Here is a 121896-nt window from a genome sequence, read left to right on the forward strand (position 1 = left end):
GTGTTGGTATTGGTGTTTGTGGTTGTGGTTAGGTTTTTGTTTTCGTTTGTATTTGTAATTGTGTTAGCGTTTTGTTGTTTTGGTTTTGGTTGGTTCTGGTTTGGGTGGGCAATGCCGGGTTTATGATGATTACTAAACACACAGGTAATGGTCTTTAACAGAAAGGTTTTTCACAGAAGCCAGAGCAGGGCCTGGCCGGGACGGCTAGTTTAAATATAATGCTCTGTCAGCGATATTTTGCGTGCTTTGAATTTCTTTTTAAATTACCTCCCGTGGCAAAATTATACAACATATCTAAATTAATTTGTGTTTATCGACCCTACTATTATTAAAATGCATAAATTTTTATAGGCATATACGCGAAAATAGTATTTGACATTGATCCGTATGATTTAGTAATGTGTGTGTATTTAATATTTTATTCACGTTCTTTTGTTGACTTAGCGCTTTTATGTCATGGTGTCACCCCTACCCCTTGTAATAATTGTCGATTTGTACTTAAAAGACTATCTTTAATTAATCATCAATGGAACTGGCAAAACAAAACATTTTTCTTCTGTGCATCTTGTAATTTTTTTGCCTTGGTGTCACCCCCTTATATGGTGTCACATGGTGCGGTCCGCACCCCCGGGCCTAGCGTACACCACTTAGGTAGGCCTACGTGATCCAATGTATACACAAAAAACGTGAAAATCGTGCATCAGTCCTTGGAAAATTGATAAGGCGTAGTTATCTCCCTGTATTCTACAACAACGCCGAGTATTTAAATAAAGGATAAGCGATGGCGGGTCGGCCCATTGAACGGACACGTAGCGCTTGTTTACATCTGTCCGCTGATGATGACCTAGTTTAACAGCTGTTCACAGATCTACTCAATCTATCAACTCAAGCAACAGACTTCAAAAACTTTTTTCATAAAACAGTCACACATTTTAACATCATTGAAGCATATTCAACATACCGGCTGAGCGCTTAATAATATTACAAATTTAAAACATACCAATCAGATGACGAAGGCCATGCCTCTGAATAACATCTGATGACGAATATACTGCTCAATGAAAATATGGTTTCACTTTGACCAACTCCAGCTTGTACAATTTGGACAAGAAATTGTTGCTTACCATTTGTGAGACGTCAGCTAGCCGAGCACACAGCGCGTCAAACTAGTTTGTGACACATTACTACACCGCCTCTCCCTTCCACAAATTTGTCGTCCGCTATTTATGTGTGTACTTCCGTTGGGCTGGATCGATGTGTGAAATTTTCCAAGGGAAGCTACTCCAGATTTTTTAATGTTTCAATATTTTCACGGTTGTTTCTCCTTGACCGGAGTTCATGGGACAAATAAATATGAACACGCTAGGAGAAATTTGGAGGGTTGCACCCTCTGAACACGGACAACTTTCAATTAAAAACAAAAACAATCAATCATTGCATCAGAAATATTGGTTTATTATTGACGTAATTAGCATATAATCATCATATTTCAACAAGGAAGTAAATGGGTACAACTAAACTGGACAGGACAAGTATGAGCAATCACGTGACTACCACTCCCAACACATGTACAACAAAACACCAATATAAAATTATCTGATTAATACCAACTGACGGGCCTAGGTTATAAATATCTGGCACTAAATATAGCTCACTCTCTGACTGAATGTACAAATGTTCAACAGGTAGGGTGTGGGTACACTTGACTTTACTGCCAGCAGTGGATATTGTCTACTGCCCCCTACATGTAGTAGACACTACTGCTCCCTACACGTAGTGGACACTACTGCCCCCTACATGTAGTAGACACTACTGCCGAATACATGTAGGACACTACTGCCCCCTACATCTAGTAGACACTACTGCTCACTACATGTAGTAGACACTACTGCCCCCTACACGTAGTGGACACTACTGCCCCCTACATGTAGTAGACACTACTGCCCCCTACATGTAGTGGACACTACTGCCCCCTACATGTAGTAGACACTACTGCCCCCTACATGTAGTGGACACTACTGCCCACTACATGTAGTGGACACTACTGCCCCCTACATGTAGTGGACACTACTGCCCCCTACATGTAGTGGACACTACTGCCCCCTACATGTAGTGGACACCACCGCCCCCTACATGTAGTAGACACTACTGCCCCCTACATGTAGTGGACGCTGTCTACTGCCCCCTACATGTAGTGGACACTACTGCCCCCTACATGTAGAGGACACTACTGCCCCCTACATGTAGTGGACACTACTGCCCCCTACATGTAGTGGACACTTCTCCCCCCTACATGTAGTGGACACCACCGCCCCCTACATGTAGTAGACACTACTGCCCCCTACATGTAGTGGACGCTGTCTACTGCCCCCTACATGTAGTAGACACTACTGCCCCCTACATGTAGTGGACGCTGTCTACTGCCCCCTACATGTAGTGGACACTGTCTACTGCCCCCTACATGTAGTGGACACTACTGCCCCCTACATGTAGTAGACACTACTGCTCACTACATGTAGTAGACACAATACTGCCCGCTACATTTAGTAGACTCTTAGAAATCCAGTGGTAGAGCGCCACACAACAGCAAGAACTCAATGTTAAAACTCAAAACGTTAAATTGATCAAGTTAAATGGAGACTAGGGTCTGGCACAATGTTACAAGCTAAGGCCTTCTTCAGCATCTTCACCCCAGGTTCTGGCAACCCAGCACAGGATGTCAACCATGGTTGTCACATTGTGCCAACCCCCGCCAGTGACAGCACCATGTGACGGCACATCAGCATACGAGGACAGAGAAACAATCATATATGGATATTTAAGTCAAACACAAAAAAAAATCTAAGATCATAACTACTGGAAAAACACACAAACCCCCGCTAGGCCATACAAGATGAGGAACATCCAATTTCAATGTAGACATGAGAAACACCATCAATATATTACAAGAGTAATGTACAGCCATGGTCTTCAGACACACACCTGGCCAATCTCACAAGCCAACAGTTTCCCAGACACACAAGAGTCTTATGTACATACACACCACAGCCAATCACCAGGCCGACTAGGTTAAAAAAAAAAACAATCACATAACCCACATGCCCCTAGGTCCTGCCAACATTATCACAGTCTCATTAGGACAGCCTCTAGCCCAGCTTTCAGCCTCTCACACCCCACACACACCCTCACATCACACCCTCACACCACACAGGTGCCCAACATCGCCAGGAAGAAATTCATAAATAACTTGAGACCACTCACAGGATGCACACACTTTTTTTTCCCAATAAGCTGATATGTTATAAAGTTTGCTGGAGCAAGCCAATCATTTCTAATACTGCCCTCATCAGTACTGGCTGCTACTAGACTGGAGGATGGGGCTGGCTCTCAACCAATAGCAACCAATACAAACTAACCAGGAAAATAAGGAAATCTAGCAGACACGCACCATTCAAACTAACTTAAAAACCAATGCTTTGATAAAATCCAAAACAAATTAGACCAAAATCTCTATGTATATATAAGTATCTTACAAGTCCTCTCAGCACATGCTCCAAGACTCGGCCAAGCAGGAGCTTTTTGATGGGCCAGTGAGGGCAGGATCAAATGCCCAGGAGAGGGGACGGGGGGAGTCGCGCACAGACAACCTACTTCAGATTTTTTGTATCTTCTCTCCCTTGATTACAGGGTTATTCTTGCGGATCTCCTCCTGTCCTTTCTCTTTAAAGTCAAATGTACAATCATGAGTGTCTGAGTAGCGATGTAAACTACAGAACAGCTTGCCACAGTGGCAGACAAAACCTGAAACAAAATGTACAATCATGAGTGTCTGAGTAGCGATGTAAACTACAGAACAGCCACAGTGGCACAAAAGTTATAGCAATTTGGTTCAAGATTATTTTCTCAATAATAAATTACATTCGCCTCACTTTTGATGCAGCTAAATGCTACTTATGTTCAGTTACTCTTTTTTGTAGTTAATTAATGTGCTGGATTTAGAAAAAATCTGAATAAAAAGTTCCATTACAAATTTTTGACAATGTCAGTTATGAACTGGCAAAAATGGTTGCTATTTAATAAGGAAAGGCAAAGTTAATAAGAATTTTTTTTTAAATATGAGAGGACTAATGAATATAGTGATGTGCAGCAATGTTATTCCCCCCCCCCCCACTAAAATAACTTTTTTCTACATCAAAACTACATAATTTACTTTCTTGACTAACTAAATAAATAATTATTGTGTAGGACTAGCAATCAAGATAAATTTATATTATGTTTGGTTAAGCAGTACAAGTCCTAAAAGGTTGGGCACCTATTAAAAAAGTGAGAAATGTGCAGCCACGCAGGGGTGTAAAGGTCAAGGGTAACTTCTAAATAGCACAGGAAAGGTTTCCAGCAATGCTGTACCATGCACTCTATCAAGTTTACCACTGGCCAATAAAACTCAACTGTAACTTAACTAACTATTGCCCACAATCCAAGCACTGACCTGTGAGGCCAACCTTCTTCCTGCACTCCATACAGCGGTTCTTTTTTGGTTTTTTACCTTTATCACCTTCACTAACACTATCACCTGTAACACATCATTCAAATATTAACATCACCTGTAACACATCATTCAAATATTAACATCACCTGTAACACATCATTCAAATATTAACATCATTCAAATATTAACATCACCTGTAACACATCATTCAAATATTAACATCACTTGTAACACAGCATTCAAATATTAACATCACATGTAACACATCATTCAAATATTAACATCACATGTAACACATCATTCAAATATTAACATCACCTGTAACACATCATTCAAATATTAACATCACATGTAACACATCATTCAAATATTAACATCACATGTAACACATCATTCAAATATTAACATCACATGTAACACATCATTCAAATATTAACATCACATGTAACACATCATTCAAATATTAACATCATTCAAATGTTAACATCACATGCAACACATCATTCAAATATTAACATCACATGTAACACATCATTCAAATATTAACATCACCTGTAACACATCATTCAAATATTAACATCACATGTAACACATCATTCAAATATTAACATCACATGTAACACATCATTCAAATATTAACATCACATGTAACACATCATTCAAATATTAACATCACATGTAACACATCATTCAAATATTAACATCACATGTAACACATTATTCAAATATTAACATACATGTAACACATCATTCAAATATTAACATCACATGTAAAACATTCAAATATTAACAACACCTGTAACACATCATTCAAATATTAACATCATCTGTTACACATCATTCAAATATTAACATCAAATAAAACCCATCATTCAAATATTAACATCAAATATAACACATCACCAAAACATTAACATCGAATTTGTGTTAACGAAAAATTTAATAAAATCATCTCCTTCACAAGCACTATCATGGTAACAACAAGTCACAAAAAAGTTTATAGATCCATTACTGTTAACGGCACTAAACTAAATAGATCAGAACACTGAGATCAGTATTACACTACAGACAAACATCAGGAAAACTATTGCTAAGTTTAAATTATCAATAAGCAAGTGGAATGTTGGAATTTACACATTGTCTGTTTGAGGTAATAAATGGACTTGTGTGAATACTGTCTACTTAGTAGACCTATAGCATATGTCATAGAATCCTAATATATTAAAGCCCATGTGCGCACTTCTCTGTCTGCAATATCAGCATGTTCAGCGATATATGGAGAACTTAAAGATACTGACTTTTGTTGAAAATAATAAGGTGGACTGTATAAATGTCTAAAAAAATTTAGTTTAAAGAAGGAAAATAAGAATAAAAGGCATATTCAAATGTAGAAACAGATTTTTAACTAAAGCATTTATTGTCATGACAAGAACGCATTAAACAATGAAATCACACAACACATGTTTAAACATTGATGACCCATAACGCCCGCTGCCGCCCGCAACCCATGATGGCCCGTAACACCCGCTTACAATACGCATACAAAAATAAAATTTGTTTCTTTAAACTTTGGCCTACAAATCCAAACTTTTAACTAAACAGGAAGTTGGATAGTTTCAGCATCCTTTTCCAGTCATCTAATTTAAATGGTGATTTTGAAAGATACAAAATATTAGTTTCTTTCTATCCCGAAATATTAGACTCATCTATTTTTAGTCCTATTTTTTTTGTCCTATTTTTAGTCGATTTAATATTAAAAATAAAATAAAATCAAGCATATAAACGTATCTAGGCATGTATTTTATGAATTATATATCTTAAACATAACCAAATTGATATTTAACTGTTAAATTCGATGCATAGTTGTTTAGACAAAAATAAAGTTGACTACCAAAAATGACTTGTTTTGTATTTTCTCTGACATTTTTTATTTTTATACTATCCTTGTACCAAATATAATATACGAGCCGACCCACAGCGTATCATACACCGCTATTTAGTTGTTTTATTTTCTACTTTTCAGTAATTTTTAATTTGTGAATTCGACAGTACCAATGCTGCCACTGAAAATATTTGCTTTAAAACACTACCCCCCCTTTCCCCTAACCCTGACCCGACACCCCCCCCTCTTAGTTATTTCTTAGTTACCTCCTGTAACTTTAAAATCGAACTAAATTATCTGCCCCTAATAGAAACCCGGCTCTACAATTTGTAAACATTTAGTGTGACCACAGCTCACCAGACAATGTGGGGGTGGTAGTGATAGTGATAGAGAGAAAGAGAAAGAGAGGGGACTGCAAGGAGGCGCTTGCAGCTTGTTTTCTAACGGCTCCCAGAAGAGAATTATATATAAAGATTTAATACTGTTGGAAAGCCAGGTTTATTCCCAACATTAACCCATATTCTGCTAGCGTCCCACTTATGGGACGCTTGTAAAAAAAATTGCTAAAATTTATTAAAAACTGGTTAAAACACAAATTATGTTTCATTGTATTTGAAAATGGCTAGACTATTGAATTTGTTTGTGTTTTGTGAAAAAAAAATATTTAGAAAAATGTTATAGTGCCGGATTTGTAGGACTTGTCAAAATGGCGGAAAAAAGAAAACATGCGCACAGGAAAATGCATATCTTCTAAAATATTAACATTTTAAGTGCAAAATACATTTGAAACTTGTAGCAGTACCATATTTTTATCTGATAAAAATTTAAGAATAACAATTTTTTTTTTACTACTTCGTTATATCAAGTGTACAACAAGCGTCCCATAAGTGGGACGCTAGCAACGAATGGCCCCATGTAGATTGTTACACAAACGTCACATTTATTGGACACTAGCGAGAAACACAGATGCCAATGTTTAAGTTAAATGGTTATTTATGGTAAAACAATTGTTGACTTTGTTAACTGCTGACTTTGGGGTGTTAAGTAGTATTTATAGATATTTAATTATGACCTTGACCTATATTTATGCAGATTTTTACACAAACGTCACATTTATTGGACACTAGCGAGAAACACAGATGTAAATATTTATGTTAAATGGTTATTTATGTTGAAACAATTGTTGACTTTGTTAACTGTTGACTTTGGGGTGTTAAGTAGTATTTATAGATATTTAATTATGACCTTGAGCTATTTTTTCTTATATATTATTGTATTAAAAAATTGCAAATATTGAAAAACTAACATTTTATTTTTAAGTTTTCAGAATTACACTTACTGAAGTATTTAATACCATTGAATACAAACTAATTTAGTATTGCTGTAAATTTACTAGCTCGTGATATTAAAATTATAACAAGCCACAATAATAACAATGGTCAAGATTTAGGTGAAATGATTCATTCATGGGGGTTGGTTAACTCTTCATATAAGGGAGCTCAAGCTACATATAGCAGAAATGTGAACTAGCTGTGTACAGTTGTCATGCCCCAATAATATTTCCCTCCAAAGGTTCCCGATACCAGTTTTACTTTGTTAACTTTTTAAGGAGATTCCTGGTGTTAGATTGTGAGCTGTTCGCATAGTGAGGTGCATACATGGATGAGAGCCATGAACACTCAATACAAGCCCCCAGAGACGGATCCGTGCCCTAGAAATAAGATGTCTGATATCCTAATGTACGCCTGTGAGGGGGGGGGGGGGGGGGGGAATAGCGAGGGTAACAAAAGAGAAAATGGCTGGATGACATCTGGGACTGGACCGGATCATCTTTTGCAAATTCACTGAGGGCAGAGTTTCTTTCTGGCATCATTTCGGAGGAGGGGGGGGGGGGGGGGGGCTCTGCCCACAGAACACAATGGAATTTATATAGAAAACATACTTTTACCAATGTCCACCCTTTTCCCTGAAATTTAAGTCCCCACCCCTGAAAATTTCAAGTACGCCACCCAAAAAATCAATTATTTATATTTAATTATATTACAGTTTCGATGAATAATAACAATATTTGTGATCATGTGTGTATAATTAGATGTACTAGTCACAGCTTTACTTATTTCCAAGTGTTGTTCACATTGATGGATGCTAGATTGAAAGAAAACTAGACTTTTGAACATAATTTCTGCATTTTAGACCATGGTATGGCTAACCCAATTGATCATTATCAGTATTTTTAGCTGTGCTAAACAATGTACTCATTGGTCTAACAATACAAAATCAGTATACAGGTTAATTTTCGCGTGATTAGCCATATTTCGTGAAAAAGAATTTTATTTTTCAATAAATGTACATGGGGCCGTTCGTTGCTAGTGTCCCATTTATGGGACGTTTTTTAAAACATCGATATTTAAAAAAGTATTGATTTTAAAAAAAAATCCATAGTCATTCCTTCATTCAGTGCCCAAAAGCTAAACCATATCAAAAAATTATAAAAATTTGAGACCTTGGGATAATATGGGTTAAGCAGTAGTTTTTACCTTAATTTTCAAATTCATTTAGACAAAAACAAATATTTTGTAAAACTGTTCACTTGATCATACCACCGTCAAGGTGGTGTTTTGGTAGAATGAATGGGTCATTAATGTTTAAACTAAGTATAAGGATAGAACACAAAACTTATGGTGTCATCATCTAAGTTTAGAATATCAAGAAATGAATTATTTCATTCAAATTTTATTTAGATCTACTTAGAAATTAGACGTACGCAATGAAATGTTATGTATACAATACCATTTTCTAGCCTAAACTTATAAAATTTACTTTATCTATTTGGATTCTCGATCAAGAGCTACGGAAAAACTGGACTTAATAAGCCAGTCTTGAGAATTCTAGATCTAGATCTATGGGAAAACTAGACTTAGATTCTAGATCTAGAATCTATTCCAATATGAGTCTATATTTATATACTGTTTCAGGCCTGAATTATTTTATATAAATCTTTGTTTATCTATGGAATTGGCGAATCTGGGATAAAATTTAATTTGAAATTATAGGGCCTATTTGCATAAGTTAAGTTTCTTAAGTACCCCACATATAAGTGCCTAAATAGCAGAGATGACAGTGTAATTGATACCATGCGGGTGGTATGGGTTCGAGACACACCTGGTCAATCTTTAATTTTTTTTTTTTTCTTAGGTGTTAATGGTAAAGTTGCCTATCAGGACTTGGCGGGACACAGGGCAGGTGAAGTAGAGTTCACCTGTTTCTGTCTTCACAGCATATGAAGCAATAGTGTGCTCAGACCCATGCTCAGCCGAAATAGATGTTTTTAAAAGACAAAAACTACATAATTACCATTGAATAGTCGGGTTTTTAACATCATTTAAATCTCTTAAGTCTCTTAATCAGCGTGTGCATTTAGTATGGTGTTGTATTTAATCAGCGTGTGCATTTAGTATGGTGTTGTATTGACTAATAACGTATATAATTTGGTTTTAATTTTCTAATAGGTATTGGTAGTGTCTGTTATTTTAAATGTGTCGGATTTTCAGCTATTTAGTTATTTCTTTGCCACTAATATCGTTCAACATACCGTTTGGACAAATAACTTTTTTAAAAACATTTTCTCAAACATTAAAATATATAAGCCTATAATTCATGTATAACTGGTACCGTTTCTTAAAATCAACAATTGTTTCTATCAGCTTCTGGAATCTTAAGGCTGCATAAACCCTCCCCCTAGCAGCACACAAGACTCAGATATTTGAAGTGTACATGAGAGAACCCACCTTCTGTAGGTGTGAGTTCATCATCCTTAGAATCACTAGATGAGGCTTTAGTGGTGGACACAGTAGGACTAGCTGTCTGAATCACTGAGCCTCCAGCTGCTCCCAATTTCTCAGCTAATTTCTCAGAGAATTTATCACTGTTTGAATTGCTAGAAGTGTTCATTTCTACACCGCAATATGGAAATTGTTAAAATAGAACTGCATTAGTACGACAAAAATTCCTTTAATCTGTCAATTTATCAAACAGCAAAAATTTTCTTCTCAATGAAATCGTAATAAGCTGTCAATTAAACAACCAGTAAGAAATTAAACAACCAGTAAGAAATTAAACAACCAGTAAGAAATTACCTCCCAAAGAAGTTTTGCTTAGAGCAGTGGCTACCGCGTCAACATCGTTCTCGTCACCAGCACCAAGAACGGAAGATCTGCTGCCAGAGGGCGTGGCTGCTGGTGACTGGACAGCTGTTACGGGCGACTCATTCTGCTCAAGCTGCTTCAGGTCCTTGAAACACTTTGAACACATCCCATCAAACGCCTGGGCTGCATAGAACCCACAGCCATTGCGACAGAAGATGGGACTGGCCATGTTCTGGTTGCCATTTTGTTCCATCGACATGGTGATGAGTAGAATCTGTCACCTAAAATAGAAAAGTATTATTATACACATTTTTTTTTTAATAATGGAAGTTAATAAGCCAGCGAGTAAAGAATCTTTTAACTGTACTAGTAAAACTAGTTTTCATCAACTGATTGTTAAGTACCTTATCAATTAATTTCAAACTGCTTCAACAGTTTCAACAAGATACAACTATTATAATACGTAAAATGTTTGAATAACTACATTAGAATTGAAAAAAATTCATAAAAAACGTTTTAATAACAAGCTTTTATGTAATGATGCACTAAAAAGTAGAAAATAAATTATAGACTACTATTTAAATAACTATAAAGAAAAGCGTGGGTCACTTTAGTATCTATTGGATACCTTTACTAATGTTAAGGAAGACACCCACGCTTTTCTTTATAGTTATTTAAATAGTAGTCTATAATTTATTTTCTACTTTTTAGTGCATCATTACATAAAAGCTTGTTATTAAAACGTTTTTTATGAATTTTTTTTTCAGTACTTTACATGTTTTATTTACAATAGAGTTACATGACTAAAAACCATTGCGCGCCTACTGAACATCACGTTCAGTAGGTGCGCAATGGTTTTTGAACGCAGCCATTACGTGGTCGTGATGGCGCAGCTATTGATGACGCGTGTGGTGTGGTTGGCTAGACATGCCTACTAATTCGGTCCAAATTTTAATTAATTCATAAAAAATCAATTAGGCATCCAATTAAGTCAAATTTAGTTTCAGATTGCATTGTCTTCATGTCTTGACCCACGTGCCAACTGTGAATCGTGTCGGTCAAGTAGAACTGTCCGAATTTTCACTCCTGCGTTTCTATCTAGACAGACTGTCGACAGACTGACGACAGAGGAAGTGAGTTAAATAAAAGCTTGTAAAAAGAAAAAGGTATTTTTCATATTAGTGGTCAATATAATTCCACAAGTGTGTATTTGTTAAAACTTCTACTTAATATGCTTAGGAGCCTATATGGCCTACTGCTAGCAGTAATGTAGATAGTTGAGCAAGGCACAATATTTTAACAGCTATTAATGATTAGCCTAACCAAAATAGATGTCTTAAAAGAACAATTTTATGCTCACTCGCTCACAATTAAGTCAGGTACAGTTACTAATCTGCATAAAGCTGACCACACTAATCCTTAATGTTGAAGTTACAGAAACAGGTGAACTACTGGCCTACTTCATTTGCCCCATGGACTTTTCCATTCAAAAGAGAACTTGGCTTTTAGGCCTAAAGTAAACTACACATGCCAAACAGGTTAAAGTTAAAAAAAAAATTTGTAGGAATTTGACTATGGCCTAGCTGCCTTACTTTTAGGTAGGCCTGTTTAAAAATGAAGCGTCTCAGCTAAATGTTCATTTAATAAAAACAAATGAGGCCTCTGCTTTTGCTAAAGATATTATTGTTGATGAATGTTTTTAAAGCTAGACTTAAAAAAGTGTTGTTTAGTGTAGGCCAGGTGAGTCCTTTATCTTTGTTCTTGTTGCTGATTTTGAGTTGAATTCAACTTGAACTTTACTTACCAAAATTATATTTGCAGTGCCACTAAAGGCCCAGATAGTGTAATAATTTGTAAGATTTCTGAATCAATCCGTTCCCTTTTCGATACCAACCAGCAATAAAAAATATGTGTTGGGACTTCAACTTGTACTACGCATCCGAAGACAGTAGAGTAGAGAGCGATAACGTATGTCCCAAGGTGTGGTTGGCAGGAAGGAAACAAAGACGTCAGAAAATCGACCTGAAAAATTGACATTTAAATTAGAGAATATAAATCTAGACCTTAGATATTCAACTGTGTGAATATATATTCGTAAATCGTATTTAACTAATGAGCAAGAGGGCACAGACGGATAAAATTACATGTAAAAGTCAATTTGATTCTCTGATCTCCTTTTCATTCGCCTTCCTAGACGAAAACAAAATGGCTGTCGCGAAGAAGTCGGATATTTCCGGTTCTCGAGGGGTTACTCGGCCGTTTATCTAAATGTTCTTCGTATTTTAACCATTTTCATAAAAGCCACACAAATAATAAGAATTGGTCTAAGAATAAGAATAAGCATCAATAATCAAAATTAATGTCTGCTTACGAAGTTTTCTATTCAAAGTCACTGAGAGATGAATTGCGATTATCTATGTCACGTGATAATGACAATAGTTTTCATTGGACTAAATATATGTTAGTAGTGAAGACTTACTTCCCTTAGACCTGACGTCAGAAAATAAATACAAGCAGTGTTCTCTTATACAAAAATAGCTAGGCCAAGTTATTTTTAGTTACGGGAGATCCCTTTACAACACGTCGCTTTGTCCTTTGTGTTGGTCACAACACAAACTGCACTACCAGTTCAAGATATTACTCATAGCTACGTCACACCTAAATATAGAGTGAGGCTAGGTAGCCAATATGAAATACGCTTATGTATCTAGACTTAAGCTGTTTGTACGACTCCAAAGTTTATGTTTTGTTACTCTGTGTACCTATCTAATTTTCTATAATGAATGTGTATCTATGTTAACCAACAATGATTTTTTTTTAAACACACAGCAAGGTTAAGGTCTCCGTTCGTAGTGCACTGCAAGGAGAAGAAAACAAATACGTTTTTATGATCAACCTATTGGGGGTCAAGGTTAGGGGTTGGGTGCTAAAGTGAGTGTGGGGGTCAGACTGTATAGAAGAAAACTGTTGCATAAATCTTGTGACATCCTAACCTTGGTTTTCATGTAAAGGCCTATAATCCGTCCAATTCTCTTTTCCCGTCCACTTTTGGTTTGTTTTGTTGTTTTTTAAATTAAATTTCAATTTAAAAGAAAACGAAAAATTTAAATTCGGAAAAATAAAACACACCATACACGATACGATCGGAAATTTCCAAAACTATTTTTAAAGTTAAGTAAATAAGACGAACAAAACACTGCGTAGTTCTATTTTTAGATTTCCCCTCCAATCAGCTGTTGTCACATCCTCAAAATGTCCGAAATAAGAGGAGGTAAAATGTAAGCTTTCGCTGAGCAAGTCAAATAAAATTCAGTTCTCTCCCTTTGATGTTTCTTCTAATTGATGACCAAACAAAAGCACAGATTTAAAAAATAAACGTTTATTAATTAACAGGCTTTTATATAATTATACACTAACTAGATGAAAATAATAATGCATCACTATTTGAACAACTTAAAGAAAAGCATTTTTTTGAATAATTAAAATGTTTGTAATATAATAAAAGTTAATTACTAGAAACAATTGCGCTAAAGATGAACACGAACACTGTGCTTATATAAGCGCGGTTAAGAGTTCATTATATAGGAAACAAATCAATTCGTTAAAAATTAATTAAGCATCCAATTAAGTCAAAATTGAACTCAGATTACATTGACAGACAGACAGACAGACAGACAGACAGACAGACAGACAGACAGACAGACAGACAGACAGACAGACAGACAGACAGACAGACAGACAGACAGACAGACAGACAGACAGACAGACAGACAGACAGACAGACAGACAGACAAACAGACAGACAGACAGAAAGACAGACAGACAGACAGACAGACAGAGGAAGGAAGATAAAACTTGTAGAAACTACACGTTAAACTAAACTCTTCCATTTATCTCTTTCATACGCCCACCAAGAAAACAAAATGGCTGCCGGGATGACGTTTTAAAATGTTACGGAAAACATTAGCATCGGCTTTACTGTGAAGGCAAGGAGTGTGTGTGTGTGTGTGTCTTGGAGGGGGGGGGGGTACCATTGTTAGGTTATTTACAGTTCTTTATTGGATAGATTATACAATAATATTAATTACATTAAGCGGCGCCGATCATCAAAGACTAATTAACTGACCTTACTGGTGAGATACTTGGACACACGTAATTTTTTTAGTAACGACACAGTGTAACGATGTAATTCGTGCAACCAAATGTAATGGTGTAATTCGTGCAACCAAATGTAATGGTGTAATTCATGCAACCAAATGTAATGGTGTAATTCATGCAACCAAATGTAATGGTGTAATTCATGCAACCAAATGTAATGGTGTAATTCATGCAACCAAATGTAATGGTGTAATTCATGCAACCAAATGTAATGGTGTAATTCATGCAACCAAATGTAATGGTGTAATTCATGCAACCAAATGTAATGGTGTAATTCATGCAACCAAATGTAATGGTGTAATTCATGCAACCAAATGTAATGGTATAATTCGTGCAACCAAATGTAATGGTGTAATTCGTGCAACCAAATGTAATGGTGTAATTCATGCAACCAAATGTAATGGTGTAATTCATGCAACCAAATGTAATGGTGTAATTCATGCAACCAAATGTAATGGTGTAATTCGTGCAACCAAATGTAACGGTGTAATTCAAGCAACCAAATGTAATGGTGTAATTCATGTAACCAAATGTAACGGTGTAATTCATGCAACCAAATGTAATGGTGTAATTCGTGCAACCAAATGCAACGATGTAATTCATGCAACCAAATGTAATGGTGTAATTCGTGCAACCAAATGCAACGATGTAATTCATGCAACCAAATGTAACGGTGTAATTCATGCAACCAAATGTAACGGTGTAATTCATGCAACCAAATGTAACGGTGTAATTCATGCAACCAAATGTAACGGTGTAATTCATGCAACCAAATGTAACGGTGTAATTCATGCAACCAAATGTAACGGTGTAATTCATGCAACCAAATGTAATGGTGTAATTCGTGTGACGCGTCATCACGTGATTCATTAAGTTACCCCCCCCCCACCCCCTCCTGTTTCACAATTCCCTGAGTTACCTTTTGACGGCACCTTGTGCTACCATTGTGGGGATATGAAAGTGAGGGGGGGGGGGGGACTCAAATGATTTAGGGTGGTCGATAATTAGAGAAACCTAATAATCAATCAGAATTGGGCACTAAGTGATTTCTTTGATTTGGGTCCAGTAGGCGCTGAAGCACTCACACAGTAGGTTGCACAGTGCTGTGGTGCTGTCTTGTGGTGCTAAGTGCTGTCTTGTGGTGCTAAGTGCTGTCTTGTCGTGCTAGGTGCTGTCTTGTGGTGCTGAGTGCTGTCTTGTGGTGCTAAGTGCTGCCATTGCTGTCCATTGCTGCCGAGTGCTATCCAGTGCTGGACTTCGTCTTGTTTTAAAATTAGGTAAATTCTTCCAGATAATCTTATTTGATTTGTGTATGTGTTTTAGTGTTAAGATGAAGTGTGTAACATCTAGGCTTTTGATCGTGTTCCATCTACAGACTAAAGGTAGGTTATTGTTAAAGTTAGGTCAAGGTTAGGTCAAGGTTAGGTCAAGGTTAGGTCTAAGGATTTCTAACAGGTTACAAGAATGTTTAACAATGACAAAATGGGGGGGGGGGGTCAATAAACTGTTAGTGTGACACACACGACACACCAACAACACACGACACACCAACAACACACGACACACCAACAACACACGACACACCAACAACACCCGACACACCAACAACACACGACACACCAACAACACACGACACACGTCAGTGAGATGTCATTTCATCTGTTTCTCCAAGGTCCCCGTGGTCTCCGAGGTCCCAGTCTCTACTAGTGCTGTGTTTAAACAGTTTTCAGTTGCACATTTCTAACTTCAGCAAAAGCTATGGGAATAATACCCCCCCCCACACACACACTATGGGAATAATACCCCCCCACACACACTATGGGAATAATACCCCCCACACACACACTATGGGGATAATACCCCCCCACACACACACTATGGGAATAATACCGACCCCACACACACTATGGGAATAATACCCCCCCACACACACTATGGGAATAATACCCCCCACACACACACTATGGGGATAATACCCCCCCACACACACACACTATGGGGATAATACCGACCCCACACACACACAGTCTTTTAACGACCACGAGCCACATCCTGATATGTTACGTCACTGACTGCAGCCTTTATTTCATGTCTGATATCAGGTGGAGTAGTCAGGTACCATCAGAGCTGGGTGGACTAGAGTCAGGTACCCATCAGAGCTGGGTGGACTAGTCAGGTACCCATCAGAGCTGGGTGGACTAGAGTCAGGCACCATCAGAGCTGGGTGGACTAGAGTCAGGTACCCATCAGAGCTGGGTGGACTAGTCAGGTACCATCAGAGCTGGGTGGACTAGTCAGGTACCATCAGAGCTGGGTGGAGTAGTCAGGCACCATCAGAGCTGGGTGGACTAGAGTCAGGTACCCATCAGAGCTGGGTGGACTAGAGTCAGGTACCCATCAGAGCTGGGTGGACTAGAGTCAGGTACCCATCAGAGTTATTTTTATTTAGACTTAACATTTAGCTGACGAGAATCATGCCCCTACCCCCCCCCCCCACCCTGTACAAGTGGTAAAGTAAAAAACGCCGATTAACTGTTTATTGATTGATTGATCGGTTGATCGATATTATCGATCATAAAGTGGAGACTCATGTCGGGGGAGGGAGGAGTCGAGCCGGAAGTTGTAGGATGGAGGGAGGGAGGGAGGGAGGGAGAGAGGGAGGGAGGCAGGGAGGGAGAGAGAGAGGGAGGAAGGGAGGGAGGGAGAAAAGATAGTTTCTCCTGTTCTCTGTGAACTCCATCCTCCATTGTGCTACCCCCCCCCCTCCCCCCTCCACAATACCATTCCTCCATTGTGCTACCCCCCCCCCTCCCCCCTCCACAATACCATTCCTCCACTCCTAAAAGAATGACACTGTGTTACATAGAGACATGTTGCGTGCTGAGCTGCCGATCAGTGGCGAGCTGTGGTCTGTTGACCCACTACACGTCATGACATTAGAAAGTCACGTGGTTTAAAACTTACATGTACAGCTTGCCGAAAGGAAACCCGAGTTGGTATTCTAAGGGGCTCCACTCCTGTTTGAGTTCCGAGTTTTCTCCCCCTAGATGGATCTCAGTCCCCAGCCGACGAGCCCCATCTGCCCTGAGGTGCTATGTGTAGACGTCGCTACTGGTGTATGTGGGCACTCTGCCCTGAGGTGTTTAGACGTCGCTACTGGTGTATGGAAGTGTGGGCACTCTGCCCTGGATGTGCTATGTGTAGACGTCGCTACTGGTGTATGTGGGCACTCTGCCCTGAGGTTCTATGTTTAGACGTCGCTACTGGTGTATGGAAGTGTGGGCACTCTGCCCTGGATGTGCTATGTGTAGACGTCGCTACTGGTGTATGGAAGTGTGGGCACTCTGCCCTGGATGTGCTATGTGTAGACGTCGCTACTGGTGTATGGAAGTGTGGGCACTCTGCCCTGGATGTGCTATGTGTAGACGTCGCTACTGGTGTATGGAAGTGTGGGCACTCTGCCCTGGATGTGCTATGTGTAGACGTCGCTACTGGTGTATGGAAGTGTGGGCACTCTGCCCTGGATGTGCTATGTGTAGACGTCGCTACTGGTGTATGGAAGTGTGGGCACTCTGCCCTGGATGTGCTATGTGTAGACGTCGCTACTGGTGTATGGAAGTGTGGGCACTCTGCCCTGGATGTGCTATGTGTAGACGTCGCTACTGGTGTATGGAAGTGTGGGCACTCTGCCCTGGATGTGCTATGTGTAGACGTCGCTACTGGTGTATGGAAGTGTGGGCACTCTGCCCTGGAGGTTCTATGTTATAGTTCAGTAGGGACGGAGGTCGAAGGTTAGTCCTAGTGGAGAGGTATGTTAAGGTATGTCGGCCCACCATAACCCTAACCCTAAGGTATGTCGGCCCACCATAACCCTAACCCTAAGGTATGTCGGCCCACCATAACCCTAAGGTATGTCGGCCCACCCTAACCCTAAGGTATGTCGGCCCACCATAACCCTAAGGTATGTCGGCCCACCATAACCCTAACCCTAAGGTATGTCGGCCCACCATAACCCTAAGGTATGTCGGCCCACCATAACCCTAAGGTATGTCGGCCCACCATAACCCTAAGGTATGTCGGCCCACCATAACCCTAAGGTATGTCGGCCCACCATAACCCTAAGGTATGTCGGCCCACCATAACCCTAACCCTAAGGTATGTCGGCCCACCATAACCCTAAGGTATGTCGGCCCACCATAACCCTAAGGTATGTCGGCCCACCATAACCCTAAGGTATGTCGGCCCACCATAACCCTAACCCTAAGGTATGTCGGCCCACCATAACCCTAACCCTAAGGTATGTCGGCCCACCATAACCCTAAGGTATGTCGGCCCACCATAACCCTAAGGTATGTCGGCCCACCATAACCCTAAGGTATGTCGGCCAACATAACCCTAAGGTATGTCGGCCCACCATAACCCTAAGGTATGTCGGCCCACCATAACCCTAACCCTAAGGTATGTCGGACCACCATAACCCTAACCCTAAGGTATGTCGGCCCACCATAACCCTAAGGTATGTCGGCCCACCATAACCCTAAGGTATGTCGGCCCACCATAACCCTAACCCTAAGGTATGTCGGCCCACCATAACCCTAACCCTAAGGTATGTCGGCCCACCATAACCCTAACCCTAAGGTATGTCGGCCCACCATAACCCTAAGGTATGTCGGCACACCATAACCCTAAGGTATGTCGGCCCACCATAACCCTAAGGTATGTCGGCCCACCATAACCCTAAGGTATGTCGGCCCACCATAACCCTAACCCTAAGGTATGTCGGCCCACCATAACCCTAACCCTAAGGTATGTCGGCCCACCATAACCCTAAGGTATGTCGGCCCACCATAACCCTAAGGTATGTCGGCCCACCATAACCCTAAGGTATGTCGGCCCACCATAACCCTAACCCTAAGGTATGTCGGCCCACCATAACCCTAACCCTAAGGTATGTCGGCCCACCATAACCCTAACCCTAAGGTATGTCGGCCCACCATAACCCTAACCCTAAGGTATGTCGGCCCACCATAACCCTAAGGTATGTCGGCCCACCATAACCCTAAGGTATGTCGGCCCACCATAACCCTAAGGTATGTCGGCCCACCATAACCCTAAGGTATGTCGGCCCACCATAACCCTAACCCTAAGGTATGTCGGCCCACCATAACCCTAACCCTAAGGTATGTCGGCCCACCATAACCCTAACCCTAAGGTATGTCGGCCCACCATAACCCTAAGGTATGTCGGCCCACCATAACCCTAAGGTATGTCGGCCCACCATAACCCTAAGGTATGTCGGCCCACCATAACCCTAAGGTATGTCGGCCCACCATAACCCTAAGGTATGTCGGCCCACCATAACCCTAACCCTAAGGTATGTCGGCCCACCATAACCCTAAGGTATGTCGGCCCACCATAACCCTAAGGTATGTCGGCCCACCATAACCCTAAGGTATGTCGGCCCACCATAACCCTAACCCTAAGGTATGTCGGCCCACCATAACCCTAAGGTATGTCGGCCCACCATAACCCTAACCCTAAGGTATGTCGGCCCACCATAACCCTAAGGTATGTCGGCCCACCATAACCCTAAGGTATGTCGGCCCACCATAACCCTAAGGTATGTCGGCCCACCATAACCCTAAGGTATGTCGGCCCACCATAACCCTAAGGTATGTCGGCCCACCATAACCCTAACCCTAAGGTATGTCGGCCCACCATAACCCTAAGGTATGTCGGCCCACCATAACCCTAAGGTATGTCGGCCCACCATAACCCTAAGGTATGTCGGCCCACCATAACCCTAACCCTAAGGTATTTCGGCCCACCATAACCCTAACCCTAAGGTATGTCGGCCCACCATAACCCTAACCCTAAGGTATGTCGGCCCACCATAACCCTAAGGTATGTCGGCCCACCATAACCCTAAGGTATGTCGGCCCACCATAACCCTAAGGTATGTCGGCCCACCATAACCCTAAGGTATGTCGGCCCACCATAACCCTAAGGTATGTCGGCCCACCATAACCCTAACCCTAAGGTATGTCGGCCCACCATAACCCTAAGGTATGTCGGCCCACCATAACCCTAAGGTATGTCGGCCCACCATAACCCTAAGGTATGTCGGCCCACCATAACCCTAAGGTATGTCGGCCCACCATAACCCTAACCCTAAGGTATGTCGGCCCACCATAACCCTAACCCTAAGGTATGTCGGCCCACCATAACCCTAAGGTATGTCGGCCCACCATAACCCTAAGGTATGTCGGCCCACCATAACCCTAAGGTATGTCGGCCCACCATAACCCTAACCCTAAGGTATGTCGGCCCACCATAACCCTAACCCTAAGGTATGTCGGCCCACCATAACCCTAACCCTAAGGTATGTCGGCCCACCATAACCCTAAGGTATGTCGGCCCACCATAACCCTAAGGTATGTCGGCCCACCATAACCCTAAGGTATGTCGGCCCACCATAACCCTAAGGTATGTCGGCCCACCATAACCCTAAGGTATGTCGGCCCACCATAACCCTAACCCTAAGGTATGTCGGCCCACCATAACCCTAAGGTATGTCGGCCCACCATAACCCTAAGGTATGTCGGCCCACCATAACCCTAAGGTATGTCGGCCCACCATAACCCTAACCCTAAGGTATGTCGGCCCACCATAACCCTAAGGTATGTCGGCCCACCATAACCCTAAGGTATGTCGGCCCACCATAACCCTAAGGTATGTCGGCCCACCATAACCCTAAGGTATGTCGGCCCACCATAACCCTAAGGTATATCGGCCCACCATAACCCTAAGGTATGTCAGCCCACCATAACCCTAACCCTAAGGTATGTCGGCCCACCATAACCCTAACCCTAAGGTATGTCGGCCCACCATAACCCTAAGGTATGTCGGCCCACAATAACCCTAACCCTAAGGTATGTCGGCCCACCATAACCCTAAGGTATGTCGGCCCACAATAACCCTAACCCTAAGTTATGTCGGCCCACCATAACCCTAAGGTATGTCGGCCCACCATAACCCTAAGGTATGTCGGCCCACCATAACCCTAAGGTATGTCGGCCCACCATAACCCTAAGGTATGTCGGCCCACCATAACCCTAAGGTATATCGGCCCACCATAACCCTAAGGTATGTCAGCCCACCATAACCCTAACCCTAAGGTATGTCGGCCCACCATAACCCTAACCCTAAGGTATGTCGGCCCACCATAACCCTAAGGTATGTCGGCCCACAATAACCCTAACCCTAAGGTATGTCGGCCCACCATAACCCTAAGGTATGTCGGCCCACAATAACCCTAACCCTAAGTTATGTCGGCCCACCATAACCCTAAGGTATGTCGGCCCACCATAACCCTAAGGTATGTCGGCCCACCATAACCCTAAGGTATGTCGGCCCACAATAACCCTAACCCTAAGGTATGTCGGCCCACCATAACCCTAAGGTATGTCGGCCCACCATAATCCTAAGGTATGTCGGCCCACCATAACCCTAACCCTAAGGTATGTCGGCCCACCATAACCCTAAGGTATGTCGGCCCACAATAACCCTAAGGTATGTCGGCCCACCATAACCCTAACCCTAAGGTATGTCGGCCCACCATAACCCTAAGGTATGTCGGCCCACAATAACCCTAAGGTATGTCGGCCCACCATAACCCTAAGGTATGTCGGCCCACCATAACCCTAAGGTATGTCGGCTCACCATAACCCTAAGGTATGTCGGCCCACCCTAACCCTAAGGTATGTCGGCCCACCATAACCCTAAGGTATGTCGGCCCACAATAACCCTAAGGTATGTCGGCCCACCATAACCCTAACCCTAAGGTATGTCGGCCCACCATAACCCTAAGGTATGTCGGCCCACCATAACCCTAAGGTATGTCGGCCCACCATAACCCTAACCCTAAGGTATGTCGGCCCACCATAACCCTAAGGTATGTCGGCCCACCATAACCCTAACCCTAAGGTATGTCGGCCCACCATAACCCTAACCCTAAGGTATGTCGGCCCACCATAACCCTAAGGTATGTCGGCCCACCATAACCCTAAGGTATGTCGGCCCACCATAACCCTAACCCTAAGGTATGTCGGCCCACCATAACCCTAACCCTAAGGTATGTCGGCCCACCATAACCCTAAGGTATGTCGGCCCACCATAACCCTAAGGTATGTCGGCCCACCATAACCCTAACCCTAAGGTATGTCGGCCCACCATAACCCTAAGGTATGTCGGCCCACCATAACCCTAAGGTATGTCGGCCCACCATAACCCTAAGGTATGTCGGCCCACCATAACCCTAAGGTATGTCGGCCCACCATAACCCTAAGGTATGTCGGCCCACAATAACCCTAAGGTATGTCGGCCCACCCTAACCCTAAGGTATGTCGGCCCACCATAACCCTAAGGTATGTCGGCCCACAATAACCCTAAGGTATGTCGGCCCACCATAACCCTAACCCTAAGGTATGTCGGCCCACCATAACCCTAAGGTATGTCGGCCCACCATAACCCTAAGGTATGTCGGCCCACCATAACCCTAACCCTAAGGTATGTCGGCCCACCATAACCCTAAGGTATGTCGGCCCACCATAACCCTAACCCTAAGGTATGTCGGCCCACCATAACCCTAACCCTAAGGTATGTCGGCCCACCATAACCCTAAGGTATGTCGGCCCACCATAACCCTAAGGTATGTCGGCCCACCATAACCCTAACCCTAAGGTATGTCGGCCCACCATAACCCTAAGGTATGTCGGCCCACCATAACCCTAACCCTAAGGTATGTCGGCCCACCATAACCCTAAGGTATGTCGGCCCACCATAACCCTAAGGTATGTCGGCCCACCATAACCCTAACCCTAAGGTATGTCGGCCCACCATAAAACTAAGGTATGTCGGCCCACCATAACCCTAACCCTAAGGTATGTCGGCCCACCATAACCCTAACCCTAAGGTATGTCGGCCCACCATAACCCTAACCTTAAGGTATGTCGGCCCACCATAACCCTAAGGTATGTCGGCCCATGATAACCCTAACCCTAAGGTATGTCAGCCCACCATAACCCTAACCCTAAGGTATGTCGGCCCACCATAACCCTAACCCTAAGGTATGTCGGCCCACCATAACCCTAACCCTAAGGTATGTCGGCCCACCATAACCCTAACCCTAAGGTATGTCGGCCCACCATAACCCTAACCCTAATGTATGTCGGCCCACCATAACCCTAAGGTATGTCGGCCCACCATAACCCTAAGGTATGTCGGCCCACCATAACCCTAATGTATGTCGGCCCACCATAACCCTAAGGTATGTCGGCCCACCATAACCCTAACCCTAATGTATGTCGGCCCACCATAACCCTAAGGTATGTCGGCCCACCATAACCCTAATGTATGTCGGCCCACCATAACCCTAAGGTATGTCGGCCCACCATAACCCTAAGGTATGTCGGCCCACCATAACCCTAAGGTATGTCGGCTCACCATAACCCTAAGGTATGTCGGCCCACCATAACCCTAAGGTATGTCGGCCCACCATAACCCTAAGGTATGTCGGCCCACCATAACCATAACCCTAAGGTATGTCGGCCCACCATAACCCTAACCCTAAGGTATGTCGGCCCACCATAACCCTAAGGTATGTCGGCCCACCATAACCCTAAGGTATGTCGACCGACCATAACCCTAAGGTATGTCGGCCCACCATAACCCTAATGTATGTCGGCCCACCATAACCCTAAGGTGTGTCGGCCCACCATAACCCTAAGGTATGTCGGCCCACCATAACCCTAAGGTATGTCGGCCCACCATAACCCTAACCCTAAGGTATGTCGGCCCACCATAACCCTAATGTATGTCGGCCCACCATAACCCTAAGGTATGTCGGCCCACCATAACCCTAAGGTATGTCGGCCCACCATAACCATAACCCTAAGGTATGTCGGCCCACTATAACCCTAACCCTAAGGTATGTCGGCCCACCATAACCCTAAGGTATGTCGGCCCACCATAACCCTAACCCTAAGGTATGTCGGCCCACCATAACCCTAACCCTAAGGTATGTCGGCCCACCATAACCCTAACCCTAAGGTATGTCGGCCCACCATAACCATAACCCTAAGGTATGTCGGCCCACCATAACCCTAAGGTATGTCGGCCCACCATAACCCTAAGGTATGTCGGCCCACCACAACCCTAAGGTATGTCGGCCCACCATAACCCTAACCCTAAGGTATGTCGGCCCACCATAACCCTAACCCTAAGGTATATCGGCCCACCCTAACCCTAAGGTATGTCGGCCCACCATAACCCTAAGGTATGTCGGCCCACCACAACCCTAAGGTATGTCGGCCCACCATAACCCTAACCCTAAGGTATGTCGGCCCACCATAACCCTAACCCTAAGGTATGTCGGCCCACCATAACCCTAAGGTATGTCGGCCCACCATAACCCTAACCCTAAGGTATGTCGGCCCACCATAACCCTAACCCTAAGGTATGTCGGCCCACCATAACCCTAAGGTATGTCGGCCCACCATAACCCTAACCCTAAGGTATGTCGACCCATCATAACCCTAACCCTAAGGTATATCGGCCCACCCTAACCCTAAGGTATATCGGCCCACCCTAACCCTAAGGTATGTCGGCCCACCATAACCCTAAGGTATGTCGGCCCACCCTAACCCTAAGGTATGTCGGCCCACCTAACCTTCGCATCCATCCCTGCCTAGTTTAACTCTCTCACCATCCCTGCCTAGTTTAACTCTCTCACCATCCCTGCCTATTTTAACTCTCTCACCATCCCTGCCTATTTTAACTCTCTCACCATCCCTGCCTAGTTTAACTCTCTCACCATCCCTGCCTAGTTTAACTCTCTCACCATCCCTGCCTAGTTTAACTCTCTCACCATCCCGCGACTGTTTAAAGCTGCTCAGTTAACTCACGAGCTCGAGTTAAACCAAACTAAACTTTGTCAACACAGTTAACCCTAGCCCGCCTGTTGAACAAACATCAGCTAACCTCTGCTGTTGTAGGATCGAATCCCCCATTAACCGTTAACCCAGCAGTTGGATGTTTAACCGTTAAACCAGCAGTTGGGTGTTTAACCGTTAACCCAGCAGTTTGATGTTTAACCGTTAACCCAGCAGTTGGATGTTTAACCGTTAACCCAGCAGTTTGATGTTTAACCGTTAACCCAGCAGTTGGATGTTTAACCGTTAAACCAGCAGTTGGATGTTTAACCGTTAACCCAGCAGTTGGATGTTTAACCGTTAAACCAGCAGTTGGATGTTTAACCGTTAACCCAGCAGTTGGATGTTTAACCCTTAAACCAGCAGTTGGATGTTTAACCGTTAACCCAGCAGTTGGATGTTTAACCGTTAACCCAGCAGTTGGATGTTTAACCGTTAAACCAGCAGTTGGTTGTTTAACCGTTAAACCAGCAGTTGGATGTTTAACCGTTAACCCAGCAGTTGGATGTTTAACCGTTAACCCAGCAGTTGGATGTTTAACCGTTAACCCAGCAGTTGGATGTTTAACCGTTAACCCAGCAGTTGGATGTTTAACCGTTAACCCAGCAGTTGGATGTTTAACCGTTAACCCAGCAGTTGGATGTTTAACCGTTAACCCAGCAGTTGGATGTTTAACCGTTAACCCAGCAGTTGGATGTTTAACCGTTAAACCAGCAGTTGGATGTTTAACCGTTAACCCAGCAGTTGGATATTTAACCGTTAAACCAGCAGTTGGATGTTTAACCGTTAAACCAGCAGTTGGATGTTTAACCGTTAACCCAGCAGTTGGATGTTTAACCGTTAAACCAGCAGTTGGATGTTTAACCGTTAACCCAGCAGTTGGATGTTTAACCGTTAAACCAGCAGTTGGATGCTTAACCGTTAAACCAGCAATTTGATGTTTAACCGTTAAACAAGCAATTTGATGTTTAACCGTTAACCCAGTCACTGGCTTCGCGCTGACTTTAGTATTGATTTTTTTAACGGTGATTGATCGGTGGCTATCGATTAGACGGGTCAAATTGTTTTCAGTCGATCGATATAGGCGGAGGTCACGTGTTTGGTCAGCTAAGTGGGTGGAGTCATTGTAAACATTTGAGAGACTGTTAACTTTTGAGAGTTTGTTGACATTTGAGAGACTGTTAACTTTTGAGAGTTTGTTGACATTTGAGAGACTGTTAACTTTTGAGAGTTTGTTGACATTTTAGAGACTGTTAACTTTTGAGAGACTTAAGATTTGAGAGACTGTTAACTTTTGAAAGAATGTTAAGATTTGAGAGACTTAACTTTTGAGAGAATGTTAACATTTGACAGAATGTTAACTTTTGAGAGACAGTTAAACAATCCCCCCCACCCCCTTTCCCTAATCCCTATTGTTTTCACATCAGAGGTGTGTATTTTGTTGTATTACTTGAGTGAGTTGAATTATCTCATTCAATACTTTTGTGCCCCCCCCCCCTTCATAGTTTTGTTGTATTACTTGAGTGAGTTGAATTGTCTCATTCAATACTTTTATGCACCCCCCCCCCCAATAGTTTTGTTGTATTACTTGAGTGAGTTGAATTATCTTATTCAATACTTTTGTGCCCCCCCCCTCCCCAATAGTTTTGTTGTATTACTTGAGTGAGTTGAATTATCTCATTCAATACGTTTGTGCCCCCCCCCCCCCCAATAGTTTTGTTGTATTACTTGAGTGAGTTGAATTATCTCCTTCAATACTTGTGTGCCCTCCCCCGCCCTACACAAGAAAGCCCCGCCACTGGCATTGAAATCTCCCCACCCCCACCCCCACCTCCCCACCCCCACCTCGCGTGCGGTGAGTACCGTCAGATTTGAGCTCTATGTAAACTAAACCAGCAGTAGCCACACTTGACGGGAATCACGTGATCAAGATGCTGGAAATTGTTGAGGTTTTATTTTATTATCATCTAGCTAGTTCTAGCTTCTAGCTAGTTATGGCTTCTAGCTAGCTCTAGCTTCTAGCTACTTATGGCTTCAAGCTACTTATGGCTTCCAGATAGTTATGGCTTCTAGCTTATTCTAACTTGAAGCTATTTATGGCTTCAAGCTAGTTATGGCTTCCAGCTAGTTATGGCTTCTAGCTAGTTATGGCTTTTAGCTAGTTCTAGCTTCAAGCTAGTTATGTCTTTAAGCTAGTTCTAGCTTCTAGCTAGTTATGGCTTCAAGCTAGTTCTAGCTTCAAGCTAGTTCTAGCTTCAAGCTACTTATGGCTTCCAGATATTTATGGCTTCTAGCTAGTTCTAGATTGAAGCTAGTTATAGCTTCAATCTAGATGTGGCTTCTAGCTTCTAGGTAGTTATGGCTACAAGCTAGTTGTGGTTTCCAGCTTCATATGGCTTCTAGCTAGTTATGGCTTCTAGCTAGTTCTAGCATCAAGCTAGTTATGGCTTCTAGCTAGTTCTAGCTTCAAGCTAGTTCAAGCTAGTTATTTATTCAAGCTAGTTCTAGCTTCAAGTTAGTTCAAGCTAGTTATTTATTCAACCTAGTTATGGCATTTACCTAGTTCAAGCTGCAAGCTAATTTAGTTCTAGCTTCTAGCTAGTTCTAGCTTCAAGTTAATTTAGTTCGAACTAATACTAACTTAAGGATTTATTCCTATAATCAGCTAGTTACAGCCATACCGTATTAAACTTTTTATTCCTATAATCAGCTAGCTACAACTATACCGTATTAAACTTTTTATTCCTATAATCAGCTAGCTACAGCCATACCGTATTAAACTTTTTATTCCTATAATCTGCTAGTTACAGCCATACCGTATTAAACTTTTTATTCCTATAATCAGCTAGCTGCAGCCATACCGTATTAAACTTTTTATTCCTATAATCAGCTAGTTACAGCCATACCGTATTAAACTTTTTATTCCTATAATCAGCTAGTTACAGCCATACCGTATTAAACTTTTTATTCCTATAATCAGCTAGTTACAGCCATACCGTATTAAACTTTTTATTCCTATAATCAGCTAGTTACAGCCATACCGTATAAAACTTTTTATTCCTATAATCAGCTAGTTACAGCCATACCGTATTAAACTTTTTATTCCTATAATCAGCTAGCTACAGCCATACCGTATTAAACTTTTTATTCCTATAATCAGCTAGTTACAGCCATACCGTATTAAACTTTTTATTCCTATAATCAGCTAGTTACAGCCATACCGTATTAAACTTTTTATTCCTATAATCAGCTAGTTACAGCCATACCGTATAAAACTTTTTATTCCTATAATCAGCTAGTTACAGCCATACCATATTAAACTTTTTATTCCTATAATCAGCTAGCTACAGCCATACCGTATTAAACTTTTTATTCCTATAATCAGCTAGCTACAGCCATACCGTATTAAACTTTTTATTCCTATAATCAGCTAGCTACAGCCATACCATATTAAACTTTTTATTCCTATAATCAGCTAGCTACAGCCATACCGTATTAAACTTTTTATTCCTATAATCAGCTAGCTACAGCCATACTGTATTAAACTTTTTATTCCTATAATCAGCTAGCTACAGCCATACCGTATTAAACTTTTTATTCCTATAATCAGCTAGCTACAGCCATACCGTATTAAACTTTTTATTCCTATAATCAGCTAGCTACAGCCATACCGTATTAAACTTTTATTCCTATAATCAGCTAGTTACAGCCATACCGTATTAAACTTTTTATTCCTATAATCAGCTAGCTACAGCCATACCGTATTAAACTTTTTATTCCTATAATCAGCTAGCTACAGCCATACCGTATTAAACTTTTTATTCCTATAATCAGCTAGCTACAGCCATACCGTATTAAACGTTTTATTCCTATAATCAGCTAGCTACAGCCATACCGTATTAAACTTCCTATAGCTGGGGAAGTCCTGTGTACATTGATTTCTAGCTGTGTCGGTTTGTTCTTGACCTTTGTCACGTGTTGTATTAGTTACCTCTCACGTGACCACTGGCGACGCGTGACGTCAGAACCTTTTGCCACGTTCTGTGACGCCTGAGGACCATAACGTGACGTCACAATGTTCTTTGGAGCTGGTTTATGGTGTGTCAGTGTGTGTCCGTCTGTGTGTCCGTCTGTGTGTCCGTCTGTGTGTCCGTCTGTGTGTCCGTCTGTGTGTCCGTCTGTGTGTCCGTCTGTGTGTCCGTCTGTGTGTCCTCTGTATGTTTGTGATCCAACTGTTCCCACTTGACCACGTGATGCCCTTCTTATTTGCAGCTGGTTCAAACCTCGCTCTCGTCGGGACCCCCCACCGTCAGGCCAGGGGCGCCGCCACCTGAGCCACCTGGCACCGACCTTGACCTTGAGATGCCGGAGACGCCGTCAGCACGTGGTAAGAGAATCAACAGCGGCACCCAGCGTCAGAGGTCACCCAAACCTGGCTCGGCCATTCAGAGAAGTTCTAGTGGGAACTCTTTGGACAGGGAGGTACGTCACGGGGAGGGGAGGGGGAGGGGAGGGGTGTTAGTCACGTGATAGCTACACTCTCATAAAGCTCTCGCAAACCTCTAACTCCTGTCACGTGATATGTTTTCCCAGAGGCCACAGAGTAAATCTCACTCACGCCGGAATGTTAAAAAGGTCAAGGACGATTTCGAGGAACCAGGTTTGTACATTTAATTTGTACAAGCGTGTCAATATAGCTTAACCTTGACCCTTGCTAGCACGTGTGTCAGTCTAGACTGACCTTGACCCTTACCCCCACCCCACTGTGTTGCCAGAAGCTGAGGACCCGAAGGACGCCGAGTCATCTGACCCGGAAGAAAAGCTCTGCGCATGTCTACAGAGTCAGCTGATCGAGTGCAGCAGACAGAGACTGAGGGCCTTCAGGATGAGTCTCCGTCACTATGGCAACGTGGACAACAAGGTGTCATTTAAAGACGTGCAGGCCTCCCTGCAGGTGAGAGGTGTCATTCACTTGACATTTGACATCCCGGTGACAGAGCTTAAATGCTAGACAGACAGAGCTTTTATGCCGGGCAGACTAAGCTTATATGCTAGACAGACAGAGCTTAAATGCTAGACAGACTGAGCTTATATGCTAGACAGACAAAGCTTTTATGCCGGGCAGACTAAGCTTATATGCTAGACAGACAGAGCTTATATGCTGGACAGACTGAGCCTATATGCTAGACAGAGCTTAAATGCTAGACAGACTGAGCTTATATGCTAGACAGACAGAGCTATTATGCCGGGCAGACTGAGCTTATATGCTAGACAGACAGAGCTTAAATGCTAGACAGACTGAGCTTATATGCTAGACAGACTGAGCTTTTATGCTAGACAGACTGAGCTTACATGCTAGACAGACAGGATCTAGAACAGAGCATTCCTCTCGTCCGTATTAGCAGCTCTGGTTGAAGGAAACCGTATCCCCCCCCCTCTCCCCCCCCCCCCCAGGCTGACGACCTTGACCTTTGTAATGTCCCCCCCCCCCCCCCCCCCACAGGAGAACCAGATCCGTCTGAGCCAGAGGGCGCTGACCATGATGTCCGAACTGTACGAGCAGGCCCAGGGGCTGGACTACGAGAAGTTGTACGCCTGTATGACCAAAGCTCACCTCAGGACAGGTAGGTAGGGTAGGGCAGGGTAGGGTAGGGTAGGGTAGGGTAGGGTAGGGCAGGCCCAGGGGCTGGACTACGAGAAGTTGTACACCTGTATGACCAAAGCTCATCTCAGGACAGGTGGGTAGGGTAGGGTAGGGTGGGGTAGGGTAGTGTAGGGCAGGCCCAGGGGCTGGACTACGAGAAGTTGTACGCCTGTATGACCAAAGCTCATCTCAGGACAGGTGGGTAGGGCAGGGTAGGGTAGGGCAGGGTAGGGTAGGGCAGGCCCAGGGGCTGGACTACGAGAAGTTGTACGCCTGTATGACCAAAGCTCACCTTAGGACAGGTGGGTAGGGTAGGGTAGGGCAGGCCCAGGGGCTGGACTACGAGAAGTTGTACACCTGTATGACCAAAGCTCATCTCAGGACAGGTGGGTAGGGCAGGGTAGGGTAGGGCAGGGTAGGGTAGGGCAGGCCCAGGGGCTGGACTACGAGAAGTTGTACGCCTGTATGACCAAAGCTCACCTTAGGACAGGTGGGTAGGGTAAGGTAGGGTAGGGCAGGCCCAGGGGCTGGACTACGAGAAGTTGTACACTTGTATGACCAAAGCTCATCTCAGGACATGTGGGTCTCAGGACAGGTAGGGTAGGGTAGAGCAGGGTAGGGTAGGGTAGGGCAGGCCCAGGGGCTGGACTACGAGAAGTTGTACACTTGTATGACCAAAGCTCATCTCAGGACATGTGGGTCTCAGGACAGGTAGGGTAGGGTAGGGTAGGGTAGGGTAGGGCAGGCCCAGGGGCTGGACTACGAGAAGTTGTACACCTGTATGACCAAAGCTCATCTCAGGACAGGTGGGTAGGGCAGGGTAGGGTAGGGCAGGCCCAGGGGCTGGACTACGAGAAGTTGTATGCCTGTATGACCAAAGCTCATCTTAGGACAGGTGGGTAGGGCAGGGTAGGGCAGGGTAGGGTAGGGTAGGTTAGGGTAGGGTAGGGTAGGGTAGGGCAGGCCCAGGGGCTGGACTACGAGAAGTTGTATGCCTGTATGACCAAAGCTCATCTTAGGACAGGTGGGTAGGGCAGGGTAGGGTAGGGTAGGGTAGGGTAGGGCAGGCCCAGGGGCTGGACTACGAGAAGTTGTACGCCTGTATGACCAAAGCTCATCTTAGGACAGGTGGGTAGGGTAAGGTAGGGTAGGGTAGGGTAGGGTAGGGTAGGGTAGGGTAGGGTGGGGTAGGGTAGGGTGGGGTGGGGTAGGGTAGGGCAGGCCCAGGGGCTGGACTACGAGAAGTTGTACGCCTGTATGACCAAAGCTCATCTTAGGACAGGTGGGTAGGGTAGGGTAGGGTAGGGTAGGGTGGGGTAGGGTAGGGTGGGGTGGGGTAGGGTAGGGCAGGCCCAGGGGCTGGACTACGAGAAGTTGTACGCCTGTATGACCAAAGCTCATCTTAGGACAGGTGGGTAGGGTAGGGTAGGGTGGGGTAGGGTAGGGCAGGTCAGGGCAGGGTAGGGTAGGGTAGGGCAGGCCCAGGGGCTGGACTACGAGAAGTTGTATGCCTGTATGACCAAAGCTCATCTCAGGACAGGTGGGTAGGGTGGGGTAGGGTAGGGTAGGGTAGGGCAGGGTAGGGCAGGGCAGGGCAGGGTAGGATAGGGCAGGGTAGGGTAGGGTAGGGTAGGGCAGGGTAGGGCAGGGCAGGATAGGGCAGGGTAGGGTAGGGTAGGGTAGGGTAGGGCAGGGTAGGGCAGGGCAGGAAAGGGCAGGGTAGGGTAGGGTAGGGCAGGGTAGGGTAGGGCAGGCCCAGGGGCTGGACTACGAGAAGTTGTATGCCTGTATGACCAAAGCTCATCTCAGGACAGGTGGGTAGGGTGGGGTAGGGTAGGGTAGGGCAGGGCAGGGTAGGGTAGGGTAGGGTAGGGTAGGGCAGGCCCAGGGGCTGGACTACGAGAAGTTGAATGCCTGTATGACCAAAGCTCATCTCAGGACAGGTGGGTAGGGTAGGGCAGGGCAGGGCAGGGTAGGGTAGGGTAGGGGTAGGGGTAGGGGTAGGGGTAGGGGTAGGGTTAGGGTTAGGGTAGGGTAGGTGGGGTAGGGCAGGCCCAGGGGCTGGACTACGAGAAGTTGTACGCCTGTATGACCAAAGCTCATCTTAGGACAGGTGGGTAGGGTAGGGTAGGGTAGGGTAGGGGTAGGGGTAGGGTTAGGGTTAGGGTTAGGGTTAGGGTTAGGGTTAGGGTTAGGGTAGGGTAGGGTAGGGTAGGGCAGACCCAGGGGCTGGACTACGAGAAGTTGTACGCCTGTATGACCAGGGTAGGGGTAGGGGTAGGGTAGGGTAGGGGTAGGGGTAGGGGTAGGGGTGTGGGTAAGGTTAGGGTTAGGGTAGGGTAGGGTAGGGTAGGGTAGGGCAGGCCCAGGGGCTGGACTACGAGAAGTTGTACGCCTGCATGACCAGGGTAGGGGTAGGGGTAGGGGTAGGGTAGGGTAGGGTAGGGTAGGGTAGGATAGGGCAGGGCAGGGCAGGGCAGGGTAGGGTAGGATAGGGTAGGGTAGGGTAGGGTAGGATAGGGTAGGGCAGGGCAGGGCAGGGTAGGGTAGGGTAGGGTAGGGTAGGGGTAGGTTACGGTAGGGGTAGTGGTTGGGTTGGGTATGGTAAGGTAGGTTTGAGTTGGGTTGGGTATGGGTAGGGTAGGTTGGTTGAAGTTGTTGACTGGTTGTTAGTTGGTGGGGTGGTTGGCTAATTGGATGGCTGGCTGGCTGGTTGGCTGGCTGGTTGGTTGGTTGGTTGGTTCGACTACTAGATCGTGGGTTAGATTAATGTTAATATGTTAATTAGGGTGAGGTTTCTATAAGCGTTAATAAAGTCATCGCCCGCATAACGAGACAACATTAGGTCATGTTGAGGTCATTGACCTTACTGTCCTCATAACGTGACAGCTTTAGGTCATGTTGAGGTCAATGACCTTACTGTCCCCATAACGTGACAGCTTTAGGTCATGTTGAGGTCAATGACCTTACTATCCCCAGGACGAGACAACGTTAGGTCATGTTGAGGTCAATGACCTTACTATCCCCAGGACGAGACAACGTTAGGTCATGTTGAGGTCAATGACCTTACTATCCCCAGGACGAGACAACGTTAGGTCATGTTGAGGTCAATGACCTTACTGTCCCCAGGACGAGACAACGTTAGGTCATGTTGAGGTCAATGACCTTACTGTCCCCAGGACGAGACAGCATTAGGTCATGTTGAGGTCAATGACTTTACTGTCCCCAGGACGAGACAACGTTAGGTCATGTTGAGGTCAATGACCTTACTATCCCCAGGACGAGACAACGTTAGGTCATGTTGAGGTCAATGACCTTATTGTCCCCAGGACGAGACAACGTTAGGTCATGTTGAGGTCAATGACCTTACTATCCCCAGGACGAGACAACGTTAGGTCATGTTGAGGTCAATGTCCTTATTGTCCCCAGGACGAGACAGCGTTAGGTCATGTTGAGGTCAATGACCTTACTATCCCCAGGACGAGACAACGTTAGGTCATGTTGAGGTCAATGTCCTTACTGTCCCCAGGACGAGACAGCATTAGGTCATGTTTAGGTCATTGACTTGTCTCCAGGACAAGACAGCATTAGGTCATGTTGAGGTCATTGACCTTACTATCCCCAGGACGAGACAGCATTAAAGCCAGACAGAAGAGAAACGACCTGGAGGCCAAGCAATCGCTGACGGTAGAGCAGGTGGACGCTGACTTTCTTAGAAGGTGAGGCACAATCATACAATCATACAATCATACAATCATATAATCATACATACACACATTCACACAATCACATATTTACACATTCACATAATCATACAATCATGCCATCACATAATAACATAATCATACAATCAGACAATCGTACAACCATACAATCATACAATCATACAACCACGCAATCACACATTTACACTATCATACATTCACATATTTACACAATCATAAAATCGCACAATCATACAGTCATGCAATCACGCAATTACATATTCACACATTCACACAATCATACAGTCACACAATCACACAAACAATCATCTCAAACAAACCGTTTGCACATACAATCACACATCCAATCACACATCCAATCACACATCCAATCACACATACAATCACACATACAATCACACATACAATCACACATACAATCACACATTCAATCACACATCCAATCACATACTCAAGCGCACATTTTATCTCAAATCTAATGACATATCCAATCAACCACAATAACTGCAGTAACTGCAGTAACTGCCTCCACTAAACGTAAATGAGATATCGATTAGATAAATTGATTCGCCTTTATTAAATGCCGGTGGTTTATTGTGAGCTCACGTGGTACACAAAAACTTAACCCTAACCGTGACGCCATCGTAATCCATTACACACATCACTTTATTACATTACAGACATAACTGTATTACATTACACACATCACTTTATTACATTACAGACATCACTGTATTACATTACACACATCACTTACTGATCAAAGACCTATCTTGCAGATTAGAGGACCTACTGATCAAAGACCTTTCTTTCAGATTAGAGCACCTACTGATCAAAGACCTATCTTTCAGAATAGATGACCTACTGATCAAAGACCTATCTTTCAGATTAGAGGACCTATTGATCAAAGACCTATCTTTCAGATTAGAGGACCTACTGATCAAAGACCTATCTTTCAGATTAGAGGACCTATTGATCAAAGACCTATCTTTCAGATTTGAGGACCTACTGATCAAATACCTTTCTTTCAGATTAGAGGACCTACTAATCAAAGACCTATCTTTCAGATTAGAGGACCTACTGATCAAAGACCTTTCTTTCAGATTAGAGGACCTACTAATCAAAGAACTTTCTTTCAGATTAGAGGACCTACTGATCAAAGACCTATCTTTCAGATTAGAGGACCTACTGATCAAATACCTATCTTTCAGATTAGAGGACCTACTGATCAAAGACCTATCTTTCAGATTTGAGGACCAACTGATCAAAGACCTATCTTTCAGATTAGAGGACCTACTGATCAAAGACCTATCTTTCAGATTAGAGGACCTACTGATCAAAGACCTATCTTTCAGATTAGAGGACCTACTGATCAAAGACCTATCTTTCAGATTAGAGGACCTACTGATCAAAGACCTATCTTTCAGATTAGAGGACCTACTGATCAAAGACCTATCTTTCAGATTAGAGGACCTACTGATCAAAGACCTATCTTTCAGATTAGAGGACCAACTGATCAAAGACCTATCTTTCAGATTAGAGGACCTACTGATCAAAGACCTATCTTTCAGATTACAGGACCTACTGATCAAAGACTTATCTTTCAGATTAGAGGACATACTGATCAAAGACCTATCTTTCAGATTAGAGGACCAACTGATCAAAGACCTATCTTTCAGATTAGAGGACCTACTGATCAAAGACCTATCTTTCAGATTAGAGGACCTACTGATCAAAGACCTATCTTTCAGATTAGAGGACCTACTAATCAAAGACCTATCTTTCAGATTAGAGGACCTACTGATCAAAGACCTATCTTTCAGATTAGAGGACCAACTGATCAAAGACCTATCTTTCAGATTAGAGGACCTACTGATCAAAGACCTATCTTTCAGATTAGAGGACCTACTGATCAAAGACCTATCTTTCAGATTAGAGGACCTACTGATCAAAGACCTATCTTTCAGATTAGAGGACCTACTGATCAAAGACCAGACCTATTTTGACATTGACCTGTTGAGGACCGAGTTCTCCAAGTGGGACCAGCACCGCATTGGGAAAATGGCGAAAGAGGGCGTGAGTTGTAGCCCTTTGTTAAATCATTTCTTGTCTGTAAACATGAGTTATAGCCCTTTGTTAAACCATTTCTTGTCTGTAAACATGAGTTATAGCCCTTTGTTAAACAATTTCTTGTATGTAGGCGTGAGTTGTAGCCCTTTGTTAAACCATTTCTTGTCTGTAAGCGTGAGTTGTAGCCCTTTGTTAAACCATTTCTTGTCTGTAAACATGAGTTATAGCCCTTTGTTAAACAATTTCTTGTATGTAGGCGTGAGTTGTAGCCCTTTGTTAAACCATTTCTTGTCTGTAAGCGTGAGTTGTAGCCCTTTGTTAAACCATTTCTTGTCTGTAAACATGAGTTATAGCCCTTTGTTAAACAATTTCTTGTATGTAGGCGTGAGTTGTAGCCCTTTGTTAAACCATTTCTTGTCTGTTAGCGTGAGTTGTAGCCCTTTGTTAAACCATTTCTTGTCTGTAAGCGTGAGTTGTAGCCCTTTGTTAAACCATTTCTTGTCTGTGAGCATGAGTTGTAGCCTTTTGTTAAGCCATTTCTTGTCTGTAAGCATGAGTTTAGCCTTTTGTTAAACCATTTCTTGTCTGTAAGCATGAGTTGTAGCCCTTTGTTAAACCATTTCTTGTCTGTAAGCATGAGTTGTAGCCCTTTGTTAAAACATTTCTGCATTATCTGACCCCTTATGTCCTGACCCCTGTAAACCATGTCCCCTGAATGATCTGACCCCTGTAAACCATGTCCCCTGAATGATCTGACCCCTGTAAACCATGTCCCCTGAATGATCTGACCCCTGTAAACCATGTCCCCTGAATGATCTGACCCCTGTAAACCATGTTCCCTGAATGATCTGACCCCTGCATGTCCTGTCCCCTGTATGTCCTGACCCTGTACATGTGAGTCCTGGTCCTACAGGCCTACCTGATATGCAGCGAGAGGACCCCGCTCTACGGCTCGCTACTCAAGAACCTCATCAACAGATGTGAGGAGGACAAGGACAACAAGATCAGGTCAGGACAGTTGTCATTTGTATCTAGGTTAGGACAAGTGTCATTTGTAACTAGGTCGGGACAGTTGTCATTTGTATCTAGGTTAGGACAAGTGTCATCTGTAACTAGGTCGGGACAGTTGTCATCTGTAACTAGGTCAGATCCTGACAGTTGTCATTTGTAACTAGGTCAGATCTTGACAGTTGTCATTTGTAACTAGGTCAGATCCTGACAGTTGTCATTTGTAACTAGGTCAGATCTTGACAGTTGTCATTTGTAACTAGGTCAGGTTAGTGCTGTTGACATGTTAGACTTTGGGATTTAATTAATTAGATATCGCTAAGACCCCCCCCCCCTTTCCCCCCCCCCCCACACCACAGCTGGCCTGTAACGTGACCCCCCCCCCCTACACCACAGCTGGCCTGTAACGTGCCCCCCCCCACACCACAGCTGGCCTGTAACGTGACCCCCCCCCCCCACACCACAGCTGGCCTGTAACGTGCCCCCCCCCACACCACAGCTGGCCTGTAACGTGCCCCCCCCCCCCCCACACCACAGCTGGCCTGTAACGTGACCCCCCCCCCCCCACACCACAGCTGGCCTGTAACGTGACCCCCCCCCCCACACCACAGCTGGCCTGTAACGTGACCCCCCCCTACACCACAGATGTCCTGTAACGTGACCCCCCCCCCTCCCGTCCACACCACAGCTGGCCGCTGCTACTGAATTTCTTGGAGAAGGCTCAGGCTAAAGCCTGGGAAAAACATCCCGAGTTGGCCTCGGTGCCAGACAAGGTCAAGGTCGCGGCCTCTGTCAGGATCGCCACGCCTGACCCCATAGACGAGCTGTCTTCCAGCACAAGGTCAAGGGTCATGACCAAACTGCTGAGAAAGGTCAGTGGAGGTTCAGTGTCAGGTCAGTCTAAGGTCAGGTCAATGTGAGGTCAGTGTCAGGTCAGTCTAATGTCAGGTCAATGGGAGGTGACGATATCGTCAGTATGAGGCCAGCGTCAGGTCAGTGTGAGGTCAGTGTGAGGTCAGTGTGAGGTCAGTGTGAGGTCAGTGTGAGGTCAGTGTCAGGTCAGTGTCAGGTCAGTGTGAGGTCAGTGTCAGGTCAGTGTCAGGTCAGTGTGAGGTCAGTGTCAGGTCAGTGTCAGGTCAGTGTACGACTGTCTGACAGCTAAGAGGGGGGGGGGGTTGATCTAAACATCACTAGCACAAGCTGACACCCTTACGCTCAAGTAGGTCGTTAAAAAACTCACCCCCCTCCCCCCACAGGCCTCCCAGCGACGTAACTCAGCCGCTGACTCGAGTCTAGACGGAAGTGACGACACCAGACACAAGGACCGGCACAGCAAGCCGGAGGACCGGCAAAACAAGACGGCCAACAAAGACGGCAGCCAGGAGAAGGTTGTGAAACAGGAAGACAAAAATGAAACCGTGGCGCCGGAAAAAACCGGTAAACTTTTTCTTAGGTTGTAGAAATACTAGGCATTATTTGGGTCATGTGACTTAACGAAAGGTCATGTGACTTAATGGCAGGTCATGTGACTTAAGGCTACTTGTTGGTAGTACATTTGACAAGTTTTCATGTAATGGTAAGTCAATTATTTATCTAGGTCAAAAGTCAGAGGTCAAAACAGCCAGCGAAAAGGTCGAACCTTTGGCCGTCCAGAAGAAAGGCGAACCTTTGGCCGTCCAGAAGAAAGGCGAACCTTTGGCCGTCCAGTTACCCCGCCATGAGAGCCAGCCCAACAACCGGATACCGTTGAGTGACGTCATGGCAGTGGCACCACGTGACTTCAAGACGTCACAGCTTGCTGGGGATCCCCCTAAGGAAAGACTTCAGCTGGACTGGGTGTAAGTGGGGGGAGGGTCAGGTGGCCTGGGTGTAAGTGTAGGGTGTGGGGGTCAGGGGGGTCAGCTGGACTGGGTGTAAGTGGGGGTGTGTGTCTGTGTGTGTGGGTGGGTGGGTGGGTGGGGGAGGGGGGATCAGCTTGCTGGGGATCCCCCTAAGGAAAGACTTCAGCTGGACTGGGTGTAAGTGTAGGGTGGGAGGGGTCAGGGGGGGGGGTCATGGGGCTTCAGGGGGGGGGGGGTCAGCTGGACTGAAAGTCACAGAAAAAAGTCACAAATGTGTATCAAGAAATATTTTTGTTGTAAGGAATTGGTGGTGTTTTTAGTAAAATGTATATAAACCTTAAGGCATTATGGTTTTTAATAATAATCCGACTTCATAATGATCTTCACAATAAGTAAAAGTACAAAGATAATTGACACAACAGCTTCAAATTTTGTTACGTGTTTATTTAAATACAGCCTTTGTACAGTGTCGGCTTTTTGGCTGGATCAAATGCTTTGTGATGTAATGTGGAGAGTAAAGTTGTCTGAACTATTGTTGTGACAAGTTGTCTGAACTATTGTTGTGACAAGTTAAGGAAGACAAATATTATCATTAATTACTTCTGCCCGTTTTACGCTGATTTCAAGTTTGTATTTTAAAAAACACGAAGAAAACTGATAGGTACGTTCTACTTAATTCTATTCTAGAACGGAATTTAAATACTTTACACCAAATATTTTTACATTTGTTAACATACAAATGGAACCTACGCAACTATATCTAAAACGTTTACATTACAGTTAATTAATTGAAGGCTGATTTGCACTTTTGGGAAACATGAAAGAAGTAACAAATTCCATACAAATATACAATTGTGACTTTTTACCTGTGTTTTTATTTTCTGTGTTTTTCCTGTGACTTTTTTCCAACTATCTGTAAGTCGGGGTTGTATGGCCGGGGTGTAGAGCGGGGGTGTGTGATGATGGAGTAGTTGGGCGAGGGTGTGGGGCGGGGTAATGCAGAGAAAGTGTCTTGTAGGTAGGATAAGACACGTCAAGACACAGAGAAAGTGTCTTGAGGACATGATCCGGCTAGCTGTGACCCAGTCAACATTTCAGGTATGGCTACCGAGGTCAGGATTGTGCGTGTAACCTTGACCTTCTCGCCAGTGGTGAGATCATCTACTTCATCGCCTCAACTGTCATCATCTACAGCCACGTCGATCACTGGCAGCGTCACTATAGGGAGCACACGGAGGATATCAGGAGGTCAGTAGGTCATTAGGTCACTAGGTCACTAGGTCATTAGGTCATTAGGTCAGTAGGTCTTGGCATTAGGTCATTAGGTCAGGGCATTAGGTCATTAGGTCTGGAGGTCAGTCGTTTATCCCGTCTGGTGGTCTACATGTCAGCAGAGAGTAGGTCATTAAGCTCAGTAAGTCATTACACAAGTCATTAAACATGCCCTTAGCTCAGTAAGTCATTACACAAGTCATTAAACATACCCTTAGCTCAGTAAGTCATTACACAAGTCATTAAACATACCCTTAGCTCAGTAAGTCATTACACAAGTCATTAAACATACCCTTAGCTCAGTAAGTCATTACACAAGTCATTAAACATACCCTTAGCTCAGTAAGTCATTACACAAGTCATTAAACATACCCTTAGCTCAGTAAGTCATTACGAAAGTCATCATGCCTTTAGGTATAACTAATAAGGTCTATAAGCAAAATATTCATGAAGTTCATGGGATATGAAGATGTAACTAGGTGAAGGACATCTATTTATGTCGACCAATCAAACGTTGATCTGCTTGCAGCTTGTGTGTCCACCATGCAGGTCTGCTAGTGGCCAGTGGTCAGTTCGCTAGCAGGGATGAGCGGGGTCACAAGGTAGGTCATCTAAATATAGCGTCAAAATGTAGGTCACGCACCTGCAGGGTTAAGTAGCTGACCTTGACCTTTGTTACAGGCCCATGTCCGTGTCTGGAGGTCAGACACCTTACAGACCTTACATCTCCTGGGTGCTGACCTTCTGAGTAAATGTGTGTTGGCGCTGTGTTTCATGCCTGGTGAGGTAAGGTGGTGAGGTGAGGTGGTGAGGTGAGGTGGTGAGGTGAGGGGGTGAGGTGAGGTGGTGAGGTGAGGTGGTGAGGTGAGGTGGTGATGTGGTGAGGTAAGGTGGTGAGGTGAGGTGGTGAGGTGGTGTAAGGTGGTGAGGTGAGGTGGTGAGGTGGTGAGGTAAGGTGGTGAGGTGAGGTGGTGAGGTGAGGTGGTGAGGTGGTGAGGTAAGGTGGTGAGGTAAGGTGGTGAGGTGAGGTGGTGAGGTGGTGAGGTAAGGTGGTGAGGTAAGGTGGTGAGGTGAGGTGGTGAGGTGGTGAGGTAAGGTGGTGAGGTGAGGTGGTGAGGTGGTGTAAGGTGGTGAGGTGAGGTGGTGCGGTGGTGAGGTAAGGTGGTGAGGTGAGGTGGTGAGGTGAGGTGGTGAGGTGAGGTGGTGAGGTAAGGTGGTGAGGTAAGGTGGTGAGGTAAGGTGGTGAGGTGAGGTGGTGAGGTAAGGTGGTGAGGTGAGGTGGTGAGGTGGTGTAAGGTGGTGAGGTGAGGTGGTGAGGTGGTGAGGTAAGGTGGTGAGGTGATGTGGTGAGGTGAGGTGGTGAGGTGAGGTGGTGAGGTGAGGTGGTGAGGTGAGGTTGTGAGGTGGTGTAAGGTGGTGAGGTAAGGTGGTGAGGTAAGGTGGTGAGGTGGTGAGGTGAGGTGGTGAGGTAAGGTGGTGAGGTAAGGTGGTGTAAGGTGGTGTAAGGTGGTGAGGTAAGGTGGTGAGGTAAGGTGGTGAGGTGGTGAGGTGAGGTGGTGAGGTAAGGCGGTGAGGTAAGGTGGTGAGGTAAGGTGGTGAGGTATGGTGGTGAGGTAAGGTGGTGAGGTGAGGTGGTGAGGTGAGGTGGTGAGGTGAGGTGGTGAGGTAATGCGGTGAGGTAAGGCGGTGAGGTAAGGCGGTGAGGTAAGGTGGTGAGGTAAGGTGGTGAGGTAAGGTGGTGAGGTAAGGTGGTGAGGTGGTGAGGTAAGGTGTTGAGGTGAGGTGGTGAGGTAAGGTGGTGAGGTAAGGTGGTGAGGTAAGGTGGTGAGGTAAGGTGGTGAGGTAAGGTGGTTAGGTAAGGTGGTGAGATAAGGTGGTTAGGTAAGGTGGTGAGGTAAGGTGGTGAGGTATGATGGTGAGATGTGGTGGTTAGGTAAAGTGGTGATGTATGATGGTGAGGTAAGGTGGTGAGGTGGTGAGGTAAGGTGGTGAGGTAAGGTGGTGAGGTAAGGTGGTTAGGTAAGGTGGTGAGGTAAGGTGGTGAGGTATGATGGTGAGATGTGGTGGTTAGGTAAAGTGGTGATGTATGATGGTGAGGTAAGGTGGTTAGGTAAGGTGGTGAGGTAAGGTGGTGAGGTATGATGGTGAGATGTAGTGGTAAGGTAAAGTTTTGATGTATGATGGTGAGGTAAGGTGGTTAAGTAAGGTGGTGAGGTAAGGTGGTGAGGTATGATGGTGAGATGTGGTGGTTAGGTGAGGTGGTGAGGTTAGGTGGTGAGGTAAGGTGGTGAGGTAAGGTGGTGAGGTGGTGAGGTAAGGTGGTGAGGTAAGGTGGTGAGGTAAGGTGGTGAGGTGAGGTGGTAAGGTGGTGAGGTAAGGTGGTGAGGTAAGGTGGTGAGGTGAGGTGGTGAGGTGGTGAGGTAAAGTGGTGAGGTGAGGTGGTGAGGTGGTGTAAGGTGGTGAGGTGAGGTGGTGAGGTAAGGTGGTGAGGTGAGGTGGTGAGGTGATGTGGTGAGGTGAGGTGGTGAGGTGGTGAGGTAAGGTGGTGAGGTAAGGTGGTGAGGTGAGGTGGTGAGGTAAGGTGGTGAGGTATGATGGTGAGATGTAGTGGTAATGTAAAGTGGTGATGTATGATGGTGAGGTAAGGTGGTGAGGTAGTGAGGTAAGGTGGTGAGGTAAGGTGGTGAGGTAAGGTGGTTAGGTAAGATGGTGAGGTAAGGTGGTGAGGTATGATGGTGAGATGTGGTGGTTAGGTAAAGTGGTGATGTATGATGGTGAGGTAAGGTGGTGAGGTGGTGAGGTAAGGTGGTGAGGTGGTGAGGTAAGGTGGTGAGGTAAGGTGGTGAGATGGTGAGGTAAGGTAGTGAGGTAAGGTGGTGAGGTAAGGTGGTGAGGTAAGGTGGTGAGATGGAAAGGTAAGGTGGTGAGGTAAGGTGGTGAGGTATGATGGTGAGATGTGGTGGTTAGGTAAAGTGGTGATGTATGATGGTGAGGTAAGGTGGTCAGGTGGTGAGGTAAGGTGGTGAGGTGGTGAGGTAAGGTGGTGAGGTAAAGTGGTGAGATGGTGAGGTAAGGTGGTGAGGTAAGGTGGTGAAGTAAGGTGGTGAGGTAAGGTGGTGAGGTATGATGGTGAGATGTGGTGGTTAGGTGAGGTGGTGAGGTTAGGTGGTGAGGTAAGGTGGTGAGGTAAGGTGGTGAGGTGGTGAGGTAAGGTGGTGAGGTAAGGTGGTGAGGTAAGGTGGTGAGGTGGTGAGGTAAGGTGGTGAGGTAAGGTGGTGAGGTAAGGTGGTGAGGTAAAGTGGTGATGTATGATGGTGAGGTAAGGTGGTTAGGTAAGGTGGTGAGGTAAGGTGGTGAGGTAAGGTGGTGAGGTAAGATTTACTTCCATGTTTTTGACACAGGATATCCTGGCATGCGCAGACAACTCGCCAGACAAGAAGTTGACCGTGTGGGATGTCAAGGACGGCTCGCTTGTGGCTGAAACGTTTGTAAGTAGGTCACAACTCCATCGTCAACTTGACATACTAACCTGAGTGACCTGACACACTAACCTACTTATGTGACCAGATTTCCATGAGGGTTCAGAGTGACATGACCTACTGACCTACTTATGTCCCCAGATATCCACGGAGATGCTGAGTGACATGACCTTTAACCCAAAGTATCCTGAGCTGCTGGTCACGTGTGGCAGAGAACACCTGGCCTGGTGGAAAGTCTACGTCCAGTCTAAGAGGATCGTGTCGTCTGCTCAACCCAACTACGAGGTCAGTCGTTAACCTTGACCCTAACCCAACTACAAGGTCAGTCGCTAACCTTGACCCTAACCCAACTACAAGGTCAGTCGCTAACCTTGACCCAAACCTAATTACGAGGTCAGTCGCTAACCTTGACCCTAACCCAACTATGAGATCAGTGGCTAACATAGACACACACACACACACACAATAAAACATTCACATCTAGAAAAAGAACAACTTCCTAGAATCAATGCCACCAATTGTTTTTCAGAGTTTTCTCAAAGCGAGATTTGTCAACTGCTTACGTCATAACCTAAAGGGTGATCTCATTACGGGAGATTCGAATGGAACAGTCTACATCTGGGGTAATGGGGGTAACAGCATCACAAACTTCGTCAAACATGGGCATGATGTGAGTTTTTAAAAATTTCACTTTAACCTTTGACCCCCAGTGTTGGGTGTGCTCCACTTTAACCTTTGACCCCCAGTGTTGGGTGTGCTCCACTTTAACCTTTGACCCCCAGTGTTGGGTGTGTTTCACTTTAACCTTTGACCCCCAGTGTTGGGTGTGTTTCACTTTAACCTTTGACCCCCAGTGTTGGGTGTGCTCCACTTTAACCTTTGACCCCCAGGGACCAGTGTTGGGTGTGCTCCACTTTAACCTTTGACCCCCAGTGTTGGGTGTGTTCCACTTTAACCTTTGACCCCCAGTGTTGGGTGTGCTCCACTTTAACCTTTGACCCCAGTGTTGGGTGTGTTCCACTTTAACCTTTGACCCCCAGTGTTGGGTGTGCTCCACTTTAACCTTTGACCCCCAGTGTTGGGTGTGCTCCACTTTAACCTTTGACCCCCAGTGTTGGGTGTGCTCCACTTTAACCTTTGACCCACAGGGCCCAGTGTTGGGTGTGCTCCACTTTAACCTTTGACCCACAGGGCCCAGTGTTGGGTGTGCTCCACTTTAACCTTTGACCCACAGGGCCCAGTGTTGGGTGTGCTCCACTACAAGAACCACTTGATGACGTCAGGGAGAGACGGGGCCCTACACTGTTGGACCTGGAACAGGAACATGGACAAGGACGGGACCTTACAGGTAGGTCAAAGGTCAACTCATAGGTCGTCATATGATATGTCATTGGTAGGTCAGATAATAGGTTCATTGGAATGTCAGATGATAAGTCCGTTGGTTGGTTAAATATTTGAGAAAACATCAACATCTTAATAAATAAAAGCTTTCCTCCACACCCACACGTCACTGACCCACCCCACATATCACTGACCCACCCCACACATTACTACCCCACCCCCATACGTCACTGCGCCACCCCACCCCACACATCACTGCCCCACCCCACACATCACTGCCCCACCCCACACATAACCCCCCCCCCCCACCAAATACTCCCACCCCACACATAACTCCCCCCACCAAATACTCCCACCCCAGCTTCCCAAATCTGAGGGCGGTATACGCGCCCTGTTGCTGCTACCAGTAGAAGACTCAACGACCTCGACCTTGGTTTTGGGCACAACCTTCAACTCTCTGCTCTACTTGAATGTCAACCTGACCGGAAGTCCATTAGAGGGCGTGGTCTTAGATGACGTACCGATCACCCACGTGAGTATCTGTTACACAATCACCCACGTGAGTATCTGTTACACAACAAACTGACATCATTTTACACAATCATTTGACATAATTTTCCACAACCATCTGACATCATTTGACGCATTCATCTGACATAGTTTTACGAACTCATCTAAATATTATCAATGTCAAGGGTCATACTGGGGATCTGAAGGCCATTCGGGGAATCCCCAAATCTTTTCTGGGCGCTGACGTCATCACAGCATCAACGGATGGCGTCATCTGCAAGCTGAGCTCGAGCAAGAAGCAGCCGGTGTGGAAGCTGTGGATGAAGGGATATCCATTCCTGTGTGTGGATACAACTGCTGAGGGGGATCAGATGATCTTAGGCACCAAAGATGGACAGTAAGAACTCATTAGGTTAATTAGTTAATTGGTGGAAAGTAAGAACTCATTAGGTTAATTAGTTAATTGGTGGACTGTAAGAACTCATTAGGTTAATTAGTTAATTGGTGGACAGTAAGAACTCATTAGGTTAATTAGTTAATTGGTGGACAGTAAGAACTCATTAGGTTAATTAGTTAATTGGTGGACAGTAAGAACTCATTAGGTTAATTAGTTAATTGGTGGACAGTAAGAACTCATTAGGTTAATTAGTTAATTGGTGGACTGTAAGAACTCATTAGGTTAATTAGTTAATTGGTGGACAGTAAGAACTCATTAGGTTAATTAGTTAATTGGTGGACAGTAAGAACTCATTAGGTTAATTAGTTAATTGGTGGACTGTAAGAACTCATTAGGTTAATTAGTTAATTGGTGGAAAGTAAGAACTCATTAGGTTAATTAGTTAATTGGTGGACTGTAAGAACTCATTAGGTTAATTAGTTAATTGGTGGACAGTAAGAACTCATTAGGTTAATTAGTTAATTGGTGGAAAGTAAGAACTCATTAGGTTAATTAGTTAATTGGTGGACTGTAAGAACTCATTAGGTTAATTAGTTAATTGGTGGACAGTAAGAACTCATTAGGTTAATTAGTTAATTGGTGGACAGTAAGAACTCATTAGGTTAATTAGTTAATTGGTGGACAGTAAGAACTCATTAGGTTAATTAGTTAATTGGTGGACAGTAAGAACTCATTAGGTTAATTAGTTAATTGGTGGACTGTAAGAACTCATTAGGTTAATTAGTTAATTGGTGGACAGTAAGAACTCATTAGGTTAATTAGTTAATTGGTGGACAGTAAGAACTCATTAGGTTAATTAGTTAATTGGTGGACAGTAAGAACTCATTAGGTTAATTAGTTAATTGGTGGAAAGTAAGAACTCATTAGGTTAATTAGTTAATTGGTGGACTGTAAGAACTCATCAGGTTAATTAGTTAATTGGTGGACAGTAAGAACTCATTAGGTTAATTAGTTAATTGGTGGACAGTAAGAACTCATTAGGTTAATTAGTTAATTGGTGGACAGTAAGAACTCATTAGGTTAATTAGTTAATTGGTGGACAGTAAGAACTCATTAGGTTAATTAGTTAATTGGTGGACAGTAAGAACTCATTAGGTTAATTAGTTAATTGGTGGACAGTAAGAACTCAATAGGTTAGTTAGTTAATTGGTGGACAGTAAGAACTCATTAGGTTAATTAGTTAATTGGTGGACAGTAAGAACTCATTAGGTCAATTAGTTAATTGGAGGATAGTAAAAACTCATTTGGTTAATTAATTAATTGGTGGACTGTAGGAACTCATTAGGTTAATTAGTTAATTAATGGATTGTAAAAACTCATTAGGTTAATTAGTTAATTGGTGGAGTGTAAAAACATTTTAGAATTATTAATTAATTAATGGAGAGTAAAATTCCTTAAGATTTCTAGTTCAATAATTTCCCCCCTCCCCCTCCTCCCATTATAACCCCCATTAACTTTGCCTTCACTTCCCCCCCCCCCCCCCACCAAGTCTTGTGATTCTCCAGGTGATGAGGGACGACATGACAGTCGTGGAGCTACTCAATAAGAAAATATCAACAGGGGCGATAACCACGATAAAACTATCTCCAGGTAGAATTCTAGCGGTTATCGTTACTGTCGTTACAGACAAACCATTTCGTTGTCTCCCTTGTGTTGTTTTACAACCATTACAAGGGTCAAGGGTGAAGGTGGTTCTAGCTTGAACTTTGACCTTGCAGACGGCAGAAAGATTGCAACAGGTGGGACAGACAAGACAATTCACATTTACTGTCTGCAGGCTGTCGAAGGCACAGATGACGAGGTGTGGGCTCTCTCAGGTAAATGTAAGGTAAGTCAGGTAATTGTAAGGTAAGTCAGGTAAGTGTAAGGTAAGTCAGGTAAGTGTAAGGTAAGTCAAGTGTAAGGTAAGTCAGGTAAATGTAAGGTAAGTCTGGTAAGTGTAAGGTAAGTCAGGTAAGTGTAAGGTAAATCAGGTAAATGTAAGGTAAGTCAGGTAAATGTAAGGTAAGTCTGGTAAGTGTAAGGTAAGTCAAGTAAGTGTAAGGTAAGTCAGGTAAATGTAAGGTAAGTCAGGTAAATGTAAGGTAAGTCAGGTCTAGACTTTGTCAGGTAAGTGTAAGGTACGTCAAGTAAATGTAAGGTAAGTCAGGTAAGTCAGGTGTGCAGGGGGGGGGGGTAAGTTTTTGTGAGTATGTAAGTTAATTGGATGATTAGACTGAACCAATGACGTCATTATCTTGTGTTTTCATGACGTCATCCTGACAGGGTCACCATGGCAACATCCACGGAGTGGACTGGTCAAGCAACACACTGGACGGTCACGTGATCGTTAGGAGTAGCAGCACAATTCCAGAACAAAAGTTCTGTAAGTTGATGTGTACATGTGCTAGAACAGTTGATGTGTGCATGTACTGGAACAGTTGATGTGTACATGTACTGGAACAGTTGATGTGTACATGTACTAGAACAGTTGATGTGTACATGTACTAGAACAGTTGATGTGTACATGTAGTAGAACAGTTGATGTGTACATGTACTAGAACAGTTGATGTGTACATGTACTAGAACAGTTGATGTGTACATGTAGTACTAGAACAGTTGATGTGTACATGTACTAGAACAGTTGATGTGTACATGTACTAGAACAGTTGCTGTGTACATGTAGTACTAGAACAGTTGATGTGTACATGTACTAGAACAGTTGCTGTGTACATGTACTGGAACAGTTGATGTGTACATGTAGTAGAACAGTTGATGTGTACATGTAGTAGAACAGTTGATGTGTACATGTAGTGGAACAGTTGATGTGTACATGTAGTAGAACAGTTGATGTGTACATGTACTAGAACAGTTGATGTGTACATGTACTAGAACAGTTGATGTGTACATGTACTAGAACAGTTGATGTGTACATGTACTAGAACAGTTGATGTGTACATGTACTAGAACAGTTGATGTGTACATGTAGTAGAACAGTTGATGTGTACATGTACTAGAACAGTTGATGTGTACATGTACTAGAACAGTTGATGTGTACATGTACTAGAACAGTTGATGTGTACATGTAGTACTAGAACAGTTGATGTGTGCATGTACTAGAACAGTTGATGTGTACATGTACTAGAACAGTTGATGTGTACATGTAGTACTAGAACAGTTGATGTGTGCATGTACTAGAACAGTTGATGTGTACATGTACTAGAACAGTTGATGTGTACATGTAGTACTAGAACAGTTGATGTGTGCATGTACTAGAACAGTTGATGTGTACATGTACTAGAAAAGTTGATGTGTACATGTATTGGAACAGTTGATGTGTACATGTACTGAAACAGTTGATGTGTGCATGTACTAGAAAAGTTGATGTGTACATGTACTAGAAAAGTTGATGTGTGCATGTACTAGAACAGTTGATGTGTACATGTACTAGAACAGTTGCTGTGTACATGTGCACACTTGTAGCGAGGTGTACAATAGTTCGCTCTTTTAAAATATTTTTGTCACGTGACCAGGGAACGTGAGCACATTTCAAGAGCTGGGAGGGGAGGTGATGAGTGACGTCATGTGGGCCTCGACCAACTGTCTGCTGGACCACACACTCATAGGTACGTGACGTCACAAACACAATGACGTCACACGACTATAGAAGTGACGTCATATCGTTTAGTCCACGTCAAGACGGTGCTAGGTCTTGGTGTGTGTAATTAAAGCAATTTCTAATTAAAGCAATGTCTAATTAAAGCAATGTCTAACTAAAGCAATGTCTAATTAAACCAATTTCTAATTAAAGCAATGTCTAATTAAAGCAATAACTAATTAAAGCAATGTCTAATTAAACCAATGTCTAATTAAACCAATGTCTAATTAAAGCAATGTCTAATTAAAGCAATGTCTAATTAAAGCAATGTCTAATTGAAGCAATTTCTAATTAAAGCAATGTCTAATTAAAGCAATGTCTAATTAAAGCAATGTCTAATTGAAGCAATTTCTAATTAAAGCAATGTCTAATTAAAGCAATGTCTAATTAAAGCAATGTCTAATTAAAGCAATGTCTAATTAAAGCAACGTCTAAGTGAAGCAATGTCTAATTAAAGCAACGTCTAATTAAAGCAATGTCTAATTAAAGCAATGTCTAATTAAAGCAATGTCTAATTAAAGCAATGTCTAATTAAAGCAATGTCTAATTAAACCAATGTCTAATTAAAGCAATGTCTAATTAAAGCAATGTCTAATTAAAGCAATGTCTAATTAAAGCAATGTCTAATTAAAGCAATGTCTAATTAAAGCAATGTCTAATTAAAGCAATGTCTAATTAAAGCAATGTCTAATTAAGCCAATGTCTAATTAAAGCAATGTCTAATTAAAGCAATGTCATTAAAGCAATATCTAATTAAGCCAATGTCTAATTAAAGCAATGTCTAATTAAAGCAATGTCTAATTAAAGCAATGTCTAATTAAAGCAATGTCTAATTAAAGCAATGTCTAATTAAACCAATGTCTAATTAAACCAATGTCTAATTAAACCAATATCTAATTAAACCAATGTCTAATTAAAGCAATGTCTAATTAAGCCAATGTCTAATTAAAGCAATGTCTAATTAAACCAATGTCTAATTAAAGCAATGTCTAATTAAAGCAATGTCTAATTAAAGCAATGTCTAATTAACTCTTGACTTAATTAACCCCTAGGCCTCTGGAAATCCAAGCAAGCCAGCGAAGGTCACATGACCTGTGTTGACGTCAGCCCTGACCTTCACCTTGCTACCATGGCAACCAGCAGTGGCTCTCTGAATCTGTTTCGTTACCCGTCCTGCACAGAAGGGGTTGGTCTATCATCTGTCATCTGGCATATGTCATCTATCATCTGTCATCTGTCATGTGGCATCTGTCATGTTTCATCTGTCATATCCAATTTTCTGTGTGCCATAACATGTCCTTGACATTTAACCTTGACCTTCTTTGACCCCAGGATTTCAGCCACACGTACAGATCGCACGCGCACACCCACAATCTGACCTTCACCCCTGATGGTAAAAATATCCTGACGGTTGGTGGCGCTGACGTCAGCATCATGCAGTGGAAGCTTGTCTAGCCGCAGGTCAAAGGTCACGGAGGTCAAAAGGTCACAGAGGTCAAAGGGTCACGGAGGTCAAAAGGACAAGCAATGTTTAACGAAAATACAAGAAATCAGATCAATTTAAGCAACCTTATGTCTGTCTGTCTGTTTGTCCGTTTGTCTGTCTGTCTGTCTGTTAGTCTCTCTCTTTGTCTGTCCGTTTCTCTGTCTGTTTGTCTGTCTGTCAGTCACACAAGGCCATGCCATCAATCCCGGTTTTGTGGAGTCACGTTGTGTGCCTAGAGTCCCGTTTTAAAGCTGTCTATTTATATCGTATGATAAGTCACTTTTCTAGAAGTTGATGTTAAAATAGACATCACCAATAGACATCACCAACAGACATCACCGACATCACCAATAGACATCACCAACAGACATCACCGACATCACCAATAGACATCACCAATAGACATCACCAACAGACATCACCGACATCACCAATAGACATCACCAACAGACATCACCGACATCACCAATAGACATCACCAATAGACATCACCAACAGACATCACCGACATCACCAATAGACATCACCAATAGACATCACCAACAGACATCACCGACATCACCAATAGACATCACCAATAGACATCACCAATAGACATCACCAATAGACATCACCAATAGACATCACCAATAGACATCACCAATAGACATCACCAATAGACATCACCGACATCACCAATAGACATCACCGACATCACCAATAGACATCACCAATAGACATCACCAATAGACATCACCAACAGACATCACCGACATCACCAATAGACATCACCAACAGACATCACCGACATCACCAATAGACATCACAAATAGACATCACCAATAGACATCACCAATAGACATCACCAATAGACATCACCAATAGACATCACCGACATCACCAATAGACATCACCGACATCACCAACAGACATCACCGACATCACCAATAGACATCACCAACAGACATCACCGACATCACCAATAGACATCACCGACATCACCAATAGACATCACCAATAGACATCACCAATAGACATCACCAATAGACATCACCAATAGACATCACCAATAGACATCACCAATAGACATCACCGACATCACCAATAGACATCACAAATAGACATCACCAATAGACATCACCAATAGACATCACCGACATCACCAATAGACATCACCAATAGACATCACCAATAGACATCACCGACATCACCAATAGACATCACCAATAAACATCACCGACATCACCAATAGACATCACCAATAGACATCACCAATAGACATCACCAATAGACATCACCGACATCACCAATAGACATCACCAATAGACATCACCGACATCACCAATAGACATCACCAATAGACATCACCAATAGACATCACCAATAGACATCACCAATAGACATCACCAATAGACATCACCGACATCACCAATAGACATCACCAATAGACATCACCAATAGACATCACCAATAGACATCACCAATAGACATCACCAATAGACATCACCAATAGACATCACCAATAGACATCACCAATAGACATCACCAATAGACATCACCAATAGACATCACCAATAGACATCACCAATAGACATCACCAATAGACATCACCAATAGACATCACCGACATCACCAATAGACATCACCAATAGACATCACCAATAGACATCACCAATAGACATCACCGACATCACCAATAGACATCACCAATAGACATCACCAATAGACATCACCAATAGACATCACCAATAGACATCACCAATAGACATCACCAATAGACATCACCAATAGACATCACCGACATCACCAATAGACATCACCAATAGACATCACCAATAGACATCACCAATAGACATCACCAATAGACATCACCAATAGACATCACCGACATCACCAATAGACATCACCAATAGACATCACCAATAGACATCACCAATCCGCTCTTTGATCTACCCACCACATCAAGAAATAGACGACAAATTTGTCCACTCCACGCGACCAAATGCTGACTAATTTATTTAAAATAAACTATCAGCAAAAAATAAAATGATTTTTATAATTTTGGCGTTGCCTCATGTTATCTGTTAAATAAACAATTGACACGTGGTTGGCTTACCGTGTGGACAATATGATGTGGTTGGCTTACCGTGTGGACAATATGATGTGGTTGGCTTACCGTGTGGACAATATGATGTGGTTGGCTTACCGTGTGGACAATATGATGTGGTTGGCTTACCGTGTGGACAATATGACGTGGTTGGCGTATTGTGTGGACAATATGATGTGGTTGGCTTATCGTGTGGACAATATGATGTGGTTGGCTTATCGTGTGGACAATATGATGTGGTTGGCTTATCGTGTGGACAATATGACGTGGTTGGCTTATCGTGTGGACAATATGACGTGGTTGGCTTATCGTGTGGACAATATGACGTGGTTGGCTTATCGTGTGGACAATATGACGTGGTTGGCTTATCGTGTGGACAACCTGACGTGTTGACTACAATAACAGGTCCGTAGACACTGTGGTCCGAAACTAGAGTGTACAACCTGACGTGGTTGGCTTATCGAGTGTACAACCGCTAACCCAAATGTCTCGAGTTCGGATCACGGGCGCAGATCTATATGACGTCATTGAGTCCACCCAGCTCTAATGGGTACCTGAGTCCACCCAGCTCTGATGGGTACCTGAGTCCACCCAGCTCTGATGGGTACCTGACTCTACTCCACCTGATTTACGTTAGTATAAGTAAAGGCAGCTGTCCATAATATCCTTAGGTGGTCATTGAAGTAGGTGAACTCTACTTCATCCGCCCGACGTGTCTCAAACAACGGGACAGTGACCTCAATCTAATCTCATCGAACTTTGACCTACATGCCAACAGCTGAGACAGACACATGACGTCATGAGCACGTGCTGAGGACATTTTACCCCAGACACCGTCAGTCAGACATGTCGTGACGTCATCGCTGCATGACGTCACAATCATTAAGTCTCATTCGAACTCAGAACAGTGACCTTTGACTCCTGAGCAGGTCATGACCTCTGGCCTTCTCCGACCATGACCCCTAGCCACTGTCCCGGCTTAATTAATCTACCAAGTCACGTGTCTAATCACCCACACGTGCAGGCTCCCATACAAAACACGTGCAGAAGGAACAAATGTGCTTACACTCATTAAACAATGGATGTAATTAAAATAATTAAACAATGGATGTAATTAAAATAATTAAACAATGGATTTAATTAAAATAATTAAACAATGGATGTAATTAAAATAATTAAACAATGGATTTAATTAAAATAATTAAACAATGGATGTAATTAAAATAATTAAACAATGGATTTAATTAAAATAATTAAACAATGGATGTAATTAAAATAATTAAACAATGGATTTAATTAAAATAATTAAACAATGGATGTAATTAAAATAATTAAACAATGGATGTAATTAAAATAATTAAACAATGGATGCAATTAAAATAATTAAACAATGGATGTAATTAAAATAATTAAACAATGGATGTAATTAAAATAATTAAACAATGGATGTAATTAAAATAATTAAACAATGGATGTAATTAAAATAATTAAACAATGGATGTAATTAAAATAATTAAACAATGGATGTAATTAAAATAATTAAACAATGGATGTAATTAAAATAATTAAACAATGGATGTAATTAAAATAATTAAACAATGGATGTAATTAAAATAATTAAACAATGGATGTAATTAAAATAATTAAACGAGATCGTTCATGTACAGCTATCAGTTCCATGACGTCATAGATAAGAATTTTAGAAGTTTCACTAGCTGGTGGACTAGGTCAAGAACTTGACTGGTAACATGACAACAAGTTGACTTATATACGATAACAAGTTGACCAACATACGACAACAAGTTGACAAACATACGACAACAAGTTGACCAACATACGACAACAAGTTGACCAACATACAAGTTGACCAACATACAAGTTGACCAATATACAACAAGTTGACCAACATACGACAACAAGTTGACAAACATACGACAACAAGTTGACCAACATACGACAACAAGTTGACCAACATACAAGTTGACCAACATACAAGTTAACCAATATACAACAAGTTGACCAACATACAATAAGTTGACCAACATACAACAAGTTGACCAACATACGACAAGTTGACCAACATACAACAAGTTGACCAACATACGACAACAAGTTGACCAACATACAACAATTTGACCAACATACAACAAGTTGACCAACATACAACAAGTTGACCAACATACGACAACAAGTTGACCAACATACAACAATTTGACCAACATACAACAAGTTGACCAACATACAACAAGTTGACCAACATACGACAACAAGTTGACCAACATACGACAACAAATTGACCAACATACGACAACAACTTGACCAACATACAACAAGTTGACCAACAAAGGACAAGTTGACCAACAAACGACAACAAATTGACCAACATACGACAACAACTTGACCAACATACAACAAGTTGACCAACAAAGGACAAGTTGACCAACAAACGACAACAATATGACAGAGCCTGCACAATATGACTGTCTGCACTGGATGCCTATAACCAGTTTGTCTAAAACTGAGCACGTCAAAAATGTGTAAAATTTTGAAAAAAAAAGTGTGGACGATCTACAACTGGTCAGATAAGACTCATGACGTCATCACAAGACTAGAGTCGTCTGGCAAAATGTGGACGTTTTGTGTGGTAGCTCTAGGGCTACTGGCTACAGTCTATGCTCAAACAAGTAAGTCATTTCCTTTGTGTGGTTAGGGTTAGGGTAGCCTAGAGTAAGTCATTTCATCTTCATCGCGCTGAAATTTGACATAACCCTAACTAAAACTTGGCCAAAGTTCAAACAGTCTATATCAAGCGCTGACATAAACCCCTGACATAAACCCCTACATAAACCCCTGACATAAACCCCTACATAAACCCCTGACATAAACCCCTACATAAACCCCTGACATAAACCCCTACATAAACCCCTGACATAAACCCCTGACATAAACCCCTGACATAAACCCCTACATAAACCCCTGACATAAACCCCTGACATAAACCCCTGACATAAACCCCTACTTAAAACCCTACATAAACCCCTGACATAAACCCCTACATAAACCCCTGACATAAACCCCTACATAAACCCCTGACATAAACCCCTACATAAACCCCTGACATAAACCCCTGACATAAACCCCTGACATAAACCCCTACTTAAAACCCTACATAAACCCCTGACATAAACCCCTGACATAAACCCCTACATAAACCCCTGACATAAACCCCTGACATAAACCCCTGACATAAACCCCTACTTAAAACCCTACATAAACCCCTGACATAAACCCCTGACATAAACCCCTACATAAACCCCTGACATAAACCCCTACATAAACCCCTGACATAAACCCCTACATAAACCCCTGACATAAACCCCTACATAAACCCCTGACATAAACCCCTACATAAACCCCTACATAAACCCCTGACATAAACCCCTACATAAACCCCTGGCATAAACCCCTGACATAAACCCCTGCACCAAAACGTTGGTACTCACAAATTGATGACGTATTCCACAGGAGCCTGCACTAACCACCCAAATGGATTCTGTATCAATATGTACACAAGCACATGCCCTGCTGGCACCTTCATGAGCTACAGGTAGCAATGTTTGTCTCACTAGCTACAGGTAGCAATGTTTGTCTCACTAGCTACAGGTAGCCATCTTTGTCTCACTAGCTACAGGTAGCAATGTTTGTCTCACTAGCTACAGGTAGCCATCTTTGTATCACTAGCTACAGGTAGCCACATTAACTCACTAGCTACAGGTAGCCACATTTGTCTCACTAGCTACAGGTAGCCACGTTTGTCTCACAAGCTACAGGTAGCCATCTTTGTCTCACTAGCTACAGGTTGCCAGTCTCACTAGCTACAGGTAGCCACGTTTGTCTCACTAGCTACAGGTAGCCAGTCTCACTAGCTACAGGTAGCCACGTTTGTCTCACTAGCTACAGGTAGTCATGTTTGTCTCACTAGCTACAGGTAGTCATGTTTGTCTCACTAGCTACAGGTAGCCACGTTTGTCTCACTAGATACAGGTAGCCGCGTTTGTCTCACTAGCTACAGGTAGCCATCTTTGTATCACTAGCTACAGGTAGCTACGTTTATCTCGCTAACTACAGGTAGCGAGTCTAACTAGCTACAGGTAGCCACGTTTGTCTCACTAGCCACAGGTAGCCACGTTTGTCTCACTAGCTAAAGGTAGCCAGTCTAACTAGCTGCAGGTAGCCAGTCTCACTAGTTTCAGATAGCAATGTTTGTCAAGCTTTCCACTTGACATAAATATAATTTATTACGTCAAATATTTTGTGTTGTATCATTCGTGGCATTACATCATACCATTTGTAACTATCTGTAACCCCACCCCCACCTCACCCCCTCACCCCCCACCTCACCCCCCCCCCCTATTACAGCGGCTGTGGTTTCCTAGAGAACTGCTGCTACTACGACAGCTATGTCGCCGTCACAACACCCCGACGTAAGTTGTCTGTCATCTGTTATGGTTTGTCTGTCATGGTTTGTATGTCATGGTTTGTCTGTCATCTGTCATGGTTTGTCGGTCATGGTTTGTCTGTCATGGTTTGTATGTCATGGTTTGTCTGTCATCTGTCATGGTTTGTATGTCATGGTCTGTCTGTCATGGTGTGTCTGTCATGGTCTGTCTGTCATGGTGTGTCTACAACCTGTCATTGTGTGTTGTGTGTTATATGATGTGTTGGGTTTGTGTTGTGTTTTTTATTATGTGTTGGATGTGTGTGTGGTGTGTTATATGATGTATTGCATTTGTGTGTTGTGTTTTATATCGTGAGCGTGGTGTGTGTGGTGTATGTTGTATGATGTATGTGGTGTGTGTGGTGTATGTTATATGATGTATGTGGTGTGTGTGGTGTATGTTATATGATGTATGTGGTGTGTGTGGTGTATGTTATATGATGTATGTGGTGTGTGTGGTGTATGTTGTATGATGTATGTGGTGTGTGTGGTGTATGTTATATGATGTATGTGGTGTGTGTGGTGTATGTTATATGATTATGTGGTGTGTGTGGTGTATGTTATATGATGTATGTGGTGTGTGTGGTGTATGTTGTATGTTGTATGTGGTGTGTGTGGTGTATGTTGTATGATGTATGTGGTGTGTGTGGTGTATGTTATATGATGTATGTGGTGTGTGTGGTGTATGTTATATGATGTATGTGGTGTGTGTGGTGTATGTTATATGATGTATGTGGTGTGTGTGGTGTATGTTGTATAATGTATGTGGTGTGTGTGGTGTATGTTGTATGATGTATGTGGTGTGTGTGGTGTCTGGTATATGATGTGCAGTAACAAGAAATATTTAGTATTAATGACGTCATAGAAATGCGCTATATCAGCCTTGACCTTGATGATACATCCCCCCCCCCCCCACCAACATAATAGTTCCATGTTTCCCCCCCCCCCCCCTGCAGCAAGTGTGAGCACCAGCAGCAACTCTTGTGGTATCAGCACCACCACCGGGGGTCACAAGATCGTTGGGGGTCAGGCCACGACAATAGACAAGTATCCCTGGCAGGTACGTACTACAGCAGGTACATTCAATGTTCCCCAAGTTCCCATAACTCAAATGTTCCCCAAGTTCACATAACTCAAATGTTCCCCAAGTTCACATAACTCCTATTTTCCCCTAGTTCCCATAACTCCAATGTTCCCCAAGTTCCCATAACTCCAATGTTCCCCAAGTTCCCATAACTCCAATGTTCCCCAAGTTCCCATAACTCCAATGTTCCCTATGTTCCCATAACTCTAATGTTCCCAGAGTTCCCATAACTCTAATGTTCCCCAAGTTCCCATAAATCCAATGTCCCCCAAGTTCCCATAACTCCAATGTTCCCTATGTTCCCATAACTCTAATGTTCCCCAAGTTCCCATAACTCCGATGTTTTCCTAGTTCCCATAACTCCAATGTTCCACAAGTTCCCATAACTCCAATGTTCCCTATGTTCCCATAACTCCAATGTTCCCCAAGTTCCCATAACTCCAATGTTCCCCAAGTTCCCATAACTCCAATGTTCCCCAAGTTCCCATAACTCCAATGTTCCCTATGTTCCCATAACTCTAATGTTCCCCGAGTTCCCATAACTCTAATGTTCCCCAAGTTCCCATAAATCCAATGTTCCCCAAGTTCCCATAACTCCAATGTTCCCTATGTTCCCATAACTCTAATGTTCCCCGAGTTCCCATAACTCTAATGTTCCCCAAGTTCCCATAAATCCAATGTTCCCCAAGTTGCCATAACTCCAATGTTCCCTATGTTCCCATAACTCTAATGTTCCCTAAGTTCCCATAACTCCAATGTTTCCCTAGTTCCCATAACTCCAATGTTCCCCAAGTTCCCATAACTCCAATGTTCCCTATGTTCCCATAACTCTAATGTTCCCCGAGTTCCCATAACTCTAATGTTCCCCAAGTTCCCATAACCCTGATGTTCCCCATGTTCCCATAACTCCAATGTTCCCGATGTTGCAGGTGTCGGTACGGTTCCACGGTAGCCACATCTGTGGGGGAACTCTGATATCAGACAGCTGGGTACTCACAGCTGCACATTGCATCATCGAGTGAGTGCTCATCTTGATCACATGACCCTGTGACCTTCAACCTTGCAGACACGTGGTCGTGTTAAGATTGGTTGGACATAACCTTTGACTTGGAGTTAACCTTTGACACACTGTTGTAGCTTTAACAACATCTTCATTCTTTCATTAATTTTTTTTATTTTAAATTTTTGTATTTAACCTTGACCTTGCTTGCTTGCATTTGACCTTGAACCCCGCCTGTCTACAGTGAGGACCAAGTGTTCACAGTGGACGAGTTCAGCATCGTGTTCGGTACTACACACAGCCAGAACTACCCGTACCTCAACACACGCAAGTTGACACACATCCTTACACACAGCGAGTAAGTTGCCCCACACACCCCCACACACACCCCCACACACAACCAGAACTACCCGTACCTCAACACACGCAAGTTGACACACATCCTCACACACAGCGAGTAAGTTCTCCCACACACCCCACACACCCCCACACACCCCCACACACCCCCACACACACCCCACACACCCCCCACACACAGCCAGAACTACCCGTATCTCAACACACGCAAGTTGACACACATCCTCACACACAGCGAGTAAGTTGTCCCACACACCCCCACACATACACATAGAGGACATATTGAGTTCCATGAGGAGATGACGTCATCACGTATTTAAACCTGCTCGACCAAATTGTTCAGTAAATGTCTAACCCCCCCTGTTACACCTATGTATTGTAGATGTAAGACCCCCCCCTTACACCTATGTATTGAGGATGTAAGACCCCCCTTACACCTATGTATTGAGGATGTAAGACCCCCCCCCTTACATATATGTATTGAGGATGTAAGACCCCCCCTTACACCTATGTATTGAGGATGTAAGACCCCCCTTACATATATGTATTGAGGATGTAAGACCCCCCTTACACCTATGTATTGAGGATGTAAGACCCCCCTTACAGCTATGTATTGTGGATGTAAGACCAAACCTAACCACCTAACCTAACCACCTAACCGAACCACCTAATCTAACCACCTGATCCAACCACCTAACCTAACCACCTAACCTAACCACCTAACCCAACCATCTAACCACCTAACCCAACCACCTAACCTAACCACCTAACCTAAACATCTCACCTAACTACCAAACAACCTAACCTAACCACCTAACCTAACCACCTAATCTAACCACCTGATCCAACCACCTAACCTAACCACCTAACCTAACCACCTAACCCAACCATCTAACCACCTAACCCAACCACCTAACCTAACCACCTAACCTAACCACCTAACCTAACCATCTAACCTAACTACCAAACCACCTAACCTAACCACCTAACCTAGCCACCTAATCTAACCACCTGATCCAAACCATCTAACCTAACCACCTAACCCAACCATCTAACCACCCAACCAAACCACCTAACCTAACCACCTAACCCAACCATCTAACCACCTAACCTAACCACCTACCCTAACCACCTAACCTAACCACCAGATCTAACCACCTAACCTAACCACCTAACCTAACCACCTAACCCAACCACCTAACCTAACCACCTGATGTAACCCCCCCCCCCCCCCCGCCCCCAGCTATGTGCTGAATGACAGGAATGACATCGCCCTAATGAAGCTGGACCGTCCCGTGAACCTGGCTGACCCCTACGTCCAACACATCTGTCTGCCCTCACCTAATGAGGACTTCAGTGGTCAAGTGTGTGTGGCCACGGGCTGGGGGGACATGCATGAAGGTAGGTGTGTGGGGGGTGTGGGTGTGGGGGTGTGGGTGTGGGGGGGTGTGTGGGGGTCAAGTGTGTGTGGCCACGGGCTGGGGGGACATGCATGAAGGTAGGTGTGTGTGGGGGTGTGGGGGTGTGTGGGGGTGTGGGGGTGTGTGGGGGTGTGTGGGGGTCAAGTGTGTGTGGCCACGGGCTGGGGGGACATGCATGAAGGTAGGTCTGTGTGGGGGTGTGTGGGGGGGGGGTGTGGGTGGGTATGTGGGTATGTGTGGGTGTCAAGTTTGTGTGTCCACGGGGTGGGGAGACATGGATGAAGGTATGTGTGTGTGGGGGTGTGGGGGTGTGTGGGGGTCAAGTTTGTGTAACCACAGGGCGGGGGGACATGCATGAAGGTAGGTGTGTGTGGGGGTGTGGGGGTGCGGGGGTGTGTGGGGGTCAAGTTTGTGTAACCACAGGGCGGGGGGACATGCATGAAGGTAGGTGTGTGTGGGGGTGTGTGGGGGTGTGTGGGGGTGTGATTTGTGGGGGGATACATGGAACTGTATGCGGGTGTACTGACATCTGTACTGACATCTGTGCTGACATCTGTACTGATATTGTAATGACATATGTACTGACATGTGTACTGACATGTGTACTGACATAGGTACTGACATGTGTACTGCCGTGCCAATCCCCAGGTGACAGTAACGTGCCCTGACATCCCCAGGTGACAGTAACGTGCCCTGACATCCCCAGGTGACAGTAACGTGCCGACCCCTGACATCCCCAGGTGACAGTAACGTGCCCTGACATCCCCAGGTGACAGTAACGTGCCCTGACATCCCCAGGTGACAGTAACGTGCCGACCCCTGACATCCCCAGGTGACAGTAACGTGCCGACCCCTGACATCCCCAGGTGACAGTAACGTGCCGACCCCTGACATTCCCAGGTGACAGTAACGTGCCGACCCCTGACATCCCCAGGTGACAGTAACGTGCCGACCCCTAACATTCCCAGGTGACAGTAACGTGCCCTGACATCCCCAGGTGACAGTAACGTGCCGACCCCTAACATCCCCAGGTGACAGTAACGTGCCGACCCCTGACATCCCCAGGTGACAGTAACGTGCCGACCCCTGACATCCCCAGGTGACAGTAACGTGCCGACCCCTGACATCCCCAGGTGACAGTAACGTGCCGACCCCTGACATCCCCAGGTGACAGTAACGTGCCGACCCCTGACATCCCCAGGTGACAGTAACGTGCCGACCCCTGACATCCCCAGGTGACAGTAACGTGCCGACCCCTGACATCCCCAGGTGACAGTAACGTGCCGACCCCTGACATCCCCAGGTGACAGTAACGTGCCGACCCCTGACATCCCCAGGTGACAGTAACGTGCCGACCCCTGACATTCCCAGGTGACAGTAACGTGCCGACCCCTGACATCCCCAGGTGACAGTAACGTGCCGACCCCTGACATCCCCAGGTGACAGTAACGTGCCGACCCCTGACATCCCCAGGTGACAGTAACGTGCCGACCCCTGACATCCCCAGGTGACAGTAACGTGCCGACCCCTGACATCCCCAGGTGACAGTAACGTGCCGACCCCTGACATCCCCAGGTGACAGTAACGTGCCGACCCCTGACATCCCCAGGTGACAGTAACGTGCCGACCCCTGACATCCCCAGGTGACAGTAACGTGCCGACCCCTGACATCCCCAGGTGACAGTAACGTGCCCTGACATCCCCAGGTGACAGTAACGTGCCGACCCCTGACATTCCCAGGTGACAGTAACGTGCCGACCCCTGACATCCCCAGGTGACAGTAACGTGCCGACCCCTGACATTCCCAGGTGACAGTAACGTGCCGACCCCTGACATCCCCAGGTGACAGTAACGTGCCGACCCCTGACATCCCCAGGTGACAGTAACGTGCCGACCCCTGACATCCCCAGGTGACAGTAACGTGCCGACCCCTGACATCCCCAGGTGACAGTAACGTGCCGACCCCTGACATCCCCAGGTGACAGTAACGTGCCGACCCCTGACATCCCCAGGTGACAGTAACGTGCCCTGACATCCCTAGTGACAGTAACGTGCCGACCCCTGACATTCCCAGGTGACAGTAACGTGCCCTGACACCCCCAGGTGACAGTAACGTGCCGACCCCTGACATTCCCAGGTGACAGTAACGTGCCGACCCCTGACATCCCCAGGTGACAGTAACGTGCCCTGACATCCCCAGGTGACAGTAACGTGCCGACCCCTGACATCCCCAGGTGACAGTAACGTGCCGACCCCTGACATCCCCAGGTGACAGTAACGTGCCGACCCCTGACATCCCCAGGTGACAGTAACGTGCCGACCCCTGACATCCCCAGGTGACAGTAACGTGCCGACCCCTGACATCCCCAGGTGACAGTAACGTGCCGACCCCTGACATCCCCAGGTGACAGTAACGTGCCGACCCCTGACATTCCCAGGTGACAGTAACGTGCCGACCCCTGACATCCCCAGATGACAGTAACGTGCCGACCCCTGACATCCCCAGGTGACAGTAACGTGCCGACCCCTGACATCCCCAGGTGACAGTAACGTGCCCTGACATCCCCAGGTGACAGTAACGTGCCGACCCCTGACATCCCCAGGTGACAGTAACGTGCCGACCCCTGACATCCCCAGGTGACAGTAACGTGCCCTGACATCCCCAGGTGACAGTAACGTGCCCTGACATCCCCAGGTGACAGTAACGTGCCGACCCCTGACATTCCTAGGTGACAGTAACGTGCCGACCCCTGACATCCCCAGGTGACAGTAACGTGCCGACCCCTAACATTCCCAGGTGACAGTAACGTGCCCTGACATCCCCAGGTGACAGTAACGTGCCGACCCCTAACATCCCCAGGTGACAGTAACGTGCCGACCCCTGACATCCCCAGGTGACAGTAACGTGCCGACCCCTGACATCCCCAGGTGACAGTAACGTGCCGACCCCTGACATCCCCAGGTGACAGTAACGTGCCGACCCCTGACATCCCCAGGTGACAGTAACGTGCCGACCCCTGACATCCCCAGGTGACAGTAACGTGCCGACCCCTGACATCCCCAGGTGACAGTAACGTGCCGACCCCTGACATCCCCAGGTGACAGTAACGTGCCGACCCCTGACATCCCCAGGTGACAGTAACGTGCCGACCCCTGACATCCCCAGGTGACAGTAACGTGCCGACCCCTGACATTCCCAGGTGACAGTAACGTGCCGACCCCTGACATCCCCAGGTGACAGTAACGTGCCGACCCCTGACATCCCCAGGTGACAGTAACGTGCCGACCCCTGACATCCCCAGGTGACAGTAACGTGCCGACCCCTGACATCCCCAGGTGACAGTAACGTGCCGACCACTGACATCCCCAGGTGACAGTAACGTGCCGACCCCTGACATCCCCAGGTGACAGTAACGTGCCGACCCCTGACATCCCCAGGTGACAGTAACGTGCCGACCCCTGACATCCCCAGGTGACAGTAACGTGCCGACCCCTGACATCCCCAGGTGACAGTAACGTGCCCTGACATCCCCAGGTGACAGTAACGTGCCGACCCCTGACATTCCCAGGTGACAGTAACGTGCCGACCCCTGACATCCCCAGGTGACAGTAACGTGCCGACCCCTGACATTCCCAGGTGACAGTAACGTGCCGACCCCTGACATCCCCAGGTGACAGTAACGTGCCGACCCCTGACATCCCCAGGTGACAGTAACGTGCCGACCCCTGACATCCCCAGGTGACAGTAACGTGCCGACCCCTGACATCCCCAGGTGACAGTAACGTGCCGACCCCTGACATCCCCAGGTGACAGTAACGTGCCGACCCCTGACATCCCCAGGTGACAGTAACGTGCCCTGACATCCCTAGTGACAGTAACGTGCCGACCCCTGACATTCCCAGGTGACAGTAACGTGCCCTGACACCCCCAGGTGACAGTAACGTGCCGACCCCTGACATTCCCAGGTGACAGTAACGTGCCGACCCCTGACATCCCCAGGTGACAGTAACGTGCCCTGACATCCCCAGGTGACAGTAACGTGCCGACCCCTGACATCCCCAGGTGACAGTAACGTGCCGACCCCTGACATCCCCAGGTGACAGTAACGTGCCGACCCCTGACATCCCCAGGTGACAGTAACGTGCCGACCCCTGACATCCCCAGGTGACAGTAACGTGCCGACCCCTGACATCCCCAGGTGACAGTAACGTGCCGACCCCTGACATCCCCAGGTGACAGTAACGTGCCGACCCCTGACATTCCCAGGTGACAGTAACGTGCCGACCCCTGACATCCCCAGATGACAGTAACGTGCCGACCCCTGACATCCCCAGGTGACAGTAACGTGCCGACCCCTGACATCCCCAGGTGACAGTAACGTGCCCTGACATCCCCAGGTGACAGTAACGTGCCGACCCCTGACATCCCCAGGTGACAGTAACGTGCCGACCCCTGACATCCCCAGGTGACAGTAACGTGCCCTGACATCCCCAGGTGACAGTAACGTGCCGACCCCTGACATTCCCAGGTGACAGTAACGTGCCCTGACATCCCCAGGTGACAGTAACGTGCCGACCCCTGACATCCCCTGGTGACAGTAACGTGCCCTGACATCCCCAGGTGACAGTAACGTGCCGACCCCTGACATCCCCAGGTGACAGTAACGTGCCGACCCCTGACATCCCCAGGTGACAGTAACGTGCCCTGACATCCCCAGGTGACAGTAACGTGCCGACCCCTGACATTCCCAGGTGACAGTAACGTGCCCTGACATCCCCAGGTGACAGTAACGTGCCGACCCCTGACATCCCCAGGTGACAGTAACGTGCCCTGACATCCCCAGGTGACAGTAACGTGCCGACCCCTGACATCCCCAGGTGACAGTAACGTGCCCTGACATTCCCAGGTGACAGTAACGTGCCGACCCCTAACATTCCCAGGTGACAGTAACGTGCCGACCCCTGACATCCCCAGGTGACAGTAACGTGCCGACCCCTGACATCCCCAGGTGACAGTAACGTGCCGACCCCTGACATCCCCAGGTGACAGTAACGTGCCCTGACATCCCCAGGTGACAGTAACGTGCCGACCCCTGACATTCCCAGGTGACAGTAACGTGCCCTGACATCCCCAGGTGACAGTAACGTGCCGACCCCTGACATCCCCAGGTGACAGTAACGTGCCCTGACATCCCCAGGTGACAGTAACGTGCCGACCCCTGACATCCCCAGGTGACAGTAACGTGCCCTGACATTCCCAGGTGACAGTAACGTGCCGACCCCTAACATTCCCAGGTGACAGTAACGTGCCGACCCCTGACATCCCCAGGTGACAGTAACGTGCCGACCCCTGACATCCCCAGGTGACAGTAACGTGCCGACCCCTGACATTCCCAGGTGACAGTAACGTGCCGACCCCTGACATCCCCAGGTGACAGTAACGTGCCGACCCCTAACATCCCCAGGTGACAGTAACGTGCCCTGACATCCCCAGGTGACAGTAACGTGCCGACCCCTGACATCTCCAGGTGACAGTAACGTGCCCTGACATCCCCAGTGACAGTAACGTGCCGACCCCTGACATTCCCAGGTGACAGTAACGTGCCCTGACACCCCCAGGTGACAGTAACGTGCCGACCCCTGACATCCCCAGGTGACAGTAAAGTGCCCTGACATCCCCAGGTGACAGTAACGTGCCGACCCCTGACACCCCCAGGTGACAGTAACGTGCCGACCCCTGACATCCCCAGGTGACAGTAACGTGCCGACCCCTGACATCCCCAGGTGACAGTAACGTACCGACCCCTGACATCCCCAGGTGACAGTAACGTGCCGACCCCTGACATCCCCAGATGACAGTAACGTGCCGACCCCTGACATCCCCAGGTGACAGTAACGTGCCGACCCCTGACATCCCCAGGTGACAGTAACGTGCCGACCCCTGACATTCCCAGGTGACAGTAACGTGCCGACCCCTGACATCCCCAGATGACAGTAACGTGCCGACCCCTGACATCCCCAGGTGACAGTAACGTGCCGACCCCTGCCATTCCCAGGTGACAGTAACGTGCCGACCCCTGACATCCCCAGGTGACAGTAACGTGCCGACCCCTGACATCCCCAGGTGACAGTAACGTGCCGACCCCTGACATCCCCAGGTGACAGTAACGTGCCGACCCCTGACATCCCCAGGTGACAGTAACGTGCCCTGACATCCCCAGGTGACAGTAACGTGCCGACCCCTGACATCCCCAGGTGACAGTAACGTGCCGACCCCTGACATTCCCAGGTGACAGTAACGTGCCGACCCCTGACATCCCCAGATGACAGTAACGTGCCGACCCCTGACATCCCCAGGTGACAGTAACGTGCCCTCACATCCCCAGTGACAGTAACGTGCCGACCCCTGACATCCCCAGGTGACAGTAACGTGCCGACCCCTGACATCCCCAGGTGACAGTAACGTGCCCTGACATCCCCAGGTGACAGTAACGTGCCGACCCCTGACATCCCCAGGTGACAGTAACGTGCCCTGACATCCCCAGGTGACAGTAACGTGCCGACCCCTGACACCCCCAGGTGACAGTAACGTGCCGACCCCTGACATCCCCAGGTGACAGTAACGTGCCGACCCCTGACATCCCCAGGTGACAGTAACGTGCCCTGACATCCCCAGGTGACAGTAACGTGCCGACCCCTGACATCCCCAGGTGACAGTAACGTGCCCTGACATCCCCAGGTGACAGTAACGTGCCCTGACATCCCCAGGTGACAGTAACGTGCCGACCCCTGACATCCCCAGGTGACAGTAACGTGCCGACCCCTGACATTCCCAGGTGACAGTAACGTGCCGACCCCTGACATCCCCAGGTGACAGTAACGTGCCGACCCCTGACATCCCCAGGTGACAGTAACGTGCCGACCCCTAACATCCCCAGGTGTCAGTAACGTGCCGACCCCTGACATTCCTAGGTGACAGTAACGTGCCGACCCCTGACATCCCCAGGTGACAGTAACGTGCCGACCCCTGACACCCCCAGGTGACAGTAACGTGCCGACCCCTGACATCCCCAGGTGACAGTAACGTGCCCTGACATCCCTAGTGACAGTAACGTGCCGACCCCTGACATCCCCAGGTGACAGTAACGTGCCGACCCCTAACATCCCCAGGTGACAGTAACGTGCCGACCCCTGACATCCCCAGGTGACAGTAACGTGCCCTGACATCCCCAGGTGACAGTAACGTGCCGACCCCTGACATTCCTAGGTGACAGTAACGTGCCGACCCCTGACACCCCCAGGTGACAGTAACGTGCCGACCCCTGACATCCCCAGGTGACAGTAACGTGCCGACCCCTAACATCCCCAGGTGACAGTAACGTGCCGACCCCTGACATCCCCAGGTGACAGTAACGTGCCCTGACATCCCCAGGTGACAGTAACGTGCCCTGACATCCCCAGGTGACAGTAACGTGCCGACCCCTGACATCCCCAGGTGACAGTAACGTGCCCTGACATCCCCAGATGACAGTAACGTGCCGACCCCTAACATCCCCAGGTGACAGTAACGTGCCGACCCCTGACATCCCCAGGTGACAGTAACGTGCCGACCCCTGACATTCCCAGGTGACAGTAACGTGCCGACCCCTGACATCCCCAGGTGACAGTAACGTGCCCTGACATCCCCAGGTGACAGTAACGTGCCGACCCCTGACATCCCCAGGTGACAGTAACGTGCCGACCCCTGACATCCCCAGATGACAGTAACGTGCCGACCCCTAACATCCCCAGGTGACAGTAACGTGCCGACCCCTGACATCCCCAGGTGACAGTAACGTGCCGACCCCTGACATCCCCAGGTGACAGTAACGTGCCGACCCCTGACATCCCCAGGTGACAGTAACGTGCCGACCCCTGACATCCCCAGATGACAGTAACGTGCCGACCCCTGACATCCCCAGGTGACAGTAACGTGCCGACCCCTGACATCCCCAGGTGACAGTAACGTGCCGACCCCTGACATCCCCAGGTGACAGTAACGTGCCGACCCCTGACATTCCCAGGTGACAGTAACGTGCCGACCCCTGACATCCCCAGGTGACAGTAACGTGCCGACCCCTGACATCCCCAGGTGACAGTAACGTGCCGACCCCTGACATCCCCAGGTGACAGTAACGTGCCGACCCCTGACATTCCCAGGTGACAGTAACGTGCCGACCCCTGACATCCCCAGGTGACAGTAACGTGCCGACCCCTGACATCCCCAGGTGACAGTAACGTGCCGACCCCTGACATCCCCAGGTGACAGTAACGTGCCGACCCCTAACATCCCCAGGTGACAGTAACGTGCCGACCCCTGACATCCCCAGGTGACAGTAACGTGCCGACCCCTGACATCCCCAGGTGACAGTAACGTGCCCTGACATCCCCAGGTGACAGTAACGTGCCGACCCCTGACATCCCCAGGTGACAGTAACGTGCCGACCCCTGACATCCCCAGATGACAGTAACGTGCCGACCCCTGACATTCCCAGGTGACAGTAACGTGCCGACCCCTGACATCCCCAGGTGACAGTAACGTGCCGACCCCTGACATCCCCAGGTGACAGTAACGTGCCGACCCCTAACATCCCCAGGTGACAGTAACGTGCCGACCCCTGACATCCCCAGGTGACAGTAACGTGCCGACCCCTGACATCCCCAGGTGACAGTAACGTGCCCTGACATCCCCAGGTGACAGTAACGTGCCGACCCCTGACATCCCCAGGTGACAGTAACGTGCCGACCCCTGACATCCCCAGGTGACAGTAACGTGCCGACCCCTGACATTCCCAGGTGACAGTAACGTGCCGACCCCTGACATCCCCAGGTGACAGTAACGTGCCGACCCCTGACATCCCCAGGTGACAGTAACGTGCCGACCCCTGACATCCCCAGGTGACAGTAACGTGCCGACCCCTGACATTCCCAGGTGACAGTAACGTGCCGACCCCTGACATCCCCAGGTGACAGTAACGTGCCGACCCCTGACATCCCCAGGTGACAGTAACGTGCCGACCCCTGACATCCCCAGGTGACAGTAACGTGCCGACCCCTAACATCCCCAGGTGACAGTAACGTGCCGACCCCTGACATCCCCAGGTGACAGTAACGTGCCGACCCCTGACATCCCCAGGTGACAGTAACGTGCCCTGACATCCCCAGGTGACAGTAACGTGCCGACCCCTGACATCCCCAGGTGACAGTAACGTGCCGACCCCTGACATCCCCAGATGACAGTAACGTGCCGACCCCTGACATCCCCAGGTGACAGTAACGTGCCGACCCCTGACATCCCCAGGTGACAGTAACGTGCCGACCCCTGACATCCCCAGGTGACAGTAACGTGCCGACCCCTGACATTCCCAGGTGACAGTAACGTGCCGACCCCTGACATCCCCAGGTGACAGTAACGTGCCGACCCCTGACATCCCCAGGTGACAGTAACGTGCCGACCCCTGACATCCCCAGGTGACAGTAACGTGCCGACCCCTGACATTCCCAGGTGACAGTAACGTGCCGACCCCTGACATCCCCAGGTGACAGTAACGTGCCCTGACATCCCCAGGTGACAGTAACGTGCCGACCCCTGACATCCCCAGGTGACAGTAACGTGCCGACCCCTGACATCCCCAGGTGACAGTAACGTGCCGACCCCTAACATCCCCAGGTGACAGTAACGTGCCGACCCCTGACATCCCCAGGTGACAGTAACGTGCCGACCCCTGACATCCCCAGGTGACAGTAACGTGCCGACCCCTGACATCCCCAGGTGACAGTAACGTGCCCTAACATCCCCAGGTGACAGTAACGTGCCGACCCCTGACATCCCCAGGTGACAGTAACGTGCCGACCCCTGACATCCCCAGGTGACAGTAACGTGCCGACCCCTGACATCCCCAGGTGACAGTAACGTGCCGACCCCTGACATCCCCAGGTGACAGTAACGTGCCGACCCCTGACATCCCCAGGTGACAGTAACGTGCCCTGACATCCCCAGGTGACAGTAACGTGCCGACCCCTGACATCCCCAGGTGACAGTAACGTGCCGACCCCTGACATCCCCAGGTGACAGTAACGTGCCGACCCCTGACATCCCCAGATGACAGTAACGTGCCGACCCCTGACATCCCCAGGTGACAGTAACGTGCCGACCCCTGACATTCCCAGGTGACAGTAACGTGCCGACCCCTGACATCCCCAGGTGACAGTAACGTGCCGACCCCTGACATCCCCAGGTGACAGTAACGTGCCATGACATTCCCAGGTGACAGTAACGTGCCGACCCCTGACATCCCCAGGTGACAGTAACGTGCCGACCCCTGACATCCCCAGGTGACAGTAACGTGCCGACCCCTGACATCCCCAGGTGACAGTAACGTGCCGACCCCTGACATCCCCAGGTGACAGTAACGTGCCGACCCCTGACATCCCCAGATGACAGTAACGTGCCCTGACATCCCCAGGTGACAGTAACGTGCCGACCCCTGACATCCCCAGGTGACAGTAACGTGCCGACCCCTGGCATCCCCAGGTGACAGTAACGTGCCGACCCCTGACATCCCCAGGTGACAGTAACGTGCCGACCCCTGACATCCCCAGGTGACAGTAACGTGCCGACCCCTAACATCCCCAGGTGACAGTAACGTGCCGACCCCTGACATCCCCAGGTGACAGTAACGTGCCGACCCCTGACATCCCCAGGTGACAGTAACGTGCCGACCCCTGACATCCCCAGGTGACAGTAACGTGCCGACCCCTGACATTCCCAGGTGACAGTAACGTGCCGACCCCTGACATCCCCAGGTGACAGTAACGTGCCGACCCTTGACATCCCCAGGTGACAGTAACGTGCCGACCCCTGACATCCCCAGGTGACAGTAACGTGCCGACCCCTGACATCCCCAGGTGACAGTAACGTGCCGACCCCTGACATCCCCAGGTGACAGTAACGTGCCCTGACATCCCCAGGTGACAGTAACGTGCCGACCCCTGACATCCCCAGGTGACAGTAACGTGCCGACCCCTGACATCCCCAGGTGACAGTAACGTGCCGACCCCTGACATCCCCAGGTGACAGTAACGTGCCGACCCCTGACATCCCCAGGTGACAGTAACGTGCCGACCCCTGACATCCCCAGGTGACAGTAACGTGCCGACCCCTGACATCCCCAGGTGACAGTAACGTGCCGACCCCTGACATCCCCAGGTGACAGTAACGTGCCGACCCCTGACATCCCCAGGTGACAGTAACGTGCCGACCCCTGACATCCCCAGGTGACAGTAACGTGCCGACCCCTGACATCCCCAGGTGACAGTAACGTGCCGACCCCTGACATCCCCAGGTGACAGTAACGTGCCCTGACATCCCCAGGTGACAGTAACGTGCCGACCCCTGACATCCCCAGGTGACAGTAACGTGCCGACCCCTGACATCCCCAGGTGACAGTAACGTGCCGACCCCTGACATCCCCAGGTGACAGTAACGTGCCCTGACATCCCCAGGTGACAGTAACGTGCCGACCCCTGACATCCCCAGGTGACAGTAACGTGCCGACCCCTGACATCCCCAGGTGACAGTAACGTGCCGACCCCTGACATCCCCAGGTGACAGTAACGTGCCGACCCCTGACATCCCCAGATGACAGTAACGTGCCGACCCCTGACATCCCCAGGTGACAGTAACGTGCCCTGACATCCCCAGGTGACAGTAACGTGCCGACCCCTGACATCCCCAGGTGACAGTAACGTGCCGACCCCTGACATCCCCAGGTGACAGTAACGTGCCGACCCCTGACATTCCCAGGTGACAGTAACGTGCCGACCCCTGACATCCCCAGGTGACAGTAACGTGCCGACCCCTGACATCCCCAGGTGACAGTAACGTGCCCTGACATCCCCAGGTGACAGTAACGTGCCGACCCCTGACATCCCCAGGTGACAGTAACGTGCCGACCCCTGACATCCCCAGATGACAGTAACGTGCCGACCCCTGACATCCCCAGGTGACAGTAACGTGCCGACCCCTGACATCCCCAGGTGACAGTAACGTGCCCTGACATCCCCAGGTGACAGTAACGTGCCGACCCCTAACATCCCCAGGTGACAGTAACGTGCCGACCCCTGACATCCCCAGATGACAGTAACGTGCCGACCCCTGACATCCCCAGATGACAGTAACGTGCCGACCCCTGACATCCCCAGATGACAGTAACGTGCCGACCCCTGACATCCCCAGGTGACAGTAACGTGCCGACCCCTGACATCCCCAGATGACAGTAACGTGCCGACCCCTGACATCCCCAGGTGACAGTAACCTGCCGACCCCTGACATCCCCAGGTGACAGTAACGTGCCGACCCCTGACATCCCCAGGTGACAGTAACGTGCCGACCCCTGACATCCTGAGGGAGGTGAACCTGCCCATCATCAGCAGACAGGTGTGTCAGTACTACATGGGCTACTTCTCCCAGGGTCTCATCTGTGCTGGCACCACCCAGGGGGGTGTCGACACGTGCCAGGTCAGTGGGCCTCAGCTAGTTCATGTTCTGTGTTGATGTTCTATGTTGATGTTCTATGTTGATGTTCTATGTTGATGTTCTATGTTGATGTTCTATGTTGATGTTCTATGTTGATTGTAACAACATGAATTCTTTGTTGTTGTGGGTTAGTTTTCACACAGGAATACAAGCAATAGTGGCAACTTCAAATGATGACTTTATTTACACTATATACAGTGAGAATGATAAATCCATGGTTATTCATGGTAAATCCATATTAGAAGATACTCAACAAGTACAGTCACAGTCACGACTCCAAGTCATGGAGACATCTTACATTCACTGCCATCGTTCCAGTCCCAAGTCCTAGCCCACAACACCCGTTCACCTTTTGCTCTCCCTTTTATCCGGTCCATTCTCTCCCCTTACGTACATGAGCGATCTCACCGAAAAGCATGGGAAATACATATGACGATCGCTCAGACAGTCCTTCCGCTAGCCAGGTACTCTTCATTCATGAAACTTCATGTAAAACACAATATAATAAAGATACATAATAATACAGTCTGTGACATTGATGTTCTATGTTGATGTTCTATGTTGATTTTCTATGTTGTGTTCTATGTTGATGTTCTATGTTGATGTTCTATGTTGATGTTCTAAGTTGATGTTCTATGTTGATGTTCTATGTTGATGTTCTATGTTGATGTTCTATGTTGATGTTCTATGTTGATGTTCTATGTTGATGTTCTATGTTGATGTTCTGTTGATGTTCTATGTTGATGTTCTATGTTGATGTTCTATGTTGATGTTCTATGTTGATGTTCTATGTTGATGTTCTATGTTGATGTTTTATGTTCATGTTCTATGTTGATGTTCTGTTGATGTTCTATGTTGATGTTCTATGTTGATGTTCTATGTTGATGTTCTATGTTCATGTTCTGTTGATGTTCTATGTTGATGTTCTATGTTGATGTTCTATGTTGATGTTCTATGTTGATGTTCTATGGTGATGTTCTATGTTGATGTTCTATATTGATGTTCTATGTCGATGTTCTGTGTTCATCTTCTATGTTCATGTTCTGTTGATGTTCTATGTTGATGTTCTGTTGATGTTCTATGTTGATGTTCTGTTGTTATTCTATGTTAATTTTCTATGTTGATGTTCTGTGTTGATGTTCTATGTTGATGTTCTGTGTTGATGTTCTATGTTGATGTTCTGTTAATGTTCTATGTTGATGTTCTGTTGATGATCTATGTTGATGTTCTATGTTGATGTTTTATGTTGATGTTCTATGTTCATGTTCTGTTGATGTTCTATGTTGATGTTCTATGTTGATATTCTTTTGATGTTCTATGTTGATTTTCTGTTGATGTTCTATGTTGATGTTCTATGTTGATGTTCTATGTTGATGTTCTATGTTGATGTTCTGTTGATGTTTTATGTTGAAGTTCTATGTTGATTTTCTGTTGATGGTCTATGTTGATGTTCTATGTCGATATTCTATGTTGATGTTCTATGTTGATGTTCTATGTTGAGGTTTTATGTTGATGTTCTATGTTGATGTTCTGTTGATGTTCTATGTTGAAGTTTTATGTTGATGTTCTATGTTGATGTTCTATGTTGATGTTCTTTTGATGTTCTATGTTGAAGTTCTATGTTGATGTTCTATGTTGATGTTCTATGTTGATGTTCTATGTTGATGTTATATGTTGATGTTCTGTTGCTGTTCTGTGTTGGTGTTCTATTTTGATGTTCTATGTTGATGTTCTATGTTGATGTTCTGTGTTGATATTCTATGTTGATGTTATGTTGATGTTCTATGTTAATGTTCTATGTTGATGTTCTATGTTGATGTTCTATTTTGATGTTCTATTTTGATGTTCTATGTTGATGTTCTATGTTGATGTTCTATTTGAAGTTCTATGTTGATGTTCTATGTTGATGTTCTGTTGATGTTCTATGTTGATGTTCTATGTTGATGTTCTATGTTCTATGTTGATGTTCTGTGTTGATGTTCTATGTTGATGTTCTATGTTGATTTTCTATGTTGGTGTTCTGGTGTATTTGACCTTTGACCTACACTCCCAGGGCGACTCGGGCGGACCCCTTATGTGCTACAGAAACGGCGTCTGGAAGATTGCTGGCATCGTGTCGCACGGGGTGGGGTGTGCCCGACCCCACATGTACGGCTTCTACACGGAGGTGTCAAAGTTCAACTCTTGGATCCAGTCGGTCATGAGCAGATACTGAGTCGACACTCCCACACTCCTACACTCCTACACTCCTACACTCCGACACTCCTACACTCCTACACTCCTACACTCCGACCTACCGGGGTATTTGAAGTCATTAAACCTAGCAGTCATCTTTCTCTAGTCGTTACATTTTTTTTTAATGTAAGGTTACATTAGGCTAAGGAATACACGCAAGTACTTAAGAGTACATCAACACGAGTACTTAAATGAACATCCACGCCAGTACTGGCCCAAAATGGAACCCGCCATTTTTTACGGCAGGAGGAAAAAGTTGAGAACCATTGAGATGATGAGCTGAGTCAACAATGTGTCAACAATATGACAACACTATGACAACAATATGCCTCCAACACAACATGACGTCACTACACACAACATGACGTCACCAACACCCCTGATCTTTAAAAATATTTCCATCTTAGCATTACACTCCCGCATAGCATACACGCACACGCCCAATCCCACACGCTCACACCCACACACCCACGCGCACACACACACACACAGGCTGGCACAACACATCTACTTAAATAAACCGGGAATGATCTCCCCTAAACTTTCTCGAGTATTCTTATATAACACTACGGAGGATGGAAACTCGGGACTAAGACAGGCTTTTTAATCATTTTTTTTTTGTTTTACAAATTTAAACTTTATTAAAATAGAATAGAATCCCGTAGAAAATAGAATTGCGCACCAAGTGAACAGCAAACAATGCGTGTTCGAACATTAGTAGTTTATAAGTTCATATCGTTGTTTTTTTTTTTTTTTTTAGAAATCGGTAATAGCGTAAAGTACAACTTACGGTAAGCCAGAATGTACTCAAAATTTGACAGAAAACAGAGAATTAGATATTTTTATAATGTGTGAAATTTTATCTTTTTATCACACGCAGTACTCAATTTATAGGCTTTTGGAAAACTTTTTAAAAAATAAGCTCCACTTCCGGTTACTGAAAAAGTTGAAACAGAACTACAAATTCGATATGGTACTTATATATGAAATTTCATCAACCTAGCTGTAACGGTACTCTAGTTATCTTGTTCACAGACACACACACACACACACACACACACATATATATATATATAATATATATATATATATATATATATATAGAGAGAGAGAGAGAGAGAGAGAGAGAGAGAGAGAGAGAGAGAGAGAGAGAGAGAGAGAGAGAGAGAGAGAGAGAGAGAGAGAGAGAGAGAGAGAGAGAGAGAGAGAGAGAGAGAGAGAGAGAGAGAGACAAGACTGTAAAATTATGATTTTCCGATTCAAGGAGGTGGTGTAAAACATCGAGATTTGTTAGCCTTTTTTTTTTCACGATTACAATACTTCCTCTATACTTCCTCTATACTTCCTCTATACTTCCTCTATACTTCCTCTATACTTCCTCTATACTTCCTCTATACTCGGTATATCAGAAAGTAAAAACTTCATACAGAAAATAGGAGAGAAAAGGCATGAGGCTGTTTTCAAAGTTACCTGACCGTTTCAATATATGCGACATTTTACAAGCTTTTATTTAACTCATTTCCTCTGTCGTCAGTCTGTCTAGATCGAAACGCCCGTGCGAAATTGCGGGCACTTCTAACTGACAGATACGGTTTGTAGTTGGTACATGGGTCAAGACATGAAGACAATGCATTATGACATTAAAGTTGACTTAATTGGATGCCTAATTAATTTTTTTATGAATTAATTAATATTTTGACCGAATTAGTAGACAGTTCTATCCACACGCGTCATCACGGCAGTCTTGGGCGTGTAGCGACGGGGGGGGGGGGGGGGGGGGGAGGTTAGGCCGCTATAATAATAAGTATTTAAACAAGCGGCCCACGCTTTTATTTATAGTGATATAAATAGTAGTGCATTGATATATTTAAAGAAAGAAATTTTTTTACATTTAAAGTAACCGCAGATTTATTTTATTTTTAAAAATTATTTTATATTTAATAAAAAACCGGTAGTGATCTCCCCTAAACTTTCTCGAATATTCTTATATAAAACAACAGGGGATGGTAACTGGGGATATAGTTATGATCTTTAATCCATTTTAAATACTGAAACTTTTAAAAATAGAATAAAATCTCAGTAAAAAACAATTGCGCACCAAGCGAACGCCTAATAAAGGTGTGTATAATAGTGCGCAATAGTATTAGTACTTTATAAATTTACATTAGTTTTTTGAGAAATCGGAAGTAGCGTAAAGTACTACTTCCGGTCAACGGAAATTACTCAAAATTTAACAGAAGGTAGAGAATTAGATCTTTTACTTACATGTGAAATTTCATTTATCTATCTGAAATAGTACTCAAGTTATAGGCTTTTGAAAAATTCAAAGTAGAAAAAGTACCACTTCCGGTTATCCGAAATCGCTCAAAAGTTGATACGGATCTACGATTTTGATATAATACTTGTATATGAAATTTCATCAACCTAGCTGTAACGGTACTCAAGTTATCGTGTTTACACACGGACACACACACACACACACACACACACACACACACGGACACACAGACATACGGACAAGATTGCAAAATTATGTTTTTCCGTATCAGTGAGATGTAAAACGTCGAGATTTGCAAAAATCTCGATTTTTTTTTTTTGCACGATTACAAGACTTTCTCTATACCTCGTATATACGAGAAAGTAAAAAATTGCACTATTTTCTTCTTTTTAGTGCATTTAAAAAAGCTTGAAATTATAAACGTTTTTTTTTAATGTATTTATTATTCCTTTTTGAATCATCAATAAACGACTTCCGGTTATTCAACGCTCATTACCTCGTCATTTGTGTGACGTCACATCTAGACGGCCGTAACTTTCACTCTAGCCGTAGTTCCCAACTAAATCTAGATGTACAACAGCCGTCCCGTCAATCTAGACACTCCCAGTCAAGGACATCATTGTTCATGTGTGTGGGACGGGGGGGGGGGGCGTGAGGTTTGAGGGCGGTCGTTGGAGGGGGTGAGGTTGATCTCGATACGTCTTGTCTCCACGTGTCAGTCCACCTTTGTCTTCCCAGAGACCGCTGACACGGATATGTACCGTTTGATTGTCACCAAGTTCAGGTAAGGTAATCATATAGTCATAAGGTAATCATATAGTCATAATGTAACCATATAGTCATAATGTAACCATATAGTCATAAGGTAATCATATAGTCATAAGGTAACCATCTAGTCATAAGGTATCCATCTAGTCATAAGGTAACCATCTAGTCATAAGGTAACCATCTAGTCATAAGGCAACCATCTAGTTTTTGACATAAGGTAACCATCTAATCGTTAGGTAACCATCTAGTCATAAGGTAACCATCTAATCGTTAGGTAACCATCTAGTCATAAGGTAACCATCTAGTCATAAGGTAACCATCTAGTCATAAGGTAACCATATAGTCATAAGGTAACCATATAGTTATAAGGTAACCATCTAGCTTTTGACATAAGGTAACCATCTAGTCATAAGGTAACCATCTAGTCATAAGGTAACCATCTAGTCATAAGGTAACCATCTAGTCATAAGGTAATCATATAGTCATAAGGTAATCATATAGTCATAAGGTAACCATATAGTCATAAGGTAACCATCTAGTCATAAGGTAATCATATAGTCATAAGGTAATCATATAGTCATAAGGTAATCATCTAGTCATAAGGTAACCATCTAGTTTTTGACATAAGGTAACCATCTAATCGTAAGGTAACCATCTAGTCATAAGGTAATCATATAGTCATAAGGTAACCATCTAGTTTTTGAGATAAGTTAACCAGCTAGTCATAAGGTAACCATCTAGTCATAAGGTAATCATATAGTCATAAGGTAACCATATAGTCATAAGGTAACCATCTAGTCATAAGGTAACCATCTAGTCATAAGGTAACCATCTAGTCATAAGGTAACCATCTAGTTTTTGACATAAGGTAACCATCTAATCGTTAGGTAACCATCTAGGCATAAGGTAATCATATAGTCATAAGGTAACCATCTAGTTTTTGACATAAGTTAACCAGCTAGTCATAAGGTAACCATCTAGTCATAAGGTAATCATATAGTCATAAGGTAATCATATAGTCATAAGGTAACCATCTAGTCATAAGGTAACCATCTAGTCATAAGGTAACCATCTAGTTTTTGACATAAGGTAACCATCTAATCGTTAGGTAACCATCTAGGCATAAGGTAATCATATAGTCATAAGGTAATCATATAGTCATAAGGTAAACATATAGTCATAAGGTAACCATCTAGTTTTTGACATAAGGTAACCAGCTAGTCATAAGGTAACCATATAGTCATAAGGTAATCATATAGTCAAAAGGTAATCATATAGTCATAAGGTAATCATATAGTCATAAGGTAATCATATAGTCATAAGGTAACCATCTAGTTTTTGACATAAGGTAACCAGCTAGTCATAAGGTAACCATCTAGTCATAAGGTAATCATATAATCATAAGGTAACCATCTAGCCATAAGGTAACCATCTAGTTTTTGACAAAAGGTTACCATCTAGTTTTTGACATAAGATAACCATCTAGTTTTTGACATATGGTAACCATTGAGTTTTTGACATAAGATAACCATCTAGTTTTTGATATAAGGTAACCATCTAGTTTTTGACATAAGGTAACCATCTAGTTTTTGACATAAGGTAATCATTGAGTTTTAACATAAGGTAACAATCTATGTTTTTTACAAAAGATAACAATCTAGTTTTTGACACAAGGTAACAATCTAGTTTTTGACACAAGGTAGCAATTTAATTTTGACATCTAGTTTTTGACATAAGGTTACCATCTACTTTTTGCCATAAGATGACCATCTAGTTTTTGACATTAACACAAATGCAAACGCAAAAAACGAAAACGCAAACACAACACTCATAACATAAACACAACTTAAATGCAAACATAAACGGATAGTGCTCACAGTCTTGCCCGGGGGGGGGGGGGGGGGCGGCGTATCCGCCTGATTCAACTGAATGAACAACTATAATACCCCAACTTATCCATAAAATAAACAAAAAGCAGTATTTAAAATATCCGTGTTTTACCCATCGTATTGCACTTTATCAATCCATGCTAATTATATTATTCCAACAATAATGCTCTATTGGACGTCCGCGGAATTTGCATTCACTTTTTTTTATTAGCATAATTTGAATTTTCTTTAAATCACCTCCCTTGGTATAATCATTAAACATTTTAAGTAATTAATTTTTTAAAACTCTACTGCCATTAATATTTTTATCCATTTTTACAAGCTTTTTTTTAACTCGCTTCCTCGTCAGTCTGTCTGTCTGTCTGCCCGAGCGAAATTGCAGGCACTTCTACCTGACAGATACGGTTCGTAGTTGGAACGTGGGTCAAGACATGAAGACAATGCAGCATGACATTCAATTTGGCTTAAATTTGTCGCCTGATTAATTTTTTATGAATTAATTTAAAAATTTGACCAAATTAGTAGGCAGTTCTGTCCAACTACTCCACAAGCGTCATCACGTTCAATAGGCATGCAATGGTCTTTAGTCATGTAACTCTATTGTAAATAAAAACATGTAAATTACAAAAAAAAAAAATGTTTACATAACAAACGTTTTAATAACACGCTTTTATGTAATAATGCAGTAAAAAGTAGAAAATAAATTATACACTACTATTTAAATTACTATAAAGAAAAGCGTGGGTCTCTTCCTAAATATTAGTAAAGCTATCCAATCTATCTATCTATCAATCTATCTTCTATTATACTACTAAAACTTTGTTTACATGTTTGAATATTTATTTGTCTGATTGGATACTGGAGAGAACTGTACTATGTGTAGAGCTGTAAAATAATATGTAGGTAGAAAACAATTTTTGTTTTCAGACACACTGTTAATCACAAATTTATTTAAAGACGTTAATTTATAGATTTATTCATTGGTATATTAACCACATTAGTTATAAAAGTTTAAAAGAATGGCTTTACTTTGACTGAATAGTGACGTCACATGATTTGTTTACTTTTTAGTACAATAAATGCCGGATTTCGTTGCCCATTCAGATTTTTTACGCGTTATAAAGCTAATTTTCTGTCGGCTATAACTTTAACAATACGTCCGTTTGCTATTTTAAATACGTTTCAACACTATTATCAATGTTTTAACAGTTCTTTTTATTTTATTATACAATACATTTCTCTAGATCTACAGATCAGTTGACGAAGGAAGGAAAAGTTAGTTATGAATCTAGATCTAGATTTAGGTCACTAGACTTAATGTAAATTCTACATCTAGAATCTATTTCAGGCCTTAATTATTTTATATAAATCTTTATTTAGCTTCAATGATCATCTAATTCGAGAATGCATGGGATTTATCTATCTAGGTTCTAGATCTAGATATAGTAGGACTACTCGCTAACTTGGAGGCGTGGTCGGCTGCTAACAACAACACATTTTCAGTAATTTCCGTTGACCGGAAGTAGTAATTTTAGCTATTTCTGATTTCTCAAAAAACGCTTGTAAATTTAAATAGTATTAATAATATTCCGCACTATTATGCACATTTTGTTTTGGCGTTCGCTTGGTGCGCAATTCTTTTTTCTATGAGATTCTATTCTATTTTTAAAAAAGTTTAAGTATTTAAAATGGATTAAAAATCATAACTATATCCCGAGTTCCCATCCCCTATTGTTTTATATAAGAATATTCGAGAAAGTTTAGGGGAGATCACTCCCGGTTTATTTATAATGCAAAAGTGTGACGTCACACCATCTGACCCCCCCCCCCCCCCCTCATCACATACCGTCACAAAATTACAGACCCCCCACCTGCCCCCTACAAGTGTGACGTCATTTATGGACGACCCCTTTATTGTAATTTAAACAGTAGAGTATAATTTATTTTCTACTTTTTAGTGCATTATTACATAAAAGCGTGTTATTAAAATGCTCTTTTATGAAGTTGTTTTTCTCTAAATCTAAGCGATAATATTATTTGACATTGCTCATTTTAATATGTTTTAGCAATGTGCGTTTATTTAATATTTTCTTCACGTTATGCGAAAAAATGAAAACTTTGGCTACTATACAATACATTGAAGTTGTATATAAACAAATCTTTCTATTAAACGTATAATAAGACAATGTGATGCTATTTAAGAGTACTGCAGAGATATTTATTATTTATTTATTTTTTTACATTTAGAATTTTTACATTTTCTCACGAGAGAAAAAAAATGCAGAGATAAGTTGTTTACTTTTATGGTTCGAAAATCCTTAGCGGTGGTGGAATAACTGAGTGAATTGACGGACACACCACCACCACCACCACCACCACCACCACCACCACCAGCAGCCTTATATTATAGATACGATATCGTCTAGTAAGAGATCACTCAATTTATGTTCTAACTTACACGATTTGTATTTTTTTTAAAACTTCGTTGTTTAATTAACTATATACACATATACTATATATGTGAGAAACTCAATTTCGTTCTCTTAAATTGAATCGACGAAGAGACCACTTATTTTGAGGTCAAAGAAAAAAATAAGTCTGTTCTCTGTGTATGTGTGTTTGTTTTGAGTTCAAAGATTGCGTCATATACTTTTACAGGTATAATAACTCAAACATTACTGTTTTAGGAAATGTGATTTTTTAATTGAGATGACCATAGAGCGTATATTTATTCCCATGACTTTAGTATGGCATCCGTATGACACATGGATGACATCTATATGACATCTGTATGACATGAATGTAACATATTTATATGACATCTGCATGATATATATATATATATATATATATATATATATATATATATATATATATATATATATATATATATATATATATATATATATATATATATATATACATCTTTATGAATGTTGTATAATATCTATATGAAAAATGTAGGACATCTATATAACATCTATATGACATCTGTATGACATGCATTTGTCATCTTTATTACACATATATGACATGTGTAATAAGTGTATGACGTATTTATGACATGTGTATGACATCTGTATGACATGTGTATGACAACTGTATAACGTATGTATAACACCTGCATGCCATGTATATGACATGTGTATGACATGTGTATGACATCCTGCAGGTTCTCCATGGGGTGATGACACCTGCACGGTCCTTCTTTCTAGCCCTCGCCCTCGTGACGTCATTATGGTGCACGGCGTCCTACAGGTAGGTTTATTACACACACCACACACACACGTCACACACAACATACGTCACACGACACACACCACACATCACACGTCACACACCACACATCATACCACACATCCCACACACCACACACACATACACCTTGTCATGGATCTCTTGAATTGTTGACCTTCTGATTTTACCAGACTAACTGGAGATGTGGACAGGTCAAGGGCGTACAGGTCAAGGTCAGACACATACAAGGACAGACAAGCAGACACACTATCAACATGGTCACGTGACGCAGACCTCCAGCTAACAAATGACGTCACTAACGCCAGTATTGTGACGTCACCACCAGTTACACCTGGACGTAAAGTACGTTTTTTTAGTTAGTGTGGTGTCATATGGTGTCATGTGGTGTCTTATGGTGTCATATGGTGTCATGTTGTGTCTTATGGTGTCATATGGTGTCATGTGGTGTCTTATGGTGTCATATGGTGTCATGTGGTGTCATATGGTGTCATACGGTGTCATGTGGTGTCATATGGTGTCCTATGGTGTCATGTGGTGTCTTATGGTGTCATATGGTGTCATGTGGTGTCATGTGGTCTCATATGGTGTCATATGGTGTCATGTGGTGTCATGTGGTGTCATGTGGTGTCTTATGGTGTCATATGGTGTCATGTTGTGTCATGTGGTCTCATATGGTGTCATATGGTGTCATGTGGTGTCATGTGGTGTCATATGTGTCAGGTGGTGTCAGGTGGTGTCACCCATGTGGCAGGTCCTTTTCTTTTCTGTCTTCTAATTTTGTGTAATAAAAATTTTTAACATCTAATCAAAACTACTTTCAAAGTAAACTGTTAAACTTACATTGTTAAACTAACATTGTTAAACTTGCATTGTTAAACTTACATTGTTAAATTTACATTGTTAAACTTACATTGTTAAACTTACATACTTTAAATTACACTTTTTAACATACATTGTTAAACTTACATACTTTAACTTACATTTTTTAACATACATTGTTAAGCTTACATTGTGTCTAATCAATGTGTCTCATCAAAGTGTCTTCAACTTATTTTCCCCAAAGATTCGAGACACAATTTTACATCACGCCCGACACAGACGCCAAAGTAAGTGTGGAGTTAATCATAATCACTAGATCTATACATTAATCCTAACCTAACAACACTGACACATGCCACTGACATATGACACTGACATATGACACTGACATATGACACGATTTTAACGCTAATCTCTACTTTACCAAAGTTTGTGTTAAGCATATGGGTTCAGTGTTATCGGTGACTTATTGAATAGTGACACACTGGTGACACACTCAATAGTGACACACTCAATGGTGACACACTCAATGGTGACACATTCAATGGTGACACACTCAATGGTGACACACTCAATGGTGACACACTCAATGGTGACACACTCAATGGTGACACACTCAATGGTGACACACACAATGGTGACACTCTCATTGGTGACCCGTGGTTGCACGCGTCCATGTAATCAATGCACTGTTTGTCTAAATTTGGAATGAAGGATTGTCCCCCCTGACGTGTTTGATTGAACGGTTCTCTCCCCTGTTGTGGGCGTGTAGTGATGACGTAGTGATGACGTTTTAAGCCAAATTTCCATGTCATGTGTCTCTGATGACAGGTGGCGTGTCCAGCACATTACATGACAGTGTGTGACATTTAACATGGCATTGTGTGACATTTAACACGACATTGTGTTACAGAGAACAGCATACAACCAAACACCGTGCACCATACAAGCTTTAAGATTGAACAAGATAACACTTGATCTAATCCTAATCCTAATCCACGACTTCTAATCCCAGCCCATCAGCCGAGCAAGCCCACCCCCAGCCCTCTACAGACCCGCTACTTCAAGCAGCAGATTGACCTTTTGCCCCCAGCTGTGCGGGAGAGGTTAAAGGTCACGTACGGCAGGACCGGCTTCACGGCTGAGTTTCAGGAGCTGCTGGTGACCGAGCTGGTCAGGTCAAAGACCGGCACGGCAGAAAGACCGGCACGACAGTCTGACAATGCCGGCAATTTCCGGTTTCCTAGTTCACAGAGAAGCTCCAGGAGAGGAAATGACGTCATATCGGGAGTTGGAGGTGACGTCACAAACTACCAGGTGCGAGGAGTGACGCAGGTCAGACACGTATCACGTGACGATTACGTCATGCCGCGTCTCGGCCCTCATGGTTGGTCGGGTCACATGGGTCAGGTCAATGACCCCGTTGATAGAGCCAGCGGCCCACATCACTACTCCGTGGATCAGCACAACCACAACGACCCACACACCAACCCTGACCCACGTCTCGACCTTGACCCACACCTCGACCTTGACCCACACCTCGACCTTGACCCCCTACATCGACCTAGTGCCAGAAGCAATGTTGAGCGCCCCAGCAAGGCCAACTATAAAACACACAGTGACGTCATCGGCAGGCCACAGGAGCACAGGCCACAGGAGCACAGACCACAGGAGCACATGCCACAGGAGCACAGGCCACAGGAGCACAGGCCACAGGAGCACAGGCCACAGGAGCACAGGCCACAGGAGCACAGACCACAGGAGCACAGGCCACAGGAGCACAGGCCACAGGAGCACAGGCCACAGGAGCACAGGCCACAGGAGCACAGGCCACAGGAGCACAGAGCACAGGAGCACAGGCCACAGGAGCACAGGCCACAGGAGCACAGGCCACAGGAGCACAGGCCACAGGAGCACAGGCCACAGGAGCACAGGCCACAGGAGCACAGGCCACAGGAGCACAGGCCACAGGAGCACAGGCCACAGGAGCACAGGCCACAAAGTTACCGGCCCACAGACGATGCACCACACAGACCACAAAGCTACCGGTTTTCTACCCCCAAAGGTCACATGACCGGAAGAAATATTCCTCACCATGACTGGCTAGACGGAACAGGAACACTTTCGGCCAATCAAAACACAGTCAGAGAGCCGGTAACCGGGAGTTTCCGGCAAGGCGTCCAGCCTGGCAGAGATAGGCTGGCTAACAGCAAAGGTCCACAATTTCCCCGCGCTTTACCATCGCTGGAACAACAGCCGTCACCATGGCAACGTGCACAGCTGCAAGCAACAGCCAGCAGCTTCCAACAAAGACAGCCACAACAGCCGTCACCATGGCAACAGCCGACCATTGGTAGATCAGGGTTCGATCACCAATACAGTCAGGTGGGTTCAGGGGTCAGACCCGGCCACACCAACACCTACCCATGGATGGGGTCAAGGTCACAGGTTGCAGCAGACGCTCCAGTGCAACAAATAATAAACACCCCCGCACACAACACCCCCGCACACAACACCCCCGTACACAAAACAGCCGTACACAACACCAACACCCCCGTACACAAAACACCCGTACACAACACCCCCGCACACATTACACCCGTACACAACACCAACACCCCCGTACACAACACCCCCGTACACAACACCAACACCCCCGTAAACAACAACCCCGTACACAACACCCCCGTACACAACACCCCCGTACAGAGCGCCCCAACACAAAAATCACATACAACAATCAACTTTATGAACACCACAATCATTGTACCCGACGATATAGCGGACCACCCAATCAAGATGGCGGCCTTTATGCAGGTGATTAGAAGGTCACTGACCGCAAGACGAGGGGACACAACTCGTCTGTCTGAGGCAAGGGGGACAACTCCACCACACACCAGCACAACATCCACGACCAGAACACCATCATCATCACCAACCACACCGAAAACACCACCAACCACACGGCCGCCACGACCACCAACCACACGGACGCCACCACCACCAACCACACGGCCGCCACTACCACCAACCACACAACTCTACAACACATCCGCTCCCCTGGAACCGTCCCTGTACATGAGCTGGTCCCTGCCCCAGTCACAGATCGCCCGACTCACCGGCCTTGACCTACATAGTATTCTGGCGGCCATCAATATCAGCAGGAGCCAGCAGACGTCGCCCGGCAGCAAGGTGGAGGAGTTCCGGAGTTTTCTGATCGAGACGCTCCTCTCTGACCCCCGGAGCTACACCCTGCTGCCCGACCCCCTGCTGCCCGACCCCCAGGTGGCCGAGCTGTACGAGCGGCTGGACCACGGCCCGACCGTGCTGGTCCGTGACCTGCTGGGTGGCTTCGTCGGCACTCACGGGCAGCGGGTCAAACGGAAGGTCAAGGTCGGGGGACATATGACGTCACATAACCCCCCACAACCGAAGACCGAGATGAAAAGTCTGGAAGTCGTCAAACATGTAGCTGTGGTACAGCAGCTCAGGGAGCTCAGGGAGCTCAAGTTTCTCGTCTGCCAGAGTCTGCCCGACCCCCGGGCCAAAAGCCGGTGTCAGATCAACTCACGCGAACACCACATCAAGCGCTCACACCTCGCGTGCAAGAAGCTGCAGCCACATCGACACAAACTGGCTTGTAGGACCACAATACGGAAAAAACTGGCCACACGTCATTGTGACGACAGCAACTGTTTAGAACCACAGTCACCACAGCACAACATTGAGAAAGGTCAACAGTCACCACAGCACGACCTTGAGAAAGGTCAACAGTCACCACAGCATGACCTTGAGAAAGGTCAACAGTCACCACAGCACGACCTTGAGAAAGGTCAAGATTACCCTCGTGTTTGGAACTTAGCCAAAAATTTGAAAAATTCCGAGCAAGTTATCAGGCAGTTGGGAGAGCCCGGGGTCAAGAGACGGGTCAAGGGACGGGTCAAGCGAGGGGTCAAGGGACGGGTCAGAAAGCGCCATGTTGGCCAGGAAACGATGCAGGCCGTGCTCAAGTTTGTCTGGATGTTGCCCCGTGGGTCGTTCCCCACAGTGGCCGGCCAGACGGTCGATTACATCATGGCCAAGTTCAAAAAACGTTCTAAATCACCTGACGCAAGAGGTACAACTCACGTGACCTCAACACCCGTGCGAGATGTGACGTCACCTGCCATCGACAGCCATACAGCCAGCTTCATGACGTCACAGCAGCCATTGGTGACGTCACACGACACACCCCCGCAGCCCCTTCCCGCTTATCACAGTCCTGTGACGTCACTAGAGTCGCGTCAGACTGACCAGTACTTGCACGTGCTGGGTCCCCAGTACCAGACCATCCCGGCCAGCGTCCTGCGGTCACTCGTGTCCAGCCTGCTACAGCACCTGCCACACGTGACGTCACAGCTGACGTCAGAGGTCAGCTCGGGGCAGACGTCACAAATAAATTCTGAACAAGGAACAACGCAAAGGTCAAAGGTCACGGAGGTCAGCACACAAGTGAAATACGTTTCAAAGGTCACGTTGACACCGACAACACACCCACCCACCACGTTTGCCCCTCACACAACACCCTCCCACAGCCTCACCTCGCTGTATTCCAGCAAGTACTTGACCTTGAACTACCACTTTAAAGGTCATCCCATCACGACAACTACGTCATCAGCCGAGCTGCCTCACGTGCTATTTAACAGCACGAGCGCCAGAGCACGTGACGTGGCGCAGTTCTGGTCCTACATCGTCACCTCGTTAAACTCGGGCGGCACGGGGGGCGGCACCACCCCGCTCCCTGGGGGCAGCACCACCCCGCTCCCCGGGGGCGGCACCACCCCGCTCCCTCCACAGATCACAAGTCCAAGCGCAGCCCAAGTTACCCTAGCGCCCCCACCCCACCAAGCCCCAATTACATTAACGCCCCCTCTCCACCAAACCCCAATTACATTAACGCCCCCACTCCACCAAGCCCCAATTACATTAACGCCCCCACCCTACCAAGCCCCAATTACATTAACGCCCCCACCCTACCAAGCCCCAATTACATTAACGCCCCCTCTCCACCAAGCCCCAATTACATTAACGCCCCCACTCCACCAAGCCCCAATTACATTAACGCCCCCACCCTACCAAGCCCCAATTACATTAACGCCCCCTCTCCACCAAGCCCCAATTACATTAACGCCCCCACTCCACCAAGCCCCAATTACATTAACGCCCCCACTCCACCAAGCCCCAATTACATTAACGCCCCCACCCTACCAAGCCCCAATTACATTAACGCCCCCTCTCCACCAAGCCCCAATTACATTAACGCCCCCACTCCACCAAGCCCCAATTACATTAACGCCCCCACCCTACCAAGCCCCAATTACATTAACGCCCCCACTCCACCAAGCCCCAATTACATTAACGCCCCCACCCCACCAAGCCCCAATTACCTTAACACTCCCGCCCCACCCGCCCCCAGCTACCCTAGCGCCCCCTACTGTTGTGGACGCCTCCTACTTAAGCAAGAGACAAGCCTCGCCAAGCCTGTCTAGCACAGTCAGCCCACAGATGATGGGCTTGCTACAGAATGCTCTAGCCAACCTTTTGACGGCTCACTCAGCACAAAACCTTGCCCAGCATCACGGCAACGCTCACCGGCAAGTAGAGGGCGCCGGACCAGGCCTCCAACACCCCGCCACCCCCGGGCACGAAACCCGAGCTAGCAATCTCATACACCCTGACCCTACAGATCGCCATAACCTCATGCTGAATTCAGGTCAAGGTCGAGATTCAGGTCAAGGTCACGCTAAAGTTGAAAGTTCACCTAACCAGGTCAACAGTTTGTTTGACCCTCAGGACGGTCAAGGCTGGCAGTCTGTGTCAAGGTCAGTGTGTCACAATGACCTTCAGCTGACCTGCGGCCCTACACGACCTTCATCGAGGCTGGTGACCTTCTGTTATCACAGATGTGACCTTGACAGTGGCACGTGCAGCTCTGCTCTGTGTACCTGCACGTGCAATGACCCCCACTCCGGCCTTGACCTACTGACCCCCAGGGCTGGCCACACCCTACAGTCTGACGGTCTAGTCATCTCTAGTATCGACACCCATCCACTGACCACACCACCCACACATACCACACCACCCACACCACCCACACAGACCCCCACTTCCGGGATGAGCGAAGAAAAACTGCGCAGGTTCCTCAACATTGTGGAGAAAATCAAAACCAAAAAAGGGGAACCAACCGAGGAGACAGAAGCGGACAAATAAAAACTGACTGACTTCCCCTGCTAGATCTCCCAGTCGAGTGGCAGTGTGGTCCATAACCTTGGGGTCAGTGACCTTCAGTCAGTGACCTTCAGTCGGTGACCTTCAATCAGGTGGAGAGCACACACTAGTCATTATTAAATGAATTGTTTCGTAAATAAACATGAGTTACTCCATGTTCGCCTTCCTGTGTTAAATCAGCTAGAATTTGATTGGCTCCCGTAGTCAGACCATAAATCTGTTTTTAAAACCAAATCTTTGCTTTTTACTGTCTCGTAAACGAAGTATAGAGGAAATATTACAATTGTACAAAAAATCTCGAAGTTTTACACCACCCTGAGTAGGAAAAACTCTTGGATTTTGTCTGTATGTGTGTCTGTATGTGTGTGTGTCTGTCTTTCTGTGAACACGATAACTTGAGTACCGTTACAGCTACGTTGAAGAAATTTCATATATAAGTATTATATCAAATTTGTGTTCTGGATCAACTTTTCAGCGATTTCCGGTAACCGGAAGTGGGGCGTATTCTATTCTCGGTTTTTCAAAAGCCTAAGAGTTAAGCACTGTTTTAGTTAGAAAGAAGATGTCACATATTAGTAAAAGATCTACTTCTCTGTTTTCTGACAAAGTAATTTTCAGTCACCGGAAGTAGTACTTTACCCTTTTTCTGATTTCTCAAAAATCGCATTTGAATTTATTTTTAACTTGATTCCTCTGTATTTCTTTATAAAGTAATATTGTTCCGCACTATTTTACACAGAGTATTTGCTGTTCATTCGCAATTCTTTTTTTTTCTCCTCGAGGTTCTATTGTATTTTTTTTTTTAATTTAAATTTTGAAAATTGATTTTAAAAAATATCCCGACTGTACCGGATCTTAACCAGACGTTAACCAGACGTTAACCAGATAACGTAATAGCGTGGTTTGTCACTTTTGCAAATTACCGTAACCGTAACCACCCACACCCACATCCCCCACCCTAACCCTCACCCCATCTTTAACGTCTTACACAGAGGGAACAAAACTGACTTGAACACATTCTGTAATCTTTGTGGATTTTATTAGCAGACTGGTCTACACATGTCAAACATCTGATCATGTGACCTAACGATTGGGGGGGGGGGGGGGGGACCAGGACCTCGAAAAGTTCCAGGACAACAGAAGTGGATGTATACATGTATATATATGTATGTATATCCTACGGGAGAAGTGGATGTCAACATGTATATATATATGTATGTATATCCTACGTGAGAAGTGGATGTCAACATGTATATATATGTATGTATATCCTACGTGAGAAGTGGATGTCAACATGTATATATATGTATGTATATCCTACGAGAGAAGTGGATGTCAACATGTATATATATGTATGTATATCCTACGTGAGAAGTGGATGTCAACATGTATATATATGTATGTATATCCTACGAGAGAAGTGGATGTCAACATGTATATATATGTATGTATATCCTACGTGAGAAGTGGATGTCAACATGTATATATATGTATGTATATCCTACGGGAGAAGTGGATGTCAACATGTATATATATGTATGTATATCCTACGGGAGAAGTGGATGTCAACATGTATATATATATATATATATGTATGTATATCCTACGTGAGAAGTGGATGTCAACATGTATATATATATGTATGTATATCCTACGAGAGAAGTGGATGTCAACATGTATATATATATGTATGTATATCCTACGAGAGAAGTGGATGTCAACATGTATATATATATGTATGTATATCCTACGTGAGAAGTGGATGTCCTTTAGAAGGATGTCCTAAACAAACATGGCTCACACAAGAACATCCTACAGGTTGATGTCCTACAGGTTGATGTCCTACAGGTTGATGTCCTACAGGTTGATGTCCTACAGGTTGATGTCCTACAGGTTGATGTCCTACAGGTTGATGTCCTGCAGGTTGATGTCCTGCAGGTTGATATCCTACAGGTTGATATCCTACAGGTTGATGTCCTACAGGTTGATGTCCTACAGGTTGATGTCCTACAGGTTGATGTCCTACAGATTGATGTCCTACAGGTTGATGTCCTACAGGTTGATGTCCTATAGGTTGATGTCCTACAGATTGATGTCCTACAGATTGATGTCCTACAGGTTGATGTCCTACAGGTTGATGTCCTACAGGATGATGTCCTACAGATTGATGTCCTACAGATTGATGTCCTACAGGTTGATGGCCTACAGGTTTATGTCCTACAGGTTGATGTCCTACAGGTTGATGTCCTACAGGTTGATGTCCTATAGGTTGATATCTTACAGGTTGATGTCCTACAGGTTGATGTCCTACAGGTTGATGTCCTACAGGTTGATGTCCTACAGGATGATGTCCTACAGGTTGATGTCCTACAGGATGATGTCCTACAGGTTGATGTCCTACAGATTGATGTCCTACAGGTTGATGTCCTACAGGTTGATGTCCTACAGGTTGATGTCCTATAGGTTGATGTCCTACAGGTTGATGTCCTATAGGTTGATGTCCTACAGGATGATGTCCTACAGGTTGATGTCCTACAGGTTGATGTCCTACAGGTTGATGTCCTACAGGTTGATGTCCTACAGGTTGATGTCCTATAGGTTGATGTCCTACAGGTTGATGTCCTATAGGTTGATGTCCTACGTCTTTTGTTTGCTGGTCGAACGAGACGGGGCCACAGAGGCGTCTTCATCGTCACTGTCGTCGTCATCATCGCCTTTTTTATTGAACATGGAGCCGACAGATCTGCCTTGGAGACTGCAAGGTGGATTATGGCAGGGTGGTGGATTATGTCAGGGTGGTGGATTATGTTAGTTTTGGTGGATTATGGCAGTGTGGTGGATTATGGCAGGGTGGTGGATTATGGCAGGGTGGTGGATTATGTTAGTTTTGGTGGATTATGTCAGGGTGGTGGATTATGGCAGGGTGGTGGATTATGGCAGGGTGGTGGATTATGGCAGGGTGGTGGATTATGGCAGGGTGGTGGATTATTTCAGGGTGGTGGATTATGTCAGGGTGGTGGATTATGGCAGGGTGGTGGATTATGTCAGGGTGGTGGATTATGGCAGGATGGTGGATTATGGCAGGGTGGTGGATTATGTCAATTTTGGTGGATTATGTCAGGGTGGTGGATTATGGCAGGGTGGTGGATTATGGCAGGGTGGTGGATTATGTCAATTTTGGTGGATTATGTCAGGGTGGTGGATTATGGCAGGGTGGTGGATTATGGCAGGGTGGTGGATTATGTCAGCGTGGTGGATTATGTCAGGGTGGTGGATTATGTCAGGGTGGTGGATTATGACAGGGTGGTGGATTATGGCAGGGTGGTGGATTATGTTAGGGTGGTGGATTATGGCAGGGTGGTGAATTATGGCAGGGTGGTGGATTATGTCAATTTTGGTGGATTATGTCAGGGTGGTGAATTATGGCAGGGTGGTGGATTATGTCAATTTTGGTGGATTATGTCAGGGTGGTGAATTATGGCAGGGTGGTGGATTATGGCAGGGTGGTGGATTATGTTAGGGTGGTGGGTTATTTCAGGGTGGTGAATTATGTCAAGGTGGTGGATTATGGCAGGGTGGTGGATTATGTCAAGGTGGTGGATTATGGCAGGGTGGTGGATTATGTCAGGGTGGTGGATTATGGCAGGGTGGTGGATTATGGCAGGGTGGTGGATTATGGCAGGGTGGTGGATTATGGCAGGGTGGTGGATTATGGCAGGGTGGTGGATTATGACAGGGTGGTGGATTATGGCAGGGTGGTGGATTATGGCAGGGTGGTGGATTATGGCAGGGTGGTGGATTATGTCAGGGTGGTGGATTATGGCAGGGTGGTGGATTATGGCAGGGTGGTGGATTATGTCAGGGTGGTGGATTATGGCAGGGTGGTAGATTATGGCAGGGTGGTAGATTATGGCAGGGTGGTGGATTATGGCAGGGTGGTGGATTATGGCAGGGTGGTGGATTATGGCAGGGTGGTGGATTATGGCAGGGTGGTGGATTATGGCAGGGTGGTGGATTATGGCAGGGTGGTGGATTATGGCAGGGTGGTGGATTATGTCAGGGTGGTGGATTATGGCAGGGTGGTGGATTATGTCAATTTTGGTGGATTATGGCAGGGTGGTGGATTATGGCAGGGTGGTGGATTATGTCAGGGTGGTGGATTATGGCAGGGTGGTGGATTATGGCAGGGTGGTGGATTATGTCAGGGTGGTGGATTATATCAATTTTGGTGGATTATGGCAGGGTGGTGGATTATGGCAGGGTGGTGGATTATGGCAGGGTGGTAGATTATGGCAGGGTGGTGGATTATGGCAGGGTGGTGGATTATGGCAGGGTGGTGGATTATGTCAGGGTGGTGGATTATGGCAGGGTGGTGGATTATGGCAGGGTGGTGGATTACGGCAGGGTGGTGGATTATGGCAGGGTGGTGGATTATGGCAGGGTGGTGGATTATGTCAGGGTGGTGGATTATGGCAGGGTGGTGGATTATGGCAGGGTGGTGGATTATGGCAGGGTGGTGGATTATTTCAGGGTGGTGGATTATGTCAGGGTGGTGGATTATGGCAGGGTGGTGGATTATGTCAATTTTGGTGGATTATGTCAGGGTGGTGGATTATGGCAAGGTGGTGGATTATGGCAGGGTGGTGGATTATGGCAGGGTGGTGGATATGTTAGGGTGGTGGATTATGTCAGGGTGGTGGATTATGGCAGGGTGGTGGATTATGGCAGGGTGGTGGATTATGGCAGGGTGGTGGATTATGGCAGGATGGTGGATTATGTCAATTTTGGTGGATTATGGCAGGGTTGTGGATTATGTCAGCGTGGTGGATTATGTCAGGGTGTGGCAGGGTGGTGGATTATGGCAGGGTGGTGGATTATGTCAGGGTGGTGGATTATGTCAGGGTGGTGGATTATGTCAGGGTGGTGGATTATGGCAGGATGGTGGATTATGTCAATTTTGGTGGATTATGGCAGGGTGGTGGATTATGTCAGCGTGGTGGATTATGTCAGGGTGTGGCAGGGTGGTGGATTATGGCAGGGTGGTGGATTATGGCAGGGTGGTGGATTATGGCAGGGTGGTGGATTATGGCAGGGTGGTGGATTATGGCAGGGTGGTGGATTATGTCATGGTGGTGGATTATGTCAGGGTGGTGGATTATGGCAGGATGGTGGATTATGGCAGGGTGGTGGATTATGTCAGGGTGGTGGATTATGTTAGTTTTGGTGGATTATGGCAGGGTGGTGGATTATGGCAGGGTGGTGGATTATGTCAAGGTGGTGGATTATGGCAGGGTGGTGGATTATGTCAGGGTGGTGGATTATGGCAGGGTGGTGGATTATGGCAGGGTGGTGGATTATGGCAGGGTGGTGGATTATGTCAGGGTGGTGGATTATGTCAGGGTGGTGGATTATGGCAGGGTGGTGGATTATGGCAGGGTGGTGGATTATGGCAGGGTGGTGGATTATGGCAGGGTGGTGGATTATGTCAAGGTGGTGGATTATGTCAATTTTGGTGGATTATGGCAGGGTGGTGGATTATGGCAGGGTGGTGGATTATGGCAGGGTGGTGGATTATGGCAGGGTGGTGGATTATGTCAGGGTGGTGGATTATGGCAGGGTGGTGGATTATGTCAGGGTGGTGGATTATGGCAGGGTGGTGGATTATGTCAGGGTGGTGGATTATGTCAGGGTGGTGGATTATGTCAGGGTGGTGGATTATGTTAGTTTTGGTGGATTATGGCAGGGTGGTGGATTATGGCAGGGTGGTGGATTATGGCAGGGTGGTGGATTATGGCAGGGTGGTGGATTATGTCAAGGTACATTTGAAACATATGAGGTTGGGGGGTCTGGACTAAATACTCTAGAGCGGGGGGCGGGAGAGAGGGCACAGGTAAAAGTATATATTTTCTATGTACATTTTGTATGCACCCCTCCCCCCCCCCCACATTTTATATGCACCCCTCCCCCCACATTTTGTATGCACCCCTCTCCCTCCTACATAGGTATGCACCCCTCCCCCTCCGCCACATTTTGTATGCACCCCCCCCCCCCCCCCAAGAAATGCCTAAAAATAGTGACCATCACGACACGAAGCGACCCTGTTACAGGGGCGGATTAAGCTTCTGCGGGGCCCCTGGCTGAAACTTTTTCCGGGGCCCCCTAAACTATATATATATATATATATATATATATATATATATATATATGTAGTTTATATAATGACATCACAAAACAGAGGCCTTTCCAAAAAATAAAGGTTGAATGGAATAAGCTAAATGTTAACAGAAGCCATGGCATATACAAAAAATGTTACATTAAATGTAATGTTAAATTACATTGAGACTTAAGAGCATTTAAAGTGACAATTATTTATTTACTAATGCAAAAGAAATTATGAATACTTACATTTATTACAGTTATTTTTATTTAGAACTAAAGACCAAGTAACTTTTATAGGGAACATTTTCGAGCTTTCCTGATAGCAAACTCTTCTATTAGTTCTGTATAATTTAGTGAGCTTACAATGTCATTTTCTATGCTCATAAGTGAGAGCATACTAAGTCTCTGCTGTCCCATAGTGCTTCTAAGATCGCTTTTAATCTTTTTCATTTTGGAAAATGAGCGCTCTCCACTGCAGTTAGACGTCATCATACACAGATAAATTCGAAGAGCAATGTGCACATTTGGAAAGCTCTGAATGCACTTGAATCTATTTAAAAACATCAACATTTCTAATTCAATGATATCATTGTAGACGTTTTGCTCTTTTCCCCCATGAATTGATTTAAACAGCTCGGCGAATTGAATCAACTCCGATGAAAAACATTCTTCAAAATCATCGGGATATTTGTTGATTAGTTTTGTAGCTGCTCCTGTAATGTCACCAGTGCTAAGGTTGGTCAGGTCACTGAAGAAATCGAACATTTCTTGAACAGTTTTATAGGAATCTAAGCGATGATGTAGAGCTGTAGTTAGGTGGTCGATCACACAGATGAATACTTCAGTCTTAAATTTTTCTCTAGGAGAAAGTTGCATTTCTGAAACTTTGCTTTCGTCAAATTGTTGCTTCCTCTTTAGTGGTCGTCTGTTGGAATATGTGTAGTCTTTGACTTCACATTTAATTTTTCCTTTTGATTCGAAGCTAGCGAATTCATTACGTTGACTTTCAATAAAAAGGAGAACAGATTTTAACAAATTAACTGCTGTATTAAGAGATAAACCTTTTTCTTGAAGAGATACATTTGTTTTTTGCAATCTCTCTAAAATTGTATCCCATACCTCCAATAATATTACTGTTTCTAGTTTTTGTAAACTTTTAAGATATCCTTCAGCTTCAGCTCTACATTTAAGAGGTTGATTTTCATCGGCTGCTAACTCCTCCAAAGCCGATATATTTTCCTTATACCCTCTATTTAAAGCCTTAACAGCATCATGTCGAGCGGACCATCTGGTTTCCGACAAAGCTTTAGCAACAGGCAATCCATTCATGTGCTTGTTGTGTATATGCCAACGATGGGTAGATGCAGAAAGCCAAGAGTAAAGGCTCTGAAGGAGATTAAAAAACCCAACTGACGTGGGGCAGCACTCAGCTGCGCAGTTCCCAACTAAATTGAGTGAATGTGCTGTGCACGGTACATACAATGCTACGTCACACTTCTCCCGGATTTTAGCCCGAACGCCGTTATACTTGCCGCTCATATTGGACGCGTTGTCATATGATTGACCGCGACAATTTTTTATGTCAATTCCATTTTCTTCCAAAAATGTTAGTATTAAATTAGCTATTTCCGAACCAGAGTGTGAAAACATTGGTACAAATTTTAAGAAGCGCTCAATAGGTCCGGTGTCTTGTACATAGCGAATAACGATTGTGAGTTGATCAACATGTGAAACATCTGGAGTCGAATCTACAGATATAGAAAAATATTTCGCTGTCTTTATTTCATCTACAATTACAGACAAAACCTTTTGACCCATAAGTTCAATCATCTCCTCACATATTGTTGAAGATTTGTAGGATGTATGTCCACGTCCTTTGTTGGCGTGTATCCGCATATGTTCTGCGAGAAAGGTATCGTACTGACTTAACAGCTCCAGCAACCCGAGATAATTCCCATTGTTTGGAGAACCAACCTCTTCAGTTCTGCCCCGGAACGGAAGACCACGAATACAAAGAAACTGTACCACACTCACGATTCTGTGAAGTACTTGTCTCCAATACTGAATTTCACTTTCATATTGCGTTACAAGTTTCATGTCAATCTGACCAGTAGATTTTCGTGAACACAGCGCTGCCAATGAATCAATGTGTTGTTTGGAATTTTCATGCCTAGATAGCACTTCATGGGCACTTTTCCATTGTTTGAACCCTGATGTCATTTTGTTAGTTATAGGTGACATCAGCTTACATTCATACAAAACAATAAACACACCCGCTTGTTTTGGAATAACACAACCAATTTCTTTCAAATTTTTCTCCTGTTCGTGCATGGACACGTGTGAATAAAGAAATGGTGCAGTACCGACGTTGTGACTCTCTTTCTAACTGTATGACCGATTCTTTAAAGTCCCCGTTTTTGTTTTGGCATGGTGTGGTACCACGTTGAATCCAATAGTTTCTAAATGCCTCTGACATCTTTTCCCGCTCTGGCCAAAAATGAAGGTCGTATATAGCATGACTATCTTCAAGGGGTTTTGCTGTATCATCTTTCAAATCACATTGTTTTAAAGTAGGAGCCTGCTCTACATCTTTTACCCCGGCGGTGTCTGATTCAATTGCAGATCCCTTTTCTACGTGACTATTTTCCTTGGTACTCGAAGTTGGTTTGAAAAAGGAGAGCAGTTTTGTAGTTTTTTCAGCAAGCTCAGCTTCGATCTTTCTTTTTTTCACCGATAATGCGCGTTTTTTTGCTCCACTAGGATAGTTACGAGACATATTCAATAGAATTTTAAAAAAAAACAAGGCTGAATCTAATTAAAAGTCCGGCTCTTTGCTGAAATTGCAAATTGTCGTTTTTTCTGCAGCAAGCAATTTTTTGACATATAGGTCTGATGAACGAGCCTTTAGGATTACTTTGTCTATCTGAAAAGTCTGAAGCCTGGATAATGGTGGAGGGTTGGAAATCAAGAAAATTTTTGAAATCTTGAGTAGACTCCGTGCGAATAAATCCAAAAGAATGACTGACTCAACAAATGTAATTCCGAATGGGATTTCGGGGAGGAAGATATAGTTTGGGGACATGCCGGAAGTGTGTGTGTGTGTGGGGGGGGGTGATATGCCAAGCTCAACAAAAGAGGTTCCAGTTTCCATTACCCTAACGGGTCGGACAGAGTTCACAGTTGAATTAAATTGGAAAAAAACTTAAAGTTCAAAGTTCGCCATTGTTTATTGTTACAACTGAGGCCACGGTTGATGTTAGGCCTAGTGAGTTACCCCCCCCCCTTCCCCATCTCAACTTGAAAATGCTGTATTTTATAGGTAGACATTAGTTTCACACCTAGTTGTTATGTGCAGGGAAGAGAACTACGGTCGCCTGGAGATTGTTTTACCTGAGGTGGATGGCGATGGGTCGATTAAGCCCTCCCCCCCTCCCTCCGCCTCCACCCCCTTGTACCTGGTATGTAAATTTGGGGGAAAAACGTAATGTGATATCCTATTGTATTCTGACCAATGTAGATGGGTTTTTTTGGGGTTTTTTTTTTTGTTTTTTTTTTATGCCTTTACTAGTTACAATTAGATGGTAAATTTGGGGGCCCCTAAAAATCGGGGGCCCGTAGCTGCAGCCCTTTCAGCACCCCCCTTAATCCGCCACTGCCCTGTTATTCTATTTTTGGCGTCAAATTTGACCTTTGGCCTACCTATTCCTTAGCCTTTTGTAGATCTCATATGCTATTCCCACGAAGATGAGGATTGCTATAATGACAACAGTTGTGTATATCATCCATCCGGGAGACTCACTGTCAGAGATCAGAGACTCTTCTTTGCTGTCTGCCATAGGTCAAAGGTTAAAGGGGTCAACGGGGGAAAGGTTAAAGGGGTCAACGGGGGAAAGGTTAAAGGGGAAATGTCACAAAAATAAACATGCGATTACACACCCCAGCACTCACAATTCTCATACACACACACACACACACACATATATATATATATATATATATATATATATATATATATATATATATATATATATATATATATATATATATATATATGCGAACTCATACACCGACACAACACACAAACATGAAGACACAAAAACACACAACCATGAAGACACACAAACATGAAGACACAAAAACAAATGTTTCTCAATGTGTTGATGTGAATCCATTGAATGTTTTCTTCAACTCGTGGATCGACCCCTGGATCACGTCAGAGTTTTCTTCAACTCGTGGATCGACCCCTGGATCACGTCAGAGTTTTCTTCAACTCGTGGATCGACCCCTGGATCACGTCAGAGTTTTCTTCAACTCGTGGATCGACCCCTGGATCACGTCAGAGTTTTCTTCAACTCGTGGATCGACCCCTGGATCACGTCAGAGTTTTCTTCAACTCGTGGATCGACCCCTGGATCACGTCAGAGTTTTCTTCAACTCGTGGATCGACCCCTGGATCACGTCAGAGTTTTCTTCAACTCGTGGATCGACCCCTGGATCACGTCAGAGTTTTCTTCAACTCGTGGATCGACCCCTGGATCACGTCAGATATTTGAGGTCAGCCGGCAGGAATCACGTGACTGCTGACAATGACAGAGTCTTCAAGTTCGTGTGTGAGGATCTTAGCCTTAGTTTCTAGAACATTGTCAGGTGCCCTATTTGTTACCCCCACCCCACCGACCCACTACCTCCCACCCCACCTACCCCCTACCTTCCACCCCACCTGCCCACTACCCAACTTGCCCACCTACCCCCTACCTCCCACCCCACCCGCCCACCCCACTTACCCCCTACCCCCAGTGTTTCGACTACTTACTCTGGTTATCACCCAGCGGCTGTAGATTCATGTCAGCATCTGTAGGAGGTGAGGGGGGAGGGGAGGGGAAGGTTACTCATTATGTTATACTCGCTCTACAGAAAAGTTGAACTATTTTCGTAAAAAATTAACTAACGTTATCACAAAGGTCTTGGCCTTGGAAGAAAAAGGAAATAGCAACAACCTTGACCTTGACCGCACATCCGGTCGGGCGAGAGGTCGTAGCCGTGTTTACAGGTCCGGCAGCGGCCCGTCACTTTGTCACACACATCCTGGCAGCCCGGGGGACAGGGATAGACACAGTCGTAGCCCCACGTTCCGTTCTCACACGCTGTAATTGGCGTCACACTTAGTCAATGGCGTCACATTTAGTCACTTAGTGGTGTCAGATTTAGTCAATGGCGTCACACTTAGCCAATGGCGTCACAGTTGGTCACTCAATGTCGTCACATTACTACTTTCAATGGCGTCACATTTAGTCACTTAGTGGCGTCACATTAATTCACTCAATGGCGTCACATTTAGTCATTCAATGGCGTCACATTAATTCACTCAATGGCGTCACATTAATTCACTCAATGGCGTCACATTAATTCACTCACTGGCGTCACATTAATTCACTCAATGGCGTCACATTAATTCACTCAATGGCGTAACATTTATTTAATTAAAAAAATTCCACATGACAACTGTTGTAAGACACGACCACCGCACATGGCAGACCCCGCCCACCTCACCTGATGGACACTTGATATGACGGCTGTAGCAGACCCCGCCCACCTCACCTGATGGACACTTGATATGACGGCTGTAGCAGACCCCGCCCACCTCACCTGATGGACACTTGATATGACGGCTGTAGCAGACCCCGCCCACCTCACCTGATGGACACTTGATATGGCAGACCCCGCCCACCTCACCTGATGGACACTTGATATGACGGCTGTAGCAGACCCCGCCCACCTCACCTGATGGACACTTGATATGACGGCTGTAGCAGACCCCGCCCACCTCACCTGATGGACACTTGATATGGCAGACCCCGCCCACCTCACCTGATGGACACTTGATATGGCAGACCCCGCCCACCTCACCTGATGGACACTTGATATGACCGCTGTAGCAGACCCCGCCCACCTCACCTGATGGACACTTGATATGACGGCTGTAGCAGACCCCGCCCACCTCACCTGATGGACACTTGATATGGCAGACCCCGCCCACCTCACCTGATGGACACTTGATATGACGGCTGTAGCAGACCCCGTCTACCCCGTCCCCAGAACGTGTGGCAGGCCCCTGGCAGTCCCGGCCGTCACGGCTCTTCTCGGGGTTGGTGCAGCTCCTGGGGGGGGGGGGGGGGTGACAGGTACATGACAAAAAAAAAAACAGACCAAGTCAGACATATCAAAGGCAAAAAAAAAAAAACACAAACAGTAGAGGCTAAAAAGACAATGACAGATAAAAGACAAACAAAAGAAAGACAAAAGACGGACAAATGACATACAAATGACAGACAAAGGACAGGCAAAAGACAGACAAAAGACAGACAAAAGACAGACAAAAGACAGACAAATAACAAAAAAGACAGACAAAAGACAAAGGACAGACACATGGCAGACAATAGACAGACAAAAGACAGAAAAAAGATAGACATATAACACAAAATACAGACAAAAGACAGAAAAAAGACAGACAAAAGACAAAGGACAGACACATGACAGAAAATAGACAGACAAAAGATAGACAAAAGACAGACATATAGCATAAAAGACAGACAAAGGACAGACACATGACAAACAATAGACAGACAAAAAACAGACAACGGCACTAACCTGAGATAAACCAGCTCGCCTGTCCCAGCACATTGGACTGAGCACACAAGGCCGACAGACCAAGGTGACCATTGGCCATCAACTGGGGGTCAAGGTCATCAATCATACATGGCTAGCATACATGGCTAGCATACATGGGTAGCATACATGGCTAGCATACATGGCTAGCATACATGTCTAGCATACATGGCTAGCATACATGGCTAGCATACATGGCTAGCAAACATGGCTAGCATACATGGCTAGCATACATGGCTAGCATACATGTTTAGCATACATGGCTAGCAAACATGGCTAGCATACATGGCTAGCATACATGTTTAGCATACATGGCTAGCATACATGGCTAACATACATGGGTAGCATACATGGCTAGCATACAAGGCTAGCATACACGGCTAGCATACACTGCAAGCATACACAGCTAGCATACAAGGCTAGCATACACGGCTAGCATACACTGCAAGCATACACAGTTAGCATACATGTTTGATACACTAGTGTGTATCATGCACACGTTTCAAGCATGTGCTTTAAATGCGTGTATCATACATGACTTATTGACTTACCAGGTACATGACTTATTGACTTTTCATACAAGACTTATTCATTTATCATACATGACTTATTGACTTATCATACATGACTAATTGAACTCTATTTCACGACTAATTGACTTTTCATACAAGACTAATTGAATTATTATACAAGACCAATTGATTTATAATTAATGACTAATTGACTTATCATACACGACTAATTGACTTATCATACATGACTAATTGACTTATCAAACAAGACTTATTGACTGATCATACAAGACAAATTGAATTATTATACAAGACTAATTGACTTATTATACAAGACTAATTGACTTATCATACATGACTAATTGGCTCATCATAAAAGACTAATTTACTTTTCATACAAGACTAATTGACTTATCATACAAGACTAATTGACTTTTCATACAAGACTAATTGACTTATAATACATGACTAATTGACTTATCATACATGACTAATTGAATTATCATACTAGACTAATTGACTTTTCATACAAGACTAATTGACTTATAATACATGACTAATGGACTTATCATACAAAACTAATTGACGTATAATACATGACTAATTGACTTATCATACAAGACTAAATGACTTATCATACAAGACTAATTTACTTATACAATAATATTTGACTTATCATAAAAGACTTATTGACTTATCATACAAGACTTATTGACTTATCATACAAGACTAATTGAATTATTATACAAGACCAATTGATTTATAATTAATGACTAATTGACTTATCATACACGACTAATTGACTTATCAATTGATTAATTGACTTTTCATACAAGACTTATTGACTTATCATACATAACTAAATTAATTATCATACTAGACCAATTGACTTTTCATACAAGACTAATTGACTCATAATACATGACTAATTGACTTATCATACAAGACTAAATGACTAATCATACAAGACTAATTTACTTATCATACAAGACTATTTGACTTATCATACAAGACTAATTGACTTAATATACAAGACTAATTAACTTATCATACAAGACTAATTGAATTATTATACAAGACTAATTGACTTATAATACATGACTAATTGACTTTTATTACAAGATTAATTGACTTTTCATACAAGATTTATTGACTTGCCTACACCCAAATCTTCGTCCACTAAGTCATCGAAGTCATCACCTTAAAAAAAAAATATTGTAGTAATTAGCAGTCTACCAAAATGACCAACTCTACACATGATCAACTCTACAAATGACCAGCTGTACCAAATGACCAACTCTACTAAATGAACAACTATATTAAATAAACAGCTCTACAAATGACTAACTCTACCAAAATGATCAACTCTACAAATGACCAACTCTACAAATGACAAACTCTACAAATGACCAACTCTACTAAATGACCAACTCTACTAATGACCAACTCTATAAATGACCAACTCTACCAAATGACCTACTAAATGACCAACTCTACAAATGACCAACTCTATAAAAGACCAACTCTACAAATGACCAACTCTACAAATGACCAACTCTACAAATGACCAACTATACTAAATGACCAACTCTACAAATGACTAACTCTACAAATGACCAACTCTACAAATGACCTACTAAATGACCAACTCTACAAATGACCAACTCTATAAATGACCAACTCTACAAATGACCAACTCTACAAATGACCAACTCTATAAATGACCAACTCTACATATGACCAACTCTACAAATGACCAACTCTACAAATGACCAACTATACTAAATGACCAACGCTACAAATGACCAACTCTACAAATGACCAACTCTACCAAATGACCTACTAAATGACCAACTCTACAAATGACCAACTATACTAAATGACCAACGCTACAAATGACCAACTCTACAAATGACCAACTCTACCAAATGACCTACTAAATGACCAACTCTACAAATGACCAACTCTATAAATGACCAACTCTACAAATGACCAACTCTACAAATGACCAACTCTACAAATCACCAACTCTACTAAATGACCAACTCTACAAATGACCTACTCCTGTTGTTATGAGCCTCCTCGTCCACTAGACCGTCACAATCGTTGTCCAGTCCATCCTGCGGCTCCATGTACCGGCGACTCAGTGCACACCCCAGGCGGAACTGGTGATTGACGGGCATCACGTGGTCATACAGTCACGTGGTGAGGTCATACAGTCACGTGGTAGGGTGAAACAATCACGTGGTAAGGTCATATAGTCACGTGGTAAGATCATACAATCACATGGTCATACAGTCACGTGGTAAGGTCATACAATCTGCCCCACCCACCTGTGTGCCCCACCCACCTGTATCATCTCTGCCCCACCCACCTGTGTGCCCCACCCACCTGTGTCATCTCTGCCCCACCCACCTGTGTGCCCCACCCACCTGGGTCATGTTTCTGAACGCCATCCCCTGCTGATATAGGACCCGTCCCGCCTTGACAACCAGCCGGGTGTAGCAGGCGAAGGTGTGCTGGTGCAGGTGCTGGATCACGTGACCTTGACCGCTAGAGACTAGCCGAGCAATGAAGGTGAAGCCGGACAGCAGTTCCTTGATCACCGTGTTCCTACACGACAGCAACAGTTCCTACACGACAGCAACAGTTCCTACACGACAGCAACAGTTCCTACACGACAGCAACAGTTCCTACACGACAGCAACAGTTCCTACACGACAGCAACAGTTCCTACACGACAGCAACAGTTCCTACACGACAGCAACAGTTCCTACACGACAGCAACAGTTCCTAAACGACAGTTCCTACACGACAGCAACAGTTCCTACACGACAGTTCCTACACGACAGCAACAGTTCCTACACGACAGCAACAGTTCCTACACGACAGTTCCTACACGACAGCAACAGTTCCTACACGACAGTTCCTACACGACAGCAACAGTTCCTACACGACAGCAACATTTCCTACACGACAGCAACAGTTCCTACACGACAGTTCCTACACGACAGCAACAGTTCCTATACGACAGCAACAGTTCCTACACGACAGCAACAGTTCCTACACAACAGCAACAGTTCCTACACGACAGCAACAGTTCCTACACGACAGCGACAGTTCCTACACGACAGCAACAGTTCCTACACGACAGCAACAGTTCCTACACGACAGCAACAGTTCCTACACGACAGCAACAGTTCCTACACGACAGCAACAGTTCCTACACGACAGCAACAGTTCCTACACGACAGCAACAGTTCCTACACGACAGCAACAGTTCCTACACGACAGCAACAGTTCCTACACGACAGCAACAGTTCCTACACGACAGCAACAGTTCCTAAACGACAGTTCCTACACGACAGCAACAGTTCCTACACGACAGTTCCTACACGACAGCAACAGTTCCTACACGACAGCAACAGTTCCTACACGACAGTTCCTACACGACAGCAACAGTTCCTACACGACAGTTCCTACACGACAGCAACAGTTCCTACACGACAGCAACATTTCCTACACGACAGCAACAGTTCCTACACGACAGTTCCTACACGACAGCAACAGTTCCTATACGACAGCAACAGTTCCTACACAACAGCAACAGTTCCTACACAACAGCAACAGTTCCTACACGACAGCAACAGTTCCTACACGACAGCGACAGTTCCTACACGACAGCAACAGTTCCTACACGACAGCAACAGTTCCTACACGACAGCAACAGTTCCTACACGACAGCAACAGTTCCTACACGACAGCAACAGTTCGTACACGACAGCAACAGTTCCTAAACGACAGCAACAGTTCCTACACGACAGCAACAGTTCCTACACGACAGCAACAGTTCCTAAACGACAGCAACAGTTCCTAAACGACAGTTCCTACACGACAGCAACAGTTCCTACACGACAGTTCCTACACGACAGCAACAGTTCCTACACGACAGCAACAGTTCCTACACGACAATTCCTACACGACAGCAACAGTTCCTACACGACAGTTCCTACACGACAGCAACAGTTCCTACACGACAGCAACATTTCCTACACGACAGCAACAGTTCCTACACGACAGTTCCTACACGACAGCAACAGTTCCTATACGACAGCAACAGTTCCTACACAACAGCAACAGTTCCTACACAACAGCAACAGTTCCTACACGACAGCAACAGTTCCTACACGACAGCGACAGTTCCTACACGACAGCAACAGTTCCTACACGACAGCAACAGTTCCTACACGACAGTTCCTACACGACAGCAACAGTTCCTACACGACAGCAACAGTTCCTACACGACAGCAACAGTTCCTACACGACAGCAACAGTTCCTACACGACAGTTCCTACACGACAGCAACAGTTCCTACACGACAGCGACAGTTCCTACACGACAGCAACAGTTCCTAAACGACAGTTCCTACACGACAGCAACAGTTCCTACACGACAGTTCCTACACGACAGCAACAGTTCCTACACGACAGCAACAGTTCCTACACGACAGCAACAGTTCCTACACGACAGCAACAGTTCCTACACGACAGCAACAGTTCCTACACGACAGCAACAGTTCCTAAACGACAGTTCCTACACGACAGCAACAGTTCCTACACGACAGTTCCTACACGACAGCAACAGTTCCTACACGACAGCAACAGTTCCTACACGACAGTTCCTACACGACAGCAACAGTTCCTACACGACAGTTCCTACACGACAGCAACAGTTCCTACACGACAGCAACATTTCCTACACGACAGCAACAGTTCCTACACGACAGTTCCTACACGACAGCAACAGTTCCTACACGACAGCAACAGTTCCTACACGACAGCAACAGTTCCTACACAACAGCAACAGTTCCTACACGACAGCAACAGTTCCTACACGACAGCGACAGTTCCTACACGACAGCAACAGTTCCTACACGACAGCAACAGTTCCTACACGACAGCAACAGTTCCTACACGACAGCAACAGTTCCTACACGACAGCAACAGTTCCTACACGACAGCAACAGTTCCTACACGACAGCAACAGTTCCTACACGACAGCAACAGTTCCTACACGACAGCAACAGTTCCTACACGACAGCAACAGTTCCTACACGACAGCAACAGTTCCTAAACGACAGTTCCTACACGACAGCAACAGTTCCTACACGACAGTTCCTACACGACAGCAACAGTTCCTACACGACAGCAACAGTTCCTACACGACAGTTCCTACACGACAGCAACAGTTCCTACACGACAGTTCCTACACGACAGCAACAGTTCCTACACGACAGCAACATTTCCTACACGACAGCAACAGTTCCTACACGACAGTTCCTACACGACAGCAACAGTTCCTATACGACAGCAACAGTTCCTACACAACAGCAACAGTTCCTACACAACAGCAACAGTTCCTACACGACAGCAACAGTTCCTACACGACAGCGACAGTTCCTACACGACAGCAACAGTTCCTACACGACAGCAACAGTTCCTACACGACAGCAACAGTTCCTACACGACAGCAACAGTTCCTACACGACAGCAACAGTTCGTACACGACAGCAACAGTTCCTAAACGACAGCAACAGTTCCTACACGACAGCAACAGTTCCTACACGACAGCAACAGTTCCTAAACGACAGCAACAGTTCCTAAACGACAGTTCCTACACGACAGCAACAGTTCCTACACGACAGTTCCTACACGACAGCAACAGTTCCTACACGACAGCAACAGTTCCTACACGACAATTCCTACACGACAGCAACAGTTCCTACACGACAGTTCCTACACGACAGCAACAGTTCCTACACGACAGCACCATTTCCTACACGACAGCAACAGTTCCTACACGACAGTTCCTACACGACAGCAACAGTTCCTATACGACAGCAACAGTTCCTACACAACAGCAACAGTTCCTACACAACAGCAACAGTTCCTACACGACAGCAACAGTTCCTACACGACAGCGACAGTTCCTACACGACAGCAACAGTTCCTACACGACAGCAACAGTTCCTACACGACAGTTCCTACACGACAGCAACAGTTCCTACACGACAGCAACAGTTCCTACACGACAGCAACAGTTCCTACACGACAGCAACAGTTCCTACACGACAGTTCCTACACGACAGCAACAGTTCCTACACGACAGCGACAGTTCCTACACGACAGCAACAGTTCCTACACGACAGTTCCTACACGACAGCAACAGTTCCTACACGACAGCAACAGTTCCTACACGACAGTTCCTACACGACAGCAACAGTTCCTACACGACAGTTCCTACACGACAGTTCCTACACGACAGCAACAGTTCCTACACGACAGTTCCTGCACGACAGCAACAGTTCCTACACGACAGCAACAGTTCCTACACGACAGCAACAGTTCCTACACGACAACAACAGTTCCTACACGACAGCAACAGTTCCTACACGAAAGCAACAGTTCCTACACGACAGCAACAGTTCCAACACGACAGCAACAGTTCCTACACGACAGCAACAGTTCCTACATGACAGTTCCTACACGACAGCAACAGTTACTACACGACAGTTCCTACACGACAGCAACAGTTCCTACACGACAGCAACAGTTCCTACACGACAGCAACAGTTCCTACACGACAGCAACAGTTCCTACACGACAGCAACAGTTCCTACACGACAGTTCCTACACGACAGCAACAGTTCCTACACGACAGCAACAGTTCCTACACGACAGCAACAGTTCCTACACGACAGTTCCTACACGACAGCAACAGTTCCTACACGACAGCAACAGTTCCTACACGACAGCAACAGTTCCTACACGACAGTTCCTACACGACAGCAACAGTTCCTACACGACAGCAACAGTTCCTACACGACAGCAACAGTTCCTACACGACAGCAACAGTTCCTACACGACAGCGACAGTTCCTACACGACAGCAACAGTTCCTACACGACAGCAACAGTTCCTACACGACAGCAACAGTTCCTACACGACAGCAACAGTTCCTACACGACAGCAACAGTTCCTACACGACAGCAACAGTTCCTACACGACAGCAACAGTTCCTACACGACAGTTCCTACACGACAGCAACAGTTCCTACACGACAGCAACAGTTCCTACACGACAGCGACAGTTCCTACACGACAGCAACAGTTCCTACACGACAGCAACAGTTCCTACACGACAGCAACAGTTCCTACACGACAGCAACAGTTCCTACACGACAGCAACAGTTCCTACACGACAGCAACAGTTCCTACACGACAGCAACAGTTCCTACACGACAGCAACAGTTCCTACACGACAGCAACAGTTCCTACACGACAGCAACAGTTCCTACACGACAGCAACAGTTCCTAAACGACAGTTCCTACACGACAGCAACAGTTCCTACACGACAGTTCCTACACGACAGCAACAGTTCCTACACGACAGCAACAGTTCCTACACGACAGTTCCTACACGACAGCAACAGTTCCTACACGACAGTTCCTACACGACAGCAACAGTTCCTACACGACAGCAACATTTCCTACACGACAGCAACAGTTCCTACACGACAGTTCCTACACGACAGCAACAGTTCCTATACGACAGCAACAGTTCCTACACAACAGCAACAGTTCCTACACAACAGCAACAGTTCCTACACGACAGCAACAGTTCCTACACGACAGCGACAGTTCCTACACGACAGCAACAGTTCCTACACGACAGCAACAGTTCCTACACGACAGTTCCTACACGACAGCAACAGTTCCTACACGACAGCAACAGTTCCTACACGACAGCAACAGTTCCTACACGACAGCAACAGTTCCTACACGACAGTTCCTACACGACAGCAACAGTTCCTACACGACAGCGACAGTTCCTACACGACAGCAACAGTTCCTACACGACAGTTCCTACACGACAGCAACAGTTCCTACACGACAGCAACAGTTCCTACACGACAGTTCCTACACGACAGCAACAGTTCCTACACGACAGTTCCTACACGACAGTTCCTACACGACAGCAACAGTTCCTACACGACAGTTCCTGCACGACAGCAACAGTTCCTACACGACAGCAACAGTTCCTACACGACAGCAACAGTTCCTACACGACAACAACAGTTCCTACACGACAGCAACAGTTCCTACACGAAAGCAACAGTTCCTACACGACAGCAACAGTTCCAACACGACAGCAACAGTTCCTACACGACAGCAACAGTTCCTACATGACAGTTCCTACACGACAGCAACAGTTACTACACGACAGTTCCTACACGACAGCAACAGTTCCTACACGACAGCAACAGTTCCTACACGACAGCAACAGTTCCTACACGACAGCAACAGTTCCTACACGACAGCAACAGTTCCTACACGACAGTTCCTACACGACAGCAACAGTTCCTACACGACAGCAACAGTTCCTACACGACAGCAACAGTTCCTACACGACAGTTCCTACACGACAGCAACAGTTCCTACACGACAGCAACAGTTCCTACACGACAGCAACAGTTCCTACACGACAGTTCCTACACGACAGCAACAGTTCCTACACGACAGCAACAGTTCCTACACGACAGCAACAGTTCCTACACGACAGCAACAGTTCCTACACGACAGCGACAGTTCCTACACGACAGCAACAGTTCCTACACGACAGCAACAGTTCCTACACGACAGCAACAGTTCCTACACGACAGCAACAGTTCCTACACGACAGCAACAGTTCCTACACGACAGCAACAGTTCCTACACGACAGCAACAGTTCCTACACGACAGTTCCTACACGACAGCAACAGTTCCTACACGACAGCAACAGTTCCTACACGACAGTTCCTACACGACAGCAACAGTTCCTACACGACAGCAACAGTTCCTACACGACAGCAACAGTTCCTACACGACAGTTTCTACACGACAGCAACAGTTCCTACACGACAGCAACAGTTCCTACACGACAGCAACAGTTTCTACACGACAGCAACAGTTCCTACACGACAGCAATAGTTCCTACACGACAGCAACAGTTCCTACACGACAGCAACAGTTCCTACACGACAGCAACAGTTCCTACACGACAGTTCCTACACGACGTCAGTAGTTACTACTCCACTAAATGTCCTACCATTGTCCTTCCAATGTCCTAAAAATATGCTAACGACGTGCTACAAAGTTCCTACAAATGTCCTAAAATGTCCTCCCGATGTCCTTAAAATGTCCTACCTATCTGTTACAAATGTCCGACAAATGTCCTTCCAATGTCCTACCGATGTCGCACAAATGTCCTACAAATGTCCACCCGATGTGCTACAAATGTCCTACAAATATCCTACATATGTCCTACAAATGTCCTACAAATGTCCTCCAAATGTCCTACAAATGTCCTACAAATGTCCTTCCAATGTCCTACGGATGTACTATAAATGTACTACAAATGTCCTACAAATGTACTACAAATTTACTACAAATGTACTACAAATGTCCTACAAATGTTTTACAAATGTCCTACAAATGTCCTTCCAATGTCCTACCGATGTACTACAAATGAACTACAAATTAACTACAAATGTCCTACAAATGTCCTACAAATGTCCAACTCACTCGTCTGTAGAGTCCAGATGGTTGAAGCCGATCCTGATCCCATCCACATCCGTAGTCATGGCAACAATACTCAAGTAGATGAAGCTGTTCTTGTTTTGTAGGTCAGGTGCTCTGAAGTAGGTCAGTAGGTCATATCATTTAAACACAAATATTAGACAGAGATTTTCAGCAAGCAACATTATAACAATTAAATCAATATCATGGAACTATTAACCTGATGTCATAGAACAATTTACCTGATGTCATAGAACAATTTACCTGATGTCATAGAACTATTTACCTGATGTCATAGAACAATTTACCTGATGTCATAGAACTATTTACCTGATGTAATGGAACACTTTACCTGATGTAATACCAGCTCAGCCAATTTTCATTTGGAACCAGCTGGATCATGCCTGAATGACCTTTTGACCCCGTGACCTTGTCCGGCCAGTACATGACGACAAAGATTGGCACCGTGGAGACCAGGTAGGCGTGGACCTCACCTGACAGAATTTTCTGGCACCAAAAGGTGGGGGCTCGGTACAAGAGGGTCAGCTCCTGGTGCCAGGGGCAGACGAGATTTGTTAACATCGGACAAATCATTTGTTAACATCGGACAAATCATTTGTTAACATCGGACAAATCATTTGTTAACATCGGACAAATCATTTGTTAACATCGGACAAATCATTTGTTAACATCGGACAAATCATTTGTTAACATCGGACAAATCATTTGTTAACATCGGACAAATCATTTGTTAACATCAGACAAATCATTTGTTAACATCAGACAAATCATTGTTAACATCAGACAAATCATTTGTTAACATCGGACAAATAATTTGTTAACATCGGACAAAAACAATTAAGCATAGAAATACAACAGGAACCTGTCAACATTCAATCAACCCACCCCAATCAACCCACCCCAATCAACCCACCCCAATCACCCCGCCCCAATCAATCCACCCCAATCACCCCACCCCAATCACCCCACCCCAATCACCCCACCCCAATCACCCCACCCCAATCACCCCACCCCAATCAATCCAACCCAATCACCCCACCCCAATCACCCCAACCCAATCAACCCAACCCAATCAACCCCCTCCCCAATCACCCCACCCTAATCAACCCACCCCAATCCCTCACCTCAGCAACGGTCCTGCCATCAACCTGCTGGGTGTCCTCTAGTCCCCCCGGGTCTGTGTGGAGTCCCCCCGGGCCTGTGTGGAGCCTCAGGACGCCAAATGTCAGGGAGACGACCCGTATGCGGGTCTGGGTCGGGTAGCCGGCGCTAGGGGTGGCTATGTAGAAATGGTAACCCCAGCTGGAGATGGGGACAAGCATTTCTGTGGAGCATACGTCATACAGTGGAGCATACGTCATACAGTGGAGCATACGTCATACAGTGGAGCATACGTCATACAGTGGAGCATACGTCATACAGTGGAGCATACGTCATACAGTGGAGCATAGGTCATACAGTGGAGCATAGGTCATACAGTGGAGCATAGGTCATACAGTGGAGCATACGTCATACAGTGGAGCATATGTCATACAGTGGAGCATAGGTCATACAGCGGAGCATACGTCATACAGTGGAGCATACGTCATACAGTGGAGCATACGTCATACAGTGGAGCATACGTCATACAGTGGAGCATACGTCATACAGTGGAGCATACGTCATACAGTGGAGCATATGTCATACAGTAGAGCATAGGTCATACAGTGGAGCATACGTCATACAGTGGAGCATACGTCATACAGTGGAGCATACGTCATACAGTGGAGCATAGGTCATACAGTGGAGCATAGGTCATACAGTGGAGCATACGTCATACAGTGGAGCATACGTCATACAGTGGAGCATACGTCATACAGTGGAGCATAGGTCATACAGTGGAGCATACATCACACAATGGAGCATACGTCATACAGTGGAGCATACGTCATACAGTTGAGCATAGGTCATACAGTGGAGCATACATCACACAATGGAGCATACGGCATACAATGGATCGTATTCATACAATGGCTTCAAGTCATATAGTGGATCATACGTCACAGAGTGGATAAAGCGTACCGAGGTGACTGACCTTCAAGATGGCTGCCGTGATCATCATCTGGGTTGGAATTTGTCACACAGTTGCCTGAGATCACGCCGACCGGTAAACTTGATGTGATCAACGTACCTAAATCACGTGACAGAAAAATAACGTCATGCCATAGACTCTGGGGGAGGGGGTTTCTGCTATGGTTAGGATTGGGGTAGGGTAGGGTAGGGTAGGGTAGGGTAGGGTAAGGTAAGGTAGGGTAGGGTAGGGTAGGGTAGGGTAGGGTAGGGTAGGCTATGGTTTGCTATGCTATGCTATGCTATGCTATGCTATGCTATGCTATGCTATGCTATGCTATGCTATGCTATGAAATGCTATGCTATGCTATGCTAGGCTAGGCTAGGCTAGGCTAGGGTAGGGTATGGTAGGGGAGGCTATGGTAGGGGAGGGTAGGGTAGAGTTAGTGTAGGGTAAGAATGAGGATTAGGGTTACGGGTTAGAGTTGAATGTAAAAAGTTTTTACTAACAAACTTTTTATTGAAACCAAATTGTTACATTTATTGACACTTTTTTGGGTAATTCTGTGACGTCATAAAGGACAACCTATATGACGTGGTCAGGTTGTGTGACGTCACGTGGTTACCTGACGTGTGTGTGTGGTCAGTTCAAGGCCGTGGATTTGTTAAAATTAACGTTAGGTCAAGGTCACTGACTCGCATATGAGCTGTAAAGTCAAGGTCACTGACTCACCTGTGAAGTCAGACCTCAGCCGATGGTGGGCGTGGCAGTCATGGAATTGAAACACCTGGTACCTGGCAATTGATCCAAGACTAATTAGTTGGGAGCTTAATTACTGCTCATTTACATAATTGGGAAGCTTTAACACTACTCATCTAATAAGTTGGGAGCTTAATACCACCCATCTAATTAGTTAACGAGTTTTACATCATGTCTGGCCTTGAAACATGAAGGTTGACCTTGGCATACAAATATCAAAGCCACACGATGACCTCGACCCACATACACATTGACCTGTGTCGGGTCACGCGACTTACTTGGACTCTATCGTCACCTCCAAGGTCGAGCCGGGCGTGTAGGTCTCACCGTTATACACGACCTTGAACTTGTGTTGATCGCTGGCCTCAAGGTCACGTGACATGTCGGTGAAATGGATGGTCACGTGCGTCAGGTCATGGGAGGTCAGCACCTGCAGCACTGGGTTACCTCTAGCAGGGGTGACGTGACAATTTAGTGGCGTGACAATTTGGTGACGTGACAGTGTGAGTATGTAACGTGACAATGTAGTGATGGACAGTGTGGTGATGTAACGTGACAATGTAGTGATGTGACAGTATGGTGATGTAATGTGACCGCGACGTCACAGTGTAGTGATGTGACCTGACGTGTAGTGATTTGAGATTGTGACACGGTACTCACGGAAGCGTGACGACTATGTACTGAGTACCAAAGACGCTGACGGGGAAAGCCAACAGACCCTCGTGGGACCTGCCGTTGTTGATGACAGTGACAGACACGGCGTCCGTAGACCAGACGACCAGGGACTGGGTCAAGCCGACCTGCTCAGACCTGAGAAATATGTCACGTGATTCAATCTGGTGGGGTCGGGGTGGGGTCGGGGTGGGGTCGGGTCGGGGTGGGGTCGGGCTGGGGTCGGGGTGGGGTCGGAGTGGGGTGGCCTGGGGTCGGGGTGGGGTCGGCCTGGGGTCGGGGTGGGGTGGCTAGAATCTCTACCCTCACAACTTGACCCTTTACATCCCATGACCATTGGGTGAGATCCACAGTACAATCACACATCCGGGACAGCTCAATGGCGGGTATTAGACGTGACAGACAATAGACGTGACAGACAATAGACGTGACAGACAATAGACGTGACAGACAATAGACGTGACAGACAATAGACGTGACAGACAATAGACGTGACAGACAATAGACTTGACAGACAATAGACGTGACAGACAATAGACGTGAAAGACAATAGACGTGACAGACAACAGACGTGACAGACAATAGACGTGACAGACTATAGACGTGACAGACAATAGACGTGACAGACAATAGACGTGACAGCGACGTGACACTGACCTCATCAATGGCGAGACGTGAACATTCTGCGCGCGCAATGCCCCCACGTGCGCCATCTTGCTGACCGTACCAGCCACTTCTATTTTTAGCCTCGCAGTTTTTGTCTAAAACAAAATGGACGTCATTACAAGGCAGCCCTTAACTGACCATAGCCCAACCCCCTTACAGCAACCCTTAACTGACCATAGCCCAACCCCTTACTGCAGTCCTTAACTGACCAGCCCCTTTCTTTAACCATGGCCCTAACCCAAACACTTAACCCTTACCTTAGCAGCGACCTTGACCCGGCTATGACCCGAGTTAGCAAAAGTCCCCGGCCAAAGAAACCCCAGACATGACGCATGTGACGCACGTGACTCACGTGACGTACCGTAGGGTTGAGGATCTGGAGGATCCATATGACGTCATCCTCCCCGAGGGTCGTGTTGTAGTCGTTCAGGGCCGAGCTGATCACAAAGTGAGTTCCGTAGTGGCTCAGGTCAAGGTCAAAGTCAGGGTCAGCTAGGTCAAGGTGAAAATATCACACAATAAACGACCTTGTCAAACAGTGAATGTCATTGATAGTGACAGTGTCAGTCATAGTTTATCAACACCTGACCATGGTTTATCAACACCTGACCATAGTTTATCAACACCTGCCCATAGTTTATCAACACCTGGCCATAGTTTATCAACACCTCACTATGGTTTATCAACACCTGACCATGGTTTATCAACTCCTGCCTATAGTTTATCAACACCTGACCATAGTTTATCAACACCTGACTATAGTTTATCAACACCTGACTAAACTTTATCAACACCTGACCATAGTTTATCAACACCTGCCTATAGTTTATCAACACCTGACCATAGTTTATCAACTCCTGCCTATAGTTTATCAACACCTGACCATAGTTTATCAACACCTGACTATAGTTTATCAACACCTGACTAAACTTTATCAACACCTGACTATAGTTTATCAACACCTGACTATAGTTTATCAACACCTACCTATAGTTTATCAACACCTACCTGACTATAGTTTATCAACACCTACCTATAGTTTATCAACACCTGCCTATAGTTTATCAACACCTGACCATAGTTTATCAACACCTGCCTATAGTTTATCAACACCTGACTATAGTTTATCAACACCTGACCATAGTTTATCAACACCTGACCATGGTTTATCAACACCTGGCCATAGTTTATCAACACCTACCTGACTATAGTTTATCAACACCTGACCATAGTTTATCAACACCTGCCTATAGTTTATCAACACCTACCTGCCTATAGTTTATAAACACCTGCCTATAGTTTATCAACACCTGCCTATAGTTTATCAACACCTGCCTATAGTTTATCAACACCTGCCTATAGTTTATCAACACCTACCTGCCTATAGTTTATCAACACCTGCCTATAGTTTATCAACACCTACCTGACCATAGTTTATCTTATCAACACCTACCTGACCATAGTTTATCAACACCTACCTGACCATAGTTTATCAACACCTACCTGACCATGGTTTATCAACACCTGACCATGGTTTATCAACACCTACCTGCCTATAGTTTATCAACACCTGACCATGGTTTATCAACACCTGACCATAGTTTATCTTAATAATCTTATCAACACCTACCAGTTTATCAACACCTACCTGACTATAGTTTATCAACACCTGACCATAGTTTATCAACACCTGACCATAGTTTATCAACACCTGACTATAGTTTATCAACACCTACCTCTATACCCGACTGAGAACAAATATAAGAAAACAATATAACACACGACCATGCTTCCACTCCACACACCTCGCGCCATATTTGTTTACTTTTGGAAATGTTTCTACACACAAATTTGTTCCCCTTGATTATGGAAGCAGAATGACGTCACTATATTTTGATTGGATTTTTCCCCAAAAATTTTTTTTTTTTAATTTCAAGCAAAGCGACCGTAAAATAAAAAACTTAAGCCTAAAAATAATTCAGAAATAAATATTTTTAGAATCAATGTTATAAAAGTTTCAAATCCAGAGAACTTGAAATTGTTTTGAGGCTACAATTCTATTTATTTTCATCAAGTCTATGTTTCACTTTCGTAAGACAAACA

General features: G+C 45.3%; 5 protein-coding genes and 1 long non-coding RNA gene across 8 annotated transcripts; 3 read left to right on the top strand and 3 right to left on the bottom strand.

Annotated features, from left to right (window-relative positions):
* Nucleotides 1-2916: 2916 nt before the first annotated feature.
* On the bottom strand, nucleotides 2917-13000 carry LOC131936714 (uncharacterized). 2 transcript variants are annotated; one of them, XM_059293769.1, is made up of 6 exons: nucleotides 12888-13000; nucleotides 12321-12538; nucleotides 10508-10797; nucleotides 10160-10324; nucleotides 4490-4573; nucleotides 2917-3801 (listed from the first exon to the last, which is right to left on the bottom strand). In XM_059293769.1, the coding sequence occupies exons 3-6, from the start codon at nucleotides 10773-10775 to the stop codon at nucleotides 3653-3655; spliced, it is 666 nt and encodes a 221-aa protein (XP_059149752.1). In that variant the 5' UTR covers nucleotides 10776-10797; nucleotides 12321-12538; nucleotides 12888-13000; the 3' UTR covers nucleotides 2917-3652. The 2 variants fall into 2 exon arrangements, with proteins under 2 accessions (XP_059149752.1, XP_059149751.1); XM_059293768.1 differs by lacking the exon at nucleotides 12888-13000 and adding an exon at nucleotides 12661-12859.
* A 14567-nt stretch (nucleotides 13001-27567) lies between these two features.
* Nucleotides 27568-52254, top strand: LOC131936769 (echinoderm microtubule-associated protein-like 2). Of its 2 annotated transcripts, XM_059293835.1 has the most exons (26): nucleotides 27568-27614; nucleotides 29938-30147; nucleotides 30259-30325; nucleotides 30441-30619; nucleotides 31169-31289; nucleotides 34935-35028; nucleotides 37002-37110; nucleotides 38018-38112; nucleotides 38801-38984; nucleotides 39369-39549; nucleotides 39710-39950; nucleotides 41052-41201; nucleotides 41755-41827; nucleotides 41907-42011; nucleotides 44627-44713; nucleotides 44846-44989; nucleotides 45234-45374; nucleotides 45939-46052; nucleotides 46407-46577; nucleotides 46741-46952; nucleotides 48502-48602; nucleotides 48731-48840; nucleotides 49278-49377; nucleotides 50525-50617; nucleotides 51702-51835; nucleotides 51982-52254. In XM_059293835.1, exons 1-26 carry the CDS (start codon nucleotides 27597-27599, stop codon nucleotides 52102-52104), a joined length of 3357 nt encoding a protein of 1118 aa, XP_059149818.1. In that variant the 5' UTR covers nucleotides 27568-27596; the 3' UTR covers nucleotides 52105-52254. The 2 variants fall into 2 exon arrangements, with proteins under 2 accessions (XP_059149818.1, XP_059149817.1); XM_059293834.1 differs by lacking the exons at nucleotides 27568-27614; nucleotides 29938-30147; nucleotides 30259-30325; nucleotides 30441-30619; nucleotides 31169-31289 and adding an exon at nucleotides 31468-31507.
* Nucleotides 52255-56810: 4556 nt separating this feature from the next.
* Nucleotides 56811-77490, top strand: LOC131936718 (tryptase). Its single transcript, XM_059293781.1, has 9 exons — nucleotides 56811-56905; nucleotides 57747-57828; nucleotides 58641-58705; nucleotides 59676-59779; nucleotides 60733-60821; nucleotides 61048-61161; nucleotides 62404-62561; nucleotides 74995-75140; nucleotides 77212-77490. Exons 1-9 carry the CDS (start codon nucleotides 56848-56850, stop codon nucleotides 77371-77373), a joined length of 978 nt encoding a protein of 325 aa, XP_059149764.1. The 5' UTR covers nucleotides 56811-56847; the 3' UTR covers nucleotides 77374-77490.
* A 2904-nt stretch (nucleotides 77491-80394) lies between these two features.
* Nucleotides 80395-86690, top strand: LOC131936708 (uncharacterized). Its single transcript, XR_009386085.1, has 4 exons — nucleotides 80395-80455; nucleotides 85501-85586; nucleotides 85757-85928; nucleotides 86650-86690. It is a non-coding gene; the product is annotated as an uncharacterized LOC131936708 (long non-coding RNA).
* An 8579-nt stretch (nucleotides 86691-95269) lies between these two features.
* On the bottom strand, nucleotides 95270-108181 carry LOC131936736 (thrombospondin-1-like). The gene is made up of 8 exons (XM_059293796.1): nucleotides 108072-108181; nucleotides 107168-107209; nucleotides 105480-105561; nucleotides 104874-104989; nucleotides 103829-103975; nucleotides 103645-103683; nucleotides 102531-102660; nucleotides 95270-95427 (listed from the first exon to the last, which is right to left on the bottom strand). Exons 1-8 carry the CDS (start codon nucleotides 108139-108141, stop codon nucleotides 95310-95312), a joined length of 744 nt encoding a protein of 247 aa, XP_059149779.1. The 5' UTR covers nucleotides 108142-108181; the 3' UTR covers nucleotides 95270-95309.
* Nucleotides 108182-108405: 224 nt separating this feature from the next.
* Nucleotides 108406-121631, bottom strand: LOC131936766 (uncharacterized). Its single transcript, XM_059293830.1, has 11 exons — nucleotides 121530-121631; nucleotides 120155-120285; nucleotides 119785-119888; nucleotides 119116-119265; nucleotides 118734-118904; nucleotides 118429-118490; nucleotides 117721-117816; nucleotides 116771-116970; nucleotides 115978-116174; nucleotides 115632-115742; nucleotides 108406-108622 (listed from the first exon to the last, which is right to left on the bottom strand). Exons 1-11 carry the CDS (start codon nucleotides 121606-121608, stop codon nucleotides 108406-108408), a joined length of 1518 nt encoding a protein of 505 aa, XP_059149813.1. The 5' UTR covers nucleotides 121609-121631.
* Nucleotides 121632-121896: the final 265 nt, after the last annotated feature.

The sequence above is a fragment of the Physella acuta genome, unplaced genomic scaffold, assembly GCF_028476545.2.
Source record: "Physella acuta isolate Inbredline_101_S28 unplaced genomic scaffold, ASM2847654v3 ptg000186l, whole genome shotgun sequence".
In the NCBI taxonomy this organism is placed as follows: Eukaryota; Metazoa; Mollusca; class Gastropoda; family Physidae; genus Physella; species Physella acuta.

What these genes read in the sequence shown, in the direction of transcription:
- LOC131936714 (XM_059293769.1), bottom strand. Translation starts at nt 10,775, where the DNA reads ATGTCGATGGAACAAAATGGCAACCAGAACATGGCCAGTCCCATCTTC. An exon ending in TGAACTCACACCTACAGAAG is followed by an intron (nt 4,574 to 10,159) that starts GTGGGTTCTCTC and finishes GATGTGTTACAG; the next exon opens with GTGATAGTGTTAGTGAAGGT. An exon ending in GAAGAAGGTTGGCCTCACAG is followed by an intron (nt 3,802 to 4,489) that starts GTCAGTGCTTGG and finishes ATTTTGTTTCAG; the next exon opens with GTTTTGTCTGCCACTGTGGC.
- LOC131936769 (XM_059293835.1), top strand. An exon ending in GGACGATTTCGAGGAACCAG is followed by an intron (nt 30,326 to 30,440) that starts GTTTGTACATTT and finishes CTGTGTTGCCAG; the next exon opens with AAGCTGAGGACCCGAAGGAC. An exon ending in CACACGGAGGATATCAGGAG is followed by an intron (nt 41,202 to 41,754) that starts GTCAGTAGGTCA and finishes ATCTGCTTGCAG; the next exon opens with CTTGTGTGTCCACCATGCAG.
- LOC131936718 (XM_059293781.1), top strand. Translation starts at nt 56,848, where the DNA reads ATGTGGACGTTTTGTGTGGTAGCTCTAGGGCTACTGGCTACAGTCTAT. An exon ending in CACATCCTTACACACAGCGA is followed by an intron (nt 61,162 to 62,403) that starts GTAAGTTGCCCC and finishes CCCCGCCCCCAG; the next exon opens with CTATGTGCTGAATGACAGGA. An exon ending in GGGGTGTCGACACGTGCCAG is followed by an intron (nt 75,141 to 77,211) that starts GTCAGTGGGCCT and finishes CTACACTCCCAG; the next exon opens with GGCGACTCGGGCGGACCCCT.
- LOC131936736 (XM_059293796.1), bottom strand. Translation starts at nt 108,141, where the DNA reads ATGGAGCCGCAGGATGGACTGGACAACGATTGTGACGGTCTAGTGGAC. An exon ending in GGAGGCTCATAACAACAGGA is followed by an intron (nt 107,210 to 108,071) that starts GTAGGTCATTTG and finishes TTTTTTTTTAAG; the next exon opens with GTGATGACTTCGATGACTTA. An exon ending in GCCGCTGGGTGATAACCAGA is followed by an intron (nt 102,661 to 103,644) that starts GTAAGTAGTCGA and finishes GACCTATGGCAG; the next exon opens with ACAGCAAAGAAGAGTCTCTG.
- LOC131936766 (XM_059293830.1), bottom strand. Translation starts at nt 121,608, where the DNA reads ATGGCGCGAGGTGTGTGGAGTGGAAGCATGGTCGTGTGTTATATTGTT. An exon ending in GTTCTCAGTCGGGTATAGAG is followed by an intron (nt 120,286 to 121,529) that starts GTAGGTGTTGAT and finishes ACCTTGACCTAG; the next exon opens with CTGACCCTGACTTTGACCTT. An exon ending in GCTGAGGTCTGACTTCACAG is followed by an intron (nt 117,817 to 118,428) that starts GTGAGTCAGTGA and finishes CACGTGATTTAG; the next exon opens with GTACGTTGATCACATCAAGT.